General features: G+C 32.2%; 3 protein-coding genes and 1 long non-coding RNA gene across 5 annotated transcripts; 1 reads left to right on the top strand and 3 right to left on the bottom strand.

Annotated features, from left to right (window-relative positions):
* Window positions 1–26,139: 26,139 nt before the first annotated feature.
* On the bottom strand, window positions 26,140–38,555 carry LOC139495892 (S-adenosylmethionine-dependent methyltransferase Rv2258c-like). 2 transcript variants are annotated; one of them, XM_071284295.1, is made up of 5 exons: window positions 38,426–38,555; window positions 31,116–31,292; window positions 30,030–30,217; window positions 27,506–27,619; window positions 26,140–26,931 (listed from the first exon to the last, which is right to left on the bottom strand). In XM_071284295.1, exons 1-5 carry the CDS (start codon window positions 38,458–38,460, stop codon window positions 26,384–26,386), a joined length of 1,062 nt encoding a protein of 353 aa, XP_071140396.1. In that variant the 5' UTR covers window positions 38,461–38,555; the 3' UTR covers window positions 26,140–26,383. The 2 variants fall into 2 exon arrangements, with proteins under 2 accessions (XP_071140396.1, XP_071140397.1); XM_071284296.1 differs by lacking the exon at window positions 31,116–31,292 and having other exon boundaries at window positions 38,426–38,519.
* A 2,967-nt stretch (window positions 38,556–41,522) lies between these two features.
* LOC139495890 (mucin-5AC-like) lies at window positions 41,523–113,648 on the top strand. Its single transcript, XM_071284293.1, has 6 exons — window positions 41,523–41,633; window positions 101,865–101,963; window positions 104,110–104,409; window positions 106,058–106,381; window positions 107,455–107,988; window positions 111,137–113,648. The coding sequence occupies exons 2-6, from the start codon at window positions 101,912–101,914 to the stop codon at window positions 111,364–111,366; spliced, it is 1,440 nt and encodes a 479-aa protein (XP_071140394.1). The 5' UTR covers window positions 41,523–41,633; window positions 101,865–101,911; the 3' UTR covers window positions 111,367–113,648.
* LOC139495891 (uncharacterized) lies at window positions 60,749–85,285 on the bottom strand. The gene is made up of 3 exons (XR_011657494.1): window positions 85,211–85,285; window positions 61,327–61,430; window positions 60,749–60,843 (listed from the first exon to the last, which is right to left on the bottom strand). It is a non-coding gene; the product is annotated as an uncharacterized lncRNA (long non-coding RNA).
* Window positions 113,649–125,560: 11,912 nt separating the features above from the next.
* LOC139495889 (S-adenosylmethionine-dependent methyltransferase Rv2258c-like) lies at window positions 125,561–138,017 on the bottom strand. The gene is made up of 5 exons (XM_071284292.1): window positions 137,759–138,017; window positions 131,838–132,014; window positions 129,263–129,450; window positions 126,767–126,880; window positions 125,561–126,346 (listed from the first exon to the last, which is right to left on the bottom strand). Exons 1-5 carry the CDS (start codon window positions 137,791–137,793, stop codon window positions 126,144–126,146), a joined length of 717 nt encoding a protein of 238 aa, XP_071140393.1. The 5' UTR covers window positions 137,794–138,017; the 3' UTR covers window positions 125,561–126,143.
* Between the last annotated feature and the right edge of the window lie 6,162 nt (window positions 138,018–144,179).

Below are 144,179 nucleotides of genomic sequence, written 5' to 3'. Positions count from 1 at the left end.
TTTCATTCGTTTGACGTATTTGATTTTGACATTTTTAATTGGATTTTATCTTATGAATTTTTCTTTGTGTTCGGAACTTTTGTTTTTTTTTTGTACTGACTGATTTTTTTGCACTTGACAAATCTTTTAAGTAATTAATGAAGCCAGTTTTTCACATGTTTACTACAGAATTTATTATCTTGGTTAAACCGAAAAGGTGATAATACCTCAATGAACTTTCTGAATTGTAAAAAAAAATATAACAATGGATAGTTGATCAAAACGATCTTATGAAAACGAAATCAATGTTTAACAATGATAAATACATGCACTTAGATAAAATGTCGTATGTTCATTTGAACCATAGTAACGGCATTTTTATATTCAGAAGTAAAAAATATCACAGCTTTAAGGATTATTTCAAGGATTTCAAGGATTATTCTCTAGACGTTTGACGATTTAGTTTGTCATATATTTTTTTTCATCTCACAAGAGATGTGAATGTATTTTTAACATGTTTGTTAAGGTTAATAACTATAAAAAACAAATTATACGTACTTTAATTCAAGTAGCCTATAAACGTGAAGACAGATTGAAAGCATTGGGCCAAATTTCATTCAAAAAAAGAAATTTAACAAAATATTTTTAAAATATTAATTGAAAAGATTTCACAAATTAGAGATAAGTCCAATATGATTGATAAAATTGCGCTTTAAACAGCTCTATGCAAGACTCTATGAACTCTTAAATAGATATTAACAATGTCGCGTAAGTATTAAATTCAAAACACAAACAGCATTAAGATATAATTCATGAATTAAACTGACTTGTTTTTGGCATGAAATGGCTTCTGATTATAACGCACGTTATCAATCCCGGTTTTGTTGAGATTTGTGTTGCTCAGTCGTTAGTTGTTTATGTTATGCTTTATATACTCCTTTTTGTGTAGAATTTTTTTTTTTTCCATCATGGATTTGGAGTTTGAGTTTAAATATCTTTTTTCGGTACCTTAGGCTCTCATTCCATAGCATCCCTTTCGAGCCGTCGATACGTCCATGGGTAATTACACAGGTTTCAATATTTAAACAAGCATGGAACAGGCATTAAGAACACTTTACTTCATATGCTATAGTCACAAAACTAACGCAAGGCAAAATAACGTGGTTTCAGTAAACGCTCGTACTAAAACATTATAAAAGTATTTAACCTAGCGGATATATATTTGTAGTAATTTGAAATTTCGATGAACTATGTGTATCTCCCTAAAACCATGAAATGCTTTAAAAACGGGCAATTAAACTTTTCACGTACTCTGTTTATTCATAAGCCATTTTCTTATTTCGATTTAGTTTTACTTTCATTAGACGAATCCTACACTGCAGATCATTAAACTTACTTTATAATGCGGGCTTGTTTTAGTGCTACGATAGTTAAGAGGAAACGTTTAGTGCCTTCAATCGCGAATATATTGATCCTTGGAAATGTGATTAAGGTGGTACCTAGCACTACAGGGAGATAACTCTGTAAAATCACCTAAATCAGGTAAAGAAAATATTAAGCTTCTCAATGATCAAAATTGTTGTTTGTCAAACTGCTATATAACCAAAGTAATTTTTCTGACAAAACGGTTGGTTCAACATTTTTGAAATTTGTATATACTTGTTAAAAGGTGAAAGTTAAAAAAATAAGTTTTGGATACCACCTTAATAAACAGCATTGTTTTTAGTTTTCTTACCTTTTTTACAGACACTGGTCCATGTGAAAGTCACAAGCAGTAGAATACAGATGTAACCATGCATGACAGATTTATATTCAGTGTTGTAATCTTTTTATACAACATAATTTGTAAGTTTTATATTTGTTCGCATAATTCGAAATTTGAAACCTTTGCTATTCACACTAGTGAGCCTAATTCTAAACTAACATGAAGACAGATTGAAAGCGTTAGGCCAAATTTCATTAAAAAAAATACTTACATGTCGGAAAGAGATATATTATATTTTGGAAAAAATAAACTTTCAGATTTAACAAAATAATGCTGTGAAACATACGTCATCGAGCATTTTTACTTTAAACATATTTTTCTACGTTCGGAGGATTTGTTTTTCAATGGTAAATCGCCATTCACGTGGAACTGTGCTTCATTTCTTACTTTCTTTTTCTTTACTTCATATGAGACAAATGTCATACTGAATTATAAAATTATTTAAAGACTTAGTGTGGTTACTTTGTTGAACTTTGTTAAAACATAATGGGACCCGATTTATATTATTTCATAACAACCTTAAGTATCATTTTTTATCTGACTTAGCAAGTTGTCAGCTATTCAACTATAGAAACCGTCTCATTTGTCTTTCATTTCATGCATATTCGTTTTAGGAGTCGACAAAGAAGATGGTATACGATTTGTACTAAACTTGAAGGTTTTTTTTAAATAATTGTGCCTTTTGATTCCATGGGGCGATGCATGATTTATTATAACGGATATTTGTGTTCTTTCGATAATAAGTAGAGCTTAACGTTTGTATAACTTACTGCTTATTAAAAAAGTGACGAAATTTAGGGAACTCTTTTATTGTCTAGTTATTGATCTGAAGAATTTAATTACTTTTTGTTCTTTTTGGAAATGTCTTTAATCCAAAGCCAGATCAATTTTGTTGGTTTGAACAATCAAGGTAAAAAACACGCAACTGCACTTACACATGTTACCGCATACTTTATAAGCAAGAAAGTCAAGCGCGCCCGTAAGGACGAGCAGATGTTTAAAGTGATAAAGTCAGTACCAAAATATAAAAAGCCATTATGTTCTAATTCAACACTTCAAGCATTTTTTTTTAAATAAACTCAACACCTTTGTATAGGATCATCTCGCCTGACAGTGTACATCAAAACTTTAATTTTACTAAAGTCGAAAGCAATTTAATTAATGTGTATCTGTTAATGTCTGCCTAGGCCGCTGCAGGTAACAAACACACAAAAAAAAACAATCTACAAAAATAAAAACAATGTTCATAATGTACGCAAATACATATTAAGAATTGCCAAAAATTCTGTTCTCACACATTAATATTAACGATAATAAAAAAAAAAATAACACGAGAAAAATACATTGAAGATCATTAAATCGGCTAAGGATGGGAAACTTTACTGCACCAAAAACTAACCTCGAATGACTATTTTTAATTCACAAAACCGACAAGAGTATAGCACGAAACATTGGAATTGACCTTATTCAAATATTATGGTCAGTTCTAACTCGACAAATGCAAAACCATTAACCTGTTATATACATCCAACACGTGTAATTTTATAAACAAATACACGTGGTTATATTTAGATACCGGTGTACATAACTTTAACAAATTTATCGTCAATTTGTTTTTACTGTATAAGTAATTTCTGGTTGAAAATATGAATAACTTAGTAAAACTACTTTTACGCGTACAAACTGTTTGGATAGTTTATGAATGAAGTCGTGTGAATTTCTTTGATAAATGAACACTGATTGACTTGAGCACGCGACGTTGATGCATTGATATATGACTTCATTGCCTAATAATTTCGAGTCCTGTACAAGATCTGCAAAATATTCGATCAAATGGAAGAGGGGCAAGATACCAGAGGCACAGTCAAACTCATCAAACGAAAAATGAAAAAAAAAACTGACAATGACATGGCTAAAAATAAAAAAGACAAACAGACAAATAATAGTACACAAGAAACAACATAGAAAACTAAAGACTGAGCCACACGAACCCAACCAAAAACTGGGGAGATCTCAGGTGATCCTGAAGGGTAAACAAATCCTGCTCCACATGTGGCACCCGTCGTGGAAAATGTACAAATCGCCGATAACAAAGTAAATATAATTAAATCTTCGAACTAATAGCTATGACAGGCAAAAGTTGTCATATCTGTTTTGTTTCAAAATACACCACCATTTTATAATTAGTTGTCATTTATAATTTACAATAATGTATTTGTTAGTTTTAGAAGCAGTAATCCAAGTGACCAGTACAGTATCAAAAATTACAGTAGTTCTCAATGATTTTGCTTCAATAAATGTTCAGTTTTCCCAAACACCAGTTTCAGTAAACTGGGTTCACCAGAATATTAATGGATCCAAGACAACAATTACTATAGATGGGAGCAAATACTTTAATTCGCCGCTTACGGATCTTACAATATATCCAGTAGTTCGTTATGACTTCGGATTTTACGATTGTTTTGCCTCTGACGGAGTAGATAATTATCATCTTGAACTACCTGTACTACTTTTTGAGACAGGTGAGTAAGCAGATATTTTTTCAAACGTGTAACAATGTTGCTAGAATATCATCCCATTTGCTGCCAGGTTTTTTTCAAGGTTGCCTTTCGTGCGACAGACAATACGACAGCTCGGCGACTGTGACGTCAGTTGTTCAACAATGACGTCATTGGATGTATGACTTCATGCCATAATGACCCGTAAACTAGGGACCCATTGATGAAAAATTTTGTACACTTTAATCTTTGGTTTTTATTCGTTTTTTATTTGTCTTTTATTTGAAAGTTTGCATACTTAAAACATGGACATCGTGACTAGCGGAAACTCTGATTTATCTGTTAATGCTTGGTAAGGTTGTTCATCTAAAAGTGGGACGAAAGATACCAAAGGGACAGTAAAACTCATAAATCTAAAACAAACTGACAACGCCATGTCTAAAAATGAAAAAGACAAACAAACAACAGTACACTTCACAACATAGAAAACTAAAGAATAAACAACACAAACCCCATAGAAAAAACTAGGGGTGATATCAGCTGCTCCGGAAGGGTAAGCAGATCCTGATCCACATATGGCACCCTTCGTGTTGCTTATGTGATAACATATCCGGTAAATAGTCTAATTCGGTAGGTCACATTCATGAAAGGGAAGGGGATTGGGTTTATGACGTAAGGAACATATCCGATATCATTTGTGGAAACGGTTATTCCATAACGGTCAACCAACTCGTGATGGCGTCCGTAAAATTTAAGAAGGGATGATTGCAACTTCACCATTTGAAACTCTAGGTTTAATAGTTTCCTTGTGAGAAGCAACCCTCTATCAAGAAAATCATGATAGGAAATGCAAGCACGGGAATATCGTATCAATATATACGCCGTATGCAGGTGCTGCTGGAATATTGCTACTTAGAAATGGAAAGTTCACAATTGGAAAGCTGAAATCATCTCTTTTGTCGTAAATTTTTGTTTTCAACCGACTCTTATTGTCAATTTCTAGATGTAAGTCAAGATATGAAGCCGCCTTAACTGTATCTGTAGTATCATTTATCTCTAGCTCGATCTAATTTAGACATGGAACTGAATTTCACTTTAACAACTGCAAGATATAATAAGAGTTGAATTTGATGTGATTTATTATCTGTATGATTTATGTTGCTAAATTAATCAAAGATACAAGCCTCAATTTTGCTCTCAATAGACGCGCGTTTCGTCAGTACATGACTCATAAGTGGCGCTGGAATCAAAACAGTTCATATTACGATGTTGATACAGTCTGTAGGAATTAAAAACCCAGAATTTCGAAAACTCGGTCACCTACACAATATATGCCTAATATATGAGAGAGAGAAAAATTAAACCTTAGTGTATCCAAGATATTCAAAGTTGTATACACAGATCATTGACAGAAAATGAACGTATCAAACTATATGCCATGTCAACACTAAAGTGCTGACTACTTGGATAGTGATACTTCCATGGATGAATCAGACTTTTGTATCGATCCAGTGGTTGATTAAAAAAACTTATAATTTGTTATAATCAATATAGTTATGTAACTTAAATTCTTCACTTGGGTGTGTTGAGTGTATGAAAATTGTTGTAAGCATGAATAAATGTGTTTCATGTTTGATGCAACACGACGGGTGCCAGATGGAGAGCAGGATCTGCTTACCCTTCCGGGGCACCATAGATCAACACGGGGTTCGTGTTGCTAAGTCTTTAGTTTTCTATGTAGTGTCATGTGTATTATAATTTGTCAGTTTGTCTTTTTCATTTTGTCTTTTTTCGTTGTCAGTTTATTTTCAATCTACGAATTTGACTGCCTGGTTTGTTTCGCCCCTCTTGTATCTTCATGAAAGGGAACGTTAACAAAAATTCCCGGAAATCGATATTATATATAAAAAAGAAGATGTGGTATGATTGCAAAAGCGCCAACTCTACATAAAAGAACAGATGACACAGACATTAACAACTATAGGTCACGGTACGGTGATATACGTTATATGTATTACATATACCTTTACTCATCACTTCGTTAACTAAATTAAAATAAAATCGACACAAAAAAGTATTCAACAATTACAAAATGTCAACTAGTTTAAGGAAAATATTTGGTTTTCAGGTACCCCGTCCGTCGAATCGTCAATGACATCTCTGGATATTGACCCGATAGGTCAGACTATCGAACTGGATTGTACCTACACAGACTCGCATGTACCCTCTGATCCTAGTATTGAACCTGATGTTAGATGGCTTCATTGTGATGTATCGCATATCTGTAGTCGTATAGACAAAGGGAACAATTTGAAATATTCTGGAAGTAATGTTACACATCCGTCCTTAACTATTCTCCTCTATGCTGAAGATGATTTTGGTACTTATTGGTGTCAGGTGGAAAATGAAGTGGGTACATCTAGCAGTCACGTGATAAAACTAACCGGTACAGGTATGTTCAATTGAAATACTGGGATTTATATGCCTAAAATTTAATGTTTAAGAAGATGTAGATGAACAAGGAAATAATAAAAGAATCCAAGTTTTACATGTTCGCGACGATTTCTATTCGCATTATTTTTTGGCTCGTGAAAGTCGCGAAATACATTGCTGGCGAAAATTAGTTGGTTGACAGTCTATGTTGCGTATTATACTACTTGAAGAACATTCGACTATACTTGTAATACGTAAACTAAAATTAAAACTGTTTAAACAAACAGGGAATAGCCGCCATAAAATGAGTTTAACAATTCCTAAACTTAGTTCTTTGTTTTTAGCATTCTAGCAAACATTTCTGGACACAAGGATATGTAGGGAAACAAACTGATGACAGTCAAACAAAACAATTGAACAAAATATGTTCAGGTTAACTTGTGATCCCTATCAGACAACATATACGTGTAAATACACATTAAATACAAAAACGGAAATTGAAAAACAAATGTGTCAAAGAGACAACAAACCGACCAAAACGCACAAAACGGTCCAAGGCCACTAATTGATTTTCAAAGATGCGGTAAAAATCCCGTGACATCAGACAGGATTCAACAACAATATTTACTAGATCAGCGTAGATGGACCTTAAATTAAATGTAACAGGGTTGAAAATGCTTTATGATATCTCAACCCTGCCCCGATACCTCTATCCAATGCAGAATTAACATAACAACACGCACGGTAATACTCATTTGAAAAAAAAGTCCCATGTTAAATAACTGAGAGAACTTGGTCAAAACTCGTACAAAGAAAAGCGTGGAATGTATTGGTATTTGAATAACAAATATACAAATGATGACTTAATTTAAATTTTCGTGTCTTATATTTTATTGGACAATGTATTAGTTACTCAAACTGCTTAGCACATGTACCTTCATGCTTTAACAAATATAGGAATGGTGTGTTCTTAGCTGCAACTGCCTACTAAAGGGTTGTGTGAATCAGATGTAATCAACAACTTAAACCCTCTTTTGGAACAACCAGTCCGTCTTGTTTTAAATTTATCTAAATTTTGTAGTAAATACTATGATGGAAACAACAACAACAACAATAACAATACTAGACTCAACGACAACAACAACAATACCAGACTCAATCCCAACACCACCAGACTCAATCACAACACCACCAGACTCAATCACAACACCACCAGACGCAACCACAACAACACCAGACTCAACAACAACAACAATACCAGACTCAACGACAACAATACCAGACGCAACCACAACAACACCAGACTCAACAACAACAACAATACCAGACTCAACGACAACAACACCAACAACAATACCAGACTCAACAACAACGACAACAATACCAGACGCAACCACAACAACACCAGACTCAACAACAACAACAATACCAGACTCAACGACAACAACAACAATACCAGACTCAACCACAACAATACCAGACTCAACCACAACACCACCAGACTCAACAACAACAACAATACCTCACTCAACAGCAACAACAACAACAATACCAGACTCAACAACAACAACAAAAATACCAGACTCAACTTTGACCTCAATATTTATAACCAGTGAAAATGTAACTACAGGACAATGTGGTGGCTATAATAGAGGTATACAAACATGATAAAAAATACTGTCAAATAAAAACACTTACTGTTCCGATACGATTCGCGTTTCTTTTTTTTTAAGTTATCTATGGTGGGTTTTTTTCTATACTGTTGTTTGTCGTTTTATCGTTTATCATGTTTTGTCGTGACGTTGTTTTGTTTTAGACATGTTGGATTGAGTGTAACTTTGGTATATTTCGCCTCTTTTTGACATTGACATTATAATGGCATCTTGAAAGAATATTTGATAAAACCGCCATTTAATTGTGTGGTCATATATTTCATTCGACTAGTCGCATATGAACCGACCCATGAATCAAAATCATTTATTGAAAACAATACTGGTTTAAAATATACATATCTTAAATGCAAATATTGACAACCATCACGGTTTGTGTATATTTACGAGATCAGTTAACAAACATTTCTCATTTTATTCACCATTCAACAGATTGTTTTCAGTCAAATTAATACACTCACATACAACATACAATGTACGATAACCTTTCACACTATTTTTGTTTTGTGTCTCAAAATGCAGCCTGGTGTTGAAGGAAAGGGTTTTAATCCTGTTTGATTGTTTTAAATTCGTTTTTACAGTGTATTCGTTCTTTTTAATGCCAAAATTTCTTTTTAATTTGAGTCTATATGCTATAAGTTATCATGCTTTGACCCAACTAACATGGTTATTTAGACGGTGTCGAAAATTGTTGAACGGTGAGGGCGAAATAAGTTAAGTACACGAATACCCCACTTGCACTATCATTTCCATGTTCAATGGTCTATTGAACATGGAAAATGATAGTGCAAGTGCGGCATTCGTGTACCCTGGACACGTTCTTGTTGTTCTTTATGCCCTGTTCATTTTTCCTTACACATAAATACTCATGCAGGAACAAGAGCAGTGTTGAGTTCGAAACATACTGTAAACAAAACAATTGTTAATCATCTAAATTCATTTGTATAAAGATGTTGAATATTGTTGAACAAACTGTTGAAACTAATATATTTTCAGATGAAAAGGCTATCTTCATTCAATATGCAGGTGCGAAGGGTTCAATTGGACACATAGAATATAAGATAAATATACGAAGCAGTATAAGATGTGCTCTGTATTGTTTACAATGCGACAACTGTAATGGGTATAATTATCAGAAATCAACCGGAACCTGTCAGTTATTAGAGTCATCGCTGTCCAATTATGAAATCAGTAGTAGCTGGGACTTTTATTTTCAACACATTTGAAGACTGACGACTATATATGTCCTTGATAAAACATTTGAAAAATATTGGATAACTACATGTACATGTATATGGACACTTTTTTTAGACCCTTTATAGCTTGCTGTTCGGTTTGACCCAATGATCCGTGTGAAAGACCGTACTGTTACCTATCACGTTTTTTCTTTTCTAAATTGTTACTTGGATGGAGAGTTGTTTAATTGGTTCTCATAACTTATCTTCTTATATTTACATACATCAATACTATCGTCCTTATTTGTGCTAGCTCTTTAAATCCACACGAGTGCATTGTTCTTATAAATAATTCTTTTTTTCTTTCTACTAGTTTGATATTTATTTGCGTAGTTGAAGAACTTTGAGGTAACAGCTAGTTTCAAAACAGCTCTAAAAGCCAATTATTTTGTAAAGTAGTTTTTTTTTTAATTTTTGTGTGTATTTTGTCATTGCGATCCTAGACATGTGATATCAAATAACTCTATATATTTTATATTCGAAATCATATCCAGAGTTTTCATTTATTCCATATTATTGTATTATGTGAATGCAGAACAGATATCAATAATTTGGTCATTTTTATAAATTTCCTGTTTACAAAACTTTGAATTTTTCGAAAAACTAAGGATGTTCTTACCCCAGGCATAGATTACCTTAGCCGTATTTGGCACAACTTTTTGGAATTTTGGATCATCATTGCTCTTCGACTTTGTACTTGTTTGGTTTTATAAATATTTTGATATGATCGTCACTGATGAGTCTTATGTAGACGAAACGCGCGTCTGGCGTACTAAATTATAATCCTGGTACCTTTGATAACTATATCCCGGTTAGGAATTTTCAATGTTAATACTCAATATCATTTTTACATGTGTCATATTTTTATACCAAAATGACTCTTGATCATTTTTTTTATCCCACTTATTGTCTATTGTGTCATATATGCCTTTATGATAGTTTTACTTTTTTGTTTAGTATCAAATATTATATTTTGTATGTTTTATTAATACATCAATACACATTTTAATTGGTTTTATTTGGGAAAAACAGTCTGCTCAAATATGTAATTAAATGCTGATTCATTAAACAGTGTTACAAAGGAAGTGTTTGTATGTGGTGTACAAGATAGAAATGGGAAAGAAATATTCGATAAAAAAAGTGTGTGCTGGCATCACATGCATCATCCATGTGGTTCGTAAAAACACTGATAAATTGTACAAAAAATCTGTTGTAATTTGTACAAAATTATAAGCCTGATATCTTAATTTCTCGTTTTTACCTAAACATTGCAAACCTAAAATGTTTCTGAGTATGGTTTTGGGATCTCAGGGTTAATATACATATTTTGTTTTCCTTATATTGGGGTGATTGGGATATCATCCATAAGGTCAGAACACTAAATTCATGATAAGATAAAAAGAAATTGGTATACATAGAAAAGTCTGTAAATACGAAACTAAAGTGCAAAGCTACAGTTTAGGTAAAAAAGATACACTGGCATTCAGTTTCAAATTATTAAAAAGCAAAGGTTCCAATGCCATTATGCAAAGGTAGCCTCGGAATGATACATTTGTAACAACTCGGCCTATTCCGTATCTCAATCGGAGTCATCCGATGTTAGACGATTGTAGGAGGATATTGACTGTTTTTGTATTAGATACCTTATGGTAATTTACCTCCTCTTGTGCGCAAGTTCTTAAATGAGCCTAGCATTCGATTATTTGGGTTCCCGTTATTGGTAAAGATAAGTCTGCAAAAGACCTATCGGTATTTCAGATTGTGGATGAGATTTACAGAATAGTGAATTATGGGCAAAACAATATAAAGAATGGTGAACAATGAATAAACAATATAAATAATGGTGAACAATGTATAAACAATATAAAAAAATGATGAACAATGAATAAACAATATAATGAATGGTAAACAATGAATAAAAAAATGAAAAAAAGAAAAGTGAGGTGCGTAAATATAAAAGAATGGTAAACAATGAATAAAAAAATGAAAAAAAGAAAAGAAATGAGAATTATGGATAAAACGTATCAAGAATAGAGAAAAAATAGCCTAATATAAAGAACACCACTTCCAGACCTTCGTGGATATGGTATATTTTTAATTAGTTCCCCTCAAGTTCTAAAACATTCTTTTTTTTAATTATTCAGGTTTAACCGTTCACGGTGAAATTAATTCTTTAAAATCATTTCGGACTAACACATTTAGAAATGTTCTATTGATTTTCAAGACCTTTTTTTTCCTTTCATTCCTGTTGCATATAATAATAAATACTAAATATTTATCATATTGTTATAAAATATTTTTTTATAATTCATGTAATCGATGTTTTAATAAATTATCTATATTAGAACGTTTTTAGTTGTATTTATTTCCTTTGTTGAAGAAATACATAAGGCATACGAAAACACAAATTGGAAACGAACAACCTAAACAACCCTAGGAAGAAATACTTGAAAGTCGAACAGCAACAACATTCCTTTACAAACGAAACATTGAAAAAGGAACACAAATTCTTAACTAATGTATCAAAAAGAAATAAAAATGTGGAGGAACTATTTTAGTATCTCAACTGCATAGTTAAAACAGGATATTGGGTACCAATCCATGACACAGAACCAGTATGTGTACATCAATAAAAACAAACATAGAGCCAATAAACAGTATAAAAAAAGAAGATATGGTATGATTGCCAATGAGACAACTATCCACAAAAGACCAAAAATGACACAGACATCAACAACTGTAGGTCATCGTACCGCCTTCAACAATGAGCAAAGCCCATACCGCGTAGTCAGCTGTAAAAGGCCCCGATAAGACAATGTAAAACAAATCAAACGAGAAAACTAACGGCCTTATTTATGTAAATAAAATGAATGAAAAACAAATATGTTACACATAAACAAAAAACAACCATTTATTTGATGTACATTATCTCATAGTCACAGTGAGAATCAATCTCATAGTTTGATTCAAATTTCACAAACATTATGTTTCAGCAGTCAAATAAGGTCCGCACAAGAAATGCATATTAAAAAAGCCTTTTTGACGTCTAAAAACTTGTTTAACCTTTACATCTGATGTTGTACAACTGTATGTCATTTCGGTATTTATGAGTATTGACAGATTCTGAAAGTCATTTTAAAATTTGTTATCAACTTTTCTTGCCTAAGCGCGATCTACAGCTTTATATTTTGTATGGATAGATGTTTATTGTTGGCAATTACGGTTCAATAGGTTATGTTTAGTATTCCGTTAACATAGGAAAGGTTTCAATTCTTCGGGGAGATCAAACTATGATTATTCTTATGTTATATCATTTTGTAATCTCTTCATCTAACGTTACTAAATTATCGTAAGGGTTCCACCTGTATTCATATATAAACATAATGTCAAGTAATTAAAAAAAAAAGAAATTAGAGGTTAAGTACTTTCTATTGTTTCATCACGTCCTTTTGATTTGTTTTCTTGGATTCATCAGTACTCGGTGGTCTCATTATGCATCAACCTGGGTGAAATCTAGCCAGTAAGCCTCACAATGAATAACATTGAGAATGGAAATGGGGAATGTGTCAAAGAGACAAAACCCCAACCAAAGAGCGGAAACAGTAAAAGGTCACCAATGTGTCTTCAACACAGCGAGCAAATCCCGCACCCGGGGTCGTTCTTCGTGCAGCTGGTGCCTTAACTAAAATGTTTAGCCCCGACATATACTTTATGTATGTGTCTGTTCCAAGTTAGGAGCCTGTAATTCATTGGTTGTCATTTGTTGATGTGTTACATATTTGTTTTTCGTTCATTTTTATTACATTCACATTTGTCATTTAAGGGCCTTTTATAGCTGACTGATACGGTATGAGCTTTGTTGGAGGCTTATGGTGATATTTAGTTGGTAATATTTGTGTAATTTGGTCTCTTGTGGAGACTCGTCTCATTGGCATTCATACCACATCTTCTTTTTTATAATATAAACCCGTATGCAAAGAATGGTTATCTCATGGAGAGTTAATTTAAACTATAGTAGGATACTATTTCATCGCACAAAGCACTAGTTTTGGAATGATCTCAATCTAATACAGTCAAGACTGAAAGCTCGCAAAATGCTTCAATTGCCTGTCGAAAGTTAGCAGATTATATGTTAGCGGGTTGTCATTGGTTTATGTCTGCCATGTTTGTTTTTCGTAAATTGCTTTGTTATAAAATAGTATGTTAGTATTCTTAATTGAATAGATCATGTTTATTATGTCGGGGCCTTTGATATACGGTGTTTTTTTCTCTTGTTAAAAGTCATATCGTTGCCTTTATTTGCTTACATCTATACATTTTTTTTTAAATAAATTTAACACTAGACGGGATGATTGTTCCAACAGAGGGTTTAAGATGTTTTAATATCCACATCTGATTCACACAACCCTTAAGTAGGCTGTTGCAGCTAGGAACACACAATTCCTATATTTGTTAAAGCATGAAGGTACATGCGCTAAGCAGTTTGAGTAACTAATAAATTGTTACATTTAATGTAAGGTCCATGTTCGTTGATCTAGTAAATATTGTTGTTGAAACCCGCCTGAGGTCGCGGGATTTTTCCCGCATCTTTAAAGATTAATTAGTGGCCTTCAGCCGTTTTGTGCGTTTTGGTCGGGTTGTTGTCTCTTTGACACATTCCCCATTTCCATCTTCAATTTTATTTTTTACAGAGTTTGTCTTGAGTGCCGTGTGGAGACAGTAGATTGCCTCCCCGTGCGTCAGGTTTATGTTCTTATAATACACTTGATTATGGAGTGTGTGTCCGAGCGAGAACTTCTTTTGTTCATTACTTTCGGAATATTTATCAAAAAGTAGCATTTCAATCGGGTTGTTGTCTGGTTGACACATTCCCCATTTCCATTCTCAATTCTATTTGAACGTTGTTAATAGTTGTATCATTGACAATCATTCCATATCTCTTTCTTTTTAATATTGAGTAGGAGAATTTCAACCTTGATTCATTTACAGGACTATGGCATCACTTATGAACGTGACTTTTCTTTGAATAATAAACCAACCGTCCTCTGTTCAATATAGAATATCTGCCGAAAATGAATAACTAGTCATATTAAAATGTTTTACGTGCACATTTACTATTCCCGCGAGAACAGTGCTTTATGTCCCCGTTATTTATATAGTGATAGTTATTTTACCCCATATTGGATTCTACGATAGTAATTCATGCATGGTTATGAATCTGACACTGTTATGAAAATAAATCAACATGTATCTTAAAACAAGTCTTTTCATATATTTTATTAATAACAATGGGACGGAAATTGGTATATATGAATTATTTATTTCAATTAAAGGATTGTTTCCGCGAAACCATTTAGCTTTTCACTAGCCAAAACTATTCATGAAACATAAAATATTCGAAAGCAAATTAAAGAGCGTCATGAATTGCTTGTCCGAATTAAATAATTAAAAGGCAAAATTAAAATGAATTTAAAAACAAATGTAAAATGTGCAAAAAATACTGATGGCATTTTGATAGTCGTCTAATTGCTTTCCTTTGATTTATAGTCTAAATATACATTATTGAATTATTATCTAGGTTGAAAAGTTTTGTTTCTTTTCTAAGATCGTGTGTATGTGATAATTGAACGTACACACTTGGTCAATTTTACCATTTATCAATCGATCGAGTGTAACAACGATACCAACATCCCTCGCCCCTTTTCTAAAGTTATCTTTCATGTATACGTTCTGTGGTTAATTCCAACAACTTACCATTCAAGAGATTTGTGTTTTAAGTTTTTTTAGAGTCTCTGTAATCTTAAGATCTACATTTATGCAGTGATTCGTAGATAATCTAAATAATGTTCATTTTGGTATTTGACCTTCTTCTGTCATATGGATAATCCTAAAATTCGTGACTGTATTTTCTTTATTTTTTGGGGCCTTGTTTTAAATTATCGGAAAGGAATACATTCAAACTGAGCATACACAATTTACACATAATACATCATGCCTTCATATCATATCTCTATCGAAGAATCTGCTACCTACATATATACATCATGCCTTTATATCATATCTCTATCGGAGAATCTGCTAACTAGCAGACTGCATGTGCACACACACTTGGGTCTTAAAGGCGTCTTTGAAAACCAAATTGTACAATATGTTGACTTCTAATGAATGAAATATTTGAGGAGAAAATATTATCATTATTATTAGTATGTGCCTGTCCCTAGTCCGTACAATTTTGTCAGTAGCTGTCGAGTGTATGTCATATCATAATGTTTTCTTTATTTATCATATTTATCAGATTTGGATGTAATGTCGGAATTTTGATTTTTTTTTAAGACTTGTTTAATGGATTCATTCACAATGTAGATATAGACTCGGGAAGACGAAAAGCTTGACGTTATATTTAGATACCTGTTAACAGTTAAAGATTGTAAATGTTGCTCTAGCTATATATAGATTTCGTTTGATATTTTTTGTCATTGTCTTGCTGCCTCATAGAAAAATGATGTATAACACATACAGTACGGGTAGGGACTTATTTTTATGGATGTCTTAATCCGTCTAGTCGGATATGAATAATCGGACATTTTTATGGTAGGTAGTATGGTCATTAATCAACAAATACAGGTGTGAATGGTCCTTTCATCTTAATCCGTGTTGCTAAAATTACGGTTCACTGATTTCAGAATCAGGTTACCTGTAATTTTAATATCTCAGTCACTTTATTGATTATATTAGTTCTACATCGTATTTGACATAAAATATTTTTACAGGTGAAGTACTGGAGAAAACTTTGTTTTAATAAAAATAGCCAATTTTTGTTAATTATGGTTTTTATATTTCAACTGCTATTTATTTTCTTTGTTCCTAAAAATTATATTTATTTTTTGTTCCTTTTCGGTTTTTTTTTTGTTGTATCTTTTTCTTATTTGTTTGCATAATTTTTTAAACATATATATTTTTACATGTATTCTATTTCTTGAAGTATGGGGTTATTTTTGTTTTACTGATTTATTTTCCACGTAAATCCATTGATTAGCAGAATACTGTATCAAGTCAGAGACATATAAATAGTATACATGTCTCTGATCAAGTGCTGCTGCATACGTTTTAGTTTGACGCGGTCACATGCAAAATATTTCTATAATTTGTATTTAATACTCAGTCTGTGTTTGGTCAGTTCCGAGATAAAAATAATTACAGTGAGCAATACTTGTATATTATTAGTAGCTTGATGATTCTTTGTAGTTTTTACTTTTTACTGTAAACAAATATTGTCCGAAAGTTGGAGATGTATAACAAAATAGAACGCAAATAATAACACTAGAAGAAAATATTGATTCTTCCCGGGCCTAAGTTTATTTTAAGATTTCCGTGTTTGTTCATTATGCTAAATTAATATAATTGATCTGCATTTGGGGTTAGGGGATCAAGGGGCCCGGATCTCGAAATCCCAAGGTCCCGAATTTAAATAAATTTAAATCCCGACATCGCGAAAAAAGAATTCCCAGATCTTGAAAGGGTTAATCCCGAAATCCCGAACTTAATTGCACAATATTAATTTACGCACAATCCATGTAAAAAAGGAAACTTTTATGTTATATTTTTTATAGCAATCTAAAAGAAAAAATTGCCGTGAAAAGACAATTTCATGATACACATATCAGTGATCAACAGCGTACGTGTGCACGTGGTTGAACTTTAACTTGACTTCACTCACAATAATATTGAAGGCTAATAAAAGATATTAAAGATCGATTTTGTCCACTGCACGATATTTTTATATGGCGGGAAATGTCGTAACAGTAAACACAGGTGACCTTACTTGAACGACCGTGGGAAAATCCATTCATGATTAAATTTGATGTGGAATGATTGACAGTATTGTGCTTTAGTTTTGGGGCTCTTGATCGATTTACCAGAATAGAAATTTAATCGATTTACATACATGTATAATCAAAACAAAATTTAGTCTTCTTTAACTTTTTTTTGTTTTATTTTTATCAGTCATTTCCCGGATTCCCATTTAAATAATCTATTTGGAGACCTCCTTTAAACTTCGGAAATAATACAACATCGATTTAAAAAAATCATACGGACTACGCGAGCTTTAGTATGACTAGAAGTACGTCGAAAAAGTAAAGACAGCTGATCACGACTAGTACGACTAGCCTTCAACCCCATTGGGGTATAAATGTGCATTTATTCAATAAACTATATATAAGGTTAAACTTTAATTTTCGTGTATCGATTTGATACAATTTGTAAAATATATATAACACCGGCCATTTTCATAAAAAATTTCAGACATGAAAATAGAAAGGCATTATCTCGAGTGTCGACAATTTAAAAAAATAAATTAAAATGATCTCGGCGTTATAAATATTGTATTAAAAGAAACCAATTGTTTGACTTTCAAAGAGATTAACGGGAAATATGTCAAAATAGAAAGCACGAGTGATCTGTCTGACCAAAATGTTTCACTTGCGAGAAATGATTGACAGGTGTGAATAGACGTAGAGGCTCCTACGGGGAATGTTGTATCAGAAGGAAAATAACTTAATTCACAATGCCTATACATATTTTATAAATACGATATGTTGGCCTTATACTTAAAATTGAGTTTCTAATAATAACATATAAAGGAACAGGACGTTAAAAGGGGGAAATAATATAACCATCAACAAAAACTCGTATAGTTTACGGGATTGAAGTCTCAACAATTTGATTTAAACTTCTATTGAAAACAGTCTTGGTTGTTATTAGGCTTATTATTTTGAATTAGATGAAATATTTACGTTTTACAAATACAAATACAAAATAGTTTATTGGCACAATACTATTGAAATAATTGGCAACACAATATATTGTTAAAAATCGTCTTTATTTCTTTTTCAAATTATAAAAAAAATAAAAGTATAGTTAATTTTAATTTTCATTCTTATATTTAATTTTAATTTTAAGTCTTATATTTAATTTTAATTTTTATTCTTTCTCTTTGAATACAAAACAATATTTTACATTTATCTATCCTCCATAAATACTAATATATCTGTACAGGTAAAATTTAATTCTAATCAAGCTGGTACAGATTGATTTACGACCTTCCACTTGGATATTGCACAGCAGGTGTTTATTACACTGGGACAACTGTCCGACCAGTCTGACATCTAGACGGATTAAGGCATCCATAAAAATAAGTCCCTATCCGTACTGTATACCCTCTTTTTTAATTACGTAAAACCAAAATGGTGAAAATTTGCCGCTGTCGCCTACATTAAAAACACTCGTGTCGACTCATTTACGACCATTTTAAAAGAACTATAAACATGATAAACCTAAACAAAGAAAACAAAACATTTAAACACTTCTCATGTTGAGATGAATTAATCAAGTCGTTTATTAATATGAACCAGTCTTTCTATTTCAATGTTGTGTATAATGTCATCAGTTTAAATAAAATATCGTTTTAATTAAAACGTTTTTAGTGTGCAAACATTTAAATTGGTTACCTTTACACGCATGAGGTTGACAGCTATAAAACAGATTTTAATATTATTGACTTGGTCTAGAAATAAGTGAACTTGCTACATTATAATTGATTCAAATGTCTGTTGTATGTCTTAATTACTTGTATCAGGATTGCTTGAAGAGGGTCTGGGTGGGATTCCTTCAATTATGTATTCTCTATATCTTTTAAACCATCATTATTTGTCTCTCTTCTTTTTCTTTTTGCGCATTATTCTCAATTCTTTACGTTCAAAAACGCATTATTTTCTATCCTTTATTTTTTTGTCAATTTTTCTTTTTTTCTTTTTGGGTCCTTTATTCTGTAGTACTTGTCCATATTTATTAGTTAACCCCATCCAGACCTTCCTTTAAGGAGGAAATCACAAGTATTATGATATCGACTTTCCCTACCTTAAGAAAAAAAAGGCGAACAAAATTAACCTCACTACTCGTTTAATATTCTCGCCAATCTAATGCGAAGGAATAATGTCCGACTGGGGCTAGCAATCCAACACAATATTACACAAATTCGATTTATTGGAGCCCTCTGCAATCTTCAGACATGTCGTTGGTTAAACTATAAATTAGAAGTCTGTTACAAGAACACCTTATTGCATGGTGTCTGTACAGAGAAGATCAAATATCGGACATCGACGATAAATTTATTCGCAACACATTATTTCGTATTCTATATCTTATAACCTTCTTGTCTCTAAAATTTATATTGTTGCCATTTATTCTCTATGTTCATTAAGAAGGAAACATAGTGCATTTGCTAATGATACAACTATCCAACACAGACCAAAGGAAATGAGTACGCAGAATTGTTGGTCACCGTATACTCGCCCTTCAACAAGAAGCAAAATGCATATATAGGATATGCATACTTTATGAAATGAAGATGCTAAACTATTCGAAGTTTTTTTTGGGGAAAACCTATGACCTGCTTTAAGGTTTTAACATTAAACATGAGAAACGAAAAGAATTATTGTTCGCTGTTTCATTTCAAAACATGACTGCTTTTTGAAAATCAATGTCAATGCAGGGTTAGGGTTAGTCATTGTATAGCATCACCACCGGGTATTATTAGTTACATAGTGTGCTAGTGAACTAATACGGTATATATGGGGTCAGTAAATTCCATGTATTACGCCACTAGCACACTATGTAACGAATTTATCTTACCGACTATCTTAACGTGTGAAATTAAGACTAGTGATTCTCAAAACGAGCAAGTCTTCAATACTGTTAGCGCTAAGAAAATACTTCCATTGATCCTAAAAGAAACAGAAGCCAACAATAAAGACTTGTTAGGTTTAAATGTGTTTTATGAATTTGTTTCAATCATAATCATCAATTTCCTCGTCTGTTGAAACTTTTAAGATTTTTTCTCACTACTGTTTTGTTTTTTACAAAGGGACATAACACCATTACTAACCGTGTATGAAATAAGCCCCGCCCCTTCTTACCTAATAAGGAATATAAAGGGACTTAACTCTACTACTAACCGTGTATTAGATAAGCCCCGCCTCCCTACTAACCTAATATCAAATATACACGGTTTGCACGCAGACGCTTTTAACCAATCATATTCCTGGAAATGTATAGGAGGTAAGATAAAGTATCTGTCGTGCAGTATACTCATATATATGCAATATTACGAGATCAGAGATCAATATTGTAATTAGATTGAGCATCTGTCATAATTTGTTCTAGCAGCAATAGGAAACTATCTTCATAGCCACAACTGATGGTTGAATACTGCCTCATAATAAAGAACAAAATAAGAATCAACACTTCTACTGTTTACATGTTTCAAACATTATCCTCATAAAATATAATTGCAATCTGTATCATACAATTTGTGAGAGACCGGTAAATATTTGAAATCGTCAAACTATTAGACGATGTTACAAATATATTCCTCACACCTGCGGCCTTTGCTGTTTAAAGATACAAGAACTGCTCGTTCTTTTGAAGATCAAAACACGTGTCTGGAGTACGAAATCTTGAGTCTTCAATCAATTTTTCAGGATATAGATGGTAGATCATGAGTGACATTGCTAAATTGTGTAGACTTTTTTGCGAAACGTTGATTACGAGATTTATTCAGTGTTTTATATAATGTCAATTGTTCATTGATTGATGTTTGATTTATGTCCCCTAGTCTATAGTTGAAAATAGTATGCTAACCTCAAGATTTCTCTTCGGTATTTGGGTTGTTTGGTTGCTGCCTATTTGACTTGTACCTAACCTCATCTTTTGATTCACACGATGAGCTAGTACTGATTTAGGAACAATTTAAATAGATGTGGTATGATTTCCAGTGAGACAACTCTCAACAAGAGACCAAATGACACAGAAATTAAGAGTTATACGTCACCGTACGGCCTTCAACAATGAGGAAAGCCAATATCACATATTAAGCTATAAAAGGCCTCGTTTTAGTATTTTGGCTTAAAACGTTATGTATGTGTAAATGTAAAGACTAGTCTGACATTTCATAATATCACTAGTGCAGGTTATGTAAATATGGGAAAATTAAAATATTGTTCATGATATTAAATGGTTGTACGATCATCGATTGTTTGGAAATGTTAAATGTCGTTACAACATTTCAAACATGATAAAATTCCACAATTTGAAATTGATTAATAAATATCATTTCGGATCTTTTAAACTCAACAAATCATAAATCTCCACGAAAACATAATATTCTGTGTTATATATTACTTTGTTTTGACACTATACTGGAATAAGATTACATAGACGACCTTTGATTTTAATTAAAATACAATACGGTTAATTTCCATAGCGGAATTCTCTCAGCTTCAGTTTTGTTAGTTGATAATATTAACACAGAAAAGTGTAGGAGGATATGAAAATAATGAGACAATTATTCAACCAAGTTCAGATGGAGTGGATCTCAGCTATTATAGGCAACCGTATAGTCCTTTCTTCGTGATTTAGTATTGTGAGAGGTCGTACATCTAGTACCAAACTAAACAAAAAAATAAATGAATGATAAACAGCTGTGCCATGGGCGCATAATACGTTCGTTGCTTTTTCAAAGAATTAAGTTCAATATCTTCTCAATATCAGAAACTTATATAAAAAAAACTTCAAAAATAATCATGTCACCAAAGTTTCATGAGAATTGCTCAAAGCCTTGTATGACCTATTTTCCGAAAACTGGACTATCTCCCTCTCTAGATTTAAAAATAAACCACAATAACTCAGAAACGTAAAATATAAAATTTATAAACCGAAAGTGAGCTCCAGCAATAGATAATAACAATTCACAAAAGTTTCATGCAAATAGATTACATCGTCTTTTCTGACATGTTGACCATGGATGGACAGACAACGTAATACTCTCATTTACTGGCGAATACAAATGTGTTAAATAAAACTTCATTTTCGTTGCTTGGTTAAGAAGATTTGTTAATTATATTTTTCATCGTCCTGAAATAAAAATACGTATCATTCTATATTCATCATTGCATGTGTACAGATGGCCTCTTGGCAAAAGTACTCGAGAACAATGTTTTACAATCCAGGTGATTGATATATTCTCCCAATTTGTATCGCTAAAACCTATAAAGGATAAGAAAGGTGAATCATTGACGAATGATTTTGACGCATTTTTATTAACCGAAGGATCACCAAACATAATAAGAACAGATAAATGACAGGAATTCAGATCAAGATTAGTAGGAGCTCTTCTGAAACAGAGAAATATTCAACATCTTTTCGCAAGAAATACGGAAATCAAAGCTTATTTTGTTGAAAGAGTGATCAAGACAATTAAGTCAAAATTATGAAATTGATCACAAGTAATCTTGTGATAACGTGGATAACTTACAGAAGTTTGCTACTGATTTTTCAATAGGACGTTTGGCATGGCGCCGAATAAAGTCACACAATCTAAGGAGACCAATTTGTTGTCGGAAAACGTATTGACCCAAACGATTTAACCCCAGGTAAAGAATGTACGAAAACCTTTCTGTTTCAAAATTGGTAATAAGGTTCGGATTACAAACATGAGAAATGCTTATACAACGGAATACGATGAGAAATGGAGCGGAAAGATATTTAAAATATCTCTAAGAATATTACGTGGTGGGTTTTCATTTGTCGAATAATTGATTCGCAAGACGAAAACATATCAATGACCTTCTACCAATCTGAAATGCATAACAACATTAACGGTACCAACTTTTCTGCACCAGATGCGCATTTCGACAAAACATGTCTCTTCAGTGATGCTCGTGGCCAAAATATTTAAAATCTAAAGTTTATATAAAGTCTTTTTAAGTTTCGACAGTTTACACCCCTGCAGGGAAGATACCATACTGTTGAACCTTTCATGATTCTGTTGAGGGATAGGTGATTCTTTACTTTTATCTAGATGCGTAAGATGGTTAAGATGATATGTTGTATTGTAAGACACCATGTGGTTGGATATATGAGCAATGTCTGTTTTAATTGACCGGAAATTTAAATTTTGTACATACTATTCTTCATATCATCAGAGTGTTACTGAGGTTCAGAAACTTAAAAATATTATAGGTATACAATCACAATATATTGGATAATCCCTTGCTCATATTTACATTCATCAAACATTAAATCGACTTACAAGCACACACTAAAGGTAATAAACATCGATACATCATTTATCATGAACACCAAATAATAAGTCTCAAAATGCCTAAAAATGACGTCATAGAAATAGCCTCACATGGGGAGGCTACCTCTCAGGAGGCTACCTTTCCCGCATATGATTAACCTTAGAAAAAATGGACCAGAACCCTAAATTTATCTACTACTTCCGAATAATAATTTTAGCAACAATTTAAAATAAATGGTAACCACATCTATCAGCTTCTATTCAATATCAGAAAATATTGAATCAAACCTTGGGTTTAAAATAATTGTATACCTGTTTATAAAAAATTAACTGTTTTTAATTAATGTTTAATGAGTTTGTCAGCAATGCAGGATTTCTGCATTTTCAATTTGCATGTCGTTTTGTATTAACCTTTTCCTGCATATACTATTAAATTGTTTCTACACAGGGTCCTGCTGCCATTAATTTATTAATGCTCCAGTTTCTTGGTGAGTCCATTCAACACGAAAAACATTTTCTGGTAAGTAAGACGTTTGAATAACTCGGCATTTGTTTTGGTTTTTTTTTAGGTTTGGACAAATAAATTGACATATAATCATGTTTCTTTAACAGATGTTTCTTCCTTAAATATTCATCATAACATTCACATTTTAAATATCCAGTTGTATGTAAACTTAACTCACACAAGGCCAACATTTACTATCGACTGTATTTTATCAAAACCTGATTTAAGCAATATGTGGACATTGATTTTAATCAATATGAACGCAGTAGAGTTTAGTTAACCTGTTGATATCAGCTACACACCAAATTTAGTTCATCTGAACAAGGCCATACTGTTAATAGTACCGTAAAACATGTTATTTTCGCGGGGTTTAGATTTTCGCGGATAGAACAAAATCGCCAAAATAAATTCTGCTAATTTTAAAGTGCACATACAAAGGTATTGATAAAAGTTTTGAATCCGTCAAAATAAAAACTGCCAAAATATTTCGTATACCTTTTTGAATGAAAATCGCGAAATTTTACACCCGCGAAAATAACCCACTTTACGGTATCTGCAAAATGAACGTAATTGTGTGACTTTAACCTTGTTCATTGATTCATGAGATGTAAACATGTAGAGGTCAGTTCAACCCTGTCTGATAGAAATTGACGTAATCGTGTGACTTTAATCTTGTTCATTGATCCATGAAAAGTAAAGATGTAGAGGTCAGGTCAACCCTGTCTGATAGAAATGGACCTAACCGTGTGACTTTAACCTTGTTCGTTGATCCATGAAAGGTAAAGGTGTAGAGGTCAGGTCAACCCTGTCTGATAGACATGTACACATTGCAAGGATCATTCGATTACTCATATTTAGTGAGACAATCACACGACAAAAAAGGCAATGGACCATCATACGGAGGTCAAGGAAAATAGACGTATGTCCGACGGAAATTCCGTAACATACATTAGTCATCTACAAACATGTATAAAGTATGCGTCATCCACGTCGTTTTACATCTTTAGACAAATAGTTTACACTGTTCAGTATTTTTTTTGTAAATCGTATACTTTATATTTTTATTGATAAACGACGTTCAAAACAATGGATGATGATGATGATGATGACGGATGGCTGATAAACGTCCAGCGGGAAATTAATATGCATATTCAGGACGAGAACATGTTAGTGTTATATAATTATTAACCCTGCTTTGTGCTAGATCGACACGCTGAGCCGAATTATTAAATTGCTTGTTCACAAGGTAAATAAACTCACCATAGATACCCAGGACTAAATTTTGTATATACGTATACGCCAGACGCGCGTTTCGTTTTCAAAAGACTCATCAGTTACGCTCGAATCAGTAACAGTCCACAGGAAGACCTGTCACCTTACCCGGACACATTATTCTGACCCCGAGCAGATTAATATTTGCTCTTGCTCCTTAATGTACACATAGTATCGAATGATTTGGAAGCAACAATTATTTTCGTTTAAATTGATTCATATTTGTCATTTTGGGCCTTTTATTAGTTACCATGTAGTATGGGTTTTGCTCATTGATGAAGGCCGTATGGTGACATATTGTTGTTAACTTCTACGTCAATTGGTCTCTGGTGGAGAGTTGTCTCATTGGCAATCATATCACTTATTTTCATAGTTTACTACAATTCCATGACTTAAACATTATACTTATATCTGATTATGCATTCATTTGATTGACCACAAAGAATTTGTCGAAAATAAATAAGATGTTTTTTTTTGCCAACAACAGTTCTGACTTCTATGATTTACACACCTTGGATCTAGTGAAAGTCAACAAAGTTTGTAGACTAACATGTGTGTTTCTTTAATTTTTCTGATCATCCCAGCAAACAACAGAAAATGTTTTGGAGTTTCGGTATAAACTTTCAGAAGATAAAAAAAAGATTAATGTAAAGATTTTATTAAGCGAAATCAATAACCACATCTTTTAAGAGCATACACGCAGTAGGCAAATATATAATAAACCACCATAGAAATGCATTCATGTCTTTGGATTAAACAAATATAAATTATATAACTTTTTAAAAGAAAGATTAAAATGAGTGAAAATTTTGCAAGCTGCGAAAACACTTCTCTTCTTCCAGATAATGCCAATGTTAATCTGTTGTTTTTATGTTTTATGGAATATCTATGCTTTTTGAAATTGTACCAATCCATTATGTTCGTCCCCTAAAATCTTCAAATCATTCGATTTAAGAAATTCCGCTCTGTTTTCTACACCCCATCCTACGCCATTACCAACTGCAGGTTCACGTGACATGCTACATGGGAGACACAGAAATGTACTAAAAACATACAGCATTGCAGCAGTTTGGTTGCCTTGGTTCATTTTGTGATCAGAATGGACACATGGATCTATTACAGATACAATACCATCATCCTTCAGAACCCGTCTGATATCTGAAATACTGAAATTCGGATTTGGAAGGTCATGCAGTACATCAACCAAAGTTATCCAATCGAATTTGTTCGTCCAGGATTCATCCATGTGGTCGTTTTCAAGTAAAACGAATTCGACATTTGGTATATTTTCTTTTGCCTTATTCTCCTTAGCCTTTTCAATGGAATTTCGATCGATATCTACACCGTATACTTTGGCATTTGGTAAATATTCAGCTAATTTTATAGTTAAACTGCCTGGCCCACATCCGAAATCCAAAACATTGGTTATTGTATCTGTGTAAAATAGAGCAACACTCATAAAGTAACCATTTTCGTGGAAAAGAAAATATTTCAATTTGATGAAACAAATTTACATTTACATGACACATTTCATTTAATAGCTACGTTTAGCGTAGGAAACATGCTACCATGATCCCGTGTATTTGTTTTGTTACCATTGAATCACGTGACTTGTTTTGACATACACACACTCAGTAAGTTAGTATTTGATAACCCAAATTAGGCTTGAAAAACCAAAATCTTTATGTTTTATTTATGACTTAGTGTTATTCGACAAATGCTTTTCGGATAGTCCAGACTAGTATATATTTGTTTAGGGGCCAGCTGAAGGACGCCTCCGGGTGCGGGAATTTCTCGCTACATTGAAGACCTGTTGGTGACCCTCTGCTGTTGTTTTTATTTGGTCGGGTTGTTGTCTCTTTGACACATTCCCCATTTCCTTTCTCAATTTTGATTCTTGTGTTTTGATATATCTGTTGTGTTAAGATTTAACTTCGTACCGGCAAATTTTCAAAGCATGTAGTTGTAAAACAAAGCATACAACGACTTTAGATCTATAATTTAAAACCTGGTTCCTTGTATCCGACCGGGAATAAGTTCTCTTTAATCCATTTACTGTCACATGATTGATTATCATGGTCCAACCACATCAACGTATCAAACTGGTTACTGTAATCATATCCTGAAATAATTCCATCAATTGTGTTACAGGCCTAGATATTAAATACAATAGCTTGTTATGTACAGCTTACTAAAACATACTTCTTTCATTGGTAGCGAATCATATGGATAAGTTAACTAGCGATAAAAATGGATCGGTATGCTGATGGCTAAAACGGAGCAATAAATAAACGCTACTAAAACAACAAGCCTGCTTAAGATCAGGTGTTATCCACGAAATTAACAATCAACGAGCTAACCACCAAAAACGTATCAGTTAGCTAGCAATCAGTAAGCTAATAGATTATTATACGTATCAGTTAGCTAGCAATCAGTAAGCTAGTAACCAATGAGCGGTCAGTAAGCCAATGGTTAACACAGCGTAGTTTGCTTACAATCAGTAAGCTAATAACCACTGAACGGTCAGTAAGCCAATGGTTAACACACCGTAGTTTGCTTACAATCAGTAAGCTAATAACCAATGAACGGTCAGTAAGCCAATTGTTAACACAGCGTAGTTTGCTTACAATCAGTAAGCTAGTAACCAATGAACGGTCAGTAAGCCAATAGTTAACACAGCGTAGTTTGCTTACAATCAGTAAGCTAATAACCAATGAACGGTCAGTAAGCCAATGGTTAACACAGCGTAGTTTGCTTACAATCAGTAAGCTAGTAACAAATGAACGGTCAGTAAGCCAATAGTTAACACAGCGCAGTTTGCTTACAATCAGTAAGCTAATAGATTATCATACGTATCAGATAGCTAGCAATCAGTAAGATAATAGATTATTATACGTATCAGATAGCTAAAAATAAGTAAGATAACGACCATTAAGGATCAGTAAGCTAGTAACAATAACGGATGTTAGTGGTCAATATTCTTGTTACCAATTATGGTCAGAAACTATCGATCAATATGCTGATGGTCAATAAGAATCAATCAGCTTACAATAAGCAAGTGACCAAAAAAAAATCTAGTGCTCACTTAGTTAGATAGCAATCAGTAAGTTAATTTATATAGTCAATACATTTTAGTTAGCTAACAATCAATAAGATAATGACCATCAACGAATTAGTTAGCTAGCGGGCAGTAAGCTAGTGACAACAAACGAATTCGTCAACTAACAATCAGTACTATAATGACCAATTCATAACATTAAGCTAGGGTTCGTTACACTTTGACATATAAGGGTCTGAAACCTTACAATCAGGCGGAAAACTACTTAATAATATAAGGATAACGATGATTAAGGATCAGAAAGCTACCTATCTGTTAAAAATCAGTATGCTAACGTATATAAAGGATCGGTAACATAACGACGAGAAATGATCAATAAGTTAACAAATATTAGGGATAGGTTAAGGTTTGTTAGGAATCAGTAAGCTAACGGTCTGTTAAGGATCAGTTAGCTTACGGTCTGATAAGGATCAGTTCGCTTACGGTCTGTTAAAGATAAGTCTATTAACGACTATTAGGAATCAGCATTGTAACGAATATTAAGGGTCAATAAGCTTACACTTAATAAAGGATTCGTAAGCTAACGACTTTTGGGGATCTGTAAACTGTCTGTAAAGAGTCTTATGTAGACGAAACGCGCGTCTGGCGTATTAAATTATAACCCTGGTACCTATGATAACTATTTAAACCACTGGGTCGATGCCACTGCTGGTGAACGTTTCGTCCCCGAGGATATCCTCAGCCCAGTAGTCAGCACTTCTGTGTTGACATGAATATCAAATGTATGGTCATTTTTATAAATTTCCTGTTTACAAAACTTTGATTTTTTCGAAAAATTAAGGATTTTCTTATCCCATGCATAGAATACCTAAGTCGTATTTGGCAAATTTTTTTTTAACTTTGGGTCCTCAATGCTCTTCAACTTTGTACCTTTTTGACTATATAACTATTTTGATCTGAGAGTCACTGGTAAGTCTTGTGTAGACGGAACCCGTGTCTGGTGTATTAAAATACGTAAGTAATCTAAAGGTGTGTAAGTGTACCGAATAATACGGATCGAGATAAGTAAACGTACGATCAGTTAGTGATCGACCAATTAGGATTAGTAAACTAGCGATCCGAACACTTCATTGAGCTGCCAATGAGAAAAATGACATATTCTTGATAAGGCAGAACGTATTACATGTAATATAAGTATAGAAATACACAATTTTTTAATCGCCCAGGATAAAATTACTTATGGTGTTTGAGATGCTATATGTATTAGCAGTAATATATTGGTTTATTTTATTTTTATTTTTATTATTCAAGAAATTGTTCCATTGAGTTTTAGATCAGTAGACATAGCGTAGAGTTAAGAGCACATACAAGTATTAAGTAGAGAAAATAAAACAAACCACGTTTGGTGTACGTCAATTACAGAGTATTCCAAAAAGGAACAAAGTTCAAAAAGGTAAAGTGGTATATGGCTAACCTTTCGGTCCGTCCTCTTTGAAACATTCTAATACTGAGGAGGTATTCGCAGCTAGTTGTAGTAACGCACTGGCGAGTTTACTTGATTCTGTATGAGGTTTGCATGCTTCCGGTATAAAGTATTTATCATCGGATGAGATACTAACGTAACCAGCGGCTGACATACATCCTAACCATTCTCTGACATATCTAAGGGAAAAAGAGAAACAAATCCATTGTAAATATTATCTTTTTCTTGTGCTTCTGTTCCACATGAAATAAAATCCTTGTGAAATTCAAAAAGAGATTTACTCATCAAATTCTTTTTTTCAATTAAAAAGCACCAACAAATTAAAATCATTTCTATGCTCCCCGTAACGCGTTCGTTGGGGACAAAAAAGATATTCAGTGGTACATGTTTCATCATTTTCCCGTTTGTAAATAATTTATAACCGGACTGCTCAGTATTTTACTACAAATTCTTAAATGGGATACGTTTTAACAGTCCAAGCGTGTTTACATTTGTAACAAGTGTTGAAACCACGAGTAGGTTATACCAGTATGTAAATAATAAGCTTCATACCTGTAACTCTGATAAAGCAAATATGTGGGTCGTATAATGATAAGTTCTTCTTGTAAAATAAAAGCGTATGAGAACATTCCTTACCTTGTCCGCTAGATTACTTCTGTCTCGAAGGCTTATACTTAACATGTCCTTTTTTATACATAACATATTCTTGTTTGTAAAGTACTCGTTTGTATCATAAATCATACTGACAAATAAATCGTGATAAATCTTTAGTAATCAAATATAATTATGTAATATTTGTGTAAGCATAAATACCTTTCAAAATATATGCATATAAGATAAAACTTTATAAATTACGAGCGCCCAAAGTGCTTCATTAGGAACACTCAAACACAAACATTTAAATACCAGGGATGTTCAAACACACAGAAACTCTAGAGGCCAAAATTGGCACGAAAAGAATAACCGCATTCAGCTATCTCAACCCTGCCAGAGATGTAATGGGACTGTTTTTAAGTTCGTGAGACAAGACTTGTTATTGGTAAATTAAAATCTACGATATATCATGTATTTTCCTACCTTTCTTTCAATTTGCATGATACAGCGAGCTCTGTTGGTGAAACTGGGGAAGTAAATTCATTCAGCGAACCAAAGAGTCCTAGTTTATGACCTATTGCTATTTCTAAAGCAATAAAACCATTCGTCACAGTTGAAGAAAATCTATCTGCATATTCCTCAGGTTCCAGTATGGGACTTCTACGTAATAAAAAGACAGTATTGAGAGAAAAAAAAAACGGAATTTGAACCAGTACGAATATTAATAGTATAACGACTTTATGATTTTTAATTTTTATGAACATCATTATGAGTTGGTTGTTCGCGAATAAGTTCCAACAGTCGTAACCACTATCCTGTCCACTTTTCTCAAATGTGACATCACCGAACGAAACTTATATCTTATGATTTGTACTTACCGAAGAAATACAAATGCTGACGAGTGCCACATATGGTGCAGGATAGATGGTATGCCTTTCCATTTTTTTATTGATTTATTTTTTTTTTTTGGGGGGGGGGGTTTCAGCCCTTAGTTTTCAAAGTATATGTACAGTTTTTTTTATATCTTTTCGTCAAATGCAATGGTTTTGACTGTCCTTCAAAATTTTAATTTTGATTATTCCTTGATTATCCTCGATCTCCTTCTTTCCCAAAGGAATATCTTCACGTATCATTTTAGTCTTGTGTCCATGTCTTTTCTTTAAGTTAGATGATGCACATATGTTCTGTTCACTTTAAAACACTTTAGTTTGATATATGACGTAAGATCAAATATACTTTAATTGCTGCATGTTTTTAATAATTGTTTAGCTTGTTATCTAATACATATTTTTTTTTTTCAGTACATGATAAATTTTCCCCACGCCAATATTTGTGTGTGTTCAATTAAATACAATGTTCAAGATTTTAAACGCATATAATGGAACAGAGAGAATATTTTAGTGTCCTTTAGCGAATAAATGTCGTCGTCGAAATCACCTGATATATGATATATTCATTTGATTATTCTAATTCGGTTATTATAGTGGCATTAGCTGTCTAAGTCATGTTCACCGATTTGATTCAAATTCTAATATTTGATTTATGACATAGTAAACGTACATCCAAATAATAAATAGTCTAAAATAAACAATTTACGATGCACGGACTCGATAATATGTATCAGCATTTCGTTCCTTTTTAAGTCTAGACGCCATAAACTATCGAGGTAAACTCCGAAGACTGCCGACGGTCACTAACCCGATATAAACATTAACATAGATATAAGTAGATAGCTCATTCGTGCAATTAGATTTGTAAGGTCTGTTTGATGACATATGATAGGTTTTAAAATATGTTGATAACCATTTCTACCTGTATAAGAATGAGTTTTTGTAGATCGAATCTTTCAATCAAATGGTTTACCCTTGTTTCGTTTCTAATGTTGGCATTCTTTTCTTGTAAATATTTGAACATGACTAGATCATGTATTACTCATGTTTAGCTGTGGTGTTCAATTTAAGTTCACATGAATACGGATTTAATGAGGTCGAATTATTCATTTGGAAGTGAATCATTCATTGGCGATGTATCTTTGCCATTTTTAACAAAACTGAAACAAACTGACTGCTAAAAGCAAATTATCATTTCACGATAAATGATTGACCCAAAAAAATCATATTTTATTAATTTGTATACCTCGTAGCTAATGCCCCTTTATAAACGGCCTCCGAATTGTAAACTAACAATTCTAAGGATTGAATTAACTTTATTGGTTTAACAAAAATAACTCTCCTTGATTTTATATAGCAAATAGCAATTAAACCCGTGTCATATTAAAGGAAAACATTTTTCGATATTTTCTTTTCCGATATATTTTTTACTACACTATGCAGTTATATTGTATATGTGAGCCGCTATAAGTGAAATTAGGCATTAAGCTTAATTCATAGGCAATAAGCTTACGCCAAGGCAGTAAGTCAATTGCCTTATTCTTAAATCTTAGAATGTTAGCTTAAATCCAGGAAAATGTGTCCAGGCATTAACCTAAATGCCTAAAATGTAACTGCAAGTAAATACAAAGACATGCAGAAAAAAAATTCAAAATACATTTGATATATTATAACATGATAATAACTGAAGTTGAAATATCAACTTCCTAATAGAAACTCACAATTTCTGGACACTTTATTTTTTACTCGGATATAACCAAAAGTCTAAATTCACAACCATTGTCACTTTGCAGTTTATGAGGGGGGGGGGGGGCACCAAACGTTTTCAAAACATCAACTAAATTGAAATTCAACTCTGAAGCACATTTGGACTCGAGAGCTATATGTTACAAACTTTTGTTGGTTGGTTTTCTCAAATTTATAGTTTCCATCTGGGTTTAATTGGAAATCCATTAGATTAACCTGTCCTCTACTTTTCAACCCTTGGATAAAATGCGTTCACTACTCCCTTCCATATATATTTTTTCTTCGTGTTACAATTTGTATTTGACCAGTAAAGTGCGAATTTATTTCAAATAATTTTCAGTTAAAATCATCAATCCTCCTTTCATTAGAATCAATCACTTGTTTGAAACATATTTTTGAAATTCCACAAAGAAATACTTATAAAGTTAATTCTGTAAAGAATTTGAAAAAATACTATAATTTTCAGATATGTTAAATTAATGTAGTTCAATACCTTTTTAATCTATAATAAACAATACTTTTCATCAAGATTATTTTACCAAATGTTCATTCATTTGGAAGATAAAGCAAAAATCCCAAAGTTCTTATTGCCTGAAATGATTTTTGGCAGAAGGTTGAATAATTTTCAGGCAATAACTTAATGCCTTGGCGTAAGCTTATTGCCTAGTATTTAAGCTTAATGCCTCATTTTACTTATTTCCGCTAACATATATATTTCATTTAAAGCAATAGGTGTATGAATTTTAGTAGATCGTTTGTTAACAAATATAGTTTACATACATGTATTCTTAAACTGAGGCCGTGTTCACACCAAACGCCGCGTAGAGTAAACATGTTTACAATTAGTTTAGTGAAGTGTGCACTGGTTTCACATTACATTTGTTCACATCTATACACATTGTTTAGCTACCTGTACATAAGATTTGTTCTCACTTGTAAACTATGTGTCATTTAAATGTTCATTACGTAGAACTGAATTCAAAATTTTGGGACAATTTTTCTAGCGGTAAGGGAACAACCATTTGACTTCAAAAGGGGGGGTGGGGGGGGGGGGTGGGGTGGGGGGGGGAATGGAAATATTCCGATCCCCAATTTGATAAAAAAAAAAGTGATCATACAGATGATAAAAGAAATATTCTGTATCAAAGAGTTTCCCCATACATTATAGTGTTAAATATTGAAAAAAAAATGTATTTGATCACCAGCATCGAAAAAAAAGGAATAAAAACGTACGCGCGAAAAAAAAATCTTACTCAGATAAAAAAAAAAAATAACCCTCCCCCTTTTTAAGTTAAGTGGTTACTACTTTATGAAAGCCATTTTTATAATTTGCAGTAGTTTGAATATACTAGAGATGTCTCGATTACGCACAAGAAAACGTTAGCTGCAGCAGCGTGCTTACAGCCGAAAAAAAAGGATTGAGTTATTAGGGATCTCTAAATTTTTATCTTTTCTGTTTGTTTCAAATGGTATTTCTTCTCCAAGGAGTATTTGGTAAAAGAATAGGGTCACGTTTTTTTTAAAATTTATTTTAAGTGTTATTTAACGGATTTGAGATACTAGACAAACATATCATTTACCCCACACTTTTTTTAGTCATGCATTTATGCGTGAATCGTTGTTTGAGTAAAGACCAGTGGCAAATATTTCTATGTACGTCAAGTCGATTCGGGAAGACCTTTTCAAATGAATTAGGCAGCAACTATTTACTTCATTTTTTAGGGAGGGAAAAAGGGGGGTAGAGGGGCGTGGGCTATTGATTTTTCCAGGACAAATTTTAGTGACAAGTCGAAATCAATTTTAGCATTATATATATATAGTGGCAGCTGAGGGTGAAACAAACAATTTTTTGTTCAGGGCCAAAAACTGGAAACATTTTTTGTTTCCAAAACAAAATCCATAGCTCACCCCCACCCCCTTGCCTTTATGTTTTATACTCAACTATAATAGCCCCACCCCCATGCCTTTATGTTTTATACTCAACTATAATAGCCCCCCCCCCCCCCCATGCCTTTATGTTTTATACTCAACTATAATAGCCCCCCCCCCCCCCGAAAATCAATTGGTTCCTGCCTTATGGGTTCGGCAATGATGCTGCTTTGAGTCTTAATCAGGGGTTAATAAAGTACGTGAATTTGTTTTTAACAAAAAAAAATCTATAAAATTTAGACAACAATTTTTGTAAAGAACTATACTAATAATTATCAAAAATATCAATTTTACTCAAAAATAGTTTCCTCCTTAAATATATACATGGTAAAACTAATGTCCTAAATGCCTAGTTTTGTGTACACTTAACCTACACAAGGCCTACATTGACTATCGACTGTGTGTAGATAAAACATGATTTAAACTACATGTAAACATTGAGTTTTATCAATGGGAACGCAATTGTGTTTAGTTTACGTGTGAGTTACACTAACACAACACCGAATTTAGGTCAATGTGAACACGGCCTGAGCCATACATGTACCATGTGTATAAGGTATTTGTAAATATTTGTATCAGAGAACGAATGGGGTTTACAGAATAGAGAATAATTGGTAAATAGTTCAGGAAAAAGAAGAATAGAGAATAACTGGCAAGTTCTGCAGAATAAATACCCACAAAAGAAGAACAATAGAGAATAATTACATTACATGTATGTTTCATTATAGTACTTTATTCTGATTGGCTAGCTGCACTTCACGTGTTATACCTTAAGCAATTGCATTACTCAATAAAACTTATCATTCATGATAAAACGTGATCCCACAATAAAGTGCATAGGTGAATTAAGTAACAAAAATATAAAATTCATGTTTTCATGATCAAAGCTAAAAACAATGTAATAATAAGTATTGTATGCTTCTTTACAAAATGTACTTCTGTCAACGCTTTTACACCCCAATGAAGTAACAAAAAAAAAGCATTCAATTCTTAAATAAACGAATGTTTGAATATGTAAAAGAATCGGAAATAATGGTCAGATTAAATAACGAACAGAGAAAAACTAAATAAAAACCCCTATCCAGAACCTCATGTAAGATTTAATATGTCTGAAATGCTGTTCTCTGACCTACAAAAAATCATATGAAATGACCTATACGTGTAAACAGTTATATAATCTCGATAAATTTACTTTCTGACGAATCTCATGTTATGTAATGTTATCGTAGTGTTATAAATGAGCAGCTGTGACATAATCACCTCCGATGAATTACACACCATCGATCCAACAAAAAATATGTCAAGAATAGTGTATGAATAGAGACGTTTTTATCCTAAGTCATATATCGTCGCGAAGACATATTCATCTGAAATCTCGCCGACTTTTGTTTTTATTTAAAAGGCAATGTGTGTGGAATATTTGATATTGTTATTTAACGGATTTGAGATACTAGACAAACATATCATTTACCCCACACTTTTTTTAGTCATGCATTTATGCGTGAATCGTTGTTTGAGTAAAGACCAGTGGCAAATATTTCTATGTACGTCAAGTCGATTCGGGAAGACCTTTTCAAATGAATTAGGCAGCAACTATTTACTTCATTTTTTAGGGAGGGAAAAAGGGGGGTAGAGGGGCGTGGGCTATTGATTTTTCCAGGACAAATTTTAGTGACAAGTCGAAATCAATTTTAGCATTATATATATATAGTGGCAGCTGAGGGTGAAACAAACAATTTTTTGTTCAGGGCCAAAAACTGGAAACATTTTTTGTTTCCAAAACAAAATCCATAGCTCACCCCCACCCCCTTGCCTTTATGTTTTATACTCAACTATAATAGCCCCACCCCCATGCCTTTATGTTTTATACTCAACTATAATAGAGAATAATTACATTACATGTATGTTTCATTATAGTACTTTATTCTGATTGGCTAGCTGCACTTCACGTGTTATACCTTAAGCAATTGCATTACTCAATAAAACTTATCATTCATGATAAAACGTGATCCCACAATAAAGTGCATAGGTGAATTAAGTAACAAAAATATAAAATTCATGTTTTCATGATCAAAGCTAAAAACAATGTAATAATAAGTATTGTATGCTTCTTTACAAAATGTACTTCTGTCAACGCTTTTACACCCCAATGAAGTAACAAAAAAAAAGCATTCAATTCTTAAATAAACGAATGTTTGAATATGTAAAAGAATCGGAAATAATGGTCAGATTAAATAACGAACAGAGAAAAACTAAATAAAAACCCCTATCCAGAACCTCATGTAAGATTTAATATGTCTGAAATGCTGTTCTCTGACCTACAAAAAATCATATGAAATGACCTATACGTGTAAACAGTTATATAATCTCGATAAATTTACTTTCTGACGAATCTCATGTTATGTAATGTTATCGTAGTGTTATAAATGAGCAGCTGTGACATAATCACCTCCGATGAATTACACACCATCGATCCAACAAAAAATATGTCAAGAATAGTGTATGAATAGAGACGTTTTTATCCTAAGTCATATATCGTCGCGAAGACATATTCATCTGAAATCTCGCCGACTTTTGTTTTTATTTAAAAGGCAATGTGTGTGGAATATTTGAGATAAAGCATATAAAACCAAACACGAAAGACTTTTTTCGCACGTTTTCTTTATTCCCAATTGAAACGTTTAAAATGAAGGAAATGTACTGCCATTTATTAAAATACAAAAAGGAGATATTGAATGATTGCGAATGAGACAACTTTCAAACAAAGATCAAAGGACAAGGATGTTAACAACAACAGGTCATGGTACGACCTAACAGGTCACGGTACGACCTAACAGGTCACGGTACGACCTATAACACAGTGAGCATAACTCATATCGTAAAGTCAGCATAAAAGTTACAGGGATGACAATGTGTGCATTGTTTGAATTGTTTGATAAAAGACTAGTTCATGAACATTTGCATGTTTTTTTTTAATGATGAAAGTATTTAAAACTGACTTAAATACTTTTAAAAATCTTCATCACTTTGAATTAAAAAATAAGAAAAGTTATATAAGATAAAAAACGGTAAAAATTATTTTTCTAACCGTACGGTCCTGATACATCAGAACTGATATTATATTCATTATTTAGGTAGTGCATGTAAAATATGAAAATTCTTTTTTTTTTTTCACTCTGAAAAATATTTTAAAGAAATTTTAAACATCAAATGCACAGATATATTTACCTGTAACTTGAAACTTTTGTTCTAGATGATAACATCTTCAATAAGATTTGCCAAACGACAAAATGGTGGGTTTTTATGACCTAGACTGGCTGGTTATATTGCACATAAGGCAATGGGGCACTGTGAGGGAGATGAAACATTTGACAAAATGTGTTTCTATTCATACAGAAAAACAATCGGGGATGTAAACATTATGACATTATAAAAGTTATAAACATTAGAGAAGTGTACAAAAGCATATATAGAGTAGGAAAAATTTCTATTCGGTTTGTAGTCTAGGACTAACCATCTATTATGGAGACCACCCTGGCTTTGCTTATCTTGACACCATCTCAATGCTACTCAATTTCCATCCTTGATTTCGCCTTTTACTTAGTTCGTGCATCACCGACGAGTCTTCTGTAGACGAAACGCGGGTCTGACTTAGAAAATTGTATCTTTGATGATTTTTGTATTAATTTTATATTGTATCATAAGATGCTAGAACTCATAACAGAATTTTGTGTGGCTTCTGAATGGATGATATTGTGTTAGAATTACTATTTGTTGAATGCTTTAATTTTTTTTTTTTTTTATAAATCCTATGAAATAAAATGCATATTATTTAAAAAGCAGAACCAATATTCAAATATTCAATTTATGTACGACTGAGCCATAACAGACCTGCATTTCAATCAAGCGAAACAACAGACGCTCTTTTTAAACTATATTTTAAGTCAACATTTGCCTAATGACAATGTATTTCTTTTGACTGACTTAAATACTTAAAACTTCATCACTTTAAAATAAAACAATAAGAAAAGTTATATAAGATAAAAAAAACGGTAACAATTATTTTGCTAACCGTACGGTCCTGATACATCAGAACTGATATTATATTCATTATTTAGGTAGTGCATGTAAAATATGAAAATTCTTCACTCTGAAAAATATTTTAAAGAAATTTTAAACATAAAATGCACAGATATATTTACCTGTAACTTGAAACTTTTGTTCTAGATGATAACATCTTCAATTAGAATTGCCAAACGATAAAATGGTGGGTTTTTATGACCTAGACTGGCTGGTTATATTGCACATAAGGCAATGGGGCACTGTGAGGGAGATGAAACATTTGACAAAATGTGTTTCTATTCATACAGAAAAACAATCGAAACGCGGGTCTGACTTAGACAATTGTATCTTTGACGATTTTTGTATTGATTTTATATTGTATCATAAGATGCTAGAACTCATAACAGAATTTTGTGTGGCTTCTGCATGGATGATATTGTGTTAGAAGCAGAACCAATATTCAAATATTCAATTTATGTACGAGTGAGCCATAATAGAATTGCATCTCCATCAAGCGAAACAGCAGACGCTCTTTTTAAACTATATTTTTGCCTTATGACAATGTATTTCTTAGGACTACTTAAAACACGAATATTTCGAGAAATAGGAAATCCTACCCATTTGTTCCAGTTAATTTTAAAAGCCGTGAAAGCCATGGTACAGGAAGCCAAAAACGGAAGTCACGACAATTGATTGCATACTGCCTCTCAGTAAACATACAGGTTTTATATAGTTTTATATTGTTTGGCAAAACCTCTCGGGATTTAGGTCCATAATGCTGTTACGGCCAGAAATTACCTTTAAATTGTAGCCAACAAAAGACACAAATCAATAATAATTATTATACAAAAGTTTTACACAAGAAGTATTACACAAATATCACTGTCAACTTAACTGTCAAAATGTGAGTCCAATCTTTTATCTTTATCTGTATCCGGATATCCTTCGGAATCCAATCTGAATTTTACGTTCACTACTACGGTCACAATCCAGTATGATGTTGTTTGTAAAATAAAAGTGTCAATCCAAATGCTATGAATATTAATGCTTATCGATGTCTAAGTCTAAGTGTGTTTAACTTTAGTCTATATATATATAGTTGTCACGGAAAATACTAGAACTCTCTAGAATGGAACGTCCTAGAAAGTTACAACGGAAGTTTCTAGTAAAATGTAGAAGTTTATATAACGCATCTTTTATTAGGATCATTCTGGAAAGTTCCAATCATTCTGTAATTGTTCCAGTGATTTCTAAACTGCACAGTTCTAAGATTATTCTGTAAACAACTATCAGGCCACACAACACAAATCAGGCCAACATAAATAAAAACAATAATTACAATATCATAACAATGCTCTTTAACTTTGCACTATATTTTTTTAGTACGCATTAAAACTGTGATGATCTTTTGAAGCACGAAAAAATAACCACATGGTTTATCATCAAGAAGCTGTCGGTTTAGAGGAAACTTAGACTTACCAAGGACAAATAACATCTTTGATTAAGGGGCAGGCCGTTGTGACAACAACATTTTCTTCTTCCTCTCTTTACATTAATATTTTTTCTCAATAAATCTGAAAACAACATGGTGATATTTACATAGATATAGGAAGATGTGGTGTTAGTGCCAATGAGACAACTCTCCATTCAAATAACAATTTAAAAAACGTAAACCATTACAGACTGTCTATGAATTAATGGTTTAAGTTTAAGCAACATGTCAATACTTGGGAAATGTAAGAAAACACATTCAGAAAAAAGCTTCTTGCACGAGTCAAGAGTTTATAAATAATGTTTTTTTTTTAAATCGTATGTAGCTGCTGTCTTCAAACAATTCAAAGAACATACATTATTTTGGATTACAATACATGAACCTAAACTCCTAAACAGTATAAAGAAAAGACACCAAACACAAGAGAGAAAACAAATCTACAGAGAAATTGTTGTCTTGTTTCACACTCATTTGACATGTCAAATAGTAGATTCATGTTAAATTGATATCGAATTGCATACCTTATAATCAGTTATATTGCAGAATTAGATTTTATAGTGAAGTTAGCAGTGAAAAAGTAATGATCAGCAATTTCTGGTGATAATTGATAACAATTCTATTCAAATTTCAATTCAACAATATAAGGATCGACACTAATTTAAACTAAATGAATCTAAAAATGTATGTACCGATAAAAGTGGTAGTGAATATTAAAAATCGTGACATTGACGTCCTGTACTTATTAAACATTTAAGTAAATGTAGTCTGATCGAAAGAGGATATTAAAGTGATAAAAACTTGTAATATATTGTATGACAATTAATAACATTTATGTTATTGGACGATTATCAGTCTGAGGATGCAGCGATAAAGTGAAAACAGGTAAGATAACTAAGTCAAAAATATATATTTTCTAGAAAGTGTAAACCAATTTATTTTCGCAAGCAATTTTTTTGTTTGGGGGGGGGGGCTTATTCCGGGGTCCTTTTGTAACTACATCAAGTAAATTAGAAAATATTGACATTGAATATCGCGAAGTGGACTAGAAAGGATAAAACGCTATATAAAGTATCCGCGAAAATAAAGTGGTTTACAGATAAACTCATCATAGATACCAGGATCAAAATTTTATATTTACAGTAAATTATTATGTCTATTAAATATATATTTGAAAATAACTAACATATCTTAAAGTTAGACAAAATTATTATCATCATCAAATTTATCAAAGAAGCAGGTTATATTTAATTTTTAAAGACATGTGTTGAAAGTATATAAATAAAATCCCGAAATAAATTAACACTGATTTTGACTTATTTATACAATCGATAAATATATTTGTCACAGTTACAAACTGTTCCTATTTTTGGTTTCAAGTGTTTGAGCAGTACTGTAGCTAAATATGCTTCACACTATATAATAGCTCTTACGTAAATACCTCGTTTTTGCAGATTTTATTTTGCTCAACCTAAAGTGTGTCTGTGCTGTCGTGTTATTGACTGTTATTGTCTTAGGATTTTCTGATTTTGCGATCATATTGTATTCCCTTTCTTGTTGACTAAACATCGAAAGTGTACATTTGGTTTCAAGCATTCGGTTAATGTTTTACCTTTTGGGAATTTTGAGTTATCAACGTTCTTCAACTTTGAACGTTTCTGGCTTTCTTACAGTTTTATCTGAGCATCACTGATGTGTCTTACATGTATGTAGAAGAAACGCGCGTATGGCGTATTAAATTATAAGCCTGATACCTATGATAACTATTTACATGCGAAATAAATCGTAAGAAAACATTTCTATGTATAGAATAAAAACTACATGCAAACATCAGTTATCTTGTTAAAGATATAAAATTATATTGGCATTTCAATAGTATCAGTATATGCAAGTAGAAGAAATGTTCAATCGCATGTTTTGCATTGGGATTTCACGCAGAAATAGAGCAATTTGATGAATGTTTAAGACTAATTACCTGAAATTATGTTGAACGTTAATAATTTTTATTATCAATTTCACATGCAATGTAATAAATACAAGCATTTATTTCAACTATGTTAACCTTTTGTGATTATAAAGATCTTTATAATAGGGATGAAAAAAAAATGCAAGAACAATGCCGATGGTTTTTCGAATAGTTATTTATTCATTTCAATAAACATGATAAAGGCTGCTTGATTGGAAAATGATATTAGAGTAATAAAAACTGTAATGTATTAGAAATTATCTAACACTTAAAAAATGTAATAGCAACCTGCATGTTCAGGGACGATTTTAATTCTAAGATATTGGTATAAACAGGCAAGACAGGGCAACTGAAAGAAATCATATTCTAATAAGAGTAGCCCATTTTGATTATATTTAAAAATTTTATAAAACATTGTGATTATAATCCAATTCTTTTCATGAAAATGAAATTTGCATGAATTACACATGTCGACCGAAATCATGAATTGTCAGATACTATATTATTATTACACATGTATAAATTGGTATTCAAATTGCAACTAAATGAGTCAGAATAATGGTTCTGGAACAGCCGAAACGTCTGATTTAAAAGCCGATTGTGTTATCTTCAATTGTTGCGTAATGCTATATTTATCTATTGGTTTATGAAATTTTGGACAAAGAGATGCCTTTTATAGCGAGAAAATATAAATACTGGATGTAAGTTGAGCATGTTAAGGTGAAAAAAAATCAGTTCCATAGGTGTAAGAAGATTTCAAATTTATTATTGTTTTAGTCAGAATCTTCTTGATTTCTATCTTCCAATTCAGAAACCATGTTGTGAAATATATATATATCTATATATATATATATATACTTTGACTCTTAAAATTCAAGAGTTTATCTAAAAATGAGGGTACATTTTATATGGCCTTCCAAATATCTTTTCGATCCCTAACATCACTGAAGAGACATTCATTGTCGAAATCCGGTTATGGTGTACAAAACAATATTAACACATTATGTTTGTGGCATAACATCGTGGCCACAAGTTACTTGTTTTCTGTTTAGTATTAAATTTATATTAAGATCCATTTTGTTACATCTTGTGATCAATTTTATTTAGCAATCGCCAATGGCAGTCAGCAAGATTAAAGAACATCAGTTGTTCGACCTGTTAGTCAAATGCGTTTTGTTTAAATATACTTCTTCACTTTTTGGTATTTTGGAAAATGATGTTTGTACTGTATTTAGACCCTTCTACAGCGAAATTTGTTTTACATGAAAACGTATAAAAATTGCGGTTTTTATCCAACGCAATCATAGGTTTGAACGTAGTTTTCAATTTAGACCCGTATATTTATACTTTGTATATACTGAATTGTGAATACTAGTAAACGTTCTGCTATGTGTGGACCACGATAGAAACACTTATATTACAACTGATAGTCTCCAAATTTACGACGCATTTTTTTTTAAAGATAAGGTACATTTAAATCAGTGTTTAAATATTTACGTCCTGTCATGTCTTCGAACTTTATTCAGGTGCAAAGGTTGTCGGAACTAGGTAAATATATATTTGGATGTGAACACGGCCATGAATGTCAATTCCTTCTGACGATCCTTTACTAATGTATCCTGACATATTTTACATCAACTCGTGAAATCACAAAATTCATTCGAAATGTGCTCTTTGGAACGTATGATGTTTCAACTAATCATGTTACTACCATGTATCTTATATACTATGCATTTGAAACATTTGAATAGTGGAAATGTTTATTGGGCTAGCTTGGTACTCCTTCATAAAAAGATAAGGTCACGCCTGCCAAAGTGCAGTCACGATGACAATGGAGGGTGACTTCAAGATACAAAACTACAAAATTACAACAAATATTGAGATTTAGGGGTTTAGTAGAATGTTTTGCATTCCACACTCTCATTCTAAAGTTGACGTACGAAATAGGGATCATAACAGTGAATAACGAATTGTTCAGCTGATGACGGATAAGAGATAATTTCCCAAACTATTTTTGATATGAATTTCGATTTCAATATGCAATTAAATTAAAAGAAATTTGAGGATCTGCTACATTGTTACCATTTCCAAAGCACTGGCGAACACTCTTCAATTTCAGTCTATAATGTTCTATGTTGTGTGCTATATACTTTTGATTGTCTGTTTGTCTTTTTCTTTTATAGGCATGACAATTTTATATCAGTTAGTTTGTTTTTAACTTATGACTTTTAATGTATCTGATACCTTTTGGCTATTTCTTAAAACAAAGGTTTTATTTATTTTTCGTCAATCTCGATTTTAGAAAATTATCATTGAATATATGTCAATGATTCAACAAGATAATCAAAGAACAAAATTGATAATTAAAAAAATTAGGCATTGTTCACTTTTGTCACAGGAAGTGCCAAACTATGTCGATGTATTGGTTCAAGCTTTAATTGACATTTTTTTTGTTTATATCTTTAAATCAAAACGTTTGAATTGTTTTGACATTTCAATGCAATCGACTGAAATTGTTTAATTTTTTTTAATTTAACCAATAGTTCAAGAAATGTAAACAAGAAAAACTTTCAATCCGATATTAACAGAAATATTTGTGAAAACAGACAAAATTCAACGCTATTAATCAACGGAACTGCCATATTTCTCGATCGGTATAGTCATTTTTCGAAGAAATATATGGGTTAAACATGTTAAATTTGGTTGAATATCTAGCTAAAAATCAACATGTGTATGATGGTTGTTTATAGTTGTAACTAGAAAGTTACTTCTAGAAACATATCAACATGAATACATATAATTGTATCATAAAACATTTTTGTAAAAATATCAAATGATGTCATCACCGCATCGATGAGATTTTGGATTAAAGGGATATTTCTTCAAAGTTGAACACTATTATTAGTACGGTGACCGAGTAAGGAAAAGTCGCTTATTTAAGGAGTTTAATTGTCATTCGGACTATACGGCTATAAATCACAGTATTGGTAGTTGAAAGGTTAATCTTAACATTTTGACTTGTCGTCAAAAAATCGTACGGTGCATTTTTTGTAAAATAGGCTTTGAAATACGTTAGTTAACTTGAACACAAAATCGACGTAGAAAAGTTTTGAGGTCTAAGTTGTAAAATAACATCTGTGATATGATTTCTGTTATGATATACATTGTTGTTACACCTTATTTGAACGATTTCAAATACAGTTTAGCAATATTAACCCGTTTTTAAGAGTTATGTAAAAGATTAAAACTACGAATATTTTGCATTGAATAGAGTACGTTTCAATTTAATTTCGTAATTTTTTTTAACACAAAATGTAAAATAATTCACATATATATGATGTTTAATACCTTTATTTATCAATAATATCAAATTAATTTATATCAGAAGCATTATTTCAGCAATTTAAGCCAGATATAAGTTTTAACGCTCATACGACGGAGCTAGTCGAAAATCATATACAGCCTATTATAGATACATATAAGCAAAGGGAATGTGCTGTATCAACTACATTCAAATACTAGGCTGTGTTCCTTAAAGCAGTAGACAGTAGCTGTCAAATGTTAGAGTAGAACGAGAGAGAAATTTGTAACTTCCTTGAGATCGTCTTCTCAAATGTATACTCATGTTTTTGTAACCAACCGTACCAATTACCGAAGGTGTATGCAAGTGTACATACTCGATATGCTTCAACTTTCTGAGAATTTAATAGATGGCTACTTTGCTTTCAAACAGACTCCTGGACATTTCAACGGTTCATGGAAAGACATGGCAACAGAAAGACCGTTCTAGAAGCCTCAAGGGGATCAGGTCGCACTGTAGGCATAACAAATCAAAAGTCTGCGCTTGTTAGATGGACCCTTTCTAGACATTTATTAGAATCTCTTAGTCGTGTAATGCTGAAAAGGGCTGGAATTGCTGCAAATAATGCATTATCACAAGGGGAAATCAAGCTAAAAGCAATAAAAGAGATGAACATGTTATTGCCATTGTGGATCATCTGAATGATCCATGACTGATCCCTTTGATGTGGAATCCCATCCTCCGTGTCTTATTAACATCTCTTCTAGAATGTATGCTACACGAGATATTCGAGATTCTTTGCTCACAGCTGAATAGGAAGGCTTGAAAATGTTAAAAAATTTAACACTATTGCTCTTTCTTTAGATCCAGACAAGGAGTCTTTATAGTCCTATATCAAAGTCAAAACTAAAAACGTTTTACAACATGACCACAAAAACAAACATTAGATATAAATCGGAGGAAATACTTTTAGCTCAAATAAATCCATAACTTGTATTTAGACGTGTACTGTTTTGGCAAAAAGTAGAGATGATGCATGTTACAATAGAACATGTGCTGTAGCACCCTGTAGGTCCCATTCCAAATTCTTTTTTTCAAGATGACGGCACCATCAGAAAATCATGCAAGTCTGATTTGGCGAAGCAATTATAATCTGAGTCTCTTGTGCACTTTCCATACCCTTCTTTGTACCATCACTTTCAACTTGCATCAGAGATGGTATGGCATTGGTTCAATGTATTGATATTAAGAAAGGTAAATTATTCGGTGATCTTGCAGCTGACTTAAAACATATGGTCTGATGAATTTCTATAGCTAACACAGTAGCAGATGTTTTTGACCGTTACGAAATGAACAACTCTATAACGTCTGCCGAAAGGAAACGCAGCACATAGACTACAGCTTCCACGAAAGTGTATACGATTATTGAGTGGAGAAGTATTCGTAACTGCAAAACTTTGACAAATCCCTTATGATTCCACCTGATGTGAGCTTTACATAGGCAGAACGTTTGTAAATTCCGAAATTGTCAAAGTTAAGAGAAACGGGAAAGAGCGGAAGAACAAGCATACAGACCTCTAAAACAAATGTGTTTGTTCTGTGTGTTTGTGTTCACTACTATAAATATATGACACATTCAAGCGATGCGGTGGAGATGCGGTGCAGATGGGGAGCATTAGTAGTGCAATGGATGGACGGAGATTTTCACCCACTCAGTAACTATGTGTCTGTTTTCACCAACAATTTGTAAACTACGAATTGCTGTACATGCCCGACCGGATGCGACACAACTTTGTCTCTGTTTGGAGTAGGTAAACAAACTACCAGACTTTGAAGGACACGCACGACTATTTCATAGGTTTTTGGAGTTTCGATAATATTGCCAAAGATAAAGCCCTTGCTTGTACATGAAAGTTAATTTCAAAGCTCTATGATCATGAACATCTCTATAAAACCATTCCATTATAATTATTATCCAATGCGCGTCAAGCTTGCCGCTAGTAAAGATGTATTTTTAGTCAGATTACCTCTCTGTGAGGCGGCACTGAAACAGCATGTTTTACGTAATTCGTTTCAAATTAAAAATTTGGACCGCATTACGAATTGCTAAACCCCCTATTACGTCAATTTTACAATACGACTGGCGATAGTTAAATGATTCATTACACCCCGTGTATTGTAAAGGGCGTATATCAGCAGAATTCTTACAGGATCTTGTGTTTTCATTGAAAGGAAAATCTTCATGTAAAATAGTCATGTGTTTGTTCACAACGACACCCTACATGTCCGGAGCTTTGCTCCTGGAAAGTTCAGAATTATGTAGACATTTCAAATCATGTTCCTTGATAGATGAACCAAAACATACTTCTGGCATAAGTCTGTTGTGTGGATCTCTTTGATTGGATTTTTGATTGCAACTGTTTTCGAGGTATTGAGTGCTTTTTTGTTTTAATGAATTACATGAATGAGCTTAGGCAGAATACGCCTTCATGATAGTAGGCTTCAGTTAAAAATAATAACAGTTATCCTTTATTGCTGACGTTGAATGTCAACCAGCAATATAACTTCTGTAACTTTAACAGGATATGTGTATCATAGATCAAGTGTTTGAAAAACGCCAATTTACAGAATAAATCGATTTCCTAATTAAGTCTTTTCACTTTTTTGTGAAAAGACTTATTGTATTTGTTCTGATTATTATTATTATTATTATTATTTTTTTTTTTTTTTTCTTCCGCCAAATTTTGTTCTTGCGATAAATGTTTGTTTCGCAATATGTCGCTTAGATATTTCTCATATGGTATCGTATAGTTTATGCGCTTTTAAATTTCACCCTGCTAAGCCGATCCATTTTCTATGTAAGAGTTATCTCCCTTTTCACTGTTTATCCTCTGTGTGCATCTCCTTCGTAACAAAAACAGATAGCGACAAAATTCTTTTTACAAATTGTTCGTTACATCCTCAGGAATTTTTGGCTAATTTGGATCGAAGCGATTCGATGAAATTTTATAGGAGTTATCTACCTTTACAAAATAAATTTGTCGGTATGTTCATTTAACTCATAAACAGTTAACCGTATAACCCTGGAATGTTTTAATTTGAGTCCCCTAGGTCCTAACTTAGAAAATGAGGTCAAGGTCAAAGGTCAAGGTCAAGTTCTCAATTGTGACTTTTGCTTGTTTTTGCATTTTCTCCGACACTTTGAAAGATACATACTAAAGAACAAGTGCAAAATGTCAGTTTCATTGTAATGAAGATATACTACATTTAGTCTTATACAATTTAATGGCATCTTATAGGAGTTGTTGCCCCTCAAATGTCTTGATATGAGGTTATTTGATTATAGCTTTAAATAAGTTCATTATAAAGGCATTTGACCTTGTACAAAAGGTTAGGTGACAAATGACCTTGAAAAATGGCTACCGGAAGTGACCTTGAGAAAACCGGAAGTAGCTATTTTTGCAATTGTTTCATCTAAAAGTACTCAGAATCCATATATTTTGTTATATAGATACATAAACTGATTACTGAAGACTAAACATGACTTCCAACAAACCGGAAGTGGCCAATTATTTCCACTTCTACATACAAAAGTATATAAAAACTATATATTTTTGGAATCAGTGTGAAAGAAGCTATCATATGAGACCGGAAATGATATTCTTTTCACCGGAAGTAGCATATTATATCCCTTATATCACTCAAAAATATAATTAAACTTTTATTTATCGCATCAGTATGAAGAAACTATCTTCTTATCAAAATATCTTTGGTGTGGAAAGACTTTCAATTGTTCTCTGAACAATTGGTTTTTAATTCTTTTTGTTTTACATTTTCGAGGTAATTCATTGTTAATAGATTTGTAAAAATGTCTGTATCTGAAATTTAAACTTAATTGATGTATATATCTTCAAATTTTAAAAGTATGGAAGAAGAAAAAAGAAAAACAGAATTTGATCTTTGACCTTATTTTATGCAAAACTGTAACCACATTTCTTTTTGACGACATCGATATTTCAAAAGTACTAATTTTTCCGAATCTAATGATATATAATATAGCCATATAGTATGTTTATTAAATTTATGATGCCATTATTAATTTATGTAAATACTTGGGATAATGAAATTTTTTCTTGTTTATGTTTTTTTTCTTTCTTTTTAATTATTTTCAGTTGGTTGATTTAAGCAGTTCTAAATTTTATTATATGAATAAGGGCGAATAGCCCATAGAGTATTATTACTCTAGCATAAATAAATAATCATTATATTATTGACATTTAATTGATGGGAATTTGTGGATGTTGAATGTCATGTTATTTTTTAACAGCGTACTGAAAATAATTAAAACGAAATGATATACATTTATCATTAGCAAATAATACAAAAACCGCCGAAACATTATATTAATGTCGGGTTGATGTAAAGTAATTGCAAGTCTAGTAATACTAGCATCATGTGATCAATATTTTGTAATATAATTACAATAACATACTAATAGTATGTTCACGGAGTCTTCCGAAAAAGATTGTTTGCTATCGGCATTCGGATTGATGTTGGAATACGTGGATGTTAGGTGTCACTTTTATACAAAAAAACGACCCGGACCCTTATGTCTACAGTGACATCGACGGCTTATAGTAAAATAAGTGCCTTTACTTTATTTGAAAACAGTTCTTCTTTTTCTTAAGTCATATAAACGTTTTGTTCCTAAATATATCCTGTATACAATCACAAAAGATGTGCATTTACTATAATAAATATGATAGGCTAATACATTTTTATCGGGTATTTGTATGTCTGTATAAATAGATAAAATCCATAGTCTTATACGATAAACCATAAAAAAAATGTACTTTGACTCAAGCTTATACTATATTTACTGTCTAAATTTGCATTATAACCGACTCCGATTTTGTCTTATCAATGATGTCAACGCCTTACAAAAGAAGAACAAATTTTAGATTATTTTTCAAGTTTTGTTGCCAGATTTTATAAATATCTTGCGGTGCTTTAGGCGTTTTGTCAAATTTTATTGAATTCCTAATTTTCCATAGTGTCCATTTAAAATATATAATAATTATGTTTGAACAGTTATCATATTTTAATTCTCTCGTGTTTTTACCTAATAGAATGTCCCTTTCAACAAAAAGTTTATTTATTCCTATGTTTGATTTGATAAGTATTTCTTGGAGATTTTTTAAAATTAACTGTGATGTACTACAACTGAAAAAATAAGTGCTGCAGGGTTTCCATATCACTGTCAATTTGACAAATGACATTTTCCATTTGATATCTTCCTTTTTTTGATTCTTCAGTATATAAAATATTGTGCATGAATCTCCATTGAAATTCTTTTACTTTATTTTCAATTTTCAAATGTTCTAATCCCGACCATATATTTTCCCCAGGTATATTTGTTCCAAATATTTCCTTCCACTTAATTTTACATTTTGGATATACATCTTTATTTAAAACCGTACGAATATAGTTGAGTTTGAACTTTGATGGTTTGATTGTTTGGTTGTTTAAGTTCATAATCTCTAGGCCATTTGATATTTTTAATTTATTTTCATGATGCAAATTTTGGTTTAAGCAAGATTTCAAAATTTGCACGAAATCTTTAGGAATTGCCTGCTTATTTTTTTAAAATTCAGAAATACAATTTTTCCTATCAATCAGTCTCCTATAAATTTCATTACAGCTAAACAAATCTGTAGTTTCTGAATTCCAAATGTCCTGGATAGTTGTGATATCGCTTTTTAAAAAAGAAGACTAGAACTATGGTTTATTTTTTAAACGAATAGAAGAGATTCCAAATATCCTCGTATTTAAAACATCACTTTTATTTGAAGGTTTATCAACATTTTGAATGAATTTGACCACTATTTATAATTTTCTGATAAAATTGTGGTAGTTGGTTCATATCTAAACCATTTGAACTTGAACATGAACATACAAAAAAGGCATCATTATATTTTTCATCAAATTTCCGAGGCCAATTCTTACCGATCGCATTCCAGCTTTCGAATGGCTCCTGAATCAAACGATATACAAGTTTTGTTTGTTTACTTTTTATAAACGTATCTATACTTACCATTCCCATTCCCCCTTTTATTTCAGTCAAACAGCAGACATTTCTATCTACCTGATTTACTTTTCCGTCCCATATAAAGTTCCAAATTATATTATTTAGCTCTTTAGTATACTTCCTCGTATTTCGATCTCGTAAGAACAGAGATAAAGGATCATATCTTTTACTATAAGCAAGTGTTTTACCCTCAAATGTAAGCTTCCTACTTTTAAATACGTGTATACAATTTTTAGCTCACCTTTCCTAAAAGGAAAAGTGAGCTTTTGCCATCACTTGGCGTCCGTCGTCGTCGTTCGTCCGTCGTAAACTATTTCAATGATCTTCTTCTCTGAAAGTACTGAACCAATTACAACCAAACTTTAGCTGAATGATCCTTAGGGTATCTAGAATAAAGATTGTGTTTTATTTTCCATTTTGTGAAAAAAAACATGGCCGCCATGGCTAAAAATAGAACATGGGGATAAAATGCAGTTTTTGGCTTATATCTCAAAAACGAAAGCATTTAGGGCAAATCTGACATGGGGTAAAAATATTCATTAGGTCAAGATTTATCAGCCCTGAAATTTTCAGATGAATCAAACAACCCATTGTTGGGTTGCTGCCACTTAATTGGTAATTTTAAGGAAATTTTGCAGTTTTTGGTCATTATCTTGAATATTATTTTAGATAAAGATAAACTGTAAACAGCAAAATGATCAGCAAAGTAAGATCTACAAATAAGTTAATATGACCAAAATTGTCAATTGATCTTTTAAGGGGTTATTGTCCTTTAATGACAATTTTTCACAATTTGTTCATCATATTTGCTAACTTTAAAAAATCTTCTCCTCTAAAACTACTCAACTAAATTCAACCAAACTTCAACTGAATGATCAGTAGGGTGTATAAAATAAAGTTTGTGTTTTATTTTCTATTTCGTCATGGCCGTCATGGCTAAAAATAAAACACAGGGTAAAATGCAGTTTTTGGCTTATATCTCAAAAACTCCAGCATTTAGAGCAAATAAGACAAGAAGTTAAAGTATTTATTAGGTCAAGGTCTAACGGTCCTGAAATTTTCAGTCGAATTTGATAACTTGTTTTTCAGGTATAATGCCCCTGAATTGATGATTTTGAAGAAATTTTGCAGTTTTTTATTATTATCTTGAATATTATTATAGATACAGATAAACTGTTAATAGCAAAATTGTTAAGCAAAGTAAGATCTACAAATAAGTCAATTTGACCAAAATTGTCAATTGACCCCTTAAGGAGTTATTGCCCTTTAAAGACTTTTTTTCACAATTTATTCATCATGTTGACTTACTTTTAAAAATCTTCTCCATTGACACTGCTGTATCAATTTCAGCCAAACTTAGGCTAAATGAGTTTCAGAGTATTTAGTATAAATTTTATATTTTATTTCCTTGTATGTCAAGAAACATAGCTCCTATGGCTAAAATAGAACATAGGAGAAAATGATTTTTTTTTTGCTTTGAAGAAAATAAGACGATTCAAAGAACATTTAAATAAATTAAAAAGCCAAAATAATCATTGATGAGAGATTTAACCAAAAAAATTAAGGTGAGCGATTCAGGCTCTTGAGAGCCTCTTGTTAACTTTATCTATTATTTTTCTCCAAATATCATCATCATTTATTTCATAACCATGACACACCCCTAATGTTTTAACATTGCCTGTGATCCATTTGACTTTATCAAATTTAAAACGTTTTCTTTTAGAAGCCTCTATCAGCATGATCAGTAGGCCTTTTGTTGTGTCATAGTTTATTCTAGATCCCGAAGCTTTTTCGTATGACAAAATTTTGAAAGTATTTTCTACAGATTTTTCATTTTTATAAATACTTGGGTGTCATCTGCATACATACATAATTTGGTTTCTATAAAGTTCCCTCCATCTTCTGGTAATTCTAATCCTTCTATTTTAATGTTTAATTATCGGTGTGAATAATTTTAGGCAGTACTATCTTAAAGGTCTTTCAGATAGAATCTTTGCAATAATTTTATAATCACAATTTAGTAAAGTTAGTGGTCTCCAATTTTTTATATTTTTCCTTTCTCCTCCTTTGTGTAGCAAGGTTAAGACCCCCTTATGTTGAGAGTTACTTAATATAGTATCATTAAAAAATTCTTGTAGTAAACTAAAGAAATCGTCTTTTATTATATCCCTGTATAAAACATACAATTCTGATAATATACCATCTTTGCCAGGTGATTTGTTCTGTTTGAGTAATTTTAGTACCTTTTCTACTTCACATATATTTATATCTCTATCTAACATTTCTTTATCTGCCTTACTTACCTTATCTATCATAAACGGACAAAGTTTTTCGCCTGCTGTTTTGTCCGTGCCTTCAGTGGCAAAAAGTTTAGTATAAAATTTTACTTGTTCATTTAAAATAGAATCAATGTCACATTTATACTCACCGTTTTTCTTAAAATTTCTGTTAATATAGAATTTGTTACAGAATGGAAATGATATAATTATTGTATTGTCCTCAATATATCATGATTCACAAACTCACTAATAAAAAAAAGAACTTTAATGCAAATTAAAAGTATCAAACCATTCAAAACAACCAATACGTGTAGGTTTCGATTTGAACATACAGCTGATTTTCAAACCACGCCTCTTTTGGAGATATATATATATATAATATTCACAGATATGTTAATTTGTTAAGGTACTGGTTCCCAGATAAAATCTCTGCTTTTCATCTCATAGAGATGATGTAACCAGTATGGAAATCATGGTAGCGCCTAGAATTTTATTCGTATGAGGTCGAACAGTGACGGTAGGGGAAGTTTCGAATTTTAGTGTGAATTTTAACTCTTAGAAGTTTAGGGCATATACATGTTGAAAATATGCAACACAGCCCTATATTTTGACCTTGGAATAAAAAAGTAGTGCATATCAACTTTTTGTTCTGGGATATAATCTTGGAAATTGCATTGTCTATATTTACAGAATTTCAAACTGTATGCAGATTTTACAAATTTGAATATGATATTAGCGAAATGTTATGAAAATATTATGGCCCTAAAATAATTATACAATGTGATAGTAAAGATAAGGAAGTACAACTTACAATGTGAGTGCAATTAAGTTAGGGAAAAAAAAAACATTTACTAACTATAAAACTACCAATCATTAAGATAACCCTATCTTTTTTTTACATAATCTTTTACATATAATTGGATTCGTAATAGATTTAATCACACATTTTGTCACATAAATTGAATAAACATTCATTCAGAAATTATTTTATAGCGATGTGAACTGTTGATATCGATATAACATGTTCCGTAGATAAATGCTACAAGTCTGAACCTTACGTAATATTGTTTTCGAACTGTTAATTACGAAATATCTTCATTACAGCTTTGAGTGTTTAAATCTATATCTGTTTTAAATTAAACTATATTGACGATATAGCTTAAACCTAATAATGTTCTCCATATAAGACGAAGTAAGCCATAATTTTTTCTTAATGTTGTCATTAACAAATAATAATTTTGTAACATTTTACTTGCGAATAAGGAGACACTGAAATATACTATTATTTGTTGATTAAATGGTGTTTAACGCCATTTTCATCACTATTGTTTTTATTGCTGGCGGTCAGTTTTTATTTGTGACGAAAACAGGACTCCCCGGAGAAAACATTCGAACAATTCCTATACTATGAAGTTTGAATACCAGTAAATTCATGTATGAACATACGTGATAGAAATACACAAGGGAATGCAACAATCTATAAGACAAAATTAGCCGTATAACAGTTTTCGATTTTGATTTTTATCCGATGATTCCTTGTATTTTGATCTGTGTAGATATGCATTTGTTTATACAACTTTCAGTGCATATGCCTCAAGTTATGTTCTCTTTCGTGGTATTTCTGATGACATAAAATGTTTTCCTCATGTATGTTATGATCCTCTTCCTATTTGAACCATTTAGAACATTAGGTCCGAGTCCACAATTATTTTGTAATGCATTTCTTTTAGGACATACATGAATATAAAAAAATCCCACCTGCGCTTTCTCAATGATTTTTTTACAGTGTGTTGTACTACTTTTGGGACAAATTATATCAAAATTATAGAAAACTTCAACAGCTCTAACACAAACTATGGACATTTTATGTTGAGGGCGTCTTGAATTATTTTGACAGCTTCTGGAGTGCTAATTTTTAACCTTTTTCAACTGGACCGAATCACTGCTTTCCTTTTAAAATTCTTAACCCAATTGTTTTATAGACTAAGTGTTATTTCACCCACTACTTGCACTTTGAGGCATAAAACATGGAGAAATAAATTTGAAAGGGGTAAACAAAAAAATTGGCAAGTAACCCATTGTCAACACTAGGGACTATATTCGAAAATCAAGGGACGACAATTGTGGTCTCGGACATAATAAGAGAGAAGAAGTTGACCAATCTTAATAAAACTTGATATGACCAAAGCTTCATAAATTATAACACTGCTTAGGAAGTTTCATAACAATAGGATATATATCATAGACATTTTTTAAATTCTATACTCATTTTTGCGTGTTAAATTTTGACGTTAAAATTGAAAAATTTCAACTATCAACATTTGAGGCTTTAAAAATTAAAATGTTGCAAAAAAATACTTCTTAAATACCTTAATATATCAATTATCATTTACTAAAAGCAATAGAGTATTCATTTGATATATCAGACTTAGCATAATTATTCAAAAGTCAAATGTATATGAGCCTGCCCTTAAAAACTGAGGGGTTTCAATTAAATATTTACCTGCAATTTTAAATTTGTGAAGCTTTTTGGTTATACATAATCCTTTCATATGTATTGAATGTATTTTAAATGGAAAGAACAGTTACAAATAACATATCAAATTAGTTTTAAAGTGTCTTAGGCCAAGTAAGACTGGAAATAATTTGGGGTCAATTTCGGCCGTGCCACATATTTACATTACAAAATGCATATTGTTATATTTGTTATTCTCATCGGACTTTGTCTAATGGTTAGTCTGTTTCTGTGTGTGTTGCATTTTAATGTTGTGTCGTTGTTCTCCTCTTATATTTAATGCGTTTCCCTCAGTTTTGGTTTGTTACCCCGATTTTGTCCATAGCTTTACGAGTTTTGAACATTGGTATACTACTGTTGCCTTTATATATTGAGGCTATAAGAAAATAAAAAATGTGTCTTTTTTATCATTTCTATACTCATGTGACATGATACAACAAATCTGAGCACAAAAAACACTCTTCCAATGAACTTTTCTTGCAGACAGTATGGTCTGATACAAGATGTTTGCCTTTTTAGTGAAAAACTTGCATGCAATTTTAGTCCAAACAGGCTTATATTTGAACCACTTGCTATCATACAGAAGAAAAGAAAGATATTATGTGAAATGAAACAGGTACAATAGACATTGTAAAGTGCTTTTTATACATATTTAGTGATGACTTTATTATGGACTTCAACTTTTATGTACCAAGATCCCCACTTTTGACTTCATCCAAACAGGGCGTTAGACAAGGGTCATTTATACGACACATTTTGCACATACTGAGATAATCTTCTTTTCTGTAGATTCAGAGTTCATAAATAAGTAATAGAACTGGATAAAGGCATAGAAACACAAATATTGACACATGAAAACCTGTCAGACAAAAAGTCAGGATGCCATCCATGCATCAACATTGAAAAAGCTCTAAAATACCTATTTTGACCATAAAATGCCAAAATAGGTCAATTTTGCAGAAATTCTATAAAATAAAAGTTAAAATCCTTTAGTTTCATGCTACTTGACAAATTGACACCATCAAATCATTTAAGGAAGTTTCCAAAGTACAGATTCTATATTTACTGATTTCACCTCTTAGATCCGAGACCACAATTATGTTGCAGTGCATTTCTTTTAGGGCGTCTTAAAATCTTTTGACAGCTTCCGAAGTGCGAAATTTTAACCTTTTTCAGCTGGACCAAATCACTGCTTTAATTCTGGACCCAAATTTTTTACAGTGTTATTTCACTCCCTACATGCAATTTGAGGCATAACACATGGAGAAATAAATTTGGAAGGGGTGAAAAAAATTGGCAAGTAACCCACTGTCAACACTAGGGACTATATTCGTGGATAACGAAAATCAAGGGACTATAATTGTGTTCTCGGACCATTACGTTCTTTAATCTTTGTATAAAATTTTGCCATCTTGCATGTTTACGGTATTATCAAAACAAACATTTCAGGACAGTTATAGACTCTATTTATGACCTTTAATTAAACTATTCCTGGTGTAATGAAAAAGAAATGCGTTGTGCAATTGATTGACATTTACAGGTAATACCAGTTTTGGTGTTAAACTTTTCTAGCCTAAGACCTCCCAAGAGTGCTATCTTTTGTAAATAGCCATTGTAAACAATTTTGAATACCACATTTTTATATAACGCAAACAGTTGTTTTTTCCGATCTACATGTCCTTATCTAGAAATTAAAATATTCTTAATTGAACTAATCCAGGTACAAAAATAGAATGTTATCAACAAAATACAATTGTTTATCTGAATATTTATCAAAGATACCAGGATTATAATTTAATACACCAGACGACGCGCGTTTCGTCTACATAAGACTCATCAGTGATGCTCAGATTAAAATAGTTATAAAGCCAAAACAAGAACAAAGTTGAAGAGCGTTAAGGACCCAATGACTCTTTTGATTGCATTATAACATATATCATAACGTCAAGTAACTACAACCGTACATTATCGAAATTTGAATAGCATCTTTAACTGTAAATTAAATCTCAATGGAATATAGAATAATTAATAGTTTTTATATCATACTAATTTTGTAATGTTTCAATGATTAATTATAGTATAACTAATCGCCGTATTTGAATATCAAAAATAAGACAACGCGTGACCGAACGACGCATGGATTAAACGAGTGCGCAGCACGAGTTTAGTCCATAGCGGCGTTCGGTCACAAGTTGTCTTATTTTTGATATTCAAATACGGCGATTAGTTATTCTTTTTATTACATTGGCAAATGGCTTTTTTTTATTAAAATTAATGTAGAAAATGTAACGAACTATATCTTTTTCCTACGCATTGACAATTTGTTTTGATCCGACGTTATCGACGTCTTGACAACGCCTATTGTTGTATGACGTCAGAGAGTGAAATAACCACGTTTATTTCACATGTGAAATTATCGGTTTTTATCTAACTGGGAAATCAATGTAATTCATTGCAACCAATGTAATAAGAAAAAATAACAAATCTTGGTAAGATAACAACAACGCAAAAATTGTTAATGAACAATCTTTATCTTTTATCTATGAAATATTCATTAAGACACATGTTATCGAAGGGCAGAACTATACTCAAAATTGCGACTTGTCACAAAGTTCACGTGTCTTGTATTACTAAAAGTAGTATAGCGTTTAAATGATTGTATCATAGTACATCTCTGGTGGTAACTGTAAATACGCTATGTTCTCTGTTATACTTTTTAAGTATTTGGACTCCTGTATAATCATGATAATATTGATAAAATTTACACATTGAATAGTTAGCAGAGATGACACAGATGTATAAATAGATATAGGAAGATGTGGTATGTGTGCCTATGAGACAACTCTCCATCCAAGTAACAATTTATAAAAGTACACCATTATAGGTCAAGGTACGTCCTTCAACACGGAACATTGACTCACATCAAACAGCAAGCTATAAAGGTAGTGACTCTGCAGCTTTTGCTAATCTAACATAAAATTATTGTTGGTGTACACCAATTTGAAGCATACTTTTTGTCCAGTAAAAAAATGACATTATTTCTTGTCATCGGTATGGTAGATTTTTTTTAAAGGACATTATTTCCCCCTTTGGCGCATTTTCTACTCTGGAGGAATCTGCTCTTTTCGGTCCTATGGCAATAAGACTAAATAATTGGCATATTGCCCTTTTAATATACCTAAGTAATTTCTGATACATATAATGAATCGCTGTTGAATAATTATTAGATTGTTTCAGGACAGAAAAGAGCATGAATATGGTTGTGGCAATAGCCCAACATCATATATGTCATATATCAGCAAAAACAGAAATTCAGAAAATAACAATATTTCATATTAAGGACATTTCTGAGCAATGCATATCATTTTAAATGCAATGACTCTTTAAAAGAATACTATTTGATAAAACATACAAGAAATTACAGCAAAATGACTTAAATAATGTACTACAACTTAGTCACCATCGAAACCAATATAGTTACACAGAGGGAAGTCAAATGAAGTGGGATGAAAGACATAACAAGACAAACGAAGAATATATTTCAAAACATATAAAATCAGTTGTCATATTGGCAATTATACCACATTTCCTTCTTTGTATACATATATATCAATCTTAAATGTGGAATAAATAAATCATTCATAAACAAGTTTGGAAGCTATCAATCTGAAACCGTGCAAGTTGCACCAAAGCATCAAAAAGTTCCTAACTTTCAATTTTATCTGTATTGAAAAACCACAAATTCCATTTATACATGAATTTTAAGAAGACCTCCAAATAGCTTTTGGGATTGTGCTGTTGGCTTGCTGTCTCATTAAAGTTTATCCCAATCCTCATATTTGAAATACAAAAAAGAAAAATAAGATTTATTTCAATTTAAAGTTAAAAGTTTATTAAAATGATGACTGTCATTCTTTTTTCACTGTTGTTTCTTCTACTTCTACATCTAAAAAAAACACAAAATACAAAAAATAAAATTGTTGAAATTAGAGTGTGCTGTTCTGTTGTTTCTATATTTAAATATCTAAAGCTTACTGGTAGTTTAAGATCAAGACAACAAGTATGAAATGGATTAAAAAAAATGTTATGAGTAGCTGTTATCTGTTTTTATAGATTTATGATTTTTCAACTGTGACTCTTCCATAATTGCTATCTTGCAATTTGTCTAGTCTGTTTTGTAAAACCTGAAATATTGATAAGTTTTTTTTCCAGTCAAACGAACTAGTAAATACTTTCAGCATAATTCAACAACATACATGAATACATCTACTTAGTAATTGTTAAGGTCATTTAAAGTTATTTATTTCAATATTACTCTCAAAATGTCAATTTTGATTATATGATCATGGTTTTTTTTATATGACTATAATTTCAATGGTTTTTTTTCTACAATATATTTGTTTCATGATATGTATGAATAACCACCTACCTGATACGTTTTCCAACCTAATCAAGATCTCCAAGTTCGACATCAGCATATCTATCATATCAGTAGAGCCTAGTCCAACTAGTTAAGGATAATCCTCCATTCTACTTCAAAAATAAATAAAATACTCAATTGAAATAATTCATATGTATCATATGACTTTCAAAAATGTATATGAGGTTTTTCATGTGCATGACTGTGTGTGTTCTCATATACGGGGCACAAGAAGGACAGGCAATAACCATATAATAATATAAAAAAAATAATCAATTATGGGTTAAATGATATAATGCATCAGTAATGAAGCAACTAAACAATACAAATTTAACAAGAATGTGTCCATAGTACATTGATGCCTCACTCACACTATCATTTTCTATATGTATGTTCAGTGGACCGTCAAATTGGAAACAAACATCTAATTTGGCATTTAAATTAAAAAGATCATATCATAGCTATAGGGAACATGTGAACTATATTTCGAATTGATTGGACTTCAATTTCATCAAAAACTACCTTGACCAAAAACTTTAACCTGAAACAGGACAGACGGACAAACAGACCAGAATACATAATACCCTTCTACTATCGTAAGTGGGGCATATAAATGCTTTCGGTTTTTTTCAGTCAAAAATATTGGATGTTTAGAGCACAAACTTTATTTAGTTTTTTGACAAGATTAATCAGATTATTTTTATTTTTATTTTATAACACTATCTTTATATTGTTATGGAAATGGCAAAAAAAGAAAAAAATGCGAGCATTGATAATAGTTTTTTAATTGAGAATATGTTTTGGGGACACAAATACCCTGTCTGTAACAATACGCACCATTGAGTCAACCTCCTCATACAGATGCAGGATTAATTTCATTAAGGCCCTTTTGTAATGGTAAGCATTGTGTATAAATTTCACAACATTTAGGCGAAGCAAACAAGAGGAAGAGAGTGAGAATTAAACCAACATATTAAGTAATTGCTTCCTTTATAAAGGTACATAAGTCATGAACAGTAAAAGTGACGCCATCCAACTTTAAACATGATCTGTGTTTTGTGGTAATAAGCATTGTGTACCTATTCGTTTTAAAACATTTGTTTGAGGCAAACTAAAGTATAAAAACGGGTACTCAGCATTTTTTTACTTAACTTGTGCTATAGATAAAGACTACATGTATATGTTTTTCTATGCAACATTGTTTTGGTACTTTTTCATTGAACTTCTCTATCACTATCCTCTCAACACAAAGGTTGTGAATTTTGAAGCACACACTTAGCCTTTTAGTTTGACTACAATCTTAATTGACTATAAGCTTATCAGTTTTACTATCCTGGATCTTGGGTCTCTATAGTACAAGCATTATTTTCTCACTCAACCAATAAAAAGCGACTACTTCGAAACAGTACATAATGCTTAAAGTGGTGTTTTACACAAATTAACCATTGACATAAATCACACATGTGACAGAATAATTGAAAAATTGGACACCTTTAAATGTTGTGTTTTTTTGCACTGGGGACTTGCTTAAACGTTTAGTATAGTAAATATTTGATACATGTATTGACAAAAATATTTATATAAAGCATAGTAGCATTACACATAATTGAAAAATCAAATAGCCCACATTTACTTGTTATAATATATTAAAACTTGGCCTTTGTTTTCACTTGCTGAGAGCTATATATTTGTTGGATTGCTGTTCATGTCATTTTTTGGCAGGGGGAGGGGATTATCTTTTGATAGTCTTCATATAAAGAATGAAAAAAAAGAACAGCTAGAACATGTGGAAGGTTGACACTATTGGAATCAATTGTTGTTTAATCAATTTCGTTTCTTTAGTTTAGGATTCAATTTAGACCAATGGAAGAGATCTGCATCTTCTAAATCTAAACATTCAATTAAAGTTGATAGTTAATTATCTAAAATTCAACTAGTTGAATTCTGTCATTTAACAACAATTATTTTTGAAATCTTTGTACGACTAAACTACAGGCTAGGGCCATTTTCCATTTTTTGTGACAGTACTCTTAAGATTTTAAATTTTTTTCTTAAGAAAGATAGGACTGAAAAATCTATTCAGTTTTAAATTTCCATTGATAAAGTTCCCAGTTACATCTCTCATCACAGGGATACAGGTACTAATAAAAATAACAATATGATTGATGTAAACTGTGTGAAGCTTGTTTCCAAATCCTACATTTTGAAATATTTGTAAAATTTCATGAATAAATAGGTTTAAACTACAAAATGCAACATTTGTATTTTTTTTTGTAACTATTACAATGATTAAGTTGGTATATAAAATTTAGTTTTAATGGAAGACTACTTATCATATACTAAATGTCACATTTTAAGTGTTTATTTTAGTGGATAAATAGATCATAAATTGAGGTGCTCCTGAATTGGAGGAAGATTCTCAAAACAGAGTTTTACAGAAAAAAATGGAAAATATCGTTTCTCTCCCCGATCTCATGTAGCCCCTCGGACTTCCTGTTTACTTTGAAAGTTGTTGACCTACAAATTAAAGTAATGCATGTTGATGTTTGAATCATCTACAGCAAACATCATTATGTTTAAATTTAACAAATACTATTTTTTCAAAGTGCACAATCTTTGAGAATGGTTTAAATAACCAGTGAAGGATATCCCTGCTTATGCGTAGTGTGGCATTCCAACAATGACGTCACTATAAATGATAATGTAGGTTGGATATATTTAGAATATCTCGTCATACTGATTTTTCCGGATTGTAAAAGAAACGTAAATAGTGTAAAGGAGGGCTCAATATACGATAATTTCGAGAGAAACAGAAGGGAAATGTGTAAAAAAAGTGTTTAAAGTCAATTCATTCATTTGTGTCTCCCCATCTCATCATTCTCAGTAAGATTTGTTAGGGGGTTTTCCATACTATAAAAACAAAATGAACTAGTATCTCAATTGTTTGTAAAACAATTGAAAGGTCTTTCCTGTAAAAGTGATGTTTTCGTATTGTACTTTGTACGACCTTTCGTTTGATATACGACAAGCATACCTTCTGAAACTTTTCGCTTTTTACACTTAATGACCTCATGCGCCTACATTTTTGAGATCGGAATTATGATATATGGAACAGAGTAGATTAGCTTTCATTTGATATGCGACAACACCATGTTCTAGAAAGTTTGATTTTTGCACTTAATTATCCTATCCAACTAATTTTTGGAGGTCGGGAATTTGATATTTCAAATGTACACATCATGACCTTTCATTTGATATACAACAACCCTACCTTAAAAGAACATTTATTTTTTGTACTCAATGAACCCATCCAACCCATTTTTGGGAGACGTCAATTTGAAATTTGAAATGTACGCTTTATGTTCTTTCATTTGATATGCGACAACCTTACCATCTGAGAAATTTGAATGTTTGCACTAAATGACCCCACCCGTCCCCCTGGGATGAAAAGGGGGTTTAAAATTTTCATTTTTAAGTAGAGTTTATTAAGACCTTCAATTTGATATATCAGATGACCCCATTTGACAAAGTGCAAATAATGATGCAATATCAACTATATAAATAGAAGTTATGAAACTTAAAAAGTCAATGCAAAACTTGAAAATTTCAAATTGATTTTTTGGTGTTTTTTTCCATGGAATGTTTTTGGTATTTGGTCAAACATATAACTATGTCAACTTCTTCAATTTCTAAAACATTTTAAGTGGTAAGCTCTTGATGATTCAGAAATACATGCCTCCGCTCGAAAAACTTCAAACTGCATTATCTCTAAAACGACAATAGATATCTCAAATCTGTTAAATGATAAATGATCTACAGTTGAAGGACAACATTATAGAAAAAGAATTGGGACAATTTCAAAGTTCACCAAGGTCACAATTTATCATCAAATATATGATGCAATACAAAACTTGAGAACCGGAAGTCGTAGAGACATGGGACTATCACCATTCAACTCAGGACCACTTGACCTTTCAAATATTACAAGGTCAAGGTCATAGTAAAATGTGAAGGTCAAGGTGAAATTTCATCATGACCTGACATTGACCTCAAATTGAAGGTCTTGAACTACTGATAATCTTTGCAGTTTATAGTAGGTTGATATCTGTTACCTTTAAAAAGATATACACACAATACTATACTTTTAAGAATCATCCCGTCGTAACTTTTGAACAGACAGTCGGACTCTTTTGAGGTCAGTGTATAAAATGTAGAGCTCGTCGAGAGGAACATTTTATACGCTGTAAGTATGCAGCAAACTCTTATCGTTTTCTTAATATGAAAGCTTGAAATTGCAGCGTAATTTTTTTTTGCACTCGGTGACCTTTGACCTTGGGTGCAAATTAAAGGTCACATGAACTTAAGATTATTGGTGTAGGTCCCAAGTCTTTACGACTTCCGGTTCTCGAGATACAATTTTTCAAAAATTGTTTATATTTTTTCAAGGGAAATAACTCCTTATAAGGGTTAACAACAAAATGATTGTATATGTTAATTAACATTGCCATCTGGTCCTGTACATGTTGCCGTTTTCAAATCGATTCTATCTTAAATACTTTTTGAGAAAAATGTAAAAGAAAGAAATTGCTTCAAGGGGACATAACTCTCATAGGGAATGATGAAATCCTTAGCAGCCTCATATAGTAACACATCATGATGAGATCTAACTTTTGTCCAAATAAGGTCATGATATCTTCAAAAACAACGAGGGGGGGCCATGTCGAAAAAAACCAATAAAAGGGAGATAACTTCTAAAGGGGATGATGAAATCCTACACAGCCTCATCTGGTAATACTTCATGATGAGGTCTACCGATGGTCCATATTTGGTCTTGATAACTCCAATAGAAACAAGGGGAGGCCATGTTAAACAAATGCTGGATGAAAAAAAAACAAAAAAAAACTAGTATCTCAATTGTTTGTAAAACAATTGAAAGGTCTTTCCTGTAAAAGTGATGTTTTCGTAATGTTCTTTGTACGACCTTTCGTTTGATATACGACAAGCATACCTTCTGAAACTGTTCGCTTTTTACACTTAATGACCTCATCCGCCTACATTTTTGAGATCGGAAGTATGATATATGTAACACAGGGTAGATGAGCTTTCATTTGATATGCGACAACGCCATGTTCTAAAAAGTTTGATTTTTGCACTTAATAATCCAACCAATTTTTGGAGGTTGGGAATTTGATATTTCAAATGTTCACATCATGACCTTTCATTTGATATACAACAACCCTATAGTAAAAGAAAATTTATTTTTTGCACTCAATGATCCCATTCAACCAATTTTTGGGGGACGTCAATTTGAAATTTGAAATGTACGCTTTATGTTCTTTCATTTGATATGCGACAACCTTACCATCTGAGAAATTTGAATTTTTGCACTAAATGACCCCACCCTTCCACCTGGGATGAAAAAGAGGTTTAAAATTTTCATTTTTAAGTAGAGTTTATTGAGACCGTCAATTTGATATATCAGATGACCCCATTTGACAAAGTGCCAAAAATGATGCATTATCAACTATATAAATAGAAGTTATGAAACTTATAAAGTCAATGGAAAACATGAAAATTTCAAAATGATTTTTTGGTGTTTTTTTTCAATGGAATTTTTTTTGGTATTTGGTCAAACATATAACTATGTTAACTTCTTCAATTTCTTAAACATTTTAAGTGGTAAGCTGTTGTTGATTCAGAAATACATGCCTCCGCTCGAAAAACTTCAAACTGCATTATCTCTAAAACGACATAAGATATCTCAAATCTGTTAAATGGTAAATGATCTAAAGTTAAAGGACAACATTATAGAAAAAGAATTGGTACAATTTCAAAGTTCACCCAGGTCACAATTAATCATCAAATATATGATGCAATACCAAACTTGAGAAGCGGAAGTCGTAGAGACATGGGACTATCACCATTCAACTCAAGACCACTTGACCTTTCAAATATCACAAGGTCAAGTTCATAGTATAATGTGAAGGTCAAGGTGAAATTTCATCATGACCTGACATTGACCTCAAATTGAAGGTCTTGAACTACTGATCTTCTTTGCAGTTTATAGTAGGTTGATATCTGTTACCTTTAAAAAGATATACACAAAATACTATACTTTTAAGAATAATCCCGTTGTAACTTTTGAACAGACGGTCGGACATTTTTGGGCTGATTATATAAAATGTAGAGCTCATAGAGAGGAACATTTTATACGCTGTATGTATGCAGCAAAGTCTTATCGTTTTCCTAATATGTAAGCTTGAAATTGCAGCGTAATTTTATTTTGCACTCTGTGACCTTTGACCTTGGGTGCATATTAAAGGTCACATGAATTAAAGATAATTGGTGAAGGTCCCAAGTCTCTACGACTTCCGGTTCTGGAAATACAATTTTTCTAAAATTGTACACAATTTTTCAAGGGGAATAACTCCTTATAAGGGTTAATAACAAAATGATTGTATATGTTCATTAACATTGCCATCTGTTCCTGTACATGTTGCTGTTTTCAAATCGATTCTATCTCTTATACTTTTTGAGAAAAATGCAAAGGAAAGAAATTGTTCCAAGGGGATATAACTCTCATAGGGGACAATGAAATCCTATACAACCTCATATGGTAATACATCATGATGAGATCTACCTATTGTCCAAATAAGGTCATGATTTCTTTAAAAACAACGAGGGGGTGCCGTGTTGAAAAAAAACAATAAAAGGGAGATAACTTCTAAAGGGGATGATGAGATTCTACAAAAGTTCATCTTGTAAAAGTTCATGATGAGGTCTATCAATGGTCCATATTTGGTCTTGGTAACTTTAACAGAAAGAAGGGGCGGGTATGTCAAAAAAATGTTGGAAGAAAAAAAAGAAAAAACTAGTATCTCAATTGTTTGTAAAACAATTGAAAGGTCTTTCCTGTAAAAGTGATGTTTTCGTAATGTTCTTTGTACGACCTTTCGTTTGATATACGACAAGCATACCTTTTGAAACTTTTCGCTTTTTACACTTAATGACCTCATCCATCTACATTTTTGAGATCGGAATTATGATATATGTAACACAGGGTAGATGAGCTTTCATTTGATATGCAACAACGCCATGTTCTAAAAAGTTTGATTTTTGCACTTAATAACCCCATCCAACTAATTTTTGGAGGTCGGGAATTTGATATTTCAAATGTACACCTAATGACCTTTCATTTGATATACAACAACCCTATCGTAAAAGAAAATTTATTTTTTGCACTCAATGACCCCATTCAACCAATTTTTGGGGGACGTCAATTTGAAATTTGAAATGTACGCTTTATGTTCTTTCATTTGATATGCGACAACCTTACCATCTGAGAAATTTGAATTTTTGCACTAAATGACCCCACCCTTCCACCTGGGATGAAAAAGAGGTTTAAATTTTTCATTTTTAAGTAGAGTTTATCGAGACCTTCAATTTGATATATCAGATGACCCCTTTTGACAAAGTGCCAAAAATGATGCAATATCAACGATATAAATAGAAGTTATGAAACTTACAAAGTCAATGCAAAACATGAAAATTTCAAAATGATTTTTTGGTGTTTTTTTCAATGGAATGTTTTTGGTATTTGGTCAAACATATAACTATGTTAACCTCTTCAATTTCTTAAACATTTTAAGTGGTAAGCTGTTGTTGATTCAGAAATACATACCACAGCTCGCAAAATTTCAAACTGCATTATCTCTTTAACGACAATAGATATCTCAAATCTGTTAAATGATAAATGATCTACAGTTAAAGGACAACATTATAGAAAAAGAATTGGGACAATTTTAAAGTTCACCAAGGTCACAATTAATCATCAAATATATGATGCAATACCAAACTTGAGAACCGGAAGTCGTTGAGACATGGGACTATCACCATTCAAATCAGGACCACTTGACCTTTCAAATATCACAAGGTCAAGGTCATAGTATAATGTGAAGGTCAAGGTGAAATTTCATCATGACCTGACATTGACCTCAAATTGAAGGTCTGCAATTACTGATCATCTTTGCAGTTTGTAGTAGGTTGATATCTGTTACCTTTAAAAAGATATACACACAATACTATACTTTTAACAATCATCCCGTTGTAACTTTTGAACAGACGGTCGGACATTTTTGGGCTTATTGTATAAAATGTAGAGCTCGTCGAGAAGAACATTTTATACGCTGTATGTATGCAGGAAAGTCTTATCGTTTTCCTAATATGTAAGCTTGAAATTGCAGCGTAATTTTTTTTTGCACTCGGTGACCCTTGACCTTGGGTGCATATTAAAGGTCATATGAATTTAAGATTATTGGTGAAGGTTACAAGTCTCTATGACTTTCGGTTCTCGAATATAAATTTTTGAAAAAATATTTTTAATTTTTAAAGGGAAATAACTCCTTATAAGGGTTAATAACAAATTAATTGTTTATGTTTATAAACATTGCCATCTGTTCTAATACATGCTGTCACTTTGAATTCAATTCTATCTCTAATACTTTTTGAAAAAAATGCAAATGAAAGAAATTGCTTCAAGGGGATATAACTCTCAAAGTAGATGATGAAATCCTATGCAGCCTCATATGGTAATACATCATGATGAGATCTACCTATTGTCCAAATAAAGTCATGATATCTTTTAACACATTTTGGGGGGACCATGTTGAAAAAAATCAATAAAAGGGAGATAACTTCTTAAGGGGAAGGTGAAATCCTACAAAAGTTCATGTGGTAAAAGTTCATGTTGAGCTCTATCAATTGTTTAATTTTGGTATTGATAACTCCAATAGAAGCGGTAGGAGGGCGAGCCAAACAAATGCTGGAAGAAAAAGAAAAAAAAACATTAGAAAAACAATAAGGTCTTTCCCATGTAGGGGAAAGACCTTAACTAGTATCTCAATTGTTTGTAAAACAATTGAAAGGTCTTTCCTGTAAAAGTGATGTTTTCGTAATGTTCTTTGTACGACCTTTCGTTTGATATACGACAAGCATACCTTCTTAAACTTTTCGTTTTAACACTTAATGACCTCATCCGCCTACATGTTTGAGATCGGAATTATGATATATGTAACATAAAGTAAATGAGCTTTCATTTGATATGCGACAACGCCATGTTCTAGAAAGTTTGATTTTTGCACTTAATAACCCTATCCAACTTATTTTTGGAGGTCGGGAATTTGATGTTTCAAATGTACACATCATGACCTTTCATTTGATATACAACAACCCTATTAAAAAGATTTTTTTGTTTTTTGCACTGAATAACCCTATCCAACCCATTTTTGGGGGACGTCAATTTGAAATTTGAAATGTACGCTTTATGTTCTTTCATTTGATATGCGACAACCTTACCATCTGAGAAATTTGAATGTTTGCACTATATGACCCCACCCGTCCCCCTGGGATGAAAAGGGGGTTTAAAATTTTCATTTTTAAGTAGAGTTTATTAAGACCTTCAATTTGATATATCAGATGACCCCATTTGACAAAGTGCAAATAATGATGCAATATCAACTATATAAATAGAAGTTATGAAACTTACAAAGTCAATGCAAAACTTGAAAATTTCAAATTGAATTCTTGGTGTTTTTTTCCATGGAATGTTTTTTGGAATTTGGTCAAACATATAACTATGTTAACCTCTTCAATTTCTAAAACATTTTAAGAGGTAAGCTCTTGTTGATTCAGAAATACACGCCTCCGCTCGCAAAACTTTAATCTGCATTATCTCTAAAACGACAATAAATATTTCAAATCTGTTAAATGATAAATGATCTACAGTTGAAGGACAACATTATAGAAAAAGAAATGGGACAATTTCAAACTTCACCAAGGTCACAATTAATCATCAAATATATGATGCAATACCAAACTTAAGAACCGGAAGTCGTAGAGACATGGAACTAGCACCATTCAACTCAGGACCACTTAACCTTTCAACTATCACAAGGTCAAGGTCATTGTATACTGTGAAGGTCAAGGTAAAATTTCATCATGACCTGACATTGACCTCAAATTGAAGGTCTTAAATTACTGATCATCTTTGCAGTTTATAGTAGGTTGATATCTGTTACCTTTAAAAAGATATAGATCTACACACAATACTATACTTTTAAGAATCATCTCGTTGTAACTTTTGAACAGACGGTCGAACATTTTTGGGCTTATTGTATAAAATGTAGAGCTCGTCGAGAGGAACAATTTACACGCTGTATGTATGCAGCAAAGTCTTACCGTTTTTCTAATATGTAAGCTTGAAATTGCAGTGTAAGTTTTTTTTGCACTCGATGACCTTTGACCTTGGGTGTATTTTAAAGGTCACATGAATTAAAGATTTTTGGTGAAGGTTCCAAGTCTCTACGACTTCTTGTTCTCGAAATAAATTTTTCTAAAATTATGTACAATTTTTCAAGGGGAATAACTCCTTATGTGGGTTAATAACAAAATGATTGTACATGTTCATTAACATTGCCATCTGTTCCTGTACATGTTGCCGTTTTCAAATCGATTCTATCTCTTATACTTTTTGAGAAAATTGCAAAGGAAAGAAATTGCTTCAAGGGGATATAACTCTCATAGGGGACGATGAAATCCTATTCAGTCTCACACGGTAATACATCATGATGAAATCTACATTATGTCCAATTAAGGTCATGATACCTTTAAAACCAACGAGGGAGGGCCATGTTGAAAAAAATCAATAAAAGGGAGATAACTCCTAAAGGGGATGATGAAATCCTTAACAGGGTCATTTGGTAATACATCTTGGTGAGGTCTAGCGAAGGTCCATATTTGGTCTTAATAACTGCAACAGAAACAAGAGGCGCGCATGTCAAAAAAATGTTGGAAGAAAAAAAAGAAAAAAAAGAAAAAGAAAAAGAAACTAGTATCTCAATTGTTTGTAAAACAATTGAAAGGTCTTTCCTGAAAAATTGATGTTTTCGTAATGTTCTTTGTACGACCTTTCGTTTGATATACAACAAGCATACCTTTTGAAACTTTTCGCTTTTTACACTTAATGACCTCATCCGCCTACATTTTTGAGATCGGAAGTATGATATATGTAACACAGGGTAGATGAGTTTTCATTTGATATGCGACAGCGCCATGTTCTAAAAAGTTTGATTTTTGCACTTAATAACCCCATCCAACTAATTTTTTGGAGGTTGGGAGTTTGATATTTCAAATGTACACATCATGACCTTTCATTTGATATACAACAACCCTATCGTAAAAGAAAATTTATTTTTTGCACTCAATGACCCATTCAACCAATTTTTAGGGGACGTCAATTTAAAATTTGAAATGTACGATTTATGTTCTTTCATTTGATATGCGACAACCTTACCATCTGAGAAATTTGAATGTTTGCACTAAATGACCCCACCCGTCCCCCTGGGATGAATAGGGGGTTTAAAATTTTAATTTTTAAGTAGAGTTTATTGAGACCTTCAATTTGATATATCAGATGACCCCATTTGACAAAGTGCAAATAATGATGCAATATCAACTATATAAATAGAAGTTATGAAACTTAAAAAGTCAATGCAAAACTTGAAAATTTCAAATTGAATTTTTGGTGTTTTTTTCAATGGAATGTTTTTGGTATTTGGTCAAACATATAACTATGTTAACCTCTTCAATTTCTTAAACATTTTAAGTGGTAAGCTGTTGTTGATTCAGAAATACAGGCCGCCGCTCGCAAAATTTTAAACTGCATTATCTCTAAAACGACAATAGATATCTCAAATCTGTTAAATGGTAAATGATCTAAAGTTAAAGGACAACATTATAGAAAAAGAATTGGGACAATTTCAAAGTTCACCAAGGTCACAATTAATCATCAAATATATGATGCAATACCAAACTTGAGAACCGAAAGTCGTAGAGACATGGGACTATCACCATTCAACTCAGGACCACTTGACCTTTCAAATATCTCAAGGTCAAGGTCATAGTATTATGTGAAGGTCAAGGTGAAATTTCATCATGACCTGACATTGACCTCAAATTGAAGGTCTTGAATTACTGATCATCTTTGCCGTTTATTGTAGGTTGATATCTGTTACCTTTAAAAATATATACACACAATACTATACTTTTAAGAATCATCCCGTCGTAACTTTTAAACAGACGGTCAGACATATTTGGGCTTATTGCATAAAATGTAGAGCTCGTCAAGAGGAACATTTTATACGCTGTAAGTATGCAGCAAACTCTTATCGTTTTCTTAATATGAAAGCTTGAAATTGCAGCGTAATTTTTTTTTGCACTCGGTGACCTTTGACCTTGGGTGAAAATTAAAGGTCACATGAACTTAAGATTATTGGTGTAGGTCCCAAGTCTTTACGACTTCCGGTTCTCGAGATACAGTTTTTCAAAAATTGTTTATATTTTTTCAAGGGAAATAACTCCTTATAAGGGTTAACAACAAAATGATTGTATATGTTAATTAACATTGCCATCTGGTCCTGGACATGTTGCCGTTTTTAAATCGATTCTATCTTGAATACTTTTTGAGAAAAATGTAAAAGAAAGAAATCGCTTCAAGGGGACATAACTCTCATAGGGAATGATGAAATCCTTAGCAGCCTCATATGGTAATACATCATGATGAGATCTAACTATTGTCCAAATAAGGTCATGATATCTTCAAAAACAACGAGGGGGGGCCATGTCGAAAAAAACCAATTAAAGGGAGATAACTTCTAAAGGGGATGATGAAATCCTACACATCCTCATCTGGTAATACTTCATGATGAGGTCTACCGATGGTCCATATTTGGTCTTGATAACTCCAATAGAAACAAGGGGAGGCCATGTTAAGTATCTCAATTGTTTCCTGTAAAAGTGATGTTTTTGTATTGTACTTTGTACGACCTTTCGTTTGATATACGACAAGCATACCTTCTGAAACTTTTCGCTTTTTACACTTAATGACCTCATCCGCCTTCATTTTTGAGTTCGGAATTATGATATATGGAACAGAGTAGATGAGCTTTCATTTGATATGCGACAACACCATGTTCTAGAAAGTTTGATTTTTGCACTTAATAACCCTATCCAAGTAATTTTTGGAGGTCGGGAATTTGATATTTCAAATGTACACATCATGACCTTTCATTTGATATACAACAACCCTACCTTAAAAGAACATTTATTTTTTGCACTCAACGACCCCATCCAACCTAGTTTTGGGAGACGTCAATTTGAAATTTGAAATGTACCCTTTATGTTCTTTCATTTGATATGCTACAACCTTACCATCTGAGAAATTTGAATGTTTGCACTAAATGACCCCACCCGTCCGCCTGGGATGAAAAGGGGGTTTAAAATTTTCATTTTTAAGTAGAGTTTGTTAAGACCTTCAATTTGATATATCAGATGACCCCATTTGACAAAGTGCAAATAATGATGCAATATCAACTATATAAATAGAAGTTATGAAACTTACAAAGTCAATGCAAAACTTGAAAATTTTAAATTGAATTTTGGCGTTATTTTTCATTGAATGTTTTTGGTATTTGGTCAACATATAACTATATTAACCTCTTCAATTTCTAAAACATTTTAAGTGGTAAGCTCTTGTTGATTCAGAAATACATGCCTCCGCTCGCAAAACTTCAAACTGCATTATCTCTAAAACGACAATAGATATCTCAAATCTGTTAAATGATAAATGATCTACAGTTGAAGGACAACATTAAAGAAAAGAAATTGGGACAATTTCAAAGTTCACCAAGGTCATAAGTAATCATCAAATATATGATGCAATACTAAACTTAAGAACTGGAAGTCGTAGAGACATGGTACTAGCACCATTCAACTCAGGACCACTTAACCTTTCAACTATCACAAGGTCAAGGTCATTGTATACTGTGAAGGTCCAGGTGAAATTTCATCATGACCTGACATTGACCTCAAATTGAAGGTCTTGAATTACTGATCATCTTTGTCCTATATAGTAGGTTGATATCTGTTACATTTAAAAATATATACACACAATACTATACTTTTAAGAATCATCCCGTTGTAACTTTTGAACAGACGGTCGGACATTATTGGGCTTATTGTATAAAATGTAGAGCTCGTCGAAAAGAACATTTTATACGCTGTATGTATGCAGCAAAGTCTTATCGTTCTACTAATATGTAAGCTTGAAATTGCAGCATAAATTTTTTTTGCACTCCGTGACCTTTGACCTTGGATGCATATTAAAGGTCATATGCATTTAAGATTATTGGTGAAGGTTACAAGTCTCTATGACTTCCGGTTCTCGAATATAAATTTTTGAAAAAATATTTTTAATTTTTAAAGGCAAATAACTCCTTATCAGGGTTAATAACACATTAATTGTTTATGTTTATAAACATTGCCATCTGTTCTAATACATGCTGTCATTTTCAATTAAATTCTATCTCTAATACTTTTTGAAAAAAATGCAAATAAAAGAAATTGCTTCAAGGGGATATAACTCTCAAAGTAGATGATGAAATCCTATGCAGCCTCATATGGTAATACATCATGATGAGATCTACCTATTGTCCAAATAAAGTCATGCTATCTTTTAACACATTTTGGGGGGAACATGTTGAAAAAAAACAATAAAAGGGAGATAACTTCTTAAGGGGGAGGTGAAATCCTACAAAAGTTCATCTGGTAAAAGTTCATGTTGAGGTCTATCAATGGTTTAATTTTGGTATTGATAACTCCAAAAGAAGCGGTAGGAGGGCGAGCCAAACAAATGCTGGAAGAAAAAAAAGAAAAAACTAGTATCTCAATTGTTTGTAAAACAATTGAAAGGTCTTTCTTGTAAAAGTGATGTTTTCGTCATGTTCTTTGTACGACCTTTCGTTTGATATACGACAAGCATACCTTCTGAAACTTTTCGCTTTTTACACTTAATGACCTCATCCGCCTACAGTTTTGAGATCGGAAGTATGATATATGTAACATAGAATAGATGAGCTTTCATTTGATATGCGACAACGCCATGTTCTAGAAAGTTTGATTTTTGCACTTAATAACCCTATCCAACTAATTTTTGGAGGTCGGGAATTTGATATTTCAAATGTAGACATCATGACCTTTCATTTGATATACAACAACCCTATCTTAAAAGAAAATTTATTTTTTGCACTCAATGACCCCATCCAACCCATTTTTGGGAGACGTCAATTTGAAATTTGAAATGTACGCTTTATGTTCTTTCATTTGATATGCGACAACCTTACCATCTGAGAAATTTGAATTTTTGCACTAAATGACCCCACCCGTCCCCCTGGGATGAAAAGGGGGTTTAAAATTTTTATTTTTAAGTAGAGTTTATTTAGACCTTCAATTTGATATATCAGATGACCCCATTTGACAAAGTTGAAATAATGATGTAATATCAACTATATAAATAAAAGTTATGAAACTTACAAAGTCAATGCAAAACATGAAAATTTCAAATTGAATTTTTGGTGTTTTTTTCCATTGAATGTTTTTGGTATTTGGTCAAACATATAGCTATGTTAACTTCTTCAATTTCTAAAACATTTTAAGTGGTAAGCTCTTGTTGATTCAGAAATACATGCCTCCGCTCGCAAAACTTCAAACTGCATTATCTCTAAAACGACAATAGATATCTCAAATTTGTTAAATGATAGCTGATCTACAGTTGAAGGACAACATTATGGAAAAAGAATGGGGACAATTTCAATGTTCACCAAGGTCACAATTAATCATCAAATGTATGATGCAATACTCAACTTGAGAACCGGAAGTCGTGGAGACATGGGACTACCACCATTCACTCAGGATCACTTGACCTTTCAAATATCACAAGGTCAAGGTCATAGTAAACTGTGAAGGTCAAGGTGAAATTTCATCATTACCTGACATTGACCTCAAATTGAAGGTCTTGATTTGCTGATCATCTTTGCAGTTTATAGTAGGTTGATATATGTTACCTTTAAAAAGATATACACAAAATACTATACTTTTAAGAATCATCCCGTTGTAACTTTTGAACAGACGGTCGGACATTTTTGGGCTTATTATATAAAATGTAGAGCTCGTCGAGAGGAACATTTTATACGCTGTATGTATGCAGCAAAGTCTTATCGTTTTCCTAATATGTAAGCTTGAAATTGCAGCGTAATTTTCATTTGCACTCAGTGACCTTTGACCTTGGGTGCATATTGAAGGTTACATGAATTTAAGATTATTGGTGAAGGTCCCAAGTCTCTACAACTTCTGATTCTCGAAATACAATTTTTCTAAAATAATGTACAATTTTTCAAGGGGAATAACTCCTTATAAGAGTTAATAACAAAATGATTGTACATGTTCATTAATATTGCCATCTGTTCTTGTACATGTTGCCGTTTTCAAATCAATTCTATCTCTTATACTTTTTGAGAAAAATGCAAAGGAAAGAAATTGTTTCAAGGGGATATAACTCTCATAGGGGACGATAAAATCCTATTCAGCCTCACATGGTTATACATCATGATAAGATCTACATTTTGTTTAATTAAGGTCATGATATCTTTAAAACCAACGAGGGGGGTCCATGTTGAAAAAAATCAATAAAAGGGAGATAACTCCTAAAGGGGATGATGAAATCCTTAACAGAGTCATTTGGTAATACATCTTGGTGAGGTCTACCGATGGTCCATATTTGGTCTTTTTTTTTTTTTTTTTTTAAGACTTGAAATACATTTATTGAAAATCACCTGATTACATTTTCCTTGTGTAACCCAGGGAAGAATACACAAGGGGCCCTGTGTTTACAATGATCCAACGTCCAGGGATAAACGGTGGACTCTTATAAAAAAAAATCTATTTTATATTTTTTCCATACATAAGTTATACATTCATATTAATTACACAGATTGAGTTTGCGTATAAATTATTCACAATATTCTACCAGTAAATAAAATACATCAAAAGTCCCCCAAAACACACTATAATCTACACAATAATTTACCTTTACTTATACAATTGACATTTTATTTTTTGTACTTTTAACACCTGGATTACATTGTTATGTGTCGGTCAGTGATTTTATAGGTCACATGCGTGTATTGTATATTTCTATAGTTGGATGTATTATTATGTTCTAAAAAGAAAAGGAAAGTAAGTACAAATTATTACGTCACTTACTAATGTATAAGATTTATTATAAGTTTTATTTCAGCTGCAAAATTTTCTTTTTTAGATGATAATGATTTGTCCATAGATTCAATTAAACTGCTCAGTTCCCGTTTTGCATATGCTATCAATTGACTGGAAGTAAAACTTTTAGACTGATATTTGATTATATTCCTACATTTCCAAATAATCCATTTAACTGTATTCATAATCGTATTAGTTATGACATTGTACTTTTTGTTGTAATCGTACATTCCTAGTATGATAAGTTCTTCGCTCAATGGAATATATACAGTGTTATTAAGTACATTATATGTTTTAAGCGCATCAAAAATATGTTCCCAAACAACCATTATAATGTTACAGCTGTGAAAAAGGTGTGTGAGAGTTTCGTTTTCAGTTTTACAAAAATGGCATTTGCCATTATTTGATTTGCCGATTCTAAATAGTTTTTGCTCCGTATAGATAATGTTATGAACAATTTTCCAGCTAATTTGATTTGCTTTCCTAGAGGACATACTTTTATTTAAATTTATCCAGATCTTTTTCCACGGTAATTCCGAATTATACTGAATATTCCATTTTATTTGACAGTTTGGAACTATATCTAAATTTAACGAATATTGGATTAATTTCAAAGATATCTCACTTGGGATTACTACTTTATTCTGTTTATCGTAAAATTCAAATGTATTTTTAATGTAATAACCATTTTTGGGGGGTTCTGGATCAACGTGGACGTTTTTTAGTCTGTCCTTGAACAATTTTGGAATGGCTAATTTCAGCCTTGTCCATTCCGAGATCCAGTTTCTCTTATCTTTAAGAGTATTGTATATAAAGTTGTCGCTTTTGATGTTTTTCGTTTCTTCATCCCAAATATCTTTTATTGTATGAATTCCACTTTTTCCGAAGTTAGCGAAAAAAATAGGTTTTTTATTGTATTGAATTTTTATGTTTCCAAAAAGTTGTTGGTTTAGGATCTCGTTTTTATTTATTGGACTTTGTATACTTAAAAATTTTGACCACGTTTTAATTAACTCAAGATAGTACTTTGGAAAATTTTCCATTTGTAATCCTCGTAAGTCCGAACACTTTGCTAAAAAATTATCACAATTATATTTGATATCAAACTTCTGTAGCCACCATTTGGCTATTGTATTCCAGTTATCGGTTTTTGATCTTAAAATCTTTTGCATACTTTTGATTTGTTTGGATTTAATGAACGAGTCTATATTAATCATACCAATCCCCCCTTCCTCTACCGGTAAGCAACACACGTCCCTTTTAATTAAATTTACTTTTCCCTCCCATATAAAATTCCACATGACATTGTTTATTTCTTTTTTATATTTTTCAGGTATACCTCGCATTTCGATTTCGAACCCTATTTTAGATATAATCAATGATTTTAATATTAAGACCCTGCCCTTCAATGTTAGGTCACGAGATTTCCAAACCTCAAGACACGCCTTAATCTTCTTTATTTTTTCTAACCATATAGCTTCTATATCAACACTGTATCCATGCATGACTCCCAATGCTTTAATTGGTTCGCTTGACCACCTAATTTTTTTATATTTTGGTGTTTTATTTTTCCAACGACCCAAATATACCCCTACAGTCTTTTCATAATTTATCTTAGCACCCGATGCTTTCTCGTATATTTCTAAAACTTTGAATGTTTCCTCGATTGATTCCTCTGTTCTATTAAAAAATTGTGTATCGTCTGCAAACATGTTAATCTTAACCTCTTTCTTTTCATTTTCTATGTCAGGGTGGGGTAAATTTATTCCTTGAATTTTCGGATTAGCCCTAATTGTGGCTGCCATCGGCTCTGCTTGTAAAATGTATAGCATCGGCGATATTGGACAGCCCTGACGGATTGATCTAGAAATTGGGACGTATCTTGATTGAAAACCGTTAGTCATTAAACAAGTTTTAGCATTTTTTAGTAACATTTTAACCCATTCCCGAAAATTTTCCCCAAATTGAAATTTTTCTAAACATGCATCTAACCATTCCCATTCTGCATAGTCAAAAGCTTTTGTTTGATCAAGAAAAAGGATTGATCCTTCTTCGTCTTCCATATCTATAAAATCGAAAATATCTTGCAGCATTCTATTAGAATCAAAAATATTTCTGCCCTTAACAAACCCTTTTTGATCTGTTTCTATAATAGATGGTAGAACTATTTTCAAACGTTCAGCCAGAATTTTTGAGCAAATTTTATAATCTACATTTAATAATGTTATAGGTCGCCAGTTTTTAATATCCTCCCTCTCCCCACTTTTATATAATAGGCTTATCATTCCAAGTCTCTGCGATTCGGAAAGTGTTTTATCAAAAAAGGTTTCTTTTAATATTTGCATAAGCTCATCCTGTATCAAAAACCAATATTCCTGATAAAATTCTGCAGTTATGCCATCTTCCCCTGGTGATTTATCCCTTTTCATTAATTTAATTGCTTTGAAAATTTCATCTTTTGTAATTTCACTATCACATAACCGTTTTTCTGCTTCAGATAGAGTTTTATTTACATTATATAGTAATTTTTCCCCAGCCTCTCTATTACAACCACCCGAGGTAAAAAGTTTCTCATAATATTTTAATTGTTCACCTAAGATTTCATTAATATTACTTTTGTATGTGCCATTTTCGGCTTTTATTTTTGACCATAGTTTTTCTTTTCCTCGTTTTTGTTCTAATCTGAAAAAATAATTTGTGGATTTTTCACCTTTTTCATACCAATTTATTTTTGATCTTATGCGTGCTGCTTCTGCTTTTTGTTCGTAATATTTATATATATCATTTTTTAGTTTTTCAACCTCATTCAGATTTTGTTGTGTTCCATCATTTTCTAACAGATTTTCTAATTTATCTTCCCAATTTTTAATTTCATTTTCATTTAACCTAAGTTTCTTTGAAACAGTTATTGTTATGTCCTTTATTTTAGTTTTTGTTAAATCCCAGAACTCTTTTTTATCTTTAAAATTATTTATGTTAAATTTCCAAGATTTCCAGAATGTTTCAAAAGTATTTTTGAAAAGGTCGGTTTTAATTATACTATTGTTCATTTTCCAATAACCCGGGCCTCTTTCTGGTTCGACGATGTTCATTGTAATTGTTACGCCGTCGTGATCGCTGAAGGGAAAATAAACAATTTTTGCATTGTTTACTCTACAATCGATATTCTCACTAGTGAATATATAATCTATTCTCGAGTATGATTGACCCCTTGAAAATGTATATTGTTTTTTGTTTGGATATCTGAGACGCCAAATGTCCGTCAGTTCATTTTTTTCAATGAAATTTTTTAGTTCATTATTTCCCGCATCTTCACGTTTGGGCATATGTTTTCTATCTAATTTCCTATTTAAACAACAATTAAAATCTCCCATAACGTAATTCACAATATCATTTTCTTTATCTATTTTTAACTTATTAAAGAAATGTTTTCTTTCTATGCCATTATTAGGGGCGTAGATATTAAAAATTCTAATAGTTTCGTTTAAGTCTAATTTGAATTCAACTATCAATTTCCTTCCCTCCGCATCTTTATATTTTTCAGTGATGTTTATATCTAAATTTGGTTTCACTAAAATTGCTACCCCTTTGGAAACGGAAGTCCCGTTACACCAAAAACTTAACCCTCCCCATTCTTTTTTCCATTCATTTTCTACAAATTTTGTACAATGAGTTTCCTGCAAACATATAAAATCAAAATTCTTTTTCTGACACCACTGGAATAATGCATTTCGTTTTGACTTATCTCCCATACCGTTTACGTTTAATGAAACTAAACGAATAGACATACTTTATGGGAAAAAATAAATATGTATATTATTGTCTTCAAAATTCTGAATATTTAGTTTGCTATACAGTTCACCGATTTCATTTATGTAATACAACATAATAAAAGTCCAACATATATTCAATATATTTACAACAAATGAATTTGCATGTACACTTACAATGCATTTTTTTTTAGAGTTATCCATATTTGGTCTTAATAACTTCAACAGAAACCATAAGCGGGCATGTCAAAAAAATGTTGGAAGAAAAAAAAGAAAAAAAAAGAAAAAGAAAAAAAAACATTAGAAAAACAATAAGGTCTTTCCCATGTAGTGGAAAGACCTTAAATATACGACAAGCATACCTTCTGAAACTTTTCGCTTTTTACACTGAATAGCCTACATTTTTGAGATCGAAAGTATGATATATGTAACACAGGGTAGATGAGTTTTCATTTGATATGCGACAACCTCATGTTCTAAAAAGTTTGATTTTTGCACTTAATAACCCCATACAACCAATTTTTGGAGGTTGGGAATTTGATATTTCAAATGTACACATCATGACCTTTCATTTGATATACAACAACCCTATCGTGAAAGAAAATTTATTTTTTGCACTCAATGACCCCATCCAACCCATTTTTGGGAGACGTCAATTTGAAATTTGAAATGTACGCTTTATGTTCTTTCATTTGATATGCGACAACCTTACCATCTGAGAAAATTGAATTTTTGCACTAAATGACCCCAACCTTCCACCTGGGATGAAAAAGAGGTTTAAAATTTTCATTTTAAAGTAGAGTTTATTGAGACCTTCAATTTGATATATCAGATGACCCCATTTGACAAAGTGCCAAAAATGATGCAATATCAATTATATAAATAGAAGTTATGAAACTTACAAAGTCAATGCAAAACATGAAAATTTCAAAATTATTTTTTGGTGTTTTTTTTCCATGAAATGTTTTTGGTATTTGATCAAACATATAACTATGTCAACCTCTTCAATTTCTCAAACATTTTAAGTGGCAAGCTCTTGATGATTCAGAAATACATGCCTCCGCTCGCAAAACTTCAAACTGCATTATCTCTAAAACGACAATAGATATCTCAAATCTGTTAAATGATAAATGATCTACAGTTGAAGGACAACATTATAGAAAAAGAATTGGGACAATTTCAAAGTTCACCAAGGTCACAATTAATCATCAAATATATGATGCAATACTAAACTTGAGAACCGGAAGTCGTAGAGACATGGGACTATCACCATTCAACTAAGGACCTCTTGACCTTTCAAATGTCACAAGGTCAAGGTCATAGTATAATATGAAGGTCAAGGTGAAATTTCATCATGACCTGACATTGACCTCAAATTGAAGGTCTTGAACTACTGATCATCTTTGCAGTTTATAGTAGGTTGATATCTGTTACTTTTAAAAAGATATACACACAATACTATACTTTTAAGAATCATCCCGTCGTAACTTTTGAACAGACAGTCGGAATCTTTTGAGCTCAGTGTATAAAATGTAGAGCTCGTCGAGAGGAACATTTTATACGCTGTAAGTATGCAGCAAACTCTTATCGTTTTCTTAATATGCAAGCTTGAAATTGCAGCGTAATTTTTTTTTGCACTTGGTTACCTTTGACCTTGGGTGCAAATTAAAGGTCACATGAACTTAAGATTATTGTTGTAGGTCCCAAGTCTGTACGACTTCCGGTTCTCGAGATACAATTTTTTTTTAAATTGTGTATATTTTTTCAAGGGAAATAACTCCTTATAAGGGTTAACAACAAAATGATTGTATATGTTTATTATCATTGCCATCTGGTCTTGTACATGTTGCCGTTTTCAAATCGATTCTATCTTGAATACTTTTTGAGAAAAATGTAAAAGAAAGAAATTGCTTCAAGGGGACGTAACTCTCATAGGGAATGATGAAATCCTTAGCAGCCTCGTATGGTAACACATCATAATGAGATCTAACTTTTGTCCAAATAAGGTCATGATATCTTTAAAAACAACGAGGGGGGGCCATGTCGAAAAAAACCAATAAAAGGAAGATAACTTCTAAAGGGGATGATGAAATCCTACACAGCCTCATCTGGTAATACTTCATGATGAGGTCTACCGATGGTCCATATTTGGTTTTGATAACTCCAATAGAAACGAGGGGAGGCCATGTCAAACAAATGCTGGATGAAAAAAAAAAAAAAAAACAGGAGAAAAACAATAAGGTCTTTCCTCGCGGAGAGGAAAGACCTTAAAAACATTAGAAAAACAATAAGGTCTTTCCTCGTGTAGAGGAAAGACCTTAAAAACAGAAGAAAAACAATAAGGTCTTCCCTCGCGGAGAGGAAAGACCTTAATGATGTGAGGGAATGTCACTCTGGTCAACCCCATTGGGGATTGATGGCCTGAAGCCGTCTTCCCCAAAAACAAGAAAAGTGAAAGTTAAAAAAAAAGAAAAAGACTATAGGTTCTTGTAATCTAAAAAGACAGTCTGACAATCCGTTTCAATCAGATATTACATGTAGTATGCTGTTTTTATTTGGCGTAGATGTTTCTTTATTACTTTAAACACTCCAAAGTAATAAATATCAAACGTACACGTCTTCTTTGGTGCCGGGCTGCCATACATTTTGCGATGTTTGTTTACATTTTGGGCAACACAAATGCCTTTCATTTTCATGGAATTACACAAATCGTCAAATGAGGAAACGTTATAAAGTATTTCACAACGTTGTTGACTTATTCCGTAAAAAGTATCAACATTTATAGTTTGCCTGGTTCGCGCTATGCATTAGAAAGCCAGATCAAGCTAAAATTTTGGGATCATTTCAACGAAGTTCTTAAGTATGTTCTCTGAAAAGCTCCAATTTATTTACGTACGTTTTCAAGAGAAAAATAAAATTTTACATTATAAACGTACAGGGCTAATGTATTTACCTACCGAACGATCGGAGAATCTGACAGGACAATCTCTGAAACTTTTCCATCACAATGAGTCTTCTGCTATAAATATCCGTTAATAATAGATGGCGCGCCAATTTAATAAAATAAAGTCTGTTCCGATAAAATAAACGAAAAGTGTAACGTCGTCTAAAAATTACCATTTTGTTTGACAGGACGCAAAATTCATTTATTGTATATCAATTAATATAATACCATTTAAAAATTCTTAAAATATTCATTCATTTTTGCAAATAATTTATTTCTTTATACTCAACCAAATAATTCTATTTGCAATTGCGATAACAAGTGGCAATACAAAATTAAATATTGTATGACGGCAGATCATAAAATTACGACGTTACTTTAGCGGACAGAGTGCCTAATAAAGGGCTCCAAAAATTGCTAGGGTAAAACCATTCAAACGGGAAAACCAACGGCCTTATCTATATAAAAACGAGAAATGAGAAACACGTTTGAACTACATAAACAGACGACAACTCTACATTTAATTTTAATCTATGTTGATGTCTCATTGGTCTTTGCACCACATTGCATCATTTAATCATTTTGCATAAAAAGGCTTTGATTACTACCATGCATGGAAATAATAATGTATTTCCCCCACAGCCAGTTTCTAACTATTTTTTTTTTCGTTAATGGAGTTGCCGTTGATGGTCAAATTCTTATTTTTTACGAAAATTGATTCAACAGGTTTTGAAGGCACGTGATGATCTACAGTATGAATTTTTTTTTTAGACCTATGTGTAATGTCGAAAATTATGCTTATTGAGTTATTATGGAGATTATGTTTCCCAACGACTCATGTTATTTACCATGTTTACATGACAAGATATAGTTTAAGGTTGATATTAAGTTATTTGGATTTGCTTCATTAAGAGTTGTATGCTGTCACAGAACCTACATACATTTATGTGTGTGCTTCTTGGAATGGTATTAGTATTGTATTACTCGATTTATTTCAGTTGACTGGGCGAAATTTAAACGGTTCGCTCATAATATACCAGACCATCTATAGATAGGTGTTTTAGAATGAACTCATCAATGAAGTGTCCAGTCATTCTTTTTTAAATTCATTTCATGACACTGATAGGTGATTTGAAATCAGTAATAATTACAACGGCATTCATCCTTATCACACAAATCTTCAAATAGACTGTCCTTATGCATGTTATGCAAATTAAAACTTTAGCTCCACCTGATCAGTTGAAATAACATTGGTAATGAAGGTTGCATCATTCAATCTTGAACAGGCGTAACATGTATTTACATAATAACATGACAGGAATTATCCTTGCATTTCTATTTACAAGTAAAAAAAAATATAATTCTTTTGTGTTGAAAGTGATAACTAATCCTATATACCATTGGTAAAATATATGTTATCGTGTTTTATTGATATTGAACTTCATGATGCAACTATTTTTCAATCTGAATGTTGAAGGACGTATATTTTACTATACACCAGGGAATTTGTTAAATAGGTTATGAGACAGAATAAAATAGAACGAGTTTGATTTTTTTACCTAGTTTGTTTTCATAGGCTTTCACTATTTCCATATGACATGCAATTTCTAGCTTCATCAAGTATATTATATTCATTGTTTACATCTTAAAACCAGTCCCCTGAAAGATTCATGATTTCAAGTCGCTTGTTTTGCAATAACAATATGTAATATTATATGACAATAAACTTATAGAATATATTCTCAAGAACAATACAATGGATAAATCCGTATGCACTCATAATTGTACACAATAGAACATACATTACATAGTTACGTGGATGTTAAATGAATGCTTGTTTCAATAATCAAGTGTATCTTTGTGGACTTTTTTTACTTTTATGTATAAACAATTGTAGTATTACATGGTGTCTTTTTGGCAAACTGTATTATGCATGTTTTATACAAAGTTCTGACTACTAAGCACAATGATGTTTCTTTTACAAACAGTCGTTCGGTGGCTGTTTTATCTCATTTAGATGGCCTGAAGTTTTAGAATGGCACAGATCTTTTCCTTTAAAGGTCACGTTTTATGATAAAATGAGTAGAATTACATTAATTTGATACTTGAACTAACTTATTGCAAGATATATATCATTTTGGTTTCAATTAAGTTTTTCATTGACATTTTTGTAATATTGTTATTCAAAAAACGATAATGGAAAGATGTGATTTATAGAAGATATTAATCTTCCATTTATAGTCAGCTTTACTCATCATATTGGTATACGTCTCCTCAATTAAAAAACAATTAGTTATAAGTTCAACAACAATATAGAACACACACTCTGAAAAAAACAATATTTATTTCAAATAAGGTATCGGTTTAAAGAACACAGAAATTATATGCTAAAAAAATACATTTTCTTTTATCAGAATGATCAAAGTTAAAGCTTAATGAAAAAACGATATTGTTGAACACGATGTATATGCATACCGTTTTCTTCTTCATTTCTATTGTACTTGTATTTCCATTGGAATTCTTTTGTGCCAATGATTATATTTATTTGTATTTTTTTTTACCTTGTGATGTAATGAAGAGACATAGTGATCCTTACATCAAACAAATATCTACTCTAAATTTGATTTGGATCTAAAGAGTGAAGAACTTATTTTAAGTTTTATCACTTTATGAACGAATACGTGTTTATGTCAATAACTGAATTATATGCAAAGTACGAAATTTAAATACAAAACCAAAGTATTACTGCCTATACCCATTTGTTTTCCATTTTTTCACTATACTATTTTGTTGATATAAATGTCTTTTAAAGGCTGCAAAGAAATAATACAACATGCATTTGCTTTTTATAAATCTATATCTTTTTCATTTCACAATAAGATATTTTCGTCCTGATATGCATGTAATATTTGCTACTGGATTAAATACCCAAAAACAAACAATTTTCTTCTCATAAGTGTTCTCCTCTATCACTCTATTTAACTTTCTTTCAATTTTATTATGAAATTTGATGTAAAGGGTTTATAGGTTTCCGTGCTTACACAAATTTACCAAAAAGTTCTTCATATTTTTCTTGGTTCACAATGTTTAATTTTAATTTTCGCTCAATTATTTGAAGTAACTTTAGTGTACAAGTCTGCTCTTGATTAAAAGACATATGTTTCTGAAGCATTTTTCTACAGTTTGTCAAATGTTTGTTAAATGTTTTCACTAAGTATTAAGTATTTATCATTGAGAAGCCTACTATTCCCTTAAAAACGCAACGTAAAAAAAAACGTTTAGCTGATTTTACAGAGTTATCTCCCAGTAGTGTTAGGTACCACCTTAAGGAATGACTGTAATATTTTTTATGTTATTTCGAATGACGTCACGGTCAAATGACTAAGTTATGTCTATGTTCTGATAACAAAATAACGTCAGCCAATCAGAAGACGCGTTACATCCAACATTAAATTAAATTACATAACAATGTGCCTCTTCAATCTTGTAATTTGAAAACTTTTGAAAATGAATATCATTTTTTAATGATTTGTCCAGCCTATAGACATTTGTGTTTAAGATTTTTACCAAAATATTATTGTTCTTGGCCTAATATGTCAAAATGTTTATCACTTATTCGAACATGTCCAAGAACTGTGGTACTAAAACTTTGTTGTTTGTTAAATGAAAACTGGAATCTACGGTCAAAATTGATAAACATGATAAAAGAAGATTAGGTACTATTTGTTTAATATATTTTTTTATTTTGTTTACTTATTATATTGCTTTCTGTTTTCATTGATACTATGTTGCTTACTTTATAACATATGGTTTAGCATTATTTTATATGCTGATTTGCAATAAACTTATTACAATTACAATTCTAGCCAATTTGATATGAGCGTCACTAATGAGACTTATGTAGACGAAACGCGCGTCTGACGTATTAAATAATAAGTATGGTACCTTTGATAACTATTTACCGAAGATTGAAATGTCAAATTCAATTCTCAGGATTTGCTAAATCTAAAATGTTTTCTGTCATATCACCTAAATGCTTTTTATAAAGTACTTTTCACATGATGACATTATTATGAATGTCTGCATCCCTCCACAAATAAATTTACAATAATAGTAGCATGACTTATCCACATACTTCTCCTTACAAGTAAAACAAATTACAGCTTATAAAACTTGAATACAGTATTTTGTATGGCAATTGATTAATGCCTCCTACTGTTATATGAATGAAGAAACATATTATATAATGTTTAATTCAAATTAAACTACATATTATAAAGCGTTATTCAATCTCGAAGTTTAATCTTCATGAATTTAACACTTGGAAGAAAAAATATTATGTATCAAAAAATTTAACTAACGTCAATAGAATCTAACATGTTAAAGTTAGTTTCAAATATCATATCATTATTGCTTAAAATGCATTTATCTTGGAAAATATCTGCAATTGAATTGAATTTAAATGAACGGCTGTGATTAAGATGGCAACGGATAAGGCAAACTAATATAACAGTCTAAAATATATGTGTACAAGCGGAATTTATTAATTAGATAACGTGTCAGCTCGGATTTGTATTTGAAATTACCCTTTTGAATTTTAAAAGTCCTCAATAACGTTAGTACGTTCATCTGAACAACATGAGCCACTTTTACAAAAAAGGATCCTCATAATCGGATTTATCAGTATCATGAGCCAATATCGTTGATAAAAATCTTTTCACTAAAAACTATCATACGAATTTTAGATCCAAATGGACGTTTTGAACTTCCAACCATTAAAATATTTCAACAATAACGTTTCTTTCCTTCTAAAGGTAATGCATATTTTTAGATATACTTGTTGTAATTTCTGGAATATCAGTTCAGAACTATCACATCTTTCTTTTTATTATTTGAAACAAGCAATTGTTTACAGTATATATTCTGAAAATATAATAAACGAACTAAACAAATAATGCATGCTGCTTTTTGTTGACGGTGAGACCTCGTATCTTACTCTAATAAAAAAAGTCAATGCGTACCAACTCGCTTCTTACACAAATTTTAGTTTAAAAGTGTCGAATTTTTACAGAACAAAGGTTAAAACTCCCCTGCAAAAGTTAAACTGATATTATTACGGTTATTCAATTAAGATGCATAATGGTCATAAAGCTTCTAAATTTCTACATCATTCGGCTTTCACATTTAAGGCTTTTGCCATTCTTGATAAAAGTATGTAAAAATGTCACGAAAGATGCAACATATTTAATACGTGTTATCAATAAAAGACAAAAATATTGGATTATTTGTCAAATGTCTTAGTCATATGACACGGCTTTGTAGTGATTATAATGTTTGGGTACCATTGCATTCAATATATTAAAACCAATTTCTCTGTTATTATTCCTATTACAAATCCCTAAGCACAATCGCTGTAAACCCAAATCATTTCGTTTATATTCGTGAGCATCAATATTTAATGTTCTAAATAAGAATTACTGTACTTAATCAGAAGTATGACAGTTGTATTTCATTCCTTTGGTGTGTTTAAAATTTAGATTTTGCCATTTGATAAAAGACTTTTCGCTAGGATTTTTCACTGGAGTTCGTTTTTATTGGGTTTTTTTTTTTGCTATTTCATAACATAAATGTTCTACTCGATTATGATTTACAAGGTTTTATACCGATTACAACTCCATAATCTGAGAAAAATCACTGAATTCGCAAATTTCAAATGAGTTTGTTTCTTCTTTTCAAATGGATTTGAATAGTGTTCATTTTATATATCTATTAGAAATGACATTTCCAACTTTAACACAAATGTTTGTGGTATATTGCTTTCAATCAATTTCCTTGAAAGCCAAAGAAAAAGGAAGACATCATGTTTTTTATCTGGTTCTGCAATAACATCAAGTGGCAATAAAACATATCATATATATTTTCAAAAAGTAAAATAGAATAAACAATCACGTAATATGTAAAACCTTATTATACCAAATCGTTATATTCCGTGATGTTCTTACGTACATAATTATATGGCAGTTTAATAGATTTCAAGAATAAAGTCTAATTATACAATACGGATTTACGAGTGGTTTATTTTTTAAGGTGCTTAATCAAATCCAGATAAAGATGTATATACTGTCTGTCTAAGCTTCTCACGTAATAAGAAAAATAATTGCATGGAAGAATTTTATGAACAACATTTATATTAGTTCATTCCGTAGGTCATGCCATGTTTTTTTGGTTCTAAAAAAAGGGTTCCGAAGTACTTTTTAAAACTAACGGTTATAGATTTTTTTCATTTGATGAAGACATAATATATCAATCATGTTGATTCAGGCCTAGAGCTGGCATGTCAGTAACTGATAGTAGTCCTTTATTCATTTATTTATCATTGTCATTTTGCTTGGGTTCCTTTGTTATATATTCTGACAGCCGGCTCAGATATCTTTTTAACTGCTTTTTGGCACAACTTTTTTTAGAATTTCGGGTTTTTAATGCTCTTTAACTTTGTACTTGTTTGGCTTTATAACTATTTTGATCTGAGCATCACTGATGAGTCTGATAGAGACGAAACGCGTGTCTGGCATATTAAATTATAATCCTGGTACCTTTGATAACTATAAAGATGCCATTTTAAAACAGTATTGTATACCAATTGGTATATGAACGACCGATATTATCCTGGGAGTTCATACATCATGTTAATAACCGGGATTGAAGTCATAAAACTTTTCTCAGTACTCGGAGCACAAAAATCATGCTCGAAACATGAAATCCGGCTTTTTGCGTGGTTTATTTTGTAGTATGAGTACAAAAAAAATGACTCGAAAATTTTATGACCAGGTAATAATTCTGTTTAAGTTGGATTATAAAATTCTGATAGCCTTTTAAAAGTCTTTGATTTTTGTTTATTGATTTAAGATATGAAGAACGTTTTTGGCAAAGACATCAAGCACTGTAACAATATATATGTGTCCTTTTATTACGAGGACAAGATTTGTTACCCAATGAACAATAACATTAGAATGGAAATAGGGACAAGGTCAAAGAGACAGCAACCCAAACAAAGAGAAGCCAACAGCTAAAGGCCATCCATGGGTCTTCAATGTTGCGAGAAAATATTGCACCCTGAGGTGGTCCACAGTTGGCTCTTAAGGTGGTACCTAACACTTTCACTAAAATCAATTTGGCTCGTTTAATTTTCATAAAATTTTGACAAAGTATTTTCTTTGACCCTTTGACAAAAATATAAAAATTTCAAAATATTTGTACCAACCATTTTATCAGAAAAATTATACTGGTTATATAGCAGTTTGACAAACACTAATTTTGATCATTGAGAAGCTTAACATTCTCTTAACAATGCAACGTTATTAAAACGTTCAGCTGATTTTACAGAGTTATCTCCTTGTAGTGTCAGGTACCACCTTAAATAGAATTGTGTACTAGATCAGTGAAAATGGACGTCATTCTCAACTCCATAACATATAAATGAAGAAAAAAATCCAAGACTCACAAAGGTCAAAGACTTCTGACTTGGGACAGGCGCAAAATGCGGCGGTGTTAAACATGAACTCTAGCATATGTAGAATAAAGAAACACAAAGCAATACAAGCTAATAATAAAGAAAAATAAAGTACTTATATCAGTGACTGACAGCTCTAGACCTCAATTAAACTGATTAAGATATTATGTCTTCATCAAAACAGTAATGGACAATTTCTGTTAGTTAACCGACATCCTTTGCAGTTCATTCTACATATGAGTTTTTCCATATATTTTATAAATGGTACAACACTATTTTGTCCGTCTATAAAGCAGCTTAGTACAGCGTAGTTTTAAATAATCGATCGGTAAGGCTGTTTGCACTCATTACTATGACAGTCTGGAGTACCTGCAAATTTATGGTTAATCATGATGACAAATACGTTTTCCCCTTAGTAGGTCATATTTTTATTTTTTTTTAATAAATGGGTTTAAAATATTCATCCTGTTTCAAGATAAAATTCATTCAAATTCAATAAACTATTTTATTACCAATTTTGCAATATTTACATGTATAAAATGATAATGGAAAGGATACAAAAACGTGATTTATAGTTTTTCAACGATATTCACCTTCCATTTAAATTGAAGAGTTATTGATCCGATTTGTATAGGATGTTTAAAAATGAAAAAAAGTAGTTTTTAATACAGCGAAAATACTAACACATCAATTTGAACAAAATGGATAAGTTTTGACATCTGTCAATTTTGTATGCAGGAAAGGTATTTCAGGTGAAGAACACAGAGAGTTAAATACATCAAACATACTTTTATTTTAAATCATCAGAACGATTAAAGAATAAATAAATGAAAATACGATGAATTGATAGCGATGTCCATGTTAAATAATGAGTCTTTTATCTTCCTTTTTATTCATGTTATTGTACTTTCATTTCTGAATAAATTATTTTGCATCGGTTTACATCAAGATAGGCATCATGATTTTTTCAACACTGTTTTAATTTTTTCCTTTTTATGGCGTTTTCAGTTGTCATCGATCAATTTGTTTGAATATCCCTGAGGTGTCTTGCGCCTCTGTTTTATATGTTTTATTGTAGTTCCTTTCGAGGTAACAGTTTACTGTTCTTGTAGATTAAACCTCACTAGATTTCATAACAACTGCACGGAAAAAGGTGTTATGTCAGAAAATTAGAAACAAAAATATCGACTTACAAATTTAAGTACATTGTCTCTTTTCCTTTAAAGCTTCTCTATTCATAATATGACAAGTACGTGCCTCGATACCTCTAATAATACGTGAGTGCCATACATTTTTGATAGATACAGAAATGCCACTAACATAATTACTAAATGTGACTGCTTAAAGACCCAATTTCTGTAACACAAAGTACCACGTAACTTTTTTGAACAACATGTATCAGGAGTGCACTGATATATCCCTTATGTGTATTTTCAAAACCAGGAAGGGTCTCAAACATGTCTTAGTCTTTGGGTAAACTAAAAAATATTTCGTTATGCAGGTACAGATAAGGATTATGCATTTCTTTTTCCCGCGGTTTTTGTTCACCGATTTTCGGTGCCTGTTTTAATATTAACCTGACGTTTATTTAAGCACACTGGAAACTTTAAATAGGAAGAATAAGAGAAAAAAAAATAATTAAAACATTTAACCATTCTTATTCATGGTATCGGCATGTATCCGTTTTACTTGTTTGTTTTATTTTTTTGTCAAATTTATTACAGATTTTTTTAAGTCGAGGTCTAGCATATTTGTTTAACTCATTTTCGAAATTCGTACAATGATCTAGACGTTTACAATCTTTGAACTCTGGTACATACTTGCTTCATTAACACATTACACTATAACTCTTTCTTTTTATTTCATTCTTATTGTCAAAAAAAAATGAAACAATGACGTCTGTTGAAATTGTCTCGCAGACAATGCTGTGTAATTTATTTGCATCACATTTTAACAAATCAAAGAACACCGTTATTGTTTATTTTGTGACTATACATTTTCTGTTTACTTATACGCTAAAAAGCATAGGAAATCCGATTCGGTAAAACGTTATATTTACCGCGGTTAAAATAACGAAATGGTAATATAAGATTTGGAACAGCGTCTGTGAACTTATATATAGATATTCCATGGAAACTTTGGTGCATAGGTTTAGGACGTTAAGTACATTTCCATTTGTTTTTTCTTTTTCCTCTTGTTAAGGTTTACTTTTTGCCTCCTCTTGTTTTAGTGTATTTTTCTTTAGCAAACTTTATTGAGTATATCAACTGATGAAAAATAGCAACTGCAAAAACACATAATTAGTATACAAACAGGGAGAAGTTTTAAAGTATCTTGCGGAAATACTTGCAAAATGAAGAAAAAGTTACTTTTAATTTCAGTTAATATAATAATGTATCAACACCAAATATATAAAGTTCACCCTCGGACGTTGGCCTCGGTTAATTACATATATCTGGGTTTGATACATCATTGTATTAACATCATCAAAAGTCAATAATTGTATAATATCACTGAATATATTATATATCTATTTGTGAGACAACATATACACCCGTATTGTCACGGCTGGTAATCTACACACGCAGAACAGTTGGTTCTGCAATGAAAACCGTGAGAGGATTTTCCGGTTGTGCTTGAGTGGAGCAATTGTCACCGCTTCGAAAGGTATATACATTTCTAAATCGCAATTTTCTTATTCGACTGATCAAATATTGAAAATCGGAGAATGCTATGCTGTGGTGAATACTTGAACAAAAAGATACATGTATCATTTACTGTTGTACGTGGAGTTGAACTCCTACAAAATCAGTTGCCGCACGAGAATTTGCCTAAAAAAGTGACATTTAAATTTTAAAATGGTTTTAATTACAGACCCTCAAGTTCAAATTTACTTTTTATTCGGTCAATGGGTATGAATGTCGTTTTGGGCGGCGTGTACGCTGTCCGGTGTAGATCGACATCTTAATAAATATAAAAACCTCATATTTTCATTATGACATGCGTGAGGGGATCGGTTCTGATTGAGGACATCGTGAATGCGTGAGGGGACGTAAAATCATAATATTATATCCAAACTATGAGTATTTGAAAATTGCCTAAATGTGGTCAGATTGTTCATAAAAAAAACACATTTGTGTGCATAAACTGAGGGAAACACATCAAATATAAGAGGAAAACTACGACACAACAGCAACACAAAATTAAACTTTAACACACACAGAAACGAATTACAATTTAACAATGGCCATTTTCCGGAATTGGCACAGGACATTTTAAGAAAAAATGGTGGGATGAACCCGGTTTTGTGGCATGCCAAACCTCCCGCTTCTACGGCAATGGTAAATATATCAGTTATATACAACATTACATGACAGGACTACAATACAAATAAATGATAGAACATATAGGACAGAGAAACACTCCAATTATAGCTAACAAAAGGTACCAGGTTTAAAAAAACATTTATACGTCAGACGCGTCTTTCGTCAACACAAGGCTTACCAGTGACGCTCAGATGAAAAAAGTTCGAAAGCCAAGACAAGTACATTGAGGACCAAAAGTTCCAATAAGTTGTGTCTAATGCGGCTAGGGTTTCTGTCTGGAATAAGAACATCCTTGTTATTTCGAATAATTCATAATTTTGCAAACAGTGATGTTTTATAAAATGACTATAAAATAGATATACATGATAAAATCGAAGTGATGACTAACTACACAATAAAAACGGATACATAAAATTACCTAAACCAGCACATAAAAATTTACAGCCAAGTTAGCCAAAACCATAAACGCACAAAGTGACGTAATATATGAATTTCTTAACCAATATCCCAAAAAATAGGATAGACAGATTCAGGATTAGATTTACTGATATAACATTTATCAATAACAATGAAAATTACAATATTAATTAATATCAAATTGTGGTAGTAAACTATACCGATTATTTGCCCAAATCCACGAATTTGGACACATATTTGAAATTTATTGGTTAGACTTTTATTCATAAAAAGAAAACATGGTCATTTCTTGTTATTTCAAAATCCTATCTCATAATTTTTATTTATGCACACAAATTTGTTTTTTTCATAAACAATCTAACCATATTAAGGCAACTTTCAACGACTGATAGCTTGTATACAAAGATATGATTTCAAGTCCCCTCACGCATTCACGATGTCCTCAATCAGAACCAATCCCCTCACGCATGACAAAATGAAAATATGAGGTTTTTTGATTTATTAAGATGTCTATCAACACCGGACAGCGTCCACGCCGCCCAAAACGACATTCATTCCCATTGACCGAATAAAAAGTAAATTTGAACTTGAGGGTCTGTAATTAAAACCATTTTAAAATTTAAATGTCACTTTTTTAAGCAAATTCTCGTGCGGCAACTGATTTTGTAGGAGTTCAACTCCACGTACAACAGTAAATGATACATGTATCTTTTTGTTCAAGTATTCACCACAGCATAGCAATCTCCGATTTTCAATATTTGATCAGTCGAATAAGAAAATTGCGATTTAGAAATGTATATACCTTTCGAAGCGGTGACAATTGCTCCACTCAAGCACAACCGGAAAATCCTCTCACGGTTTTCATTGCAGAACCAAATGTTCTGCGTGTGTAGATTACCAGCCGTGATTGTGTAATCAGCTTTACAACTCTTTCATTTATTTTACTATAATGAAAAACGCAAAGACATGTATTCTGCAGTTACAATAAAGTCGATAAGTTGAAATCTAAAAGTTACACATTCAATAGTATTTTACTTTTATAATGATCTATATTCTCCAATGGGTATTACTCGATTTATTTCACTTGACTGAGCGAGGTTTAACCGGTTCGCTCATAATAAACCAGTCCATCTATAGATAGGTGTTTTAGGATAAACTCATCAATGACGTGTCCAGTCATTCTTTTGTTAATTCTTTTGATGACACTGATAGGTGATTAGAAATCAACAATAATAATAACGTCAATCATTCTTATCTAGACTGTCCTAATGCAAATTAAAACGTAAGCTCCGCCCGATCAGTTGAAACATCATTTGTAATACTTTTCCTCTTTGTATAACCGACATCGTATGTAAGAAGAATTACACAATAAAGTTAATCATCTGTATGTTCTATATTGATTTGATTTGTTATGAAGAAAATATAAAGTTTGTTCACCTATAGTTTATGATGTAATCAAATTTCACAAACCACTGAACAATATTCATAATATGCTTTTTAGGAAGTGCAAGTTGGATTTCTGGTTATATTGAATATATATTCTGTCGGATAATCGCAAAGGAATCATGCTTTCACAAAAGAGGCAATACTTACAAAATTCATTATAAAAGTAAAAGAACAAATAAAATAAATCTTATTTTTGCAACTAAAGCACTTATCCTTCATTACCAGGAAATATTAGATTAATTTGATTGGTTAGAAATTGCACGACATTTTCAATTTACAGCTTATAACGCATGATTGTGAATAACTGGTAGGAAAACATATAGTTAATCAATCTTCTTTTGTATCAAATCTTGTTGATGTGTCGTTAATCTTACGCTTCATTCAAAATGGAAGGACATTGTAAATATAAAAATACATGTTTTCCTGGTTTGGATATTTTTATAATAAATAATTATCCAACCAATAGTTCAAATTTACAATATTGACTTTGAACATGTTGCAAACACCTAAAGACACTTTAAAACTAAATATGTTAAAGGTAAGTACAAATATTGTGTAATCTTGTTAACTTTAAAATATTATATCAAAGTATCTTTTTAAATAGTTTTAATCAATTAAGAACACCAATAAGAAACATGAAGAATGGGAAACTTATGTGAATATACTGTTTGTAGCGTACGCTGTAAACAGACAATTAAGAAAGTATGTGTTCTTCTGTGTATATATGTCGTGCTTTTTATGATAAAATATCTATTATTCTACCGCGTCGAATGTGCTAAGATATTTTTCATCTTAGAAAGTTACATTTTCAGATTTAAAACTTGTACAGCAGTTTGTATGAGATGCTGTACGCAACACGTTACACATATGGCGGAGTAAAATAGTTATCAACGGTACCAGGATTATAATTTAATACGCTAGACGCGCGTTTCGTCTGCATAAGACTCATCAGTGACGCTCAGATCAAAATAGTTATAAAACCCAACAAGTACAAAGTTAAAGAACATGAGGATCCAAAATTTCGAAAAGTTATGCCAAAAGCGGCTAAAGTAATATATTCCTGTGATAAGAAAATCCTTAGTTTTTGAAAATTGTAATGTTTTGTTTACAGGAAATTCATAAAATTACCATATAATTGATGTTCATGCCAACACCGAAGTGCTGACTACTTGGCTGGTAATACCCTCGTGGACGAAACGTCCACCAGCAGTGGCATCGACCTAGTGGTGTAAATATCAATCAAAGGTACCATGATTATAATTCAATACGCCAGACGACGTTTCGTCTACATAAGACTCATCAGTGACGCTCAGATAAAAAAAAATATATAAAGCCAAACAAGTACAAAGTTGAATAGCATTGAGGATCCAAAATTCCAAAAGTTATGTCATATACGGCTAAGGTAATCTATTTCTGGGATACAGAACCGTTAGTTTATCGAAATATTCAGTGTTGTTTATAAGAAATTCCTATAAATGACAATTTAATTGAAATTCATGCCAACACCGAAATGCTGACTACTGAGTTTGTAATACCCTCGGGGAAGCAAGCAGGCAGTGCCATCGATTCATTGGTGTAAATAGTTGTCAAAGAAACCAGGATTATAATTTGATACGCCCGACGCGCGTTTCGTATACATAAGACTCATCAATGACGCTCAGATCAAAATAATTATAAAACAAAACAAGTACAAAGTTGAAGAGTATGATATCGCTTATATCTCTCCGGCGGACATTGATGAGCATGAACAAAGCATACACATCTGTATAAATCAACTGAAAATGGAATAACTAAACATGAAGATTGGTATGAAAATATAAATTAACAAGAAATGAAAAATCACAATATCAGATCTTGTTTATTTGATACTGTCATGAATACCCATGAAATATTAGTAATTGTACTTAAAAAAATAAATCAATGCAGCAATCTTGTATTTCATATTTCAATAATTTGTTTCAATAATAATGTGCATTACAGAAGGGAATGCATGTACCAAGCCAGGAATACGGTAGCTGCCTTTCATTCGTTTGACGTATTTAATTTTGACATTTTTAATTGGATTTTATCTTATGAATTTTTCTTTGAGTTCGGAACTTTTGTTATTTTATATTTTGTTTGTACTGACTGATTTTTTTGCACTTGACAAATCTTTTAAGTAATCAATGAAGCCAGTTTTTAACATGTTTACTACAGAAATTATTATCTTGGTTAAACCGATAAGGTGATAATACCTCAATGAACTTTATGAATTATAAAAAAAAATCATAACAATGGATAGTTGATCAAAACGATCTTATGAAAACGAAATCAATGTTTAACATAATAAATACATGAAATACATGCACTTAGATAAAATGTCATATGTTCATTTGAATCATAGTAACGGCATTTGTATATTCAGAAGAAAAAAACATCACAGCTTTACTGTTTTCAAGGATTATTCTCTAGACGTTTGACGATTTAGTTTGTCATATTTTTTTTTTCATCTCACAAGACATGTGAATGTATTTTTAACATGTTTGTTAAGGTTAATAACTGTAAAAAAAAAAACAAATTATACGTACTTTAATTCAAGTACCTACCGATAGCCTATAAACATGAAGACAGATTGAAAGCATTGGGCCAAATTTCATTCAAAAAAAGAAATTTAACAAAATATTTTTAAAATATTAATTGAAAAGATTTCACAAATTAGAGATAAGTCCAATATGATTGATAAAATTGCGCGTTAAACAGCTCTATGCAAGACTCTATGAAATCTTAAATAGATATCAACAATGTCGCGTAAGTATTAAATTCAAAACACAAACAGCATTAAGATATAATTCATGAATTAAACTGACATGTTTTTGGCATGAAATGGCTTCTGATTATAACGCACGTTATCAAACCCGGTTTTGTTGAGATTTGTGTTGCTCAGTCGTTAGTTATGTTTTATATACTCCTTTTTGTGTAGAATTTTTTTTCCATCATGGATTTGGAGTTTGAGCTTAAATATCTTTTTCGGTATCTGTGGCTCTCATTCTATAGCATCCTTTTCAGCCGTCGATTTGTCCATAGGTAATTACACAGGTTTCAATATTTAAACAAGCACGGAACAGGCATTAAGAACACTGTACTTCATATGCAAGGCAAAATGACGTGGTCTCAGTAAACGCTCGTATTACTAAAACATTATAAAAGTATTTAACCTAGCGGATATATATTTGTAGTAATTTGAAATTTCGATGAACTATGTGTATCACCCTAAAACCACCTTTAAGAATATTAAAATAAAATTACAAGGATCAAGTAACAATATACAGTTCATTCAAAAGGATTTATTTACCAAAGGGTATGCGCGTTTTCTTACTTATAATCCTATTTTTTTCTCGTATCCTCTCAACTATATTCTTCCAAAATAGAAATATTTATATGACATTATAACAATCTGTTTTTCAAATGTAATAATGGAGGCTTATGTAACGATGACATGAAATGCTTTAAAAACGGGCAATTAAACTTTTCACGTACTCTGTTTATTCATAAGCCATTTTCTTATTTCGATTTTGTTTTACTTTCATTAGACGAATCCTACACTGCAGATAATTAAACTTAATGTATAATGCGGGCTTGTTTTAGTGCTATGATAGTTAAGAGGAAACGTTAAGTGCCTTCAATCGCGAATATATTGATCCTTGGAAATGTGATTAAGGTGGTACCTAGCACTACAGGGAGATAACTCTGTAAAATCAGCTAAACGTTTTAATTACGTTGTGTTGTAAAGAAAATATTAAGCTTCTCAATGATCAAAATTGTTGTTTGTCAAACTGCTATATAACCAAAGTAATTGTTCTGACAAAACGATTGGTTCAACATTTTTGAAATTTTTATATACTTGTTTAAGGGTCAAAGTTAAAAAAAAAAAGTTCTGGGTACCACCTTAATAAACAGCATTGTTTTTAGTTTTCTTACCTTTTTTACAGACACTGGTCCATGTGAAAGTCACAAGCAGTAGAATACAGATGTAAACATGCATGACAGATTTATATTCAGTGTTGTAATCTTTTCATACAACATAATTTGTAAGTTTTATATTTGTTCGCATAATTCGAAATTTGAAACATTGCTATTCACACTAGTGAGCCTAATTCTAAACTTACGTGAAGACAGATTACAAGCGTTAGGCCAAATTTCATTAAAAAAAATACTTACATGTCGGAAAGAGATATATTATATTTTGGAAAAAAAATAAACTTTCAGATTTAACAAAATAATGCTGTGAAACATACGTCATCGAGCATTTTTACTTCAAACATATTTTTCTACGTTTGGAGGATTTGTTTTTCAATGGAAAATCGCCATTCACGTGGAACTGTGCTTCATTTCTTACTTTCTTTTTCTTTACTTCATATGAGACAAATGGCATACTGAATTATAAAATTATTTAAAGACTTAGTGTGGTTACTATGTTGAACTTTTTTAAAACATAATGGGACCCGATTTATATTATTTCATAACAACCTTAAGTATCATTTTTTATGTGACTTAGCAAGTTGTCAGCTATTCAACTATAGACACCGTCTCATTTGTCTTTCATTTCATGCATATTCGTTTTAGGAGTCGACAAAGAAGATGGTATACGATTTGTACTAAACTTAAAGGTTTTTTTTTTAAATAATTGTGCCTTTTGATTCCATGGGGCGATGAATGATTTATTATAACGGATATTTGTGTTCTTTCGATAATAAGTAGAGCTTAACGTTTGTATAACTTACTGCTTATTAAAAAAGTGACGAAATTTAGGGAACTCTTTTATTGTCTAGTTATTGATCTGAAGAATTTAATTACTTTTTGTGCTTTTTGGAAATGTCTTTAATCCAAAGCCAGATCAATTTTTTGGTTTGAACAATCAAGGTAAAAAACACGCAACTGCACTTACACATGTTACCGCATACTTTATAAGCAAGAAAGTCAAGCGCGCCCGTAAGGACGAGCAGATATTTAAAGTGATAAAGTCAGTACCAAAATATAAAAAGCCATTATGTTCTAGTTCAACACTTCAAGCAATTTTTTTTTAAAATAAACTCAACACCTTTGTATAGGATCATCTCGCCTGACAGTGTACAGCAAAACTTTAATTTTACTAAAGTCGAATGCAATTTAATTAATGTGTATTTGTTAATGTCTGCCAAGGCCGCTGCAGGTAACAAACACACAAAAAAAAAACAATCTACAAAAATAAAAACAATTTTCATAATGTACGCAAATACATATTAAGAATTTCCCAAAAATTCTGTTCTCACACATTATTATTAACGATAATAAAAAAAAATAACGCGAGAAAAATACATTAAAGATCATTAAATCGGCTAAGGATGGGAAACTTTACTGCACCAAAAACTAACCTCGAATGACAATTTTTAATTCACAAAACCGCCAAGAGTATAGCACGAAACAGTGGAATTGACCTTATTCAAATATTATGGTCAGTTCTAACTCGACAAATGCAAAACCATTAACCTGTTATATACATCCAACACGTGTAATTTTATAAACAAATACACGTGGTTATGTTTAGATACCGGTGTACAGAACTTTAACAAATTTATCGTCAATTTGTCTTTACTGTATAAGTAATTTCTGGTTGAAAATATGAATAACTTAGTAAAACTACTTTTACGCGTACAAACTGTTTGGATAGTTTATGAATGAAGTCGTGTGAATTTCTTTGATAAATGGACACTGATTGACTTGAGCACGCGACGTTGATGCATTGATATATGACTTCATTGCCTAATAATTTCGAGTCATGTACAAGATCTGCAAAATATTCGATCAAATGGAAGAGGGGCAAGATACCAGAGGAACAGTCAAACTCATCAATCGAAAAATGAAAAACAAAACTGACAATGACATGGCTAAAAATAAAAAAGACAAACAGACAAATAATAGTACACAAGAAACAACATAGAAAACTAAAGACTGAGCCACACGAACCCAACCAAAAACTGGGGAGATCTCAGGTGATCCTTATGGGTAAGCAAATCCTGCTCCACATGTGGCACCCGTCGTGGAAAATGTACAAATCGCCGATAACAAAGTAAATATAATTAAATCTTCGAACTAATAGCTATGACAGGCAAAAGTAGTCATATCTGTTTTGTTTCAAAATACACCACCATTTTATAATTAGTTGTCATTTATAATTTACAATAATGTATTTGTTAGTTTTAGAAGCAGTAATCCAAGTGACCAGTACAGTATCAAAAATTACAGTAGCTCTCAATGATTTTGCTTCAATAAATGTTCAGTTTTCCCAAACACCAGTTTCAGTAAACTGGGTTCACCAGAATATTAATGGATCCCAGACAACAATTACTATAGATGGGAACAAATACTTTAATTCGCCGCTTACGGATCTTACAATATATCCAGTAGTTCGTTATGACTTTGGATTTTACGATTGTTTTGCCTCTGACGGAGTAGATAATTATCATCTTGAACTACCTGTACTACTTTTTGAGACAGGTGAGTAAGCAGATATTTTTTTCAAACGTGTAACAATGTTGCTAGAATATCATCTCATTTGCTGCCAGTTTTTTTTTAAAACAACACGAACCCCATAAAAAAACTAGAGGTGATATCAGGTGCTCCGGAAGGGTAAGCAGATCCTGCTCCACATATGGCACCCTTCGTGTTGCTTATGTGATAACATATCCGGTAAATAGTCTAATTCGGTAGGTCACATTCATGAAAGGGAAGAGGATTGGGTTTATGACGTAAGGAACATATCCGATATCATTTGTGGAAACGGTTATTCCATAACGGTCAACCAACTCGTGATGGCGTCCGTAAAATTTAAGAAGGGATGATTGCAACTTCACCATTTGGAACTCTAGGTTTAATAGTTTCCTTGTGAGAAGCAACCATCTATCAAGAAAATGATGATAGGAAATGCAAGCACGGGAATATCGTATCAATATATACGCCGTATGCAGGTGCTGCTGGAATATTGCTACTTAGAAATGGAAAGTTCACAATTGGAAAGCTGAAATCATCTCTTTTGTCGTAAATTTTTGTTTTCAACCGACCCTCATTGTCAATTTCTAGATGTAAGTCAAAATATGAGGCCGCCTTAACTTTATCTGTAGTATCATTTATCTCTAGCTCGATTCTAATTTAGACATAGAACTGAATTTCACTTTAACAACTGCAAGATATAATAAGAGTTGAATTTGATGTGATTTATTATCTGTATGATTTATGTTGCTAAATTAATCAAAGATACAAGCCTCAATTTTGCTCTCAATAGACGCGCGTTTCGTCAGTACATGACTCATAAGTGGCGCTGGAATCAAAACAGTTCATATTACGACGTTGATACAGTCTGTAGGAATTAAAAACCCAGAATTTCGAAAACTCGGTCACCTACACAATATATGCCTAATATATTAGAGAGAGAAAAATAAAATCTTAGTGTATCCAAGATATTCAACGTTGTATACACAGATCATTGACAGAAAATGAACGTATCAAACTATATGCCATGTCAACACTAAAGTGCTGACTACTTGGATAGTGATACTTCCATGGATGAATCAGACTTTGTATCGATCCAGTGGTTGATTAAAAAAACTTATAATTTGTTATAATCAATATAGTTATGTAACTTAAATTCTTCACTTGGGTGTGTTGAGTGTATGAAAATTGTTGTAAGCATGAATAAATGTGTTTCATGTTTGATGCAACACGACGGATGCCAGATGGAGAGCAGGATCTGCTTACCCTTCCGGGGCACCAGATATCAACACAGGGTTCGTGTTGCTAAGTCTTTAGTTTTCTATGTAGTGTCATGTGTATTATTATTTGTCTGTTTGTCTTTTTCATTTTTAGCCATGGCGTTGTCAGTTTATTTTCAATCTACGAGTTTGACTGCCTGGTATGTTTCGCCCCTCTTGTATCTTCATGAAAGGGAACGTTAACAAACATATGTGGTATGATTGCAAAAGCGCCAACTCTACACAAAAGACCAGATGACACAGACATTAACAACTATAGGTCACGGTACGGTGATATATGTCACTTCGTTAACTAAATTAAAATAAAATCGACATAAAAAAAAGTATTCAACAATTACAAAATGTCAACTAGTTTAAGGAAAATATTTGGTTTTCAGGTACCCCGTCCGTCGAATCGTCAATGACATCTTTGGATATTGACCCGATAGGTCAGACTATCGAACTGGATTGTACCTACACAGACTCGCATGTACCCTCTGATCCTAGTATTGAACCTGATGTTAGATGGCTTCATTGTGATGTATCGCATATCTGTAGTCGTATAGACAAAGGGAACAATTTGAAATATTCCGGAAGTAATGTTACACATCCCTCCTTAACTATTCTCCTCTATGCTGAAGATGATTTTGGTACTTATTGGTGTCAGGTGGAAAATGAAGTGGGTACATCTAGCAGTCACGTGATAAAAGTAACCGGTACAGGTATGTTCAATTGAAATACTGAGATTTATATGCCTAAAATCTAATGTTTAAGTAGATGTAGATGAACAAGGAAATAATAAAAGAATCCAAGTTTTACATGTTCACGACAATTTCTATTCGCATTATTTTTTGGCTCGTGAAAGTCGCGAAATACATTGCTGGCGAAAATTAGTTGGTTGACAGTCTATGTTGCGTATTATTCTACTTGAAGAACATTCGACTATACTTGTAATACGTAAACTAAAATTAAAACTGTTTAAACAAACAGGGAATAGCCGCCATAAAATGAGTTTTACAATTCCTAAACTTAGTTCTTTGTTTTTAAACAACGAGAGTCATTCTAGCAAACATTTCTGGACAAAAGGATATGTAGGGAAACAAATTGATGAAAGTCAAACAAAACAATCGAACAAAATATGTTCAGGTTAACTTGTGATCCCTATCAGACAACATATACGTGTAAATACACATTAAATACAAAAACGAAAATTGAAAAAGGAAATGTGTCAAAAAGACAACAAACCGACCAAAACACACAAAACGGCCCAAGGCCACTAATTGATCTTCAAAGATGCGGTAAAAATCCCTCGACATCAGACAGGATTCAACAACAATATTTACTAGATCAGCGTAGATGGACCTTACATTAAATGTAACAGGGTTGAAAATGCTTTATGATATCTCAACCCTGCCCTGATACCTCTATCCAATGCAGAATTAACATAACAACACGCACGGTAATACTCATTTGAAAAAAAGTCCCATGTTAAATAACTGAGAGAACTTGGTCAAAACTCGTACAAAGAAAAGCGTGGAATGTATTGGTATTTGAATTACAAATATACAAATGATGACCTAATTTGAATTTTCTTGTCTTATATTTTATTGGACAATTTATTAGTTACTCAAACTGCTTAGCTCATGTACTTTTATGCATTAACAAATATAGGAATGGTGTGTTCCTAGCTGCAACTGCCAACTTAAGGGTTGTGTGCATCAGATGAAATCAACAACTTAAACCCTCTGTTGGAACAATTAGTCCGTCTTGTGTTAAATTTATTTAAATTTTGTAGTACATACTATGGTGGAAACAACAACAACAACAATAACAATACTAGACTCAATGACAACAATACCAGACGCAACCACAACAACACAAGACTCAACAACAACAATACCAGACGCAACCACAACAACACCAGACTCAACAACAACAACAATACCAGACGCAACCACAACAACACCAGACTCAACAACAACAACAATACCAGACTCAACAACAACAACAACAATACCAGACTCAACCACAACAACACCAGACTCAACAACAACAACAATACCAGACTCAACAACAACAACACCAGACTCAACAACAACAACAACAATACCAGACGCAACCACAACAACACAAGACTCAACAACAACAATACCAGACTCAACCACAACAACACCAGACTCAACAACAACAACAATACCAGACTCAACAGCAACAACAACAACAATACCAGACTCAACAACAACAACAAAAATACCAGACTCAACTTTGACCTCAATATTTATAACCAGTGCAAATGTAACTACAGGACACTGTGGTGGCTATAATAGAGGTATATAAACATGATAAAAATACTGTCAAATAAAAACACTTACTGTTCCGAAGGACATGAGATCAGCCCCAATTTTGATACGATTCGCGTTGCTTTTTTTTAAGTTATCTATGGTGTTTTTTTTTCTATACTGTTGTTTGTCGTTTCATCGTTTATCATGTTTTGTCGTGACGTTGTTTTGTTTTTTGACATGTTTCGCCTCTTTTTGACATTGACATTGTAATGGCATCTTGAAAGAATATTTGATAAAACCGCCATTTAATTGTGTGGTCATATATTTCATTCGACTAGTCGCATATGAACCGACCCATGAATCAAAATCATTTATCGAAAACAATACTGGTTTAAAATATACATATCTTAAATGCAAATATTGACAAACATCACGGTTTGTGTAGATTTACGAGATCAGTTAACAAACATTTCTCATTTTATTCACCATTCAACAGATTGTTTTCAGTCAAATTAATACACTCACATACAACATACAATGTACGATAACCTTTCACACTATTTTTTTGTGTCTCAAAATGCAGCCTGGTGTTGAAGGAAAGGGTTTTAATCCTGTTTGATTGTTTTAAATTCGTTTTTACAGTGTATTCGTTCTTTTTAATGCCAAAATTTCTTTTTAATTTGAGTCTATATGCTATAAGTTATCATGCTTTGACCCAACTAACATGGTTATTTAGACGGTGTCGAAAATTGTTGAACGGTGGGGGCGAAAGCCCTCACCGTTCAACAATTTTCAACTCCGTCTAAATAATCATGCTAGTTGGGTCAAAGCATGATACCATTTTTGTGCGGTTATGCTAACCGTATAAGGTATATAATTAATGAAACGTTTAATACACAAGTGTCCTAGATTTCACTACGCAATATCAACATGTTAACTCCGCCCACTGACCTCACTCTTAATGTGTATCGTGTAACCTGATGATCTATTGATTTTCCATGTAGTGCATAGTTCAACATGTGTTTTTAAAAAGACGTGTGTAAAAGACGATTTGTTCATTAAAACTAGATGAAGTGTTGGGTCATTTGTATATGAATGTGCGTATAGCTGATGGAAATGTCCACAAGTTTTCAACAACTGTTCTGTAACTATTGTTTATAAAAAAGAATGACTTCATTTTTAGAAGAAGAACAGATTTGATAGTTTTCGAACATTTTTTTTATTTACCGTTTGGTTTAATGTGATCGGGAGCATTTTACTTTGTTTCATTCCATCTTATATTTTTTTTTCTTATTTATATTTTTAAGGGTTTTCTGGACGAAAAACATTTTTTTTTTAAATCTTTTATTACTGTTAAGTTTGTATAATATACTACTGAGATGTTTAATAAATATATTTTATTTAAAGGAGTAGGTCCGGTAAGGACTCATTTTGGCCTCAAATTTCAGTTTCATCTGACGAAAGATTTTGACCACTTTTTAAACACTTAAGTGTCTATTTCACTTGATTCAATTAGTTTATATGAAAGATTTTAATTGATTAAGTCATTAAAAACGATCCGATTGAAGCTCAAATATGAAAAATCTCTCAAATATGCCAAAAAACGTCACTTTTCAGATTGTTTTTGTCAAAAATGAAAGTGGCCGCATTCGTGTTCATCCACAACCTTTATATATGTTATGTATTATCATAAAATACACCTTGCATTGCAATATTAAGGATGAACACGAATGCGGCCACTTTCGTTTTACATGGAAACCGTCTAAAATTTAACTAAAATGATAAAATTTGAAGATTTCAGTAATTTAGCATGACTTAATGGTGCTACAACCCGATATAAGTGCAGTGTTTTGTCAAAAACAGCCCATATTTATGTAGCAGAAGCATTCATCTGTCCAATAAAGAACTAAAAGTTTACATTTTAACAATTTTGTAAAACTTTTGGGCCAAAAAGGGGCCTTACCGGACCTACTCCTTTCAATAGATTGATAAAGCCATTGATTCAGCGTGTACCTTACTTTGTTCTTTTTATAGCACACATGATTTCAGGTCAATAGGTTGAGCACATTGGTTAAAGGTCAACATATTACAACGCGATTTCTGATTGGCTACAGGCACATGTTTTGTTAGAAGGTTTCTTCTATTGGGAATTTTTGATTGGGTTGTGTACGGCGAACATGGTTATTTAGCAGATGGCAAGGCAGCCAGTAGAATTCAAGTTTACAACTGCATAACCGCACAATTAAGCTTGTCATGATTTTGTGTTTTGTTTTAAACGATGTCAATGATATTAGTCTTACTAGTCATGATCCCTCAGGTTAATGAATAATAACTGTATCAGATGGTTTACTCTCAATATCAAATGCTTCTTTGTGTGACTTTTGGATAAAAGTCCTTGCTTTATATCAACTATTTCAGTTGTTAATTAGATCATCAATTATATTTGACGAGCTGAAACAATTGTATGAAAACTAAACCCCAATATATGATAACAATAAGGTCACAATTTCATATTCCGAATTTTTATGCTCCACCTACGATAGTAGAGTGGCATTAAGTTTTCTGGTCTGTGTGTCCGTTCTTCCGTCCGTGCGTTCGTCCGTCTGTCCCGCTTCAGTTAAAGTTTTTTGGTCAAGATAATGTTTGAAGGTGAAGTCCAATCAACTTGAAATTTAGTACACATGTTCCTTATGACATGATCTTTCTAGTTTTAAAGCCAAATAAGACTTTTGATCCCAATTTCACGGCCCACTGAACATAGAAAATGGAAGTGCCAGTTTCAGGTTAAAGTTTTTGGTCAAGGTAGTTTTTGATGAATTTGAACTCCAATCAACTTGAAACTTTGTACACATGTTCCCTATGGTATGATCTTTCTAATATCAATTTCAAATTATTTTGTTAAGTACACGAATACCCGACTTGCACTATCATTTCCATGTTCAATGGACCGTGAAATTTCACGGTCTATTGAACATGGAAAATGATAGTGCAAGTGCGGCATTCGTGTACCCTGGACATTCTTGTTGTTCTTTATGTCCCGTTCATTTTTCCTTACACATAAATACTCATGCAGGAATAAGAGCAGTGTTGAGTTCGAAACATACTGTAAACAAAACAATTGTTAATCATCTAAATTCATTTGTAAAAAGATGTTGAATATTGTTGAACAAACTTTTGAAACTAATATATTTTCAGATGAAAAGGCTATCTTCATTCAATATGCAGGTGCGAAGGGTTCAATTGGACACATAGAATATAAGATAAATATACGAAGCAGTATAAGATGTGCTCTGTATTGTTTACAATGCGACAACTGTAATGGGTATAATTATCAGAAATCAACCGGAACCTGTCAGTTATTAGAGTCATCGCTGTCCAATTATGAAATCAGTAGTAGCTGGGACTTTTATTTTCAACACATTTGAAGACTGACGACTATATATGTCCTTGATAAAACCTTTGCAAAATATTGGATAACTACATGTACATGTATATGGACACATTTTATAGACCCTTTATAGCTTGCTGTTCGGTTTGACCCAAGGATCCGTGTGAAAGACCGTACTGTTACCTATCACGTTTTTTCTTTTCTAAATTGTTACTTGGATGGAGAGTTGTTTAATTGGTTCTCATACCTTATCTTCTTATATTTACATACATCAATACTATCGTCCTTATTTGTGCTAGCTCTTTAAATCCACACGAGTGCATTTTTCTTATAAATAATTATTTTTTTCTTTCTGCTAGTTTGATATTTATTAGCGTAGTTGAAGAACTTTGAGGCAACAGCTAGTTTCAAAACAGCTCTAAAAGCCAATTATTTTGTAAAGTAGTTTTTTTTTAATTTTTGTGTGTATTTTGTCATTGCGATCCTAGACATGTGATATCAAATAACTCTATATATTTTATATTCGAAATCATATCTAGAGTTTCCATCTATTCCATAGTATTGTATTATGTGAATGCAGAACAGATATCAATAATGTGGTCATTTTTATAAATTTCCTGTTAACAAAACTTTGAATTTTTCGAAAAACTAAGGATTTTCTTACCCCAGGCATAGATTACCTTAGCCGTATTTGGCACAACTTTTTGGAATTTTGGATCATCATTGCTCTTCGACTTTGTACTTGTTTGGTTTTATAAATATTTTGATATGATCGTCACTGATGAGTCTTATGTAGACGAAACGCGCGTCTGGCGTACTAAATTATAATCCTGGTACCTTTGATAACTATATCCCGGTTAGAAATTTTAAACGTTAATACTCAATATCATTTTTACATGTGTCATATTTTTATACCAAAATGACTCTTGATCATTTCTTTTTATCCCACTTATTGTCTATTGTGTCATATATGCCTTTATGATAGTTTTCCTTTTTTTATTAGTATCAAATATTATATTTTGTATGTTTTATTAATACATCAATACACATTTTAATGGGTTTTCTTTGGGAAAAACAGTCTGCTCAAATATGTAATTAAATGCTGATTCATTAAACAGTGTTACAAAGGAAGTGTTTGTATGTGGTGTACAAGATAGAAATGGGAAAGAAAATTCGATACAAAAAAGTGTGTGCTGGCATCACATGCATCATCCATTTGTATTAAGTGGTTCGTAAAAACACTGATAAATTGTACAAACAATCTGTTGTAATTTGTACAAAATTATAAGCCTGATATCTTAATTTCTCGTTTTTACCTAAACATTGCAAACCTAAAATGTTTCTGAGTATGGTTTTGGCATCTCAGGGTTAATATACATATTTTGTTTTCCTTATATTGGGGTGATTGAGATATCATCCAAAAAGGTCAGAACACTAAATTCATGATAAGATAACAAGAAATTGGTATACATAGAAAAGTCTGTAAATACGAAACTAAAGTGCAAAGCTAAAGTTTAGGTAAAAAGATACACTGGCATTCAGTTTCAAATTATTAAAAAACAAAGGTTCCAATGCCATTATGCAAAGGTAGCCTCGGAATGATACATTTGTAACAACTCGGCCTATTCCGTACCTCAATCGGAGTCATCCGATGTAAGACGATTGTAGGAGGATATTGACTGTTTTGGTATTAGATACCTTATGGTCATTTACCTCCTCTTGTGCGCAAGTTCTTAAATGAGCCTAGCATTCGATTATTTGGGTTCCCGTTATTGGTAAAGATAAGTCTGCAAAAGATCTGTCGGTATTTCAGATTGTGGATGAGATTTACAGAATAGTGAATTATGGGCAAAACAATATAAAGAAGGGTGAACAATGAATAAACAATATAAATAATGGTGAACAATGTATAAACAATATAAAGAATGATGAACAATGAATAAACAATATAAAGAATGGTAAACAATGAATAAAAAAATGAAAAAAAGAAAAGTGAGGTGCGTAAATATAAAAGAATGGTAAACAATGAATAAAAAAAATGAAAAAAAGAAAGTGGGGTGCGTAAATATAAAAGAAATGAGAATTATGGATAAAACGTATCAAGAATAGAGAAAAATAGCCTAATATAAAGAACACCACTTCCAGACCTTCGTGGATATGGTATATTTTTAATTAGGTCCCCTCAAGTTCTAAAACATTCTTTTTTTTAATTATTCTGATTTAACCGTTCACGGTGAAATTAATTCTTTGAAATCACTTCGGACTAACACATTTAGAAATGTTCTATTGATTTTCAAGACCTTTTTTCCTTTCATTCCTGTTGCATTTAATAATTAATACTAAATATTCATCATAATGTTATAAAATATTTTTTTATAATTTATGTAATCGATGTTTTAATAAATTATCTATATTAGAACGTTTTTAGTTGTATTTATTTCCTTTGTTGAAGAAACACATAAGGCATACGAAAACACAAAGTGGAAACGAACAACCTAAACAACCCTAGGAAGAAATACTTGAAAGTCGAACAGCAAAAACATTCCTTTACAAACGAAACATTGAAAAAGGAACACAAATTCTTAACTAATGTATCAAAAAGAAATAAAAATGTGGAGGAACTATTTTAGTATCTCAACTGCATAGTTAAAACAGGATATGGGGTACCAATCAATGACACAGGATCAGTATGTGTACATCAATAAAAACAAACATAGAGCCAATAAACAGTATAAAAAAAGAAGATGTGGTATGATTGCCAATAAGTACACATCAATAAAAATTCACAAATAGCCAATGAACAGCGCAATTATTGCTGTACCTTATCTCAAAGTCACAGTAATAATAAATCTCATAGTTTGATTCAAATTTCTCAAACATTCTGTTTCAGCAGTCAAATAAGGTCCGCACAAGAAATGCATATTTACAAAAGGTCTTTTTCACGTCCAAAAATTCTTCAGGGAGATCAAACTATAATTATTCTTATGTTATATCAATTTATAATCTCTTCATCTAACGTTATTAAATTATCGTAAGGGTTTCACCAGTATTCATAATATTATAAACATAATGTCAAGTAATTTAAAAAATAAAATAAATTAGAGGTTAAGTACTTTCCATTGGTTCATCAGGTCCTTTTGATTTGTTTTCTTGGATTAATAAGTACTCGGTGGTCTCATTATGCATTAACCTGGGTGAAATCTAGCCAGTAAGCCTCACAATGAATAAAATTGAGAATGGAAATGGGGAATGTGTCAAAGAGACAAAACGCCGACACATTCTTTATGTATGTGTCTGTTCCAAGTTAGGAGCCTGTAACTCATTGGTTGCCGTTTGTTGATGTGTTACATATTTGTTTTTCGTTCATTTTTTTTTTACATAAATTAGGCCGTTAGTTTTCTCGTTTGCATTGTTTCACATTTGTCATTTAAGGGCCTTTTATAGCTGACTGATACGGTATGAACTTTGTTGAAGGCTTATGGTGACATGTAGTTGGTAATTTTTGTGTAATTTGGTCCCTTGTGGAGACTTGTCTCATTGGCATTCATACCCCATCTTCTTTTTTATAATATAAACCCGTATGCAAAGAATGGTCATCTCATGGAGAGTTAATTTAAACTATAGTAGGATACTATTTCATCGCACAAAGCACTAGTTTTAGAATGATCTCCACCTAATACAGTCAAGACTGAAAGCTCGCAAAATGCTGCACTTGCCTGTCCAAAGTTAACAGACTATATGTTAGCTGGTTGTCATTGGTTTATGTCTGCCATGTTTGTTTTTCGTAAATTGCTTTGTTATGAAATAGTATGTTAGTTTTCTTAATTGAATAGTTTCATGTTTATTATGTCGGCGCCTTTGATATTTGGTATGGTTGTTCTCTCTTGTTAAAAGTTATATAGTTGTCTTTATTTGCTTACATCCATACATTTGTTCTATGGTCGGGTTGTTGTCTCTTGGACACATTCCCCACTTCCATTCTCAATTTTACTTTTTACCGAAATTGTCTTTAGTGCCGTGTGGAGACAGTAGAGTGCCTCCCCGAGCTTTAGGTTTATGCTCTTATACTAGATTATGGAGTGTGTGTCCAAACGAGAACTTCTCTTGTTCATTACTTTAGGAATATTTATCAAAAAGTCAATATTCAACCCCATTCTACTATTTAGTCAGTCATCAGTCGCTACCCTGATATACCCTACCTTTTTCGGGTACTTAATACGGATAGCGTTTGAACAGATTGATCATTTTTTTACATAACTTAATTTATTGAATGCTGGTTCATATTCTGGACGCCAGTCTGTGCTCCTTTATTATATAATTCACAAACAAAAAACAAATATATATGAAGCTTAGAAATGGAAAAATATGAAATACTAAACTCGTTCAAAGGGTATTTACACGTTTCAATCTTCAAAATCGGTTATCTAAAATACTGCCATCGCTAACATTTTTAACAATAAAAATCGTGGTTACCCTTCTATTGATAAGTGTCATGCCAAAAAATAACTTACATGTCCCCGTCTTTCCACCAACAATACGGTAAGGTCCACGTTTAATGGTCGCACATTTTCTTTAATTTTTTGAAACTTCAAAAACAAACAGTATTATTTATTTACTCACATGAAACAAACCGGGATGTGGTATTCAGTACGTAGATGAAACTGGACGATATTTATCTAAACGCACTCAAGAACATCTGTATCGTTTTAAAAGACATTCAAAAGTACCATTTATCAACACCTTAAGAAGCACAATCATCCTATTAAATATTTAGCAGTTCAACCTTTAGAAGAAGTAAATAAGCAGCCTGGTGAATCTCATTCAAAGTTTGTGCGATCACGGAAAATAATTGAATTAAATTGGATTAAAAAATTACAGACAGTCTACCCTATCGGTCTTAATGATAATATCATGGGAATTGGTAATATATCAAGAACCGATTCCGTTAACATTTTGAATATAGTTTCTAAAACTGTTCGTAAAAAAACCGTTCTCACGGTCGTAGAACAAATCGCAATCAAAGAAAATTTCGGGCCAATCATACTTATATTTCGGACCTAATTTCTATTTCAAAAAACGACGGCAGACTTTATCTGTTAACAAAGCTCTGTTCATTACCGGTTAATAAGTTAAATAAAATTTTGGAGGATTGCAACACAATTTCATATAGCACTCCTAAGAATGAAATTGTTCAAATTATCAAGTGATATCACAAACTAGTCAAAAAATTTACTAAATTTTATCATCGATATAAGGACATCATTCGTAAATATAGCTCAACTTGTAGACTTTTTATACGTTCAGGTATTTCACATCCAATTTTTTATGAAAATATTCTTAACAAAGCACAAAAATGTCAGTATTCACCTCAGAAACTAACAAACCTTTAAATAGACTTATTAAGAAGGGTTATAGTTACGATACTGTTGTCAGGTCATTAAAGATTGCATATGTTGGCGTTAATATTAATTCACTTATAGGGTCTTTTCACCGGAACTCAACACATTTATTCAAAAACCAGTTGTTGGCATGACACGGTTATGTTCTTCTTATATATGTTATGATGGTATGCTACTAAACCCCTTACGGAAAGGATTGTGTCTGATATTCCTATGATGAAATCATAATCTTTCAATCAGTTTAATTGAAGTCTGGAGCTGGCATGTCAGTTAACTGCTAGTAGTCTGTTGTTATTTATGTATTATTGTCATTTTGTTTATTTTCTTTGGTTACATCTTCTGACATCAGACTCAGACTTCTCTTGAACTGAATTTTAAAAATGTGCGGATTGTTATGCGTTTACTTTTCTACATTGGCGAGAGGTATAGGGGGAGGGTTGAGATCTCATAAACATGTTTAACCCCGCTGCATTTTTGCGCCTGTTCCAAGTCAGGAGCCTCTGGCCTTTGTCAGTCTTGTATAATTTTAATTTTAGTTTCTTGTGTACAATTTTGAAATTAGTATGGCGTTCATTATCACTGAACTATTATATATTTGTTTAGGGGCCAGCTGAAGGATGCCTCCGGGTACGGGAATTTCTCGCTATACATTGAATACCTGTTGGTGACCTGCTGCTGTTGTTTTTTTCTATGGCCGGGTTGTTGTCTCTTTGACACATTCCCCATTTCCATTCTCAATTTATTTGAACGTTGTTACAAATAGTTGTATCATTGACAATCATTCCACATTTTCTTTTTATATTGAGTAGGAGGATTGCAACCTTGAATCATTTACAGGACTATGGCATCACTTATGAACGTGACTTGTCTTTGAATAATAAACCAGCCGTCCTCTGTTCAATATTAAATGTCTGCCGAAAATGAATAACTAGTCATATTAAAATGTTTTACGTGCACATTTACTATTCCCACGAGAACAGTGCTTTATGTCCCCGTTATTTATATAATGATAATTATTTGACCCCACATTGGATTCTAAGATAGTAAATCATGCATGGTTATGAATCTGACACTGTTATGAAAATAAATGTCTCTTCAAACAAGTCTTGTCATATATTTTATTTATAACAATGGGATGGAAATAGGTATATATGAATTATTTATTTCAATTAAAGGATTGTTTCCGCGAAACCATTTAATTTTTCAATAGCCAAAACTATTCATGAAACATAAAATATTCGAAAGCAAATTAAAGAGTGTCAATTAAATTACTTGTCCGAATTAAATTAAAGGCAAAATTAAAATGAATTCAAAAACAAATGTAAAACGTTCATAAGATACTGATGGCATTTTGATAGTCGTGTACTAAGTGCTTTCTTATACATTTACAAAATATCCTTTTTTCCAGGAAAATTCATTATTGAATTATTATCTAGGTTGAAAAGATGTGGGTTTTGTTTCTATTCCTAGATCATGTTTATGTAATAATTGAACGTGCACACTAGGTCCATTTTGCCATTTATCAATCGGTCCAGTAGTATAACAACGATACCCACATCCCTCTCCCTTATTTATTTAAGTTATCTTTCAGTATACACTCTGTGGTTAAGTAATCAAGTGTTTTCTAGTTTTTGAATGATAGTCTCTGCAAGATTTATTCAATGATTCGTAGATTATAATTTTTGTAGTTTTTGTCTTTCTTATGTCATATAAAGGATCCTAAACTTTGTAACTGTATTTTACTTTATTTTTGGTGCCTTGTTTATCTAAGTGGAATACATTCAAACTGTGCATACAAAATTTACCCATAATACATCATGCCTTTATATCATATCTCTATTTATCGAAGAATCTGCTACCTACATGTATACATCATGTCTTTATATCATATCTCTATTTATCGAAGAATCTGCTACCTACATGTATACGTCATGCCTTTATATCATATCTCTATTTATCGAAGAATCTGCTACCTACATGTATACATCATGCCTTTATATCATATCTCTATTTATCGAAGAATCTGCAACCTACATGTATACATCATGCCTTTATATCATATCTCTATCGAAGAATCTGCTAACTAGCAGACTGTATGTGCAGACACACTTGGGTCTTAAAGGCGTCTTTGAAAATCAAATTGTACAATATTTTGACTTCTAATGAATGAAATATTTGAGGAGAAAATAGTTTATCCTATTAGTATGTGCCTGTCCCTAATCCGTACAATTGTGTCAGTAGCTGTCGAGTGTATGTCATATCATAATGTTTTCTTTATTTATCAGATTTGGATGTAATGTCGGAATTTTGAGATTTTTTTAAGACTTGTTTAATGGATTCATTCACAATGTAGATTTAGACTCGGGACGATGCAAAGCTTGACATTATGTTTAAATACATGTTAATGGTTAAAGATTGCAAATGTCGCTCTTTAAAATTCGTTTGATATTGTTTAGCATTGTCTTGCTGCCTCAACGAAAATTGACGAATAACCCACATCTCCTCTTTTTTATTACGTGAAATATACATAGCGAATATTTGCCGCTGTCACCTACATTTACCACACTCGTGTCTACTCATTTATGACCATTTTAAAAGAGGTATAAAACCAAACAAAGACAAAAAGCAACATTAAAACACTTCTCATGTTGACATGAATTAATAAAGTCGTTAATTAAAATATGGACCAGTCTTTCAATTTCAATTTTGGTTAATGTCATCAGTTTAAATAAAATGTGGTTTAAATTAATATGTTAAAATTGTGCAAACATTTAAATTGGTTACCTTTACATGCATGAGGTTGACAGCTATAAAACAGATTTCAATATTATTGACTTAGTCTAGAAATAAGTGAAATTGCTACATTATAATTGATTCAAATGTCTGTTGTATGTCTTAATTACTTGTATCAGGATTGCTTGAAGAGTGTCTGGGTGGGAGTCCTTCAATTATGTATTTTTTTATTTTTTAAGCCATCATTATTTGTCTCTCTTCTCTTTCTTTTTGCCCATTATTCTCAATGCTTTACGTTCAAGAACGCATTATTCGCTATCCTTAATTTTTTTGTTAATTTTTCTTTTTGTCTTTTTTGGTCCTTTATTCTGTAGTACTTGTCCATATTTATTAGTTAACCCCACCCAGACCTTCCTTTAAGGAGGAAATCACAAGTATTATGATATCGACTTTCCCTGCCTTGAAAAAAATCGAAAATTTAACCTCACTACTCGTTAACATTCTTGGCTATCTGATGAGAAAGAATAGTGTCCGATTGGGGCTAGCAACCCAACACAATATTACACAAATTCGATTTATTGGGGCCCTCAGCAATCTTCACACATGTCGTTGGATAAATTTTAAATTAGAATTCTGTGTCAAGACCACCTTATTGCATGGTGTCTGTACAGAGAAGATCAAATATTGGACATCGACGAAAAATACTTTCGCAACACATTATTTAGTATTCAATATCTTATTACCTTCTTCTCTCTATAATTTATATTGTTGCCATGTATTCTCTATGTTCTTTAAGAAGGAAACATAGTGTATTTTCTAATGATACAACTGTCCAACACAGACCAAAGGAAATTAGTACGCAGAATTGTTGGTCACCATATATTCGCCCCTTCAACAAGAAGCAAAATGCATATAAAGGATATGAATACGTTATGAAATGAACATGTTAAACTATTCGAAGTTTTTTTGGGGAAAAACCTATAGATGACCTGATTTAAGGTTTTAACATTAAAATGAAAATTGAAAAGAATTATTTGGGTCGCTGTTTCTGTTCAAAACATGACTGCTTTTTGCAGATCAATGTCAATGCAGGGTTAGGGTTAGTCATTGTATATCATCACCACCGGGTACAGTATCTGTCATGCAGTATACTCAATATTACGAAATCCGAGATCAATATTTTTATTAGATTGAGCATCTGTCATAATTTGGAAAGCACAGTAATTTGTTCTAGCAGCAATAGGAAACTATCTTTCAACTAGCTTTAGCCACAACTGATGGTTGAATACTTCCTCATAACAAAGACAAAATTAAGAATCAACACTTCTATTATTTACATGTTTCAAACATTATCCTCATAAAATATAATTGCCATCTGTATCATACAATTTTTGAGAGGCCGGTAAATATTGGAAATCGTCAAACTATTAGACGATGTTACAAATATATTCCTCACACCTGAGGCCTTTGCTGTTTAACGATACAAGAACTGCTCGTTCTTTTGAAGATCAAAACACGTGTCTGGAAGACGAAATTTTGAGTCTTCTATCAATTTTTTAGGATATAGATGGTAGATCATGAGTGACATTGCTAGTTTGTGTAGACTTTTTTGCGAAACGTTAGACTATGAGATTTATTCAGTGTTTTATATAATGTCAATTGTTCATTGATTGATGTTTGATTTATGTCCCCTAGTCTATAGTTGAAAATAGTATGCTAACCTCAAGATTTCTCTTTTGGTATTTAGGTTGTTTGGTTGCTGCCTATTTGACTTGTACCTAACCTCATCTGTTGATTCACACGATGAGCTAGTACTGATTTAGGAACAATTTAAATAGATGTGGTATGATTTCCAGTGAGACAACTCTCAACAAGAGACCAAATGACACAGAAATTAAGACCTATTGGTCATCGTACGGCCTTCAACAATGGGTAAAGCCAATACCACATATTAAGCTATAACAGGCCTCGTTTTAGTATTTTGACTTAAAACCTTATGTATTTGTAAATGCAAAGACTAGTCTGACATTTCATAATATCACAAGTGAAGGTTATGTAAATATGGGATAATTAAAATATTGTTCATGATATAAAATGGTTGTACGATCATCGATTGTTTGGAAATGTTAAATGTCGTTACAACATTTCAAACATGATAAAATTCCACAATTTTAAATTGATTAATAAATATCATATCAATTTGAAATTGATTAATAAATATCATATCGGATCTTTTAAACTCAACAAATCATAAATCTCCACGAAAACATAATATTCTGTGTTGAATATTACTTTGTTTTGACACTATACCGGAATAAGATTACATAGACGACCTTTGATTTTAATTAAAATACAATACGGTTAATTTCCATAGCGGAATTCTTTCAGCTTCAGTTTTGTTAGTTGATAATGTTAACAGAGAAAAGTGTAGGAGGATATGAAAATAATGAGACAATTATTCAACAAAGTTCAGATGGAGTGGATCTTAGTTATTATAGGCAACCGTGTAGTCCTTTCTTCGTGATTTAGTATTGTGAGCGGTCGTACATCTTGTACCAAACTTATAAAAATAATCATGTTACCAAAGTTTCATGAGAATTGCTCAAAGCCTTGTATGACCTATTTTCCGAAAACTGGACTATCTCCCTCTCTAGATTTAAAAATAAACCACAATAACTTAGAAACGTAAAATATAAAATTTATAAACCGAAAGTGAGCTCCAGCAATAGATAATAACAATTCACAAAAGTTTCATGCAAATAGATTACATCGTCTTTTATGACATGTTGACCACGGACGGACAGACAACGTAGTACTCTCATTTACTGGCGAATACAAATGTGTTAAATAAAACTTCATTTTAGATGCTTGGTTTAGAAGATTTGTTAATTATATTTTTCATCGTCCTGAAATAAAAATACGTATCATTCTATATTCATCATTGCATGTGTACAGATGGCCTCTTGGCAAAAGTACTCGAGAACAATGTTTAACAATCCAGGTGATTATTATATTCTCCCAATTTGTATCGCTAAAACCTATAAAGGATAAGAAAGGTGAATCATTGACGAATGATTTTGACGCATTTTTATTAACAGAAGGATCACCAAACATAATAAGAACAGATAAATGACAGGAATTCAGATCAAGATTAGTAGGAGCTCTTCTGAAACAGAGAAATATTCAACATCTTTTCGCAAGAAATACGGAAATCAAAGCTTATTTTGTTGAAAGAGTTATCAAGACAATTAAGTCAAAATTATGAAATTTATCACAAGTAAGCAATCATTGTGATTATGTGGATAACTTACAGAAGTTTGCTACAGATTTTTCAATAGGACGATTGGCATGGCGCCGAATAAAGTCACACAATCTAAGGAGACTAATTTGTTGTCGGAAAACGTATTGACCAAAACGATTTAACCCAAGATAAAGAATGAAGAAAACCTTTCCGTTTCAAAAATGGTAATAAGGTTCGGATTACAAACAGTAGAAATGCTTATACAAGGGAATACGATGAGAAATGGAGCGGAAAGACATTTAAAATATCTCAAAGAATATTACGTGGTGGGTTTTCATTTATCGAATAATTGATTTTTCAAGGCAAAAACATATCAGTGACCTTCTACCAATCTGAAATGCATAAAGTGTATGTTCGGGAAGACGACATGTGGAAAGTCTCGATAGTTTACACCCCCTGCAGGGAAGATACCATACTGTTGAACCTTTCATGATTCTGTTGAGGGATAGATGATTCTTTACTTTTATCTAGATGCATAAGATGGTTAAAATGATTTGTTGTATTGTAAAGACACCTTGTTGATGGATATCCGACTTATGTCTGTCTAAATTGACCGGGAATTTAAATTTTGTATATACTATTGTTGATATTATTACTAGTATGTTACCGAGGTCCAGAAACTTTAAAATATTCTAGGGATACAATCACACAGAAGTAAAAATATATTGGATAATCCCTTGCTCATATTTACATTCATCAAACATTAAATCGACTTACAAGCACACACTAAAGGTAATAAACATCGATATATCATTCATCATGAACACCAAATAATAAGTCCCAAAATGCCTAAAAATGACGTCTTAGAAATAGCCTCACATGGGGAGGCTACCTCTCAGGAGGCTACCTTTCCTGTATAGGATTAACCTTAGATAAAATGGACCAAAATCCTCAATTTCTCTACTACTTCCGAATAATGATTTTAGCAACAATTTGAAATAAAAGGTAATCACATCTATCAGCTTCTATTCAATATCGGCATATTGAATCAAAAGGTAAAAAAAACTTAGGGTTTAAAATTATTGTATACCTGTTTTTAAAAAATGGCTGTTTTTAAATAAGGTTTAATGAGTTTGTCAGCAATGCAGGATTTCTGCATTTTCAATTTGCACAGGGTCCTGCTGCCATTAATTTATTAATGCTCCAGTTTCGTGATGAGTCCATGCAACACGAAAAACATTATCAGGATAGTAAGACGTTTGAATAAGTTGGCATTTGTTCTGTTTTTTTAGGTTTGGACAAATAAATTGTCATATAATCATGTTTCTTTAACAGGTGTTTCTTTCTTAAATATTCATCATAACAGTCACATTTTAAATATCCAGTTGTATGTAAACTTAACTAACACAAGGCCAACATTTACTACCGATGTATGTTATCAAAACCTGATTTAAACAACATGTGGAAATTAATTTTTATCAATATGAAAATAGTAGAGTTTAGTTAACCCGGGGATATCAGCTACACACCAAATTTAGTTCATTTGAACACGGCCATACTGTTAATAGTACCGTTTAGCGGGTTTAAATTTTCGCTTATTTTTGCGCATAGAACAAAATCGCAAAAATAAATTCTGCTAATTTAAAAGTGCGCATACAAAGGTATTGAAAAGAGTTTTGAATCTGTCAAAATAAAAACTGCCAAAATATTTCGTATACCTTTTTGAATGAAAATCGCGAAATTTTACAACCCCGAAAATAACCCGCAACACGGTATCTGCGAAATGGATGTAATCGTGTGACTTTAACCTGGTTCATTGATCCATGAGAGTAAAGATGTAGAGGTCAGGCCAACCCTGTCTGATAGAAATGGACGTACTCGTGTGACTTTAACCTTGTTCATTGATCCATGAAAGGTAAAGATGTAGAGGTCAGGTCAACCCTGTATGATAGAAATGGACCTAATCGTGTGACTTTAACCTTGTTCATTGATCCAAGAAAGGTAAAGATGTGATGTCAGGTGAACCCTGTCTGATAGACATGTACACACATTGCAAGGATCATTCGATTACTCATACTTAGAGAGACAATCACACGACAAAAAAAGGTAATGGACCATCATACTGAAGTCAAGGAAAATAGACGTATGTCCGACGGAAATTCTGTAACATACATCAGTCATCTACAAACATGTATAAGGTATGCATCATCCACTTCGTTTTACATCTTTAGACAAATAGTTAACACTGTTCAGTAATTATTTGTAAATCGTATACTTTATTTTTTATTGATAAACGACGTTCAAAACAATGGATGATGATGATGATGGATGGCTGATTAACGTCCAGCGGGAAATTAATATGCATATTCAGGACGAGAAAATTTTAGTGTTTTATGAATATCAAGCAACAATTATTTTTGTTTAAATTGTTTCATATTTGCCATTTTTAGGCCTTTCATTAGTTACCATGTAGTATGGGGTTTGCTCATTTATGAAGGCCGTATGGTGACATATAGTTGTTAACTTCTACGTCATTTGTTCTGTGGTGGCGAGTTGTCTCATTGGCAATCATACCACTTATTTTCATAGTTTACTACAATGCCATGACTTAAACATTCCACTTATATCTGATTATGCATTCATTTGATTGACCACAAAGGATTTGTCGAAAATTAATAAGATGTTTTTTTTGGCAACATCAGTTCTGACTTCTATGATTTACAAACCTTGGATCTAATGAAAGTCAACAAAGTTTGAAGAGTAACATGTGTGTTTCTTTAATTTTTCTGATTACCCCAGGAGACAACAGAAAATGTTTTGGAGTTTTCGGTATAAACTTTCAACAGATAAGAAAAAGATTAATGTAAAGATTTTATTAAGCGAAATCAATAACCACATCTTTTAAGAGCATACATGCAGTAGGCAAATATATACTAAACCACCAGAGAAATGCTTTAATGTCTTTGGATTAAACAAATCTATATTATATAACTTTAAAAAAAAGATTAAAATTAGTGAAAATTTTGCTGCGAAAACACTTCTCTACATCCAGGTAACGCAAATGTTAATCTGTTGTTTTTATGTTTTATGGAATATCTATGCTTTTTGAAATTGTACCAATCCATTATGTTCGTCCCCTAAAATCTTCAAATCATTCGATTTAAGAAATTCCGCTCTATTTTCTACACCCCATCCTACGCCATTACCAACTGCAGGTTCACGTGACATGCTACATGGGAGACACAGAAATGTACTAAAAACATACAGCATTGCAGCAGTTTGGTAGCCTTGGTTCATTTTGTGATCAGAATGGACACATGGGTCTATTACAGATACAATACCATCATCCTTCAGAACCCGTCTGATATCTGAAATACTGAAATTCGGATTTGGAAGGTCATGCAGTACATCAACCAAAGTTATCCAATCGAATTTCTTCGTTCAAGATTCATCCATGTGGTCGTTTTCAAGTAAAACGAATTCGACATTTGGTATATTTTCTTTTGCCTTATTCTCCTTAGCCTTTTCAATGGAATTTCGATCGATATCTACGCCGTATACTTTGGCATTTGGTAAATATTCAGCTAATTTTATAGTTAAACTGCCTGGCCCACATCCGAAATCCAAAACATTGGTTATTGTATCTGTGTAAAGAAGAGCAACACTCATAAAGTAACCATTTTCGTGGAAAAGAAAATATTTCAATTTGATGATACAAATTTACATTTACATGACACATTTCATTTTATAACTAAGTTTAGCGTAGGAAACATGTAACCATGATCCCGTGTATTTGTTTTGTTACCATTGAATCACGTGACTTGTTCTGACATACATACACTCAGTAAGTTAGTATTTGGTAACCCCAATTAGGCTTGAAAAACCAAAATCTTTATGTTTTATTTATGACTTAGTGTTATTCGACAAATGCTTTTTGAAAGTCCAGTCTATTTCTTGTGTTTTGATATATCAGTTGTGTAAACATTTATCTTGTACCGGCAAATTTTCAAAGCAAGTATTTGTAAAACAAAGCATACAACAACTTTAGATCTATAATTTAAAACCTTGTTCCTTGTATCCGACCGGGAATAAGTTTTCTTTAATCCATTTACTGTCACATGATTGATTATCATGGTCCAACCACATCAACGTATCAAACTGGTTACTGTAATCATATCCTGAAATAATTCCATCAATTGTGTTACAGGCCTAGATATTAAATAAAACGGCTTGTTGTGTACAGCTTACTAAAAAATACTCCTTTCATTGGTAGCGAAACATATGGATAAGTTAGCTAGCGATAAAAATGAATCGGTAAGCTGACGGCTAAAACGGAGCAATAAATAAACGCTACTAAAAATAACAAGTATGCTTAAGATCAGGTGTTAGCCACGAAACTAACAAGCAATGGGCTACACACCAAAACGTATCAGTTAGCTAGCAATCAGTAAGCTAGTAACCAATGAATGGTCAGTAAGCCAATGGTTTAAACAGTGCAGTTTGCTTACAATCAGTAAGCTAATAGATTATTATATGTATCAGATAGCAAGCAATCAGTAAGCTACTAGATTATTATACGTATCAGATAGCTAAAAATCAGTAAGCTACTAGATTATTATACGTATCAGATAGCTAAAAATCAGTAAGCTAATAGATTATTAATGCGTATCAGATCGCTAGTAAGCTAATAGATTAGTATACGTATCAGTTTGCTTTCAATCAGTAAGCTAATAGATTATTATACGTATCAGTTTGCTTACAACCAGTAAGCTAATAGATTATTATACATATCAATTTGCTTACAATCAGTAAACTAATAGATTAGTTTACGTATCAGATAGCTAGCAATCAGTAAGCTACTAGATTATTATACGTATCAGATAGCTAAAAATCAGTAAGCTAATGACCATCAAGGATCAGTAAGCTAGTAACAATAACGGATGCTAGTGGTCAATATGCTTGTTTCCAATTAGGTTCAGAAGCTATTGATCAATATGCTGATGGTCAATAAGAATCAATCAGCTTACAATAAGTAAGCAAGTGACCAATACGAATTAGTTAGATAGCAAAACAAAGCTAGTGCTCACTAAGGTAGATAGCAATCAGTAAGCTAATATATATAGTCAATACGTTTTAGTTAGCTAACAATCAGTAAGATAAAGTAAACTAGTAGCCAATACGAATTATTTAGCTAGCGGGCAGTAAGCTAGTGACAACAAACGGATCTGTTAACTAACCATCAGTACTAATGACCATTTAGTAACAGTAAGCTAGGGGTCAGTACGCTATTGACATATACGGGTCTGAAACCTTACAATCAGGCACTAAGTTACTTATAAGGATAACGATTATTAAGGATCAGGAAGCTACCTATCTGTTAAGGATCAGTATGCTAACGTATATTAAGGATCAGTAACATAACGACGAGAAAGGATCAATAAGCTAACGAATATTAGGGATAAGTAAGCTTAAGGTTTGTAAGGAATCAGTAAGCTAACGACTATTGAAAGGATCAGTTAGCCTATGGTCTGTAAAGGATCAGTAAGCTTACGGTCTGTTAAGGATAAGTCTGTTAACGACTATTAGTAATCAGTATTCTAACGACTATTAAGAGTCAATAAGCTTACACTTTATTAAGGATTCGTACGCAAACGACTTTTGGGGATCAGTAAGCTTATTGTCTGTAAAGAGTCTTATGCAGATGAAACGCGCGTCTGTCGTATTAAATTATAATCCTGGTACCATTGATAACTATCTAAACCCCTGGGTCGGTGCCACTGCTGGTGTACGTTTCGTCCCCGAGGATATTACCAGCCCAGTAGTCAGCACTTCGAAATTCGGTGTTGACATGAATATCAAATGTATGGTCATTTTTATAAATTTCCTGTTTACAAAACTTTGAATATTTCGAAAACTTAAAGACTTTCTTATCCCATGCATAGAATACCTTAGCCATATTTGGCAATTATTTTTTGAATTTTAGGTCCTCAATGCTCTACAACTTTGTACCTTTTTGGCTATACAACTATTCTGATCTGATAATCACTGATGAGTCTGATGTAGACGAAACGCGCGTCTGGTGTATTATAATACGTAAGATTAGTAATCTAAAGGTCTGTAAGTGTACCGATTAATAAGGATCAAGATAAGTAAACATACGACCAGTTAGTGATCGAGCAATACGAATCAGTAAACTAGCGATCCGAACACTACATTGAGCTGTCAATGAGAAAACTGAGATATGATTGGTAAGGCAGAACGTATTACATGTATTATAAGTATAGAAATACACAATTGTTCAATCGCCCAGAATAAAAATACTAATGGTGTTTAAGATGCTATATGTATTAGCAGTCAATAAATATTAGTTCATTTTATTTTTATTATTGTTATTCAAGAAATTGTTCCATTGAGTTTTAGATGAGTAGACATATCGTAGGATTAAGAGCATATACAAGTATTAAGTAGAGAAAATAAAACAAACCATGTTTGGTGTACGTCAATGACAGAGTATTCCAAAAAGGAACAAAGTTTTAAAGGTAAAGTGGTATATAGCTTACCCTTCGGTCCGTCCTCTTTGAAACATTCTAATACTGAGGAGGTATTCGCAGCTAATTGTGGTAAAACACTGGCGAGTTTACTAGATTCTGTATGAGGTTTGCATGCTTCCGGTATAAAGTATTTATCATCGGATGAGATACTAACGTAACCAGCGGCTGACATACATCCTAACCATTCTCTGACATATCTAAGGGAAAAAAGAAAAGCAAATCCTTTGAAATACTATTTTTTTCTTGTGCTTCTGTTCCACAAGCGAAACTGACTGTGAAAATATATCTATAGATATAAAAAGATATGATATGAGTGCCAATAAGACACCTCTCCATATACGTCACAATTATTAAAAAGTAAACCATTTAAGGTCAAAGTACGACCTTCAACACGGAGCCTTGGCTCACACCGAACAGCAAGCTCTAAAAGGCCTCAAAATCATTAGTGTAAAACCATTCAAACAGAAAAACCAACGGTCTAATCTAAATTAAAAACGAATATATATTTAAGCAAAATGTAACGCTCGTTGGTCAATATAGAAGCCCCTCGATAGCTAAGTGGTCAAAGTAGTTCATTTATTGTAACACTAACTGTCCAAAACGAAGTTACGTTTTTTAATCACACACGCGGCAGGTACGTTCGACTCCAATCTTAATTGTCTAGAATTGCCAAAGGACGGTGGTTCTCTCCGGGCACGCCGATCTTTATTGACTAGAATTGCCAGTTTTCTTGACAAAGGACGGTGGATCTTTCCGGACACGCTACCAGTTTTCTTGACAAAGGACGGTGATTCTCTCCGGGCACGCCGATCTGTATTGACTAGAATTGCCAGTTTTCTTTACAAAGGACGGTGGTTTTCTCTGAGCACGCCGATCTTTATTGACTAGAATTGCCAGATTTATTGACAAAGGACGGTGGTTCTCTCCAGGCACGCCGATTTTTATTGAATAGAATTGCCAGTTTTCTTGACAAAGAACGGTGGTTCTCTCCGAGCACGCCGATCTTTATTGACTAAAATTGCCAGTATCCTAGACAAAGGACGGTGGCTCTCTCCGGGCACGCCGTTTTTAATTGGCTGACTAGAATTGCCAGTTTTCTTGACAAAGGACGGTGGTTCTCTCCGGGCACGCCGATCTTTATTGACTAGAATTGCCAGTTTTTTTTACAAAGAATGGTGGTTCTCTCCGGACACGCCCATTTTTATTGACTAGAATTGCCAGTTTTCTTGACAAAGAACGGTGGTTCTCTCCGGGCACTACGATTTGTATTGACTAGAATTGCCAGTTTTCTTCCCAAAGGACGGTGGTTCTCTCCAGGCACGCCTATTTTTATTGACTAGAATTGCAAGTTTTTTTGACAAAGGACGGTGGTTCTCTCCGGGGACTACGATTTTTATTGACTAGAATTGCCAGTTTTCTTGACAAAGGACGGTGGTTCTATCCGGGCAGGCCGATCTTTATTGACTAGAATTTCCAGGTTTCTTGCTAAAAGACGGTTGTTTTTTCCGGGTACTCCCATCTCTATCCATCAATAAATTATCGACTCTGTGTTAAAGCAAAAAGTGATGAAAGTGGCGTTAAGCACAATATAATCAATCAATCAATCAAATCTTTTACAAACTGTCTTTTGTATGATACAGTAAATGAATGAAGCATGTTCTCTTTGCTAGGAAGTCATATACTTTTTCATTGAAGAATATAGGAGCTAAATTCGCACAAAATGTCTTTAATTCATTAGTTAAATCAATAGCCTTATATAATTCAGATGTAACATGTTTGGATACCTATATAACATATTCTAGAGCCAAAAAAGAGCAAATTATTTAGAAAAACACTTGACCCTTTTTATTTCATTGATAAAAAAACTTTTGAAAAGTTACACCTACCGTTTTGTAAATATGCATTGGGTTTTCAAACTACATGAAATTATTTCATTCTTTTAATGAATAAGAATGCATGTACACACTTTACACTTACAACGATATTGATAAAATTACATTATGCTCAACCAAAGGCAACACATTCAGGTAAATAAACTTTGATCCTTTCAAAAGTGAGTACAGAGGACTCTTAAAATATTTATTTTCATTATATATGTAAATGATCTTGTTGATATTGTTTGTTTTTATTTTGTTATGTTGTGTTGCATGCTATAAATGTAAAACGTAATGGCAATACAGATTTGAATTGAATTGATATAACGTATAAACAATTGCTGATTTTACCCTTAATATCAATGAAATATTTGCCATCACATATAATTATGTAATATTTGTGTAAGCATAAATACCTTTCAAAATGCATGCATATATGTTTGAATGAAATAAGTTAAAACTTTATAAATTACGAGCGCCCAAAGTGATTTTGCACTTTTACCTTCATTAGGGACACTCAAACACAAACATTTAAATACCAGGGAAGTTCAAACACATAGAAACTCTAGAGGCCAAAATAGACAACAAAAGAATAACAGTATTCATCTATGTCAACTCTGCCAGAGATGTAATGGGACTGTTTTTAAGTTCGTGAGACAGGACTTGTTATTGGTAAAGTAAAATCTACGATATATCATGTATTTTCCTACCTTTCTTTCAATTTGCATGATACAGCGAGCTCTGTTGGTGAAACTGGGGAAGTAAATTCATTCAGCGAACCAAAGAGTCCTAGTTTATAACCTATTGCTATTTCTAAAGCAATAAAACCATTCGTCACAGTTGAAGAAAATCTATCTGCATATTCCTCAGGTTCCAGTATGTGACTTCTACGTAATAAACAGACAGTATTGAGAAAAAAAAAGGAATTTGAACCAGTACGAATAATAATTGTATAACGACTTTATGATTTTTTATTTTTACCGACACCATTATGAGTTAGTTGTTCGCGAATAAGTTCCAACAGTCGTAACCACTATCCTGTCCACTTTTTCTTGAATCTGACATCACCGAACGAAACTTATATCCTTTTGATTTGTACTTACCGAAGAAATACAAATGCTGACGAGTGTCACGTATGGTGTAGGATAGATGGTATGCTTTCCCTTTTTTATTTTATTTTTATTTTATTTTATTTTTAGGAGGGGGTCAGCCCTTAGTTTTCAAAGTATATGTACATATTTTTTTTATATCTTTTCGTCAAGTGCAATGGTTTTGACTGTCCTTCGAAATTTGAATTTTAATTATTCCTTGATTATCCCCGATCTCCTTCTTTCCCAAAGGAATATCTTCACGTATCATATAAGTTTTGTGTCCATGTCTTTACTTTAAGTTAGATAATGCTCACTTCAAAACACTTTAGTTTGATTTATGACGTAAAGTCAAATATACTTTAATTGCTGCTTGTTCTTAATAATTTATTTAGTTTGTTATCTAATGCATAATGGGTTTCTTTCAGTACATGATAAATTTTGCCCACGCCAATATTTGTGTGTTCAATTAAATACAATGCACAAGGTTATTAAACGCATATAATGGAACAGAGAGAATATTTTAGTGTCCTATAGCGAATAATTACCGACGTCGAAATCACCTGATATATGTTATATTCATTTGGTTATTGTAATTCGGTTATTATAGTGGCATTAGCTGTCAAATTCATGTTCACCGATTTGACTCAAAAATTATTTGATTTATAACATCGTAAACGTACATTCAAATAATAAATAGTCTAACATAAACAATTAACGATGCACGGACTGGATAATATGTATCAGCATTTCGTGTCTCTTTTAGTCTAGACGCCATAAATTATCGAGGTGACTTCCGAAGACTGCCGACGGTCAATAACCCGATATAAAAATAAACATAGATATAAGTAGATAGCTCATTCGTGCAATTAGATTTGTTAGGTCTATTTGATATCATATTATAGGTTTTAAAATATGTTAATAACCAGTTTTACCTGTATAAGAATGAGTTTTTGTAGATCGAATCAGTAAATCAAATGGTTTTCCCTTGTTTCGTTTCAAATGTTGGCATTCTTTTCTTGTAAATATCTGAACATGACAAAATCATGTATTACTCATCTCTAGGTGAGGTGTTCAATTTCAGTTCACATGAATACGGATTTAATGAGGTCGAATTATTCACTTGGAAGTGAATAATTCATTAGTTATGTATCTTTGCCATTTTTGACGAAAGATCACGAAACTGAAACAAACTGGCTGCTAAAAACGAATTACCATTTTACGATTTCACTTTTATAAATGATTGACTCCAAAAAATCATATTTTATTATTTTTTATACCTCGTAGCTAATGCCCCTTTATAAATGGACTCTCCTTGCTTTTATATGGCAAATAATGATTAAACCCGTTTCATTAGGAAAACAATTTTCGATATTTTCTTTTCCGATATATTTTTTAACTACACTATGCAGTTATATTGTATATGTTAGCGGCTATAAGTGAAATTATGCATTAAGTTAACTCATAGGCAATAAGCTAACGCCAAGGAAGTAAGTCAATTGCCTAAATGATGTTCGACCTAATTCTTAAATCCGAGGATTTTAGCTAAAATCTGGGAAAATCTGTCCAGGCATTAACCTAAATGCCTAAAATGTAAATGCAAGTGAATACAAAGACATGTATTCAAAGTTTAAAAAATTCATTTGATATATTATAACATGATAAAAACTGAAGTTTGAAAAGTCAACTACCTAAAAGAAATTCACAAGTTCTGGCCACTTTAGTTTTAACTCGGATATAACCAAAAGTCTAAATTCACAACCATTGTCACTTTGCAGTTGATGGGGCGCACCAAAGGTTTTCAAAACATCAATTAAATCGAAAGTCAACTCTGAAGCACATTTGGACTCGAGAGCTATATGTTACAAACTTTTGTTAGGTGGTTTTCCAAATTTATAGTTTCCATCTGGGTTTAATTGGAAATCCATTAGATTAACCTGTCCTCTACTTTTCAATTCTTTGGATAAAATGGGTTCATTACTACACCCTTCCATAGATATTTTTTCTTCATGTTACAATTTTCATTTGACCAGTGAAGTGCGAATTTATTTCAAATAATTTTCAGATAGAATCATCAATCCTCCTCCTTTCATTAGAAACAATCACTTGTTTGAAACATATTTTTTTGAAATTCCACAAAGGTATACTTATAAAATTAATTCTGTGAAGAATATGGAAAATACAAAAATTTTAAGATATGTTAAATTAATATAATTTAAAACTTTTGAATATATAATAAACAATACTTTACATCCAGATTATTTTACCAAATTTACATTCATTTGGAAGATAAAGCAAAAATCACAAAGTTCTGATTGCCTGAAATGATTTTTGGCAGAAGGCTGAATAATTAACACCTTATTTCAAAAAATAAGATTAATGCTTGAAATTTTCAGGCAATAACTTATAACTTGGCGTAAGCTTATTGTCTCGGATTTAAACTTAATGCCTCATTTTACTTATTTCCGCTCACATATATATTTCATTTAAAGCAAAAGGTGTGTGGATTTTAACAAATATAGTTTACAAACATGTATTCTTAACCTTGGCCATACATGTATAAGGGCTTTGTAAATATTTGTATCAGAAAACGATTGGAGTTTATAGAAGAGAGAAAAATTGGTAAATAGTTAAGGAAAAAGAAGAATTTAGAATAATCGGCAAGTAGTGCAGATTAAATACCCCAAAAAAGAAAAATAATAGAGAATAAACGAATGTTTTAACATATAAAAGAATAGAAAATAATGGTCAGATTAAATAACGAACAGAGAAAAAGGAAATAAAAACCCCTATCCAGAACCTTATGTTAGATTAGATATATCTGAAATGTCGTTTTAATTCCTTATCTCTGATCTATAAAAAAATCATTCGAAATGAGCTATACGTGTAAACAGTAAAGTTATATAATCTCGATAAATTTCTGTTCTGACGAAACTCATGTTACGTAATGTTATAGTAGTATTATAAATGAGCAGCTGTGATATAATCAACTCCAATGAACTACACACCATCGATCCAACAAAAAATATGGTAAGAATAGTGTGTGAATAGAGACGTCTTTATCCTAAGTCATATATCGTCGCTAAGTCATATTCCTCTGAAATCTCGCCGACTTTTGTTTTTATTTGAAAGGCAATGCGCGTTGAATAATTGAGATAAAGCATTTAAAACCAAACACGAAAAAACCTTTTTCGCACGTTTTCTTTATTCCCAAATGAAACGTTTAAAATGAACTAAATGTACTGCCATTTATTAAAATACAAAAAGGAGATATTGAATGATTGCGAATGGGACAACAATCCAACAAAGATCAAAGGACAAGGATGTTAACAACAACAGGTCACGGTACGACGTAACAGGTCACGGTACGACCTATAACACAGTGAACAAAACCAAAGGACAAAGATTTTAACAACAACAGGTCACGGTACGACCTAACAGGTCACGGTACGACCTATAACACAGTGAACAAAACCAAAGGACAAAGATGTTAACAACAACAGGTCACGGTACGACTTATAACACAGTGAACAAAACCAAAGGACAAAGATGTTAACAACAACAGGTCACGGTACGACCTAACAGGTCACGGTACGACCTATAACACAGTGAGCAAAACCAAAGGACAAAGATGTTAACAACAACAGGTCACGGTACGACCTATAACACAGTGAACAAAACCAAAGGACAAAGATGTTAACAACAACAGGTCACGGTACGACCTATAACACAGTGAACAAAACCAAAGGACAAAAATGTTAACAACAACAGGTCACGGTACGACCTAACAGGTCACGGTACGACTTATAACACAGTGAACAAAACCAAATGACAAATATGTTAACAACAACAGGTCACGGTACGACCTAACAGGTCACGGTACGACCTATAACACAGTGAACAAAACCAAAGGACAAAGATGTTAACAACAACAGGTCACGGTACGACCTATAACACAGTGTGCAAAACCAAAGGACAAAGATGTTAACAACAACAGGTCACGGTACGACCTAACAGGTCACGGTACGACCTATAACACAGTGAACAAAATCAAAAGACAAAGATGTTAACAACAACAGGTCACGGAGCGACCTAACAGGTCACGGTACGACCTATAACACAGTGAACAAAACCAAAGGACAAAGATGTTAACAACAACAGATCACGGTACGACCTAACAGGTCACGGTACGACTTATAACACAGTGAACAAAACCAAAGGACAAAGATGTTAACAACAACAGGTCACGGTACGACCTAACAGGTCACGGTACGACCTATAACATAGTGAACAAAACCAAAGGACAAAGATGTTAACAACAACAGGTCACGGTACGACCTATAACACAGTGAGCAAAACAAAAGGACAAAGATGTTAACAACAACAGGTCACGGTACGACCTAACAGGTCACGGTACGACTTATAACACAGTGAGCAAAACCAAAGGACAAAGATGTTAACAACAACAGGTCACGGTACGACTTATAACACAGTGAACAAAACCAAAGGACACAGATGTTAACAACAACAGGTCACGGTACGACCTAACAGGTCACGGTACGACCTATAAGACAGTGAGCAAAACCAAAGGACAAGGATGTTAACAACAGGTCACGGTACGACCTAACAGGTCACGGTACGACCTATAACACAGTGAACAAAACCAAAGGACAAAGATGTTAACAACAACAGGTCACGGTACGACCTAACAGGTCACGGTACGACCTATAACACAGTGAGCAAAACCAAAGGACAAAGATGTTAACAAAAACAGGTCACGGTACGACCTATAACATAGTGAGTAAAACCAAAAGACAAAGATGTTAACAACAACAGGTCACGGTACGACCTATAACACAGTGAGCAAAACCAAAGGACAAAGATGTTTACAACAACAGGTCACGGTACGACCTAACAGGTCACGGTACGACTTATAACACAGTGAGCAAAACCAAAGGACAAAGATGTTAACAACAACAGGTCACGGTACGACCTATAACACAGTGAGCAAAACAAAAGGACAAAGATGTTAACAACAACAGGTCACGGTACGACCTATAACACAGTGAGCAAAACCAAAGGACAAAGATGTTAACAACAACAGGTCACGGTACGACCTATAACACAGTGAGCAAAACCAAAGGACAAAGATGTTAACAACAACAGGTCACGGTACGACCTATAACACAGTGAGCTAAACTCATATTGTAAAATCAGCATAAAAGTTACAGGGATGACAATGTGTGTATTCTTTGTTTGATAAAAGAACATTTCATGAACATTTGCATGTTTTGTTCTAAATGATGAAAGTATTTTAAACTTACTGAAATCTTCATCACTTTAAATAAACAAAAATAAGAAAAGTTATATAATAAGATAAAAAACGGTAACAATTATTTTGATAACCGTACGGTTCTGATACATCAGAACTGATATTATATTCATTATATTAGGTAGTTCATGTAAAATATGAAAATTCTTCATTCTGAAAAATATTTTAAAGAAATTTTAACATCAAATGGACAAATATGCAGAATATTTACCTGTAACTTGAAACTTTTGTTCTAGATGATAACATCTTCCAGAAGAATTGCCACACGAAAAAAATGGTGGTTTTTGATGAACTAGACTGGCTGGTGTATATTGCACATCTGGCAATGGGGCCCTGTGAGGGAGATGAAACATTTGACAAACAAATGTGTTTCTATTCATACAGAAAATCAATCGGTGATTTAAACATTATGACATAATAAAAATTATAAACATTAAGCATATTTTAAAATATAATACTGGTTGTTATTTCTGAAATATTGGTTCAGGACTATCACATCTCTCCTTTTTTATTTGACACAAGCAATTATTTACAGTATATAATCTGAAAATATAATAAACGTACTAAACAAATTATAAATAGTTATTTTCATTTCAAGTATTGGGCGCAAGCTGCTTTTTGTGGACAGTGAGGCCTCGTATCCTACTCTAATAAAAATAGTCAATGCGTACCAATTCGCTTCTTACACATATTTTAGTTTAAAAGTGTCGAATTTTTACAGAACAAAGGTAAAAACTCCCCTGCAAAAAGTTAAACTGATATTGCTTCGGTTATTTAATTTAGACGCATAATTGTCATAAAGCTTCCAAATTTCTACATCATTCGGCTTTCACATTTAAGGCTATTGTCATTCTTGATAAAAATATGTAAAAATGTCACGACAGACGCAACATATTAAATACATGTTATCAATAAAAGACAAAAATATTGGATTAATTGTCAAATGTCGAAGTCATATGACACGGCTTTTTAGTGATTATAATGTTGAGGTACCATTGCATTCAACATATTAAAACCAATTCCTCTGTTATAATTCTTATTACAAATCCTTAACGAACCATCACTGTCAACCCAAATCATTTCGTTTATATTCGTTAGCATCAATATTAAATTTTCTAAATAAGAATATGTATGTACTAAGTCGGAAATATGACAGTTGTATTTCATTCGTTTAGTGTGTTTAATATGTTTATTTTGCCATTTGATAAAAGACTTTTCGCTAGGATTTTTCATTGGAGTTCGTCTGGGTTTTTTTGGTTTTTTTTGTTGCTATTTCATTACATAACTGTTCCACTCGATTTATGATTTACAAAGTTTTTGTAACGATTACAACTCCATCATCTCAGAAAATTCAATTAGTGAATTGCAAATTTCAAATGAGTTTGTTTCTCGTATTCAAATGGATTTGGATAGTGTTCAAAATATATCTCTATTAGAAATGAAATTTCCAACTGTAACACAAATGTTTGTCGTATATTGCTATCAATCAATTTCCTTGAAAGCCAAAAAAAAAACATCATGTCATTTATCTGGTTCTGCAATAACATCATGTGGCAATAAAACATATCATATATATTCTCAGAAAGTAAAACAGAATACACAATCACGTATGCAAAACGTTATTATATCAAATCGTCAGATTCCGTGATGTTTTTACGTACATAGTTATATGGCAGTTCAATAGATTTCAAGGCTTAAGTCTAGTGCTACAATACGGATTTACGAGTGGGTTTTTGAAAGGTGCTTAATCAAATCCAGATTAAGATGTAAATAATGTATGTCTAAGCTTCTCACGTCATAAGAAAAATAATTGCATGGAAGAATTTTATGAACAACATTTATATTAGTTCATTCCGAAGGTCATGCCATGTTTATTGTCCTTAAAAAAGGTTCCGAAGTACTCTTAAAACTAACAGTTATATATTTTTATTTTTCATATGATGAAGACATAATATTTCAATCAGTTTAATTGAAGCCTAGGGCGGGTATGTCTATAACTGATAGAAGTCCTTTATTCATGTATGTATCATTGTCATTTTGCTCAGTTTCCTTTGTTAACTATTCTGACAGCCGGCTCGGATATCTTTTTAACTGCTTTTTTTTTATTTGTGTTTATTGATTTAGAATATGCAGAACTGTTTTGACAAAGACATTAAGCACTGTAACAATATATATATCTGTGTCACTTCATTACGATGACTTGCTAATTCTACAAGATCTGTTACCAAATGAACAATACAATTAGAATGGAAATAGGTAATACGTCAAAGAGACAAAACCCCAAACAAAGAGAAGACAACAGCCGAAGGTCACCAATGGTTCTTTCAACGATGCGAGAAAATACTGCACCCGGAGGTGGTCATCAGCTGGCCCTTAAATAAAATTGCGTACTAGATCAGTGAAAATGGACTTCATAACATATTTTAAAATGAACAAAAATAAATTAAAAGAAAACATTCAAGACTAACAAAGGCCAAAGACTCCTGATTTGGGATAGGCGCGAAATGCGGCGGTGTTAAACATGATCTCGTGAGATCTCAACCCTCCTCCTATACACCTAGCATATGTAGAATAAAGAAACACATAGCAATACAGGCTAATAATAAAGAAGAATAAAGTACTTATATCAGTGAATGACATCTATATACACCAATTAAACTGATTAAGATAGTATGTCTCCATCAAATGAAAATCCCTCCCTCCCGTTAGGGTTTTAGTATCATACTGTCATAAAATACATGAGAAGAACATAACCCATATGATGCCAATAACTTGTTTTAGAATAAATGTGTTTAATTTCCAATCATTTTACAAAACAGTAATAGACAATGTCTGTTACGCAGCCGACATCCTCTGTAATGCATTCTTCATATTAGTTCTTCCAATAGATATATTTTATAAATGATAAAATATTGGTATGTCCGGCTACAAAGCACTATACAGGATAGTTGTAAATAACAGATCGGTAAGGCTATTTGCACTCAGTACTATGACAGTCTGAAGTACCTTCCAAATATAGCTTAATCATGATGTCAGATACGTTTTCCCCTTAGTACATTGTAGGTCATGTTTTTTTATAAAATAAATGGTTTTAAAATATTCATCCTGTTTCAAGATAAAACTCATTTAAATTCAATTAACTCTTTTATTACCAATCTTGCAATATTTACATGTATAAAACGATAATGGAAAGTATACAAAACGTTATTTATAGCGGATATTCATCTTCCATTCAAATTGAAGAGTTAGTAAACCGATTTGTATAGTCCTGTTTAAAAATGAAAATAGTAGTTTTTAATACAGCGAAAAATAATAACACATCAATTTGAATACAATGGATAAGTTTTGTATGCAAAAAAAAGTGTTTTAGTTTAAGAACAGTAGTGAGTTAAATACATCAAACGTACTTTTTGAAATTATCAGTGAGAACGATTTTTATTGTACTTTCATTTCTGAATATTATGATTTTTGCCAAGATAATTCTTTAATTGTTTGATTTTTTATGGTGTTTTCAGTTTGTCTTTGATAAATGGGTTTGTATATCCCTGATGTGTATTCCGCCTCTTTCTTATACTGTATATCGTAGTTCCTTTCGTGCAAATAGTATACTATTCTAGCATTTTTAACTTCACTAGGTTAACTAAATATTGCATGGAAAATGGTTTTAGGTCAGAAAGTTAAAACCTAAACATGTTGACTTACAAATTGAAATACATTGCGGTCTATATTGCCAATCTCTTTTCTTAAAAGCTGTTGTCTTCATAATATGACAAGTAAGAATCTCCAAACCTCTTCTAATAAAGGAATGCCGTGCATTTTTGATAGATACAGAAAATGCAACTAACATAATTACTAAATATGACTGCTTTTAGACCCAAAATCGGTAACACAAAGTACCACAATAATTTTATTGAATAATTACCAACATGCACTGATATTTCATTTAGGTGTATTTTAAATACCAGTAAAGGACTAAAAAAAGTCTTAAACTTTGGGTAAACTGAAAAGCATTTCGATATGCAGTTACAGGATTTTCCCTTTTCTGCGGTTTTTATTCTCTGTTTTTCCGTACCAGTTTTTAAATTAACCTGAAGTAATTTGTTGCTTTTAGCAAACTAGGTACTATCTATAGGAAGAATAATTTGAACATTTAACCAGCCTTATTGGGTGATATCCGATTAATATGTCGTTTGTTGTATTTTTTGTCATTTTGCTGTCGTTAAATTTGTTATACATTTTATCAAGTTTAGGCCTAGCAAATGGGTTCAAACATTTTCGAAGGCCGTCAATGGTATAAACGTTTACAATCTATAAGCGCGCGTATGGTGTATTAGATTGTAGGCCTGGTACCTGTTATAACAAATAGCATGTCGAGATGTCCTGCTTTACTGTTTATTTGCGTATTTCTCTGTCCGTTATGTTTTTGCATTTATTTGTTCTGTAGGTCTGTCGTGTAATGTTATCATTTTAGTGTTATATCTAACAATGCCATAAAAGCAGGCGATTTGGCTAGCACCAAAACCAGGTTCAACCCACTTTTTTTTTATAAAAAATTCCTGTACCAAGTCAGTTGTTATATTTTCTGTACTTGTTGCATTGTCGTTTTGGTTTTTTTGTTGCACTTCAGTTTTTCTATTGTTTCGTTTTTTCCTCTTTATAGTTGATGCGTTTACCTCAGTTTTAGTTTGTAACCCAGATTTGTTGTCTCTCAATCGCTTTATGACTTTCGAACAGCGGCATACTACGGTTGCCTTTACTAAGACTCTGGTAGATTCTTACTTTATCGACAAATCACACGGCAACTCTTTTTGCTAAAACAATAAATGAAACTATGACGTACATGTATAATGATATTGGAACGCAAAAACTTTATACGCATCACGTCAGAACAAATCAGAGAACACCGTTATCATTTATCATTTGAATATACATTGTCTGTTTACGCATTGGCTAAAAGAATAAGAAATTCTCTTTCCGTATTACGTTATATCTACCGCGGCTAAAATCACGAGAGGTTGTTTTAGATTTGGAACAGCGTCCATCTTCATAAATATAGATATATCATGGAAACGTCAGTGGCGTAGGTTTATGACGTCAAGTAAATTCCCATTTGTTTTCGTTTTTCTCCTTGTTTTCAGTGTACTACTCATTTCTGCTATTGTTTTGGTGTATTTGATTTAAGAAGACTTTATTGAGTTTTTCAACTTATGAAGAACAATAACTGCAAAAGATCATCATATATTTAATAAATAATTCATGGAAGCCATAGATTTGTTGGAAATTTACACATGGCCTGGGCCGTGATAGTCGAATTTTATCCTGAGCGTTAGCGAGGGATAAAATTAACGAATATCACGGCCCAGGCCATGTGTAAATTTCCAACAAATCTATGGCTTCCATGAATTATTCCGATTCTAATAGGACAAATACGATCATTAAAAAACTGAAGCGATGATGGGTATACCGTGTGTGTGGATGTTCTATTTTACCCACTGTTCGATAAATATAAAACAAATCTAATAAACCTGCATGAATGATTTCTTAACTAACCGCTAGAAAAAAAATGTGATTACTTTATTTACTTCTCAGTAAACCCAACATTTGAAATTTTAAATTTACATTTTTTATCGTAAGCTACCGTCAAATTCACTGTTGACATGTTGTAACCAAGGAGCCGCCATGTTGACTTGCTGAAATCAGTAAATGCGCGAATAATGCAATACAACAGAAAACAAGCAACACCTACCTCAAAACTTTATTCTAATGCAATTGTATCCGAGTTTAGAAGGTAAACGCAATAAAAAAAACCTTCAGCGTTGACGTTTTCATTCGTATGACGTCATGTTTTGAAATGACGTTAATGCGCCAAAATCATTACTGGAATTTCGCGGAATTTTAATTTATTTTGTTTTTGTCCATTTTTCCGTTCTCTAATGTGTAAATTCCTTTTGTTATGCGTCAGAATCAGAATAAATGTTCTGTAAGGTTTTATTCAATTGTAATTGTTAACACAGCGAAATCCACAACCGTTTACACACAGGTTACGATACATGTGGATTTACGTGGGAGGCATATTTAAACAGCCATTTGTTTACATCTTGGAGTCTGCGCTAAGTATAGATATATCGAGAATTTTATCACGGTGTTGTTTACAAAGCGAAAGAAGCACGTCATATTATAATTAGTATGAACACAGGGGGAAGATTTTCAAGTATCTTCAAGAAATACTAGAAAATGAAGAAAGTTAAGATTAAAAAACAATTGTTGACTTTTGATTTCAGTTAATACAATCATTTATCAACACAAGATATATGACATTCGGACGTTAGCCTTGGTGGATATTAAAAGTGAATAATTGTATAATATATTAAATATCGATTTGTGAGAAAACTTCTACGTCAGCTTTACAGCTCCCATTTATTTTACAAACGTCAAGAAAAAAAGGAATACAGCAAAGACATATTCTGCAGTTACAATAAAACCGATAAGTTGAAATCTAAAAGTTATGCATTCAATAGTATTTTAATTTGATAATGATCTATATTCTCCAATGGGTACTTTTTCCTCTTTGTTCAACCGACACCATATGTCAGAAGTATTACACATTTTAGTTAATCATCGGTATTTTCTAT

The sequence above is a fragment of the Mytilus edulis genome, chromosome 11, assembly GCF_963676685.1.
Source record: "Mytilus edulis chromosome 11, xbMytEdul2.2, whole genome shotgun sequence".
NCBI classification, from domain to species: domain Eukaryota; kingdom Metazoa; phylum Mollusca; class Bivalvia; order Mytilida; family Mytilidae; genus Mytilus; species Mytilus edulis.
Note: the sequence above shows the minus strand (reverse complement) of the source record. Positions and strands in the feature narration are given on the sequence as shown.

Bases quoted from the DNA above. Each gene is read 5' to 3' on its own strand.
- LOC139495889 (XM_071284292.1), bottom strand. From the start codon at position 137,793: ATGTTATCATCTAGAACAAAAGTTTCAAGTTACAG. The intron at 129,451-131,837 runs GTAGGAAAATAC...TTTTTCCCTTAG, and splicing joins TCATGCAAATTGAAAGAAAG to ATATGTCAGAGAATGGTTAG. The intron at 126,881-129,262 runs GTAAGCTATATA...GAATTATTTCAG, and splicing joins CAAAGAGGACGGACCGAAGG to GATATGATTACAGTAACCAG.
- LOC139495890 (XM_071284293.1), top strand. From the start codon at position 101,912: ATGCATGACAGATTTATATTCAGTGTTGTAATCTTTTCATACAACATA. The intron at 104,410-106,057 runs GTGAGTAAGCAG...TTTGGTTTTCAG, and splicing joins TGTACTACTTTTTGAGACAG to GTACCCCGTCCGTCGAATCG. The intron at 106,382-107,454 runs GTATGTTCAATT...TAAATTTTGTAG, and splicing joins GATAAAAGTAACCGGTACAG to TACATACTATGGTGGAAACA.
- LOC139495892 (XM_071284295.1), bottom strand. From the start codon at position 38,460: ATGTTATCATCTAGAACAAAAGTTTCAAGTTACAG. The intron at 31,293-38,425 runs GTAAATATATCT...TTTATTACGTAG, and splicing joins ACAAAAGTTTCAAGTTACAG to AAGTCCCATACTGGAACCTG. The intron at 26,932-27,505 runs GTTTTAAATTAT...TATTTTACACAG, and splicing joins GGTCGGATACAAGGAACCAG to ATACAATAACCAATGTTTTG.